This window comes from Hyperolius riggenbachi, chromosome 6 (genome assembly GCF_040937935.1).
Source record: "Hyperolius riggenbachi isolate aHypRig1 chromosome 6, aHypRig1.pri, whole genome shotgun sequence".
Taxonomy (NCBI): domain Eukaryota; kingdom Metazoa; phylum Chordata; class Amphibia; order Anura; family Hyperoliidae; genus Hyperolius; species Hyperolius riggenbachi.
This window is the reverse complement of record NC_090651.1, coordinates 102,019,022-102,141,294: the sequence shown is the minus strand read 5'-3', so window position 1 is coordinate 102,141,294 and position 122,273 is coordinate 102,019,022. Positions and strand designations below refer to the sequence as shown.

Here is a 122,273-nt window from a genome sequence, read left to right as displayed (position 1 = left end):
ATCTGCATACAGAGGCTGGATCTGCCTATACAGCCCAGCCTCTGTTGCTATCCCAAACCCCACTAAGGTCCCCCTGCACTCTGCAATCCCTCATAAATCACAGCCATGCTGTGAGGCTGTGTTTACATCTGTAGTGTCAGTCTCAGCTGCTCCCCCGCCTCCTGCATAGCTCCGGTCCCTGCCCCCGTCCCTTCCCTCCAATCAGCAGGGAGGGAAGGGATGCAGGCGGGGACTGGAGTTCTGCAGGAGGTGGGGAGAACAGCAGACTGACACTATAGAGATAAACACAGCCAGCTCTGACAAGCTGTTTGTCAGCAGCGTGGCTGTGATTTATGAGGGATTGCAGAGTGCAGGGGGACCTTAGGGGGGTTTGGGATAGCAACAGAGGCTGGGCTGTATAGGCAGATCCAGCCTCTGTATGCAGATAATATTCTTCAAACCCACCTCGGGTTCTCTTTAAGACCTCATAGATAGCAGGGGCACGTGTGCCCCTGGTAAACCGGCGCTATCACGTGGCTTAATGTGTTTTCCCTTCACCACCAAATACCCCTCGATAAAGTCGGGGAGTGCTTCATAGTTGGGGTATGGTTGACCGCCGCGGCACTGCCCCACATGCGTCTGTCATCGCTTATGTCAGACTCTCTCCCGCCCCTCTAACTCTTCCAACACTGTGAGGGGCCTGATAGATGCGGCGAAGCGCTGCTGATAGACGCAGGGGAATTTAACATATACTAATTTTTTAATGTGAGAATTGATACATATATAAATGTCATGTCGTATTCCAAATTTTGTTTTGGATAAAGTTCGTGATTGCCTTAAACAGTGTCCAAAATGTACATTTTATTAACATTATATGCAAATCAAAACCGTATTATAAACTCAAATGGGTTTTAACCAAGAAGCCTTGATGCGATTGGTGTGCTTGAATTTCCGTCCCGAAGGTCCAGGACCAGCCGGAAGACACATCTGTTGTACCACTCACCGGCCGATAGACATGGGAAAGCGAGTAATTTATTTCATAAATTAATTAATTAATAGGCGTTATATTGTCCCCTATGCTGCTATTTCATCCGCAAGCAGACCGCAGTAGCATAATAAAGGCTGATATACAGGGTGGAAATCCAAAAAATTAATTGCGTTCACATTGCTGTCTGTGTGTGAATACCAAACATGAACTGTCCATAGGCGTTACATGGACATTATAGCTTCACTGCAAGAGCAGAGATCGGCTGCAGGGGGTTGATGCAAGATCCTGTTAAAAAAAAAAAAACATTTATGTCACATTCTTTTTGTTTAACAGTAATCATTGTAAAAAGAAATGTTTGTAATGTCTTCAATTTTTTACACTAATAACGAAAAAAAATATTTCAAAACACAGGTCAAGATCAAGAAAGTGATGTAGAAGTACCAACTAAGAAAAAATGCAAAGACACGTGTACTGTGATGGTAGAACAGCCAGATGGAGATATATCAAGTTTTGATGAAGTAAACAAAGACGAAGATGACAAAATTCATTCTGAACATTCTTCTGTGACCCAAAGTAAACAAATGGAAACTGGATTTAAAGGTACATTCAATTGTTAATTCTCATACACTTATTCAAAATGCATACTTCATTGCTAATTAACCTTTAGCAAATTTATATAAAACACATATACTAATTAATATCCATGTAAATGTAGAATAATGTAGGGTGTAGTTGGACTATTTTAACACAAGATGTCAGTAGTGAGTTAATAGTAATGCAACCTGTGTGCATGATCCTAAAGTCCAATTTAGTACCAGCTGATGTAAAGAAGAAAGCGTTTGCTTAATTCATATTTTATTATCTGAAAAAAAGCGTTAGTATAGATAGCAATCGTTAACTATCACAGTTTCAGCAATAGAGAGGTAAGTATCGCTTAATAATCATTAAAAAATACATTAATCAGTCATAATGCTAAGGTATAGCAAAATAGAATGGATGATAGGCTGAAGTACAGAGTCTGAAAGGTGGACGATACTAAGAGTGTAGCCAGGAGTAATACATATGTAATCAAATCAATTTTGTTAAAAAGTGTTAAAAAGTGGACTGAGGAGGCTAAAGGTCAACTACAAGCCTGCTTTGATAGCACGGACTGGTCAGTTCTCGAGGCTCCATGCCTAGACGAATGGACGGAAAATGTCACCTCCTATATCCGCTTCTGTGAAGAGTCATGCATTCCAACAACGAACGTCAAAGTCTTCCCAAATAACAAACCTTGGTTCAATGGCAAGCTACGCCACCTACGGAAAATCAAAGAGGAAGCACACAAATCCGGCACCCCAGAGGAGTACAGGGAAGCCAGAAACTCCCTAAACCGAGAGCTGAAGGCGGCAAAGCGGGACTTCTCAAACAAACTAAGACAGGACCTTCAGTCCAATAACACACGGGATGTCTGGAAAGGCCTCAGGGCAGCTACTAATTTCAAGCCCCCTCCCCAACACACACTTCCTAGCATTGCGCTAGCCGAGGAGCTCAACAAATTCTATTGCAGGTTCGAGCACCTCCCCACCCACTCTGAGGACCTAGCAATCTCATCCTCACCCGGGAAGCCTCCTGCCACACCCCCCCAAGCTGCCACTGCCCTCCAAGCACCAGTAACTGTTTGGGAGGCTGACGTATTGCGGCACCTCCAGAAGCTCAACCCCAGGAAGTCTCCAGGCCCGGACGGCATATCTCCAGCCTGCCTGAAAACCTGCGCGAGCCAGCTAGCCCCGATCCTAACGTCAATCTTCAGCAAATCCCTGACAGTGTGCAAGGTCCCTTCCTGCTTCAAGAAAGCGAATATCATTCCGGTTCCCAAGAAGCCAGGTGTTACGGAACTAAACAATTTCAGACCGGTTGCCTTAACTCCAATCATCATGAAAACCTTTGAAAGGCTGGTTCTTCCCTATCTGAAGGAGCACACCGACACCAAAACGGATCCCCTGCAATTTGCATACAAGGCTAACCGGTCCGTGGAGGACACTATCAACATCAGTCTAGCACACATCATGGAACATCTGGATAAACCAAGCTCCTACGCCAGGATCCTGCTCCTAGACTTCAGCTCCGCTTTCAACACCATTTGTCCAACCATCCTGTATGAAAACCTGGCACGACTCGGTGTTGACCCTAATCTGCGCACCTGGATCAAGGATTTCCTGACCAACAGGTCGCAGTTAGTCAGGATCGGCGGCTGCTCTTCCAGTGCTAGAATCACAAACACTGGCGCCCCGCAAGGGTGCGTGCTGTCCCCGATTCTCTTCTCACTGTACACGAATAGCTGTACCTCATCCGCAGACTCTGTCAAGGTCATCAAGTTTGCAGATGACACCACCATAATTGGCCTCATAGATGAAAACGGTGAGCACGAATATCGTAAGGAGATTGAGCGGATCCTCAGGTGGTGTGAGGAAAACAATCTCGTATTAAACACAGCAAAAACCGTGGAACTAATTGTGGACTTCAGAAGGAACGCTCCGTCTCCCAGTCCAGTCTCCATTAATGGTACAGAGGTCTCCAGGGTACACAGCGCTCGGTTCCTCGGTACCACCATCACAGACAACCTGAAGTGGGAGGCGAACTCCTCCGTAATTCAAAAGAAAGCCCAGCAGAGGCTGTTCTTTCTCAGGCAGCTGAAGAAGTTCGGGATGTCGCAAGAGCTAATGATCAGCTTCTACTCTGCCACCATCGAGTCTATCCTTTGCTCCTCCATCATTGTCTGGTATTCCGGGGCAAATGCAAGGGACAAACACAAACTCCAAAGGGTAATCAGTGCTGCTGAGAAGATCATCGGGTCACCCCTGCCGCCCCTGGACATCCTGCAGTCATCTAGAATGAGGTCCAGGGCAAACAGGATCATTCAGGACCCCTCCCACCCTGGCAGTCGCTTCTTCGTCCGCCTCCCTCTAGGTCGCCGTTATAGGACCATTCTCACCAAAACCACGAGGCACAAAAACACCTTCTTTCCCCAAGCGGTTGCTCTACTTAATTCTACTTAATCATGCACTCTCCCAACTGATCTCCCTAATCTCTCCCAGCCACCCCCCTGCGGAATACGCGCACAGAAGGAACTGTCTCCAGCTGGCCACGCAGTACCACATGTCACCGTACAGTATGTCCACTTTGCATAAGATAGTCCTGCCAACCTGATCTTTGAACTGCTGCTGTCTGTTAAATTGACGTCTGGGTGTCTCTGTAGCTAAGAATCTGTACCATGTGTGTTATTGCTGTCACTGTCTGTCAAACTGTGGTTATGTCTATGTAGCCATATATGTACCATGTTGATGTTGCTTTTTATGCCAATTGTTTTGATGCTTTTTATGCCAACTGCCGTGTGTTCACAAAAAATTCCGGGTGCGGCTTCGGCCGCACTTGGCGAATAAAGTTGATTCTGATTCTGAATTTTACGCAATGCTATAGTCTTTCTGTGAACTCATTTTCATGAACCCCTTTGGATATAGTGTACGTTATTAGTGCTAGCACACAAGTTAGTCATGAGAGCATAAAACCTGCGAAAGACATGCTTGCAGTATATGTAGCCAGAGCACTGTTAATACCCACCCAAGCAAATTATCAAAATTTTTGAACTACTGGAGTCTAGTAGGCGCTACTTATATTAGATTATCAATGCTCCCGCAAATTGAAAATAGCACGTACCCTATTTTAAAAAATTACTTAAAGATACACCTTTCTGCACCCAAACCAGCTGAGGACGCTAGTTGTTAAGCGGACCACGCCGCCCTGCTGCTACTGTAAGCATTGATGTCTATGTGAGTCCGTTAAGTATGCTTTAAAACTTACTATTCTACATAGAATGGACACCTCATTATCTTTTACAATTAAGGTGCATAAACACACATCAGACTATATTGTTAGAAAAATTTAAGATGACCCACCAATGTTACCAAACTTCATGTAGTATCACAACCATAATCTACACAGTCATTTCTATGGAGCTGAACTCAACATGAAAAAATAAATGTTTGCAGGATGCTGCACACACAGATGCTGTACAGCCCCAAAAGATAAGTATCTGCAAAGATCTGTTCCTGCCAAAGATCCATTATTGAAAATTGAATTCATATTCTTTGAGATCTGAAAATCATCATACACACCTTCTTTATCAGACATTCATCTGCAGATCAAGCAATCATCTGCAGATCTGAAAATTCTTCCTGGTGGATCTGATCTGTAGATGAATATCAGTTAAATCATGTGTGAATGTTGATTTTAAGATATAATCGACTATTGTAATTTTTAGAATTTTTTTTTTTTTTGAAGAAACAAATATTTTTAGGATACTGATCTTTTTTGTTTCTACAGCATCTCTGTGTGCAGAATATTGCAAAGACTTTTTTTCAGAGGTGTAGTTCATCTCCATAGAAATCACTTTGTAGATTATGGCTGTTATACTACATTAAGGGTGGTATCATTGGTCGTTGATCTTACATTTTTCAAAAAGTATAGTCTGTTGTGTGTATGCACATTTATGCTAATAAATTTCATGGCTGACACCTGTTTCCTTTCTTTTGGACTAATTGTGGACTAGTAATTACGCAGAAAATTGAACAAATCTTAATTTAGTAATTTTGTTGTTGGTTCAGAGAACAAAGCACTGCTTTCCATATTGATACCCGAAAACAAAATAATTTTTTTCCTATTTCCAGAGGTAATGGTACTGCTTGCTCTGTGTCCCTTTTTTTTGTTAATTATAATCCATATGTAGTGTTTAATAAGTATATATTTCGTTATACATTGTACATAAAATAGAAATATGTAAATGTTAATAAAAAAATCATACACTTTAATAAATTGTTCACAGATCCCAAAATTACAAAGGAAACAGATGTTCAACATAAGAAAATGAAGAGTTCTACAAGTACTGTGATGGACAAAAACCCAGATGGAGGAGATCTAGCAATCGAAGAGGAAATGGACGACAAAAGAGATGAAAACATACATTCACAGTTATCTTCTGTGGCCAAAAAAAAAAAGAAAAATGGTGTAGGTAAATGTATATCGAAAAATAAATCAAACAAGGATGTAGAGATTGACAATGTTATTGTGTCCAAACCAATTGCAACGGTGTGCACAAAGGTTCCGCAAACAGTGAATGTTAATGTAGAGGTTCACAATGTGGCTGTAGCATCAAACGAGGAGTCTATAAAACAGATAGGCACTACCCACAAACCTGCCCCCCCATCAACTAGGCCTATACGTCATGCAACACAAACATATAAAAAATCCTCTGACTATGTGTATAGTCCTTCAATTTACAACCTAGAAAGGACCAATAAAGAAGTACAAGAAAGGAAAATACGAGGTTTAGTTGATTATGCCAACTCTTCCTTAGAAGATGAGAATTCTAACAGTAATGTTCAGAAAATGAGTACATGTGATGATTATACACCAAAAGATAGTGAGGTTGAAAAAAACCTGATTTTGGAATCGTTCAGTGTTGCAGACGAAAGTTCAAATGTTGATCTTACCCCCAACTGCACACAAATAACCAGTGAAATGGAGAACAAATCAAATGTTGAGCTTGAGATTTCTGACGCTGTTCTGTTGAGAAACAACTCGTTGCTGATGGAACGCATGTTAGGTTTCTCGAAAAATATTTACGAGCTACTGAATCATTTGCTTGAAAATGTGAAGTTTGTGCAGGAAAATCAGCTTGAAATATTGAAACGTCAAAACAAAATAATGGACAGGCAGTCAAATATATAAATATGCTAAATAAAAAATTGGTGGTGCCTAGCATTTACGAGTAGTTAGAGTTACGTTTACTAATTAAAGTAGTGAGTTGTAAAGTAGCAATAGTGTAGAACATAGAATGACCACAGGTAAAATACATGTTAATGTAGTTTCAAACAGAAGATGAGTACTTTATTTCTGATAAATAATGTATGTTCCAATACATTTTATTAGGAATCAGATGTATTCTTTCCAAAGTCATGAGTAAACAATGTTTCTAATAGTGACAATGTGTGTATAAAGACTCATTGTATATCATCCACCAAATAAAAATAGGAAAATATGAAAACTTTATAACTAAGTTTAAAGGGATACTGTAATGTTTTTTTTTGGAAAATGGGTTGAAGTTACCCGTGGCTTGGAATGTTCCCCCGCAGACATCCTGTGCCTGCGCAGCCACTCACCAATGCTCCAGCCCCGCATACAGTTCACTTATGTAATTTCGGCATTTAAAGTCTGAAAACCACCGCGCCTGCATTGATCAGTCCTCGCTCCCGCTGATGTCACCAGGAGTGTATTGCACAAGTCCAGTATGCTCTTTGGTATGCGCGGTATGCTCCTGCTGCCATCAGCGGGAGCAAGGACACGGCAATGCAGGTGCAGTGGTTTTCTGAATTTAAACAAGTGAACTGTAGGTGGGGCCGGAGCATCGGTGAGTGGCTGCGCGGGCACAGGATGTCTGCGGGTGACCATTAGAAGCCCTAGGTAACTTCAACTCATTTTCCCCCGAACGCCCTACAGTATCCCTTAAAATAATGTTAAACTAACAATTATTATTTTATTTACTATCCACATTGTGGTATTAATGATTGCGTTTTTTCATAAACTAAACAACATATTAAAAAATTTGAACATAATAGTCTGTTATTTTACAAAATAAACACTGTTATAAGGTTATGAAGGTGGACATAATTACTAGCGAAGTAAACACTATTCTTTGACGTCCAGTGTTTAAACCTATGCTGTGATGCTGTGTATAAAAAATTCACAAATTTAATAGACTCTGTAAGTTAAAAAAAGATCCCCTGTGGGGTACTAACCTTGGGTGGTGGAAGCCTTCCTGATCCTAAAGAAGCTTCCTACGCCATCCTGCGTACCACGGTGGTATAGCTGCAGCCCTATGAACAGCCTGCAAAAGGCAGAACTGTAATTTCAAAATTTACCTTTGTTGGATCAAGCCGGGGTGCTGATGCTGCTTTAGGTTATGAAATAGACCGAAATACCCAATCAGCATCGAGTCTGCTATACTGTGCATGCGCCTAAGACTTGCGCATGCGCAGTCGAGTGGACCAGAAGGCGATCGATTATTTCCAAATACTTCTGAGCCAACAGCCGTCAGAATGCCTGCGCAGGATCCATGAAGTTAAATATTACGTTACGCCTGTACGGAGGGCAACAGCAAGACCACCGAGGGACAAAAGAAGTCTTGTAAAACCTCATTAGGATCCTGAGCCTTCACACATCCGATGGGAGTACCCCCCAGTGGACGGTTTGCCTTTAGATTTATTCTTTTAAAATTAATCCACCAGCATAACATGCATTTTACCTGTGTAATTATTCATATGCTGTCCGAAAAGCATGTCTATTATTTCTACTTTGAAGTAAGGATTTCAAAAGTATGAAAGGTACATAAATATATAGTACATGCATGCTGAAAAAATTCATGTATGAAAACTTCTGTGTCCTCCATGCACTTAGACCTTCTTTAATTTTAGTAATATACACCCTTTCCACTCCTGCCCACACAGGCATAGGACATGCATAGAAGTAACCGAAGCTAAATTTACGTTTAAAAAAATTATTGGAATAGAAAGTTGAACAGTACGAACTTTATTAATAGGCATATAGGTATAGATTGTTTAATATAGTAAAGACAAATATTGTATTGAAGCACAGATTTCACACTACTAGAATTTTGTTTTAATCAGTCTTGTAATAGTGTAATGTTAATGTAAGTTAATAATGCTTCAAACTAGGCGGTACCTGCAGTGCAGGCAGTGCTGCTTATTTGGAAAACAAATTGTAACAAGTAATCAGTAATATAAAAATAATGGAGATTACTGATCCAGTGTTATTAATATTATTGCGAAGTAGTTTATTCATATAATTTTCGGTTTTTGTTAACAATCAAAAAAAAAAAAAAAAAAAAATCTTCTAAGGGTATCTGAAGGTTCCAATGTCAATACAGTCAGTAAAAATTTTAAAAAGAACAACAACTTTATACGTAAATATGAAAACAAAATACCATTTTATCATGTTTTGATAAAAATTGGGAAAGTCTGTTTAACCACTTCCTCTTTTTTTTTTACATAATATGTGAAAGAATTCAATCTGATGTGTATAACATCTATACACAATAGACTGTGTAGGTTTGTCTCTTTGATCTTTAATTTAGCTAAGGCCACAATCAAAAACAAGACAATAGTATTTTGCAAATGAAAGTACACAGACCAATTTTATACTCCTCCATATATTATTATTATTAACGAAACGTACAGTGTATTATAATGAGCAGAATTCCACATAAAGAAAAAAATAATTTGCAAGATGCTGCAAACAAAAGGTTATGTACACATGCAAAAGAATAGTATCTTCAAAAGATCTTTTCATTCCAGTGAAATTTTCATGCAAATTGCATTAATAGTCAGTGATACATGAATATCATTGTACACTCCTTTTTTAAGAAAAAAATCTTCTGCAGATTATTTCAACCTAGAAATATTTATCAATATGGATCAGAATGTCTAATCTGCAGATGAATATCATTTAAACAAGGTGTGTATGAGGATATGAAGATCTTATGCACTACTAATGATAGTTTCGGAAAAGGTTCTTTTTAAGGAACCGATCTTTTGCAGATACTAACATTTTGTATTGGTATATGTGTGCAACTTCTTGCCAATTTTTTTTTTTCGTGTAAGGCTTCTTGCACACCAAGACGTTGCATTAGGTGGCACGTTAAGGTCGCATAACGTGCACCTAACACAACGTATGGTGCTGCAAGAGCCGACGGTAGAGTGAGCCGCGTTAGGCGGCTCGAGTCCTATAATGTCTCCCAGAGTGGCGCTGATTGGCCAGCGGGACCACGTGATGCGGAGCGAGACACTCCGCATCACGTGGTCCCGCCGGCCAATCAGCGCCCGCCAGTGCAGTGAATATTAAGTAGCCATGTGCGCGGCTACTGTAGCTGGCTCTCCCCGCCTCCTCTCCGCCCCCCACTGCGCATGTGCAAACAGTCTAACGCGGCTATAGCCGCTCCAACGCCGTAGCATGCTGCACTTTGCACAGAACGTGCAGCGTTACATGTAACGCAACGTGGGCTGTGTGAACAGCCCACTTGTGTTACATTGCTGTGCGTTGGGGGAGCGTTACAGGCGCACTAACGTGCGCCTGTAACGTCTTGGTGTGTAAGCAGCCTAAATTCTGCTGTCTAGCAAAGACTGCAAAGCTATAGCTAGAAAACTACTTGAACGTTGGGCAGATTTATCTTTTTTTTTTTTTACAGACTGTTTTTTGATGTGTGTATGAACGTAGAGGTTTAATGGGGAGGTTGAAAATAGTACAGATTATTCATACTCAAGGCTTACTTCCTACAACTATCATACCAAACTCTTTTGAAGAATTACAGAACAATTATACACCCATTCATGTAATATGTGAACCATACCTATGCAGTCTATTATATGGAACAGAACTCGCCATCAGACAGAAAGATGATGCACCAAAAAAAGACGTTGTGTACAGTTTATTCAAAACTTCTGTTCCTGCAAAACATCCGTTCATGCAAAATGCATTCATAGTCTATGATGTCTGCAGATCATACACACCTTCTTTAAAGTGAACCTTAAGCTTTAAAAAAATAATTTTGTTTATTCACCTTTGGCTTCTACTAGCCCACCACAGCACTCCTGTGCCCTCGCAGACACTCACCAACCCTCTGATCCCCTGCTGCAAACTGTTGACGTATTTTCGGACAGGCCCGTTTAGAGAGGCCACGTGTAGTTTTTAGTGCATTACCGACTATAATTAGCGCCATTACGTGCAGCCACGCATACAAAACTACGCTTTGCTGCTTATCTATGCATGCGTAATGCATCAACGCGTATATAATTTTGCGTTGCTGCCTTCAAAAGCGTTCATTATAGTATGGAATTTAGAAAAAGCTAGGCGTGGCCAGTCCTGATGGGCCTGTCGGCAAAAACAAACATATTTTAGAGCAGGGGAGCAGAGGATTGGTGAGTGGCTGCAGGGGCCTTGTAGAAGCCCAAGGTGAGTAAAAAATGTTTTTCCCATGTTTAAGTGTTTATTGAACAGACATTCATATCCACCTGTGATCCACCTCGACGTTTTTTTAGATCTGCAGATGATTTTTTTGGATCTGCAGCTCAATGTCTTTAGCACAACGTGTGTATGATGATATGCAGATTTCATACCATATAAATGCAATTTGCAGTAACGGATCTTTGGCATGGCTAAGATGTTGAAGGTACTAATATTTTCTGCCTGTACTGCATATGTGTGTGCTGCATTGTACTAAGATGTAATTGTGATGAGGAGATCAGCTCCATTGAGAACTATGAAGATATGTCTCTCACACTTAGTTAAGGTGTATAAAATTGTTATGTGATTTTTCATTTTCTAAAGACTATATTGTGATATGTGTACAATCCTTAAGACTATTATCCAATGTGTGTAATCATCCTTATGCAGTCAACAAATGTGATGAACCATGGAATTTTTCATTACTAGCAGTTGGTATTTAGAATAGAATTTTATATTTGAAAAATGAGAATTTAGTTTGTTAATATAATCTTTGATGCCACACAGTTGACAAGGTATTGTTTGAATACAACCACCCCCCCCCCCCCCACCACCAATATAAATAAGGGTATCCATTGTAGTAGTTAATAATTCAACTATGTCAGTATATTCCAGATTAGTGAATATTTTTGAATATTGTCATATACCTTATTTATCATAGTTAAATCATACTTCAATGTATACAGTTGTATTTATGCCCATTAATAGTTAATTGTAATCAAGCCTATCGTTACAGATTTTATACATGTGCAATAGTACATTATTTTCAATTGTTATTGAGCAATAAAAATATGTTGACATTATAAGCATTATCTTTTCATTTCAATATTATAAAACTTGAAGAAATTTTCCTTACTTCAAGTAGTAATGGATTACAAATCATAATGTACCTCTCACACGTGTTATCTGTGGTAGTAGTGTTGTGTTAAGGAAAAATGTATGGGTTACTGGAAATTCAATGGAATGTTACCGTGCTTTGTAACTGTCCCCTGCATATATCCGATGGCCACGCAGCACCTCATCGATGGTCCTGCACCATCTCCGGTTCACTTATTGAAAATCAAAATTACAAGTACGAAAACAACTGCACATGCTTTGACATGTACTCGCTCTCGCTGGTGTCACAAGTAGTGTACTGTACAGTCACAGTAAGCTCTGTGTATAGCACGATCCCAATATGGTCTGTACCAGCGCAGTACACTTCTGTTGACAACAGGTTAAGCTAGGCCACGTCTACGCAGGCTTCTGGGTTTTCTGAATTTAAAATATCACATTCCATAAGTGAACCTGAGGTGGAACCTGGAGCATCGGTGAACGGCTGCGCATGGACAAGATGTCTGCGGGGGACAATTAGTATCCCCAGGTAACTTCAAATCATGTCCACCAAACACCTAAAGTATCCCTTTAAGGACAAAATAGTTTTTTAAGCTGGAGTTCATTTTTATTAAATAATGGAAGGTAAGAGGTGCCGGTAGAAGTCCCATATCAAAGCCTAAAAATAGCAACATTATCGCTCCCCACAGGTCAGGTAAAAAACTTACAGCGGTCCTGTAGGTCCCGCATTTCTGGCTTATAGTACTGAACGGCAGACAAACACTGAGCAATGCTCCAGAATCAATAGTTTTCAATTATGTAAATGTATAATATGAAGTGTTCAAAACAATGAACATGTGTTGGCGTGTACTCAGTACTGGTGATGCCATCAGCAGCATACTGGTAATTTAAAGAGCATATTTGGAGTGTACAGTATGGTCCTGGTGACATGAGCGCTATCAACTACAAATGAAACATAGTGTTTACTGAGAGGCATAGTGAGTGCATATAAGATATTAATATTTGTTACAAGTGAAAGGTAAATGACAAGTAGGTATAAAGGCTCAAAGAATAATACATTTCTACAACATTGAAACTAAACACAAATGAAATCTTCCATGGACTCACCATGCCCCTCTACGAATATCTTGTCGTTTTATCTTATACATTTTTTATTTTTTTAACAGTACAGGAATTTTGTGGGTTGCCTAATTGTAAGAACAACTGTAAAGCCTAAAGGTGCTCATTGGACTTTGTGCCCCGTAGAGCATGAATGCTGCCACAAATTGACACACATGTTTTATTGACATACTCTGGAGAAGTAGTGTAATGGTTTTTGAGTTTTATTGTTTTTCACATTCCAATGCTGTTTGTGAAACATAGATATTTCTGTAAAGTAATACATTTTTCATAAACAATAATACATTGACAAAGCTATATCTCCAAATCAGCATGGGTATGTATAAAAATACACCTCAAAAAACATTACACAACTTATCATCACTATGGCGTAACCACATGTTTTGCACTTTTTTACACTATAAATGCGCTAAGAGGCACAAAGGGCAAAGAGTACCTATATAATTACAATGGTCATTTTAGTTTCAATAATATTCTTCTATAGTAAGTGCCCCTAAAATTCCATGTCAGTATTGGAAGCACAATAATGACCACAATTTCTAAAAAAGACAAGCCAAATTATTCCTATTGGAGTAAGTTGAGTTCATAGAAGATTTTATTTTCTTATACAAGTTTGTGGAATTTTTTTTTTTTTCCATGCAGGCTATTTTTCAAGTAAATTGCCACACCAAATATACAATGCCATGAACTCAAAATACTTGGAAGGGAATTATTTGTGTTGCCTTTGTAGAATGTGTACATTAGTGGGATTCCAAAAGTGCACTGGCATTTTTAGTGCGCTAAACCTTGAGGACTAGTGTTAAAAAAAAATATTGGTAAATAAACAGTGACATGCTAAAGCTACTGATTGGATTTGGTGTCTCTTAGCGCAGTTATGGTGGGAAAAAGTGCCACACATGTGGTACCGCCATACTGAGGAGAAGCATTATAATGTGTTTTGTGTGATCTGTGTATTTTTAAACTTAACCATGGTTGCTGTGCGAAAATAGTTTGTAGTTGACCATTCTTTTTTAATTTTTTTAAAAAAACAATTGTAAATTAAATACACATTTAATCAAAACAACCTGGGTGTGTGTTAAAATACAATCCAATACAAAAAAAAAAATAATTTAACTGAGTACGGCGATACCACGAGTGACACTGTTTTACATCATAGGTGCGGTTAGGGGGCCAAAAATCCTTTGAACCGGTCATTGAGAGGCATTTGTTTACAAGAATACTCCTCTAGGTTTATGTACCATAAAATGCAATGGCAGTATAGGAACCTAAAAAATAAGCAAATTTTAGAAATAAGACACACCAAGGTATAACCTTAGGTATATGGTGAGTTCATATAAGATGTTATTTTTATCTAAAGATAGTGAAAGATTATACTTTTTATTATAAATACTTTCCAATACATTTTAAGACCAAACATAATCGTATATGAATTAGTCCAACATGTTACAGAATACATTTGGGGTGTCTTTTTTCATCAATGTGGTAAGTTGTGTGTTTCCTTCCTATACCGCCCCGAAATTTTACGAGTCTAAAAACCGTAAATACTGTGGCTAACAAATGTTACAAAATGACTGTTCAGGGGTATAAGGATATGCAAATTTTTCTGACAGGTGGTGTAAGAGGATGCAAATTTTGTTGAAACTGTAATAAGAAGGGTGTCCGTTTTGATGACAGTTTATATTGGGCATGATCTGATGGATACGAGTGTTAGGGGGTGACAGGTGGTGAATAATGGTTGTTTCAGGGGGTGGCTAGAGGGGAAAATAGATGGAATGAATGCACTGGCGAGGTGATCGGAGGGTGCTTGGAGGGTGATCTGCGTGTTTCGGACGATTGATCATGAGCGCACACGGTTCAAATTAGGGCCTTGATGTGATGGGTAGGTGTGCTAGGGGGTGACAGGAGGTGATTATTGGGTGTATCAAGGTTTGATTAGAGTGGGGAAATAGATGCAAGCAATGCACTGGCGGATTGCAGCAATGCAGTGGCGGAATGCACTGGCGAGATGATCATGGTTTTAGTCTGAGGGATTTGGGAGGGTATGGGCGGGTGATTGGGTGACCTAGGGGCAGATAGGGGTCTAATCTAATGGTTATCAGTGACGGGATGATTGATGGATGATTGAAAGGTGATAAGTGGATAGATGCATACAGTACACAGGAGGGTGGGCCGGGGGTGAGGGGGAGGTGTTTGGGTAGAATATAAGGGGTGGGGGGGTTGTCTTTTATCAGAATGGAGCAGAGTGCAGTTTAGGATATTAAATATAATGTAGTGTTGAGAGATAGTGAAAGTTAGTGATTGACGGTTGATTAGGGGGGTGATTTTGTTCAAACAGGGGTATGGGGGGTGGTCAGTTGTGGTGCTGTGGTAGATAAGGGGACAGGGGAGGAGGTGAAGTAAGTGAGATTGGGTGTAGACTAGGGTTGCTGCAGTATGCCCTTGTGGTCCCTTGTACACTGGTACCACCAGGTCCGGAGGCAGCCTGTATAATATGCTTAATGTACATTCCTAAGCATATTATACAAATTATATTATATTAGAAAGGTATTATAAGCTTACGACGCAGAAATCTGTATTACGGTGCCCACCGGCGCTGCTAATTGTCCGACGTGCTGGAGGATAAATCCATGGCCATTGATCACCGGCATAGGATAGCGTCTAGGATGACACCATTGCTACGTCTATGCCCGTACAAAGAGCGAAGATAATTGTAGATGCTGCGTTCCTTGGGTGATTCACCTTCAACACGCCCCTGTGCAGTGGGCAGCCGGTAAGTGGTTAAATGAAAAATGATTGTTGCAGGCACGTGCACAGGGGGGGTGCTCTGGGTGCCCAGGTATAAACGTTTTTAAAAAAAGTAAAAAAACGCCCCTATCGAGGCACAAAATAAGATTCTACACCGCCCGCAATAAACCAAACCCACCCGCTGGAAACACTGCCCCAGCCTGGTGCAATTTCCGGTGAAGAGGGACAGACAGGAATCCTAGTGTGGCATACTGACCTCTACCTAGACCAGCACCCATAGTGACCTCTCACTTCATCTAGTACTTAGTCAACACTCCCTCCCCTAGCAATCACAGTGATCTCTACCTAGGACCCATACTGAACTCTCCCTACAAAGTACCCACAGTGACATCTCCCTTCACCTAGCACCCATACTGACCTCTACATCCAACTACCAAACACAGTGACCTCTCCATACACCTGGGACCGATAGTGAACTATGCCTCCCCAGCACCCATAGTGACCTCTACCTCCCCCAGGAACCATAGTGACCTCTTCCTCCACCTAGCACCCACAGTGAACTCTCCCGCCACCTAGAACACACAGTAACCTTTCCCTCCCCTACCACCCACAGTGACCTCTCCCTCCACCTACCAACCACAGTGACCTCTCCCTCCACCTACCACCCACAGTGACCTCTCCCTCCCCTACCACCCACAGTGACCTCACCCTCCACCTACCACCCACAGTGACCTTTCCCTCCACCTACCACCCACAGTGACCTCTCCCTCCACCTACCACCCACAGTGAACTCTCCCTCCACCTACCACCCACAGTGACCTCTACCTCCACCTACCACCCACACTGACCTCTCCCTCCACCTACCACCCACAGTGACCTCTACCTACAGCCCACAGTGAAATCTACCTCCACCTACCACCCACAGTGACCTCTACCTCCACCCCCAGCACCAACATTGATTTAACCCTACACAAATAGTTAGACTCCTGTCCACGGCAGCACCCACAGGTACCTGCCATCCAAAAAGCAGCACCTCTAGTGATATCTCCAATTGCAAGGGCCCAGAGTGGCTTCTTCAACATCCAGCATCCACTTCCTCCTCCAGTAATCAAACTGACTTCAATGACCTCTAACTCCCTTACCATCAACTATGCCATTCATACCAGCACACCTAGTGACCTCCCACCCCCTGCACCCACAATGACCTCTACCTCTAGAGAGTAGCAGTGAGCTCACCAAAAGGACACACAGTGAACTCTCTTTCCTCCAGCACACATACTGACCTTTAATTTTAAAAGCACCCACAGTTAATTATCCCCCCAGCACCCGCAGTGACCTATTCTTCCACCATCAACCACAATGACCTCAAGCTCCCATAGCAACAACTATGCCATTCATAGCAGTACCCACAGTGACCTCCTGCACCCTGCACCCACAGCAATCACATAAATATTCAGAAACCACCTTAAACTCAACCATTACTCCACACTATAGCAAGCCACCACTACTTGCACCAAGCACTAGAGATGGTCCGAACCTCCGATTTTCGGTTCGTGACCCTGGTTCGCGAACTTTCGCGGAAGGTTCGGTTTGCGGTAAAGTTCTCGAACCGCAATAGACTTCAATGGGGATGCGAACTTATAAAAAAAAATTATGCTGGCCACAAAACTGATGTAAAAGATGTTTCAAGGGGTCTAACAACTGGAGGGGTGCATGGCGTAGTGGGATACATGCCAAAAGTCCCAGGAAAAAATCTGGATTTGACGCAAAGCAGCGTTTTCAGGGCAGAAATCACATTGAATGCTAAATGACATGCCTAAAGTGCTTTAAAACATCTTGCATGTGTATACATCAATCAGGTAGTGTAATTAAGGTACTGCTTCACACCGACACACCAAACTCACCGTGTAACGCACCGCAAACAGCTGTTTGTGTAGTGACGGCCGTGCTGGACTGGTGCGAGCACCATGGCGAGAGTGCAGGTTTTAGTGGCTTTACAGCCCATATGGTTCAATGAACAGAACAGGTATGCAGTGGCGGGTTCACTGAACAGAACAGGTATGCAGTGGCGGTATCACTGAACAGAACAGTTTAACCCACCACTGCATACCTGTGCTGTTCATTGAACCCGCCACTGCATACCTGTTCTGTTCATTGAACCCGCCACTGCATACCTGTTCTGTGAAGAGATGTATGTGAGGAGTGATCAGCAGTCTGTGGAGGAGGGTGAAATGATGAGGACAAATAAAGAGGAGGAAACTGTTACAGAGAGCAAAACTGGGTGGAGTCCCGGCATCAGGAACCTCTCAGAGACTCGTCTCTCTGTATCCACAGACTGTACAACGGATGATGATGTCATTGGACAAGAGTCTCCTGCAGATATCCTGGTTAACCCAAATATTCTCCCAGACTCCACTCACCTGTCTAACCATGAAGGGCCCCATACCCAGCACAGCTCTCCACCTGCTGGAGGGTCTCATTCCTGTTACACATGTGGGAAATGTTTTTTATGTAAATCACATCTTATCAGACATGAGAGATCTCCCACAGGTGAGAAGACGTATTCATGTGCTGAGTGTGGGAAATGTTTTGGAGAGAAAGGAAACCGTGTCAGGCATGAGAGATCACAAACTGGTAAGAAGCCGTATTCATGTGCTGAGTGTGGGAAATGTTTTGGAGAGAAAGGAAAACTTATCAGACATGAGAGATCTCACACAGGTGAGAAGCCGTATTCATGTGCTGAATGTGGGAAATGTTTTGTAGAGAAAGGAAACCTTATCAGACATGAGAGATCTCCCACAGGTGAGAAGCCGTATTCATGTGCTGAATGTGGGAAATGTTTTGGAGAGAAAGGAAACCTTATCAGGCATGAGAGATCTCCCACTGGTGAGATGCCGTATTCATGTGCTGAATGTGGGAAATGTTTTGAAGAGAAAGGAAGATTTATCAGACATGAGAGATCTGCCACTGGTGAGAAGCCGTATTCATGTGGTGAGTGTGGGAAATGTTTTGGAGAGAAAGGAAACCTTATCAGACATGAGAGATCTGCCACTGGTGAGAAGCCGTATTCATGTGCTGAGTGTGGGAAATGTTTTGTAGAGAAAGGAAAAATTATCAGGCATGAGAGATCTCCCACAGGTGAGAAGCCGTATTCATGTGCTGAGTGTGGGAAATGTTTTGTAGAGAAAGGAAACCTTATCAGACATGAGAGATCTCCCACAGGTGAGAAGCCGTATTCATGTGGTGAGTGTGGGAAATGTTTTGGAGAGAAAGGAAACCTTATCAGACATGAGAGATCTGCCACTGGTGAGAAGCCGTATTCATGTGGTGAGTGTGGGAAATGTTTTGGAGAGAAAGGAAACCTTATCAGACATGAGAGATCTGCCACTGGTGAGAAGCCGTATTCATGTGCTGAGTGTGGGAAATGTTTTGTAGAGAAAGGAAAAATTATCAGGCATGAGAGATCTCCCACAGGTGAGAAGCCGTATTCATGTGCTGAGTGTGGGAAATGTTTTGTAGAGAAAGGAAACCTTACCAGACATGAGAGATCTCACACAGGTGAGAAGCCGTATTCATGTGCTGAATGTGGGAAATGTTTTGGAGAGAAAGGAAACCTTATCAGGCATGAGAGATCTCCCACTGGTGAGATGCCGTATTCATGTGCTGAGTGTGGGAAATGTTTTGAACAGTGGCGGGTTCACTGAACAGAACAGGTATGCAGTGGCGGGTTCACAGAACAGGTATGCAGCAAGGAACAAGCTAAGCCTAACTAATCTTTCCCTATGAGAGACAGTCTGCAGCAGCTCGCCCTACTCTCACTAACGCAGGCACACGAGTGAGCGTAATGGCCGCTGCCTGCCTTTTCTTAGGGGGGGGAGTGGCTCCAGGGGCTAGTGTAGCCTAATTGGCTACACTGGGCCTGCTGACTGTGATGTAGAGGGTCAAAGTTGACAGCTCAGGGTGCATTATGGGGCAAACCGAACTTCCGCTAAAGTTTGAAAAAGTTCGCCACCGCCTATACTATACAACCTATACTCACATCCAGACTCAATTTGGCACATTGAAATTGCATCGAAACACCAACATTAAAACGAATACCTTCAAAACCTTTACACTATAGATGGCACCCAGTACTTACACCAACATGGCAAAGTACTTGCAGCAAGGTCTGACATGACACTCAATACTCACACCTGCGCACAGCCTCCACATGGCACCCACTCACATAACCAGTACTAGCACCCGAAGTACATGCACTCAAAACCAACATGACAAACAACACACACCAAGAGCTAGCACCCAGTGCCGCCATGACAAATATTTGAACCTATGTTATACACAATACCTGCAACCGAAAAAACACGTTTCATCTGCAGTAGTAAAATTTGCAATAAGCTTACACTTGATGCCCAGCACCCACAGCAAACACTCACATAGGACATCCAGTCCTTGCACCAACAACTCCAAAAGCACTGAGTACCTGTAATCAACACGTACATGATGGTTGATACACACCCATACAGCCAGAATCCTCAAGACACCCTGTTCCAGCGCCCAGAAGCAACAAGACACACACACAGCATCTAACTTTAGCACCCACATGACAATAAATACCCAACTAACCGGCACCCATGACACAAATGTCACCACCATGTACTCACTCCAAGTACCCACTTGGCATTCAGTATTTGCACCTAAGACCCACATACCCCCATAATCAACCACCACATTGCCCAGTACTCACACGTCAACAAGTCACAAAGCCATTTTATGCACATAGTACCCGTCCATGGCCAGCACCCAAAACAGCATCCCAGTACCCATCCTCCCCTATGACACAAAGTCTGCATGATACTGCTATAAAAGATGTGTGTGTGTGTGTGTGTGTGTGTGTGTGTGTGTGTGTGTGTGTGTGTGTGTTAGGGGTGTGGTTTTTTAAAGAGGAAGTGCAACGGCAAAACATGCCCTGGGGGGATACTCACCTCGGAAGGGTGGAAGACTAAGGATCCTAATGAGGCTTCCACCGCCGTCCTCCGTCCTTCGGGGTTCTCGCTGTAGCCCAGACGTGATGTAATATTTACATTCCTGGCTCCTGCGCAGGCGCTCTGACGGCTGTCGGCTCCAAAGTAGGCAGAAATACCCGATCGCCGTCGGGTACGCTCTAATGCACAGTCGCAAATCTACAGCGCATGCACAGTAGAGCGGACCCGACGGAGATCGGGTATTTCCGTATATTTCAGAACTGAAAACAGCCACAGTGCACCAGCTGGAGACATGAAAACTAAATATTGAAATTACAGTCGGGCCTGTCGCAAACTGTTCAGAGGGCTGCAGAGAGAACCACGTGGGAAAGAGGACGGCGTGGGAACCTTGATTGGGATCGGGAGTGTTCCACCACCCTAGGTGAGTACCCCCCAGGGCATCTTTTTGAACTTACAGAGTCTCTTTAAGACTGCATTATGCTTTCTGGAGAGGGGATATTAAATACACAATTTAGCCACCCATTCGCCCCATAGCTGGTACCCACATCTGACACTCATATGAGAACAAATATCTGCTCCCAAATAATCCATGGATTAAAAATCCAAAGCCCACACATAACCAGCAACCAGTTCATGCATGGAAACAAGGATCCTCTGCAAGGCCCTGAATTGGTGATGTAAAAGACACATTTTATCAGTATCAAACGATGTATTTATATTCTGCTTAGTTGACACGCAACTTTCCACGCACCTTGACCTGCGTTCAAAGTCGCTTAACGATAATTAGCGTTAAGCTGAAGAACAACTAACGGAAATTCTCGTTTGCGGATGTTAACGAATGTAACGCTGTACGTTTTTCACTTAACGGAAAATTGCGTTTATAAATATATATAGACTCTTCTTCGAACGATAAATAGCGTTAAAAATAGAACGTTGAAGAGCGTTAAGAATCAAACGGTGAATAGCGTTAAGAATCGTTTCTGTCACAACATTAAATATTTATTAACGGTAAATATCGTTAAGCAATTATCGTCATATCGATGATGCCCGGACTCTTAACGTTAAATTGCGTTAAGAGTAAAGATTTTAGCGATAACGGCGTGCACCATTTTTCACAGGCGCCATTTTCTGATGAATGCCCACCAGGAGTGTTACATAGGACGAAATCCTTATGAACAGCGAAGCATTGTGGGAAAGACATAGTACTTATAGTACACGCCTCCAATGAATGTGGCCAGGCAATTTGCATGACAACGTATGCAAATTCCTCTGCAAGCACAAGCTGCAAAACTGACAGAAGCTCTTCTTTCCAGAGTCCTGCAGCATGCAAACCTACACAATGGTCAAAGGGCTGCCTGCCTGCACAGGCAGCTGAGCAAATCATCACAGGTAGTTTCTGGATCCTACAGAGGCTTCCCCCTTCCTCCTCCTCCCGGCTGTCCAGTGCCGAGACGCATGCGCAGTATTATGGACCTTATCAGGCTCTGCTTTTTTGGTCGACACCCAATCGGGTTCATGCTACTGTGCAAGCGCAAATGTGAAGGGGACAGAGCTTGAAAAGGCCAGTGAAAGCCTTTGTGGCATATTTCAGTGAATTGTCCAAACTAAGTCTATCTCCCATTCCTCTCTCGGGGAGTTGTGCCAGCGCTGTCCCCTGTTCAAATTTGCTGCTTCCAGAAGCCCTCAGAAACACTTGTGTCCTTGAGTACATCCAAAGATAGGCTGCTCCGTAATACGCCAGCGCACTTTTGTGGATGGGCAGTATGGAGCCACCTGTATTCAGAAGCACTCCGGGACATAAGTGCTTCCGGACCTTTCAGGAATCCCCCCCCTTAAAAATCCTGCACTTGCCCCTGGAATCGGCCTATGGTGTATGAGCAGGCAACAGATCTCTCTCTGATTAGATTCCATCAGAGAGAGATCTGTTTCTTGGATGATCTGACCATTAAATCATCAAGCAAGCTCCAGGTTTAATAACAGCAATACAGAGATGTGGCCTCCTTGTCATGGTAAATTTGTTTTACCTCTTAGACTGTGCTCTTGATAGCCTGCGACCATCCGGGAGGGATGCGGCATAGCGGAGGTCACCCTGAAAACACTGAGGGGCCTCAAAGACTACAGGGGCTATGAGAAGCCCCAGGTAATATAATCTTATTTGTCCCAGTTCAGGTGTGCTTAAGGCTAAGTTTCCACTTCTGCAAAAATGGGCCGATTCCTCGGCCAGGAATTCTGTTGGAATTTAGCAGCCTATAGAAGTCTATGCAGAGCATCCGAATTTGTGGCTGATGAAAAATCTGAGGCCCTGCACCATAATTGCACGCCTCACTGTGCCAGAATCGCGTCTCGCAAGGCGCATGCCGCGCACAAGTACAAACAGGCCCTTAAAATAAGACCCTGGGACTCCAGGAAAGTATTATTTAGGAGTAGGACTATTGCTACAATTGTTTAACTCAGTTTATTTTCACATTAGGTTTGCTTCAGTAATGTGCAGGTTCCCCTAGTGCCACAAACAGCTCTGTCCCAATCAGATGCTACAAGACCTCTGAAGCTTTCCTGCTAACCCAATTATCTATCATAGCAATTTGGCGTTTACTAACATCGTCCACATCACTGCCATTTTTTCTGCTTCCATTACATCAATTTATAGAACAGACTGTTCAACTACTGCATAATACAGTCCATCCGTTGACAGATGCCACTGTAACAAAATAGTTAACTACTTTAGGGCCGCGCTAATTGAAATCTGGCTGGCAGGGCGTAATTTCAATACACCGACGCGTGAGATTGACCCCACTTATAGAGCACAATGATGAACTCCACAATATGTTACACATACAGTGACCGGAGCCCTAGCACCGCTAAAACTACGCAGAAATGTTGCTATATATATGAAGTGAATGCACTTAAGGGAGCACCCCAACTTTATTTACAGTACTACAGAGAGCACTTTAGTGTATGAATGCGCAGGCGTGTGCATTTGTGTGATATGAATTCTGGCCAGAATGTATTGCATTAAATTTATAACGCATTGGCAAGCATAAAAAGATGGTTTATGTGGCTGACTTCTATTTGTTGCTTTTAATATGTATGTCTAATTGGTATGGTGTATTTTGCTGAGAGGTTTTGAGTATTTTCTATATGGGAACATGTCTATCACCTATGTATTATTAAATAACGTATTCTTTGCAGACACTTTGGCCTTTAGCTCTTGTTTTTTGATTTAGTCTCTGGTCCTTAAGGGGGCAGGGACTGCTGGTACTTAAGTGGTTAAAGTTATTCACATTACCTGTCATTGGGGTATATTCACAAAAGCGCCCTGCATAGCGCATGTTAAGTTTAATGGCATTTATGGAATTTACATCTATGAAAATTGCATAACTCTGTTTCTACTTTCAACAACTACTAATTGTGTAACAGGCAATGTAACTGATGCATGTAGTGAGTTACGTAATCTCTGTTAATCGCTATGTAAATACCAATAAGCTTTAAAGTGGATTTGAGATGAACTTTTACTCATTGCATAATTGTGCTCCTTTCCTATTGTTTATAGGGCATTCCTCAAGCCAAATACTTTATTTGTTTTGGTTTTAATACTCTAATTCCCTATAAACTAAACAAGCCTCGCCCACAGGTTTAACAGAGAGCCTTGGCACTGTAGCAAGGGCTTCTGGGAGCTCAGTCTGGGCAGGAGGAGGGGGAGGTTACTAGTCAGAGATTTCAGAGGCAGAGGGGAGGAGGGAGGAGGAGAGCAGAGTGAATTTGCCACAGGCAGAGAGCTGGAGATGCTATCAGCTTTGCCTGTGTGTAATGTTTACAAACAACATGGCTGCTGTCATTGTATCACAGGAAGAAATAATCATATTCTGTTGAAGCTGTTTGCAGCTAGATTTGCTGTGTAAACTATCTAAACTTTAGATACGATATATAGACAAGTTACTTGTTCTAGTTAGTTTTTCATCTTGGATCCGCTTTAAGGTGCACTGGCTGAACACGTTAAACAAAGCGGGATAAAACACCGAAGTCTCCATAGAAGTGCTGTTTTGCGTGAAACGGCCGTCAAGCAACCAGTGCCCTGCACCCACCACCCCACTGCTGCCCAACAGGACCTGTATGTGCACCTCCATTGTTTGTTTCTGCCAAGCTCATGCACTTGTAATTGCAGTTCAAGCACATCATTACTACAATAAATCAGCAATCTTTTCCTTATTGCCTCTCCCCATCCTAACAGAATTGAATAAACACAGCATGTAGGAGCAGTGGGAAGAGGCCGTAATGGACGCTACCTGATACGCTCCCCCCGCCCTATAAACTATTGTGAATACACAGTAATACTGTGGCTGGCCAATGTCAATTTTAATATGGTGGAGTCACTCACTAATGACCGTTCTAGATACACGGGGGAAACCAATATCACACCTGATACTTAGCCTGGGTGTCAATATCCCGGATGGATGGATTAGGGTCAAACGCAGGGTGAGAGTGGTACCAGCCAATGATGCTGTAGCCACGGAGCGACAGGGCTTCTGATGCTTGCGTCTGTGAGACGGGGTCCATTTCACACTGCAAGCCGGTACTCAGGCTGTTACAGGGCTCCGCTGCCCAAATCTGCAGAGAGAATGAAGAAAGACACATCAGGAAGAAATTCACCGGCATGGATGAAGGTTCAGGCAAGGTCAGGCTGAATGTATAGATAAAATGAGATTCTTGAGGCCGGGTGCACACATAGCAGAAACGCTAGTGTTGCATAAAACGCTGCGTTTTATGCAGCAATGTTAGTCAATGGGACGCAGAAAAAAAACGCAGAACGCGATTTACAGTATGCGTTTCAAGAACGCTCGTTTTGTTGCATATTATGCAGGAATGCTGCCAAAACGCATATAATGAAAGTCAATGGGAACGCAATGGTATGCGTTTTTCATGCGTTTTATAGGAGTTTTTTTCCATTGTGATGTATTTTCGCTTCCTGTTGTCTTCCTAGTGATTTGCATAAATGGAAATCTGAAAAAGCATACAAAACAAATATGCGTTTTGTATATGCGAACCGCAAACGCATGAAACGCAGGCAAAATGCATGAAAAACGCATCACACATGCACCAAAAACGCACACAACATTAACATAAAACATGACATAAAACACAGCCTTCCACGCTATGTCATATGTGAACCCAGCCTCATGCAGAATAACATCCACTCGTCATGATAAATGCAATCTATTTTTTTCCACTCTGCAGAGTTTGCCCAAACCCATTATAAACCAGATAACGTTACCTAGGGATGGTCAATGAGATGATAATAATTTCATGTTGATGCAACATTATGCAAATTTTGCATGCAAATTTATGCAGCTTGAACATGAAACAATCAAATCCCGCTTAGGTAAAATTCAATTGGTGTATTTTCAAGCTGCATCAATTTGCACACAAAATTTGCATAATTCTGCATCAACTTAAAATTATTTGCATCTCATTGACCATCCCTAAGCATAACTACACTTCCCAGGCGATAAATTCTCAATGCCCTTAAAGCAACCTGTGAGATTTACAAAAGTAAAAATGATATACTTACCTTGGTAGAGGCTTCCTCCTTCTCCTTCCATGCACCTGTACAGAAATGAGGTCGGCTCGCACCTGCACAGTGGCACAGACTGGTTGGCCGAGCTGTTCGGCTTCATGCTATTGTGCAGGCGTGAGCTGTCATGTCTTGCAGACATCTTTCATTAAAATGGGTGCTAATCCATACAGGATTTATCCTGTGTTAGAATGAGGTAGGACAGCGCCACCTATTGACCACTGCATTACATTGTTCTCAGTTAAGTTCAGCCTTTCTGTTACTCCTCCTCCTCTGTGACCTCATGCACCAGACAAGAAGGGAGTAGCCTTCTTGGATTCCATCTTTCTACAAGCAGGAACTGCAAGACTCACTCACGAGAGCCTGGTAACCTTCATGGCTGAAGTCACAGCTATCATCAATGCTAGACCTCTGACTCCAGTTCTTAGTGATCCAGAAGAACCATTTCTTCTCACTCCTGCAACCCTCCTTACCCAAAAGACTGGGAAAGTGAGTCCTCCTCCTGGTGAGTTCAGCACTAAAGACATGTACAAACGTCAATGGAAACAAGTGCAGTGCCTTGCTGACACATTCTGGGACAGATGGAAGAAACAATACATCTCTACTTTGCAACCACGGAACAAGTGGCAGACTGCAAGGCCCAACCTGAAACCCGGAGATGTTGTACTTCTAAAGGACTGCCAATTGCAGAGAAATGAGTGGCCTCTAGGACTTGTCACCAAGACGTTTCCAAGTGAGGACGGAAATGTCCGCAAAGTAGAAGTAAAGGTCTGCAGACAGCAAGAGACCAAGTTGTTTCCCAGACCAGTGTGTGAACTCATTCTCCTATTATCCCCTACTGAATGATGGTGGTATCTGTTGATACCAGACGGGGAGTGTCATGTCTTGCAGACATCTTTCATTAAAATGGGTGCTAATCCATACAGGATTTATCCTGTGTTAGAATGAGGTAGGACAGCGCCACCTATTGACCACTGCATTACATTGTTCTCAGTTAAGTTCAGCCTTTCTGTTACTCCTCCTCCTCTGTGACCTCATGCACCAGACAAGAAGGGAGTAGCCTTCTAGAAGCTGCCATTTTCACATGCTCTCTGCTGAGGAATCTTCTCCGTGCTTCCACTAAAGGCTGCATAGCCGGTAAGGCATTCTTTCTTACTGTTTTCTATGAATCTGCATGACTAGTACTAGCTGTAGACATGTATTGTGTGTTATTTCTGTGTAGGCAGCTAGTTAGTAGTTCAACTGTATAGTGAGGCCTAGTCAGCTATCCATGCAGCCATGTTGCTGTGTGCACTAGTCTATCTACTGTATGCTGATATGTGATATGTTTATATGCAGTTCATGTACTTATTGCATCATTTCTGTTATTTGTTCACAGTTTCACACCAACTTACTTCAGCTCATTAAAGCTACAGATCATACCTGGTCTCAATTTATTGAGTAGTAGGAGGGTGTTTATCTGCCTGCTAAGCTCCATACACGCCCCAGGGGTACACGTGGTAGTGAGGACAGGACAGTGAAACGGCTGCTACCCGCGAGTGGAACCAGACCGGCTAGCTTCCCAGCCAGTGAAACGCTGCTACCCAGTGAGTGGAAAATAAGATACTGACTACAGAGACAGCTATACTACCACGCAGCTACGTGCATATCAGTACGCAGCAGTCTCTACACAGTCAAGATCCTTAACAGCAGCATCATGTCAGAAAGCCAAACTTCTTCTTACAAGACAAGGTCTAAAGTCAGTCGCTCTACAAGATCCTCATCAGTCAGCAATGCGGCCGCCATTGCTCGCGCAGAAGCTGAAGCTGCAAAAGCACGTGCTGCCTTCGCAGAGCAAGAGATGCAGCTAAAGCTGCAACAAGCGACACTTGAAACTGAAAGGGCAAAACAGCAAGCAGCACTAGAGAAGCTCTCAGCACAGAGGGAAGCTGCTGCAGCTATTGCCAAAGCAGAAGCCTTAGAAGCACTCATCCACCCAGACGACGAAAGACACAGCAGGCCAGCCAGCCTTGATCTCGCCCATCAGGATCCCCTGCAGCGCACTTCAGATTATGTCCATCGACATTCCAGAATGATCGACTCTTTCCTGTCAATGGAAGATGCTCAACGGGACCTCATCGACAGATCTCATCAAACTCAATTCACAGCCCAGACAGAAAACCAGAATAAGCCTCCAGCCAGCAAGCCAGAAGTCAATATAGAAAATGAACTGATTTCAGAGCACCTGCCACCACGTCCGGAACTTCAACCGGCACATAACGTTCCAGGAACTTCTCCTTACACGCCAAATAGGTATGAGACATTTCGACCAAAACGAGAGACTACTGACAGGTATGATTACACACCACTTTCTCACTATGGCAACACACCACCATCTTTCCCTGCTCCTGCTCAAACCAGCATGGACATTGTTAAGTTCCTCACACGGCGTGAGCTGGTTGCCAAGGGACTTGTGAAGTTTGATGATCACCCTGAGAGTTATAGGGCCTGGCGGTCCTCCTTTAAGAACACAATTAAAGATGTTGAACTGTCCCCTAGTGAGGAGATGGACCTCTTAGCTAAGTGGCTAGGGACTGCATCTGCTGAGCATGTAAAAAGAATCAGGTCCATTAACATAAGAAACCCAGCAGCTGGACTAAAAATGGTTTGGGACAGACTTGATGAATGTTATGGTTCAGTGGAGGCTATAGAAAACTCTTTGTTTAAAAGGATAGAAGATTTCCCTAAAATAGCTTCCAAAGGCTTGCAGAAACTCAGGGAACTTAGTGACTTGTTAATGGAACTTCAGGTAGCCAAATCTGAAGGTGATCTGTCAGGCCTTGCATATTTTGACACTGCCAGAGGTGTTAACCTCATAGTACAAAAGTTAACCCCTGGCTTACAAAATGAGTGGGTTAAATGTGGTTCTAACTATAAGAAAAAATACCATGTTTCATTTCCTCCATTTTCTGTGTTTGTAGACTTTATACATGATCAGGCTAAGATAAGAAATGATCCTAGTTTTGATTTTGCACTAACATGTACTTCTGTTCCAGGTCTTCCTTCACACAAAGCTTCAGTGGCAGTTCACAAGACTGAACTGTCTTCCCCAGACTCTCCCCACAGGTTTGCTGGCTCCTCCCAGGCAGCAAACAAAGTTAGAGACCCTGGTAAGCAGTGTCCTATACACAGAAGGCCACATTCTCTGCTGAAATGTAGGGGGTTTAGAGAGAAACCCATTGAGGAACGTAAAGCCTTTCTTAGAGAGAATAGCATCTGTTACAAGTGCTGCTCATCCACCACTCACTTTGCCAAGAACTGCAAGTTTAGTGAAAATTGTAAAGAATGTGATAGCACAGATCACAACACAGCACTACATCCTGGACCAGCTCCATGGACTTTACAACATACTCACAGCACAACCGAGCATGGCGGGGAGGAGGGTGACACTCCTACAGTTACATTAGAGGTCACTCCACAGTGCACAGAGGTCTGCAAAGGAGCCACAGGTGGAAGATCCTGCTCCAAAATGTGTCTAGTCCGAGTCTACCCAGCAGAACAAAGGGAGAAAGCAGTAAAAATGTATGCCATCCTAGACGATCAAAGCAATGGGTCTCTAGCCCACCCAACCTTCTTTGATATGTTCAATGTTAAAGGCCCCAGCTCTCCATACTCACTAAGGACTTGTGCAGGAATTGTGGAGACGGCGGGGAGAAGAGCATCTGGCTTCCAGATCGAAGCTATAGATGGAAGCATCTGCTTGCCCTTACCAACTCTAATAGAGTGCAACCAGATTCCTGATCATAGATCTGAAATTCCTACTCCAGATGTCGCATTACATCATGCACACTTGAAGCGTATAGCCCACCTGATCCCAGAACTTGATCCACAGGCTAAGATAATCTTGCTACTCGGGAGGGATATCCTACGAATCCATAAAGTGAGAAAACAAATAGATGGTTCCCATGATGCTCCTTATGCTCAGAAGCTAGACCTAGGATGGGTCATAATAGGTGAGGTCTGCCTAGGGCGTGTGCACAAGCCAGATACAGTTCATAGTATGTTCACAAGCACACTAGCAAGTGGGCGCCCCTCACTTTTCCAACCATGTGTCAACAACTTTCTCATAAAGGAGCTACCATGTGCCTCCCATCTACCTTGTCCCTTCACAGATGTCTCTAGTGACAATGATGCCTGTGACAGTGACCAAGACCACTTAGGATGCAGAGTCTTCCAGAGGTCAAAAGATGATAATCGGGTAGCATTATCTATTGAAGACAAGCAGTTCTTGGAAATAATGGAACGAGACTTTGTGAAGGACAGCACTAACAGTTGGGTTGCACCCCTTCCTTTCAGAACTCAGAGAAGACGCCTACCTAACAACAAAGTACAAGTGCTTAAACGTTTCTCTTCTCTCAGACGTAACTTCCAAAGAAAGCCAGAAATGAGAGAACACTTCTTTTCTTTCATGCAGAAAATATTTGAGAACAATCATGCAGAGATTGCCCCACCCCTTAAAGGTCCTGAAGAATGCTGGTACCTGCCAATTTTTGGAGTATATCATCCAAAGAAGCCAGGTCAGATCAGAGTAGTGTTTGACTCTAGCGCCAAATTTGAAGGCATCTCCCTAAACGATGTGCTGCTGACAGGCCCTGACCTGAATAACAAGCTACTGGGGGTACTTCTCCGTTTCCGCAAGGACACTGTCGCTCTGATTGCCGACATCCAACAGATGTTTCATTGCTTCCTTGTTAAGGAGAAGGATAGAAACTTCCTCAGATTCCTCTGGTTTAAAGACAATGATCCTTCAAAGGACATCATAGAGTATCGCATGAGAGTGCACATCTTTGGGAACAGCCCCTCACCTGCAGTTGCTATATATGGACTCAGACGTTCTGCTCAAGAAGGAGAGAGAGAATATGGGTTGGACACAAGACAGTTTGTAGAAAGAGACTTCTATGTAGATGACTGTTTGAAATCATTACCTTCTAATGACTCTGCAATCAGTCTCCTCAAAAGAGCCCAAGACATGCTTGCCTGCTCCAACTTGAGACTTCACAAGATTGCTTCAAACAGCAAAGAAGTTATGGAAGCCTTCCCTTCTGAAGATCATTCTAATGACCTAAGGGACTTGGATCTGGGGTCAGAAACTTTACCAGTCCAACGTAGCCTTGGACTTCTCTGGGACTTAAAATCTGACACCTTCACCTTTCAAGTTAGCAAGGAAGAAAAACCTTTTACTCGCAGAGGTGTCCTATCTGCAATCAACAGCCTATATGACCCTTTGGGATTTGCGGCTCCTGTCACTATCCAGGGTAAGGCCTTGCTCAGAGATTTAACCCGTGAAACTACTGACTGGGATGTTCCATTGCCTCCTGACAAGAAGAATCTGTGGGTGGAATGGAGAAACTCTCTAGCAGCTCTGTCTAGCCTTAAAGTTGCACGCACATATGCTCCTGTGCCATCTACAGATGTCCAAGATCATACACTTTGTGTATTTTCTGATGCTTCAGTTAAAGCCATATCTGCTGTCGCTTATCTTAGAACCATAGACATTAAAGGACAATGCCACATTGGCTTTGTTATGGGCAAAGCAAAACTTGCACCACAGCCTGAGCACACGATACCCAGACTTGAACTTTGTGCAGCAGTCCTAGCTGTTGAAATGGCTGAGCTAATCACATCTGAGATTGACATTGACCTTAAAAAGGCTGAATTCTACACAGACAGCAAAGTAGTCTTAGGCTACATCAACAACGAGTCCAGACGATTCTATGTTTATGTCAACAACAGGGTGCTGCGGATTAGGAAATCCACCAGTCCAGAACAGTGGCATTATGTGTCCACTGACAACAATCCTGCGGACCACGCTACAAGAGCTGTTGCAGCAAGTCATCTCAAAAATACAACTTGGTTCACAGGTCCTGCATTCTTGTGTAATTCCACTCCAGCAGTTCACCAGAACAACATGTTTGAACTAGTGGATGAAGACTCAGACACTGAGATCCGTCCACAAGTGTCTGCACTTCACACAGTGACACTCTTCAAGTCCTTTGAATCTCATCGCTTCAAGAGATTCTCTACCTGGAAATCACTTGTTAGAGCCATTACCTGTCTAGCTCACATAGCCCGATCTTTTCAAAGAACCAATTCGAATGATGCTAAGAAGTGTAAAGGTTGGCACCACTGTCAAGAGGTATACACCATAGCAGAACTCCAACACTCCAAGAACTTCATCATTCGCACTGTACAGCAGGAAATCTACACCAAAGAGATTGCCTGTATCACTAACAGCAAGTCTATCCCTAAAGACAGCTCTTTAAAGAAACTTGACCCATTCCTTGACAAATACGGTCTCCTGAGAGTAGGAGGTCGTCTTAAGCAAGCAAGTCTAGAGCCTGATGAAAGGAATCCTCTGATAATTCCCGGTCATCATCATGTTACAAGATTGATTGTACAACACTACCACATCCAAGTCAAGCACCAAGGAAGACTGTTTACAGAAGGAGCTTTACATACTGCTGGATTGTGGATAGTTGGGGCAAAGAGATGTGTGAGTAGCATCATCTTCAGTTGCATCACATGCCGTAAACTTCGTGGTATGCTACAAACACAGAAGATGGCTAATCTGCCTGCTGATAGACTCAGTATGGATCCTCCTTTCACCAATGTTGGACTTGACGTATTTGGGCCTTGGTCCGTCACAGCACGTCAAACTAGAGGCGGTCAAGCAAACAGTAAACGCTGGGCAGTCATATTCACCTGTATGACCATCAGAGCTGTTCACATTGAAGTCATTGAATCTATGGATACTTCAAGCTTTATCAACGCCCTTAGACGTTTTATTGCAATCAGAGGTCCTGTGAAGCACATTCGATCTGACAGAGGCACCAATTTCATTGGAGCTGCTAAAGAACTACAGATCTCTTCCAATATTGATGCCAAGGCTGTGGAAAGATACCTGAGTGATCAGGACTGCACTTGGACTTTCAACCCACCTCACTCCTCTCACATGGGTGGAGCTTGGGAAAGGATGATCGGCATAGCCCGAAGAATCTTGGATTCCATCTTTCTACAAGCAGGAACTGCAAGACTCACTCACGAGAGCCTGGTAACCTTCATGGCTGAAGTCACAGCTATCATCAATGCTAGACCTCTGACTCCAGTTCTTAGTGATCCAGAAGAACCATTTCTTCTCACTCCTGCAACCCTCCTTACCCAAAAGACTGGGAAAGTGAGTCCTCCTCCTGGTGAGTTCAGCACTAAAGACATGTACAAACGTCAATGGAAACAAGTGCAGTGCCTTGCTGACACATTCTGGGACAGATGGAAGAAACAATACATCTCTACTTTGCAACCACGGAACAAGTGGCAGACTGCAAGGCCCAACCTGAAACCCGGAGATGTTGTACTTCTAAAGGACTGCCAATTGCAGAGAAATGAGTGGCCTCTAGGACTTGTCACCAAGACGTTTCCAAGTGAGGACGGAAATGTCCGCAAAGTAGAAGTAAAGGTCTGCAGACAGCAAGAGACCAAGTTGTTTCCCAGACCAGTGTGTGAACTCATTCTCCTATTATCCCCTACTGAATGATGGTGGTATCTGTTGATACCAGACGGGGAGTGTCATGTCTTGCAGACATCTTTCATTAAAATGGGTGCTAATCCATACAGGATTTATCCTGTGTTAGAATGAGGTAGGACAGCGCCACCTATTGACCACTGCATTACATTGTTCTCAGTTAAGTTCAGCCTTTCTGTTACTCCTCCTCCTCTGTGACCTCATGCACCAGACAAGAAGGGAGTAGCCTTCTAGAAGCTGCCATTTTCACATGCTCTCTGCTGAGGAATCTTCTCCGTGCTTCCACTAAAGGCTGCATAGCCGGTAAGGCATTCTTTCTTACTGTTTTCTATGAATCTGCATGACTAGTACTAGCTGTAGACATGTATTGTGTGTTATTTCTGTGTAGGCAGCTAGTTAGTAGTTCAACTGTATAGTGAGGCCTAGTCAGCTATCCATGCAGCCATGTTGCTGTGTGCACTAGTCTATCTACTGTATGCTGATATGTGATATGTTTATATGCAGTTCATGTACTTATTGCATCATTTCTGTTATTTGTTCACAGTTTCACACCAACTTACTTCAGCTCATTAAAGCTACAGATCATACCTGGTCTCAATTTATTGAGTAGTAGGAGGGTGTTTATCTGCCTGCTAAGCTCCATACACGCCCCAGGGGTACACGTGGTAGTGAGGACAGGACATGAGCTGTCTGTGCCTGCGCAGTGCGGCCAAGCTCAGTCAGTCAGTCAGCAAAGCTTCGGGCGGAGGACGATAGTGGGGAGAAAGGGGATGAGCGGAAGCCTCTGGATTATCTAAGCTTCCCTTCACTTAGGTAAATTCCCATTTAAGGTGTTTTTTTCACTACATCTACACTTTAAGACTAAAGCCTTGAACACATGCTAGAAGATACATGTCAAACTCCAGCCCATGGGCCAAATCTGGCCCTCAGAGGCATTAAATTTGGCCCTCAAGTGGTTTCTCCACTTTGCATTATGTTTGGCCCACTCTAGATCACCAGTTAAGCTATATTGGAGGTGAAGCCCTAGAACACCAGGAAAGCCATATGGGGGAGGCAGGGGGAAAGCATTAAACACTAGGGAGGCCTCTAGACTCCAGGAAACTGTATAGGGAAGCAAAAAAACTGTACAGGGGAGGGTGGGGGCCTCTAGCCACCAGGAAACTGTACAAGGGGTTGGAGGGGGGCCACTAGACACCAAGGAACTTTATGATGGGAGGAAGGTGGCCAGCAGACATCAAGGTTGGCCCATGCCTAGGTCTCAGTGTACAATTTTGGCCCCACTTTGTATTTGAGTTTGACACCCCTGCGCTAGAGGGTTCTCGACCAAAGCAGCTGGTCGGGTCAGCCTCTGCCCAGAATTTAGCATGTGTGCAGCAGCCCGACATCCCTCAGTGCTTCAGCCAGGATGGACTTGAATGAGTGCTAGCCGAGAGCATTGTTCTCCCACTTGCCCCACCTGCTCTGTGCCGCACTGTGCTGCATGTTTCATAGTCAGCCCTCTTGCAAGGCAACAGAATGCATTGCGAGCCTAGAGGCATCTATACAGCCTCGGCCCCACACCCAAGTGATCCAGTCCCGATACCTGCTGGTTGACATGCCTAGTGCATAAGGCTTCCCCCTCCTCTAGTTGCACCCTTTACATATAATATGACTCCACTCATTATACCTTCTACATACAACTCCTCCCCCTTACTACTTCTGTGGTTACACATAACAAAAACGAAACATTTGTAAAGCGCATTTCTCCCGTAGGACCCAAAGCACATAAGCTTCTCTCACATCAGTACATAGAGATGTGTACAGCGGAAAAAGCTAAAGGGAACACAAGGTGAGAGGGATATGGAGACTACCATATTTATTTCCCTGTAAACAATGCAAGTTGCCTGGCAACCCTGTTGATCTTCTGGCATAAGTGGTGTCTAAGTTAAAACCCTGGAACAAGCATATGGCTAATCCATTGAAACCTGAGTCAGCTGAGTCAGAGTACCTGATCTGCCTGCCTGCAGGGCTGCCAGGCAACTAGCATTGTTTAAAACAAATATGCCTTTATGCAGGGCTGTGGGGTCAGAGTCTGAGTTGAGGAGTCAGAGCAATTTTGGGTACCCGGAGTCAGAGTCGGGACAAAATGCTCTAACTCTGACTCCTAATGAATTTACATTGTAATTAAAATAGAAAATATTATAAAATGTTCTATTTCTCAGATAATAGTCATCATAAATAATTTATATATACAGTAATAGCTGTGCTTAGTTCACAAAAATGAAATTAACCAATCAAAAAATAGTTACTTGTGCTGCTTCAATAAAGCTGTCCCCGTATTGTTTACGTCAGATATACATATCTGATTGTGACTGTATATATGTGTACAGGAATCTCTTATATATACGAAATAACAGCTATGCTGTAAGAACAAGCCTAATGTGTAGCCGTGTCACTAATAGAGATGGTCAATGACATGCAAATAATTCTGCGTTGATGCTGATTTTTTGCAAATGTACATATACTCTCTTAGCTCATGAAATCAAATAATTTGATATGTTAAAATTTGGTTTGCTGACTACGAATTAAAAGAAAAGTTTTATACATTCCCTTCAGGATAATCAGTCCCTCGCTGTCCATCTCCGCCATCTGGATCTTCTGCTACGAGTCTTGATAATTCAGCCAGTAAGCGCAGTCCGGCCACGTGCCGCTTTCACAGCCAGGAGCGATCTGCACCTGCGCAATAGTGCACTATTGCGCAGATGTTGTACGCTCCCGACGGCGGAGTGTGTGGATGCGCACTACGCCCGACTAGCTCAAGTATCTGGACTCATAGCAGAAGATCCAGGTGGTGGAGAAGGACAACGAGTGACTGATTAGCCTGAAGAGGGCTAGAGGAAGCCCCAGGTATGTAAACAACTTTAATTTCATCTGTCTCAGGTTTACTTTGTTACACAGTAGTACTATACTCTACATATGCACTCCCCACAGAGCTGCAGGGAATCCACTGAGAATGTTGTGCACATTGAACACAGAGGTGTTGTCTGTCACCCATAAACCTGGTTCAGATTGTACATGAAGAATGTGTAATAGAGGAAGAATCGCCTCATTCTCCTGTACAGTACCTGCACATCACTCTTATGGTGGCCATACATGGTACAATAAAAACGTTCGATTATCCCGTTTATTTGATCTAAATGATCGAATCGAATGAAAGTTGAAAATATTTTTTTTTTTTTCGATCAAGAAATTCGAAAGATTATCCCGTTTTTTCGAGAAAAATCAGATCGGACATGCTGGAAAAATCTTTATATTCGATCTAACGGAATAATTGAACTAAATTATCTAATCGAAAAAAAATGAAAAATTGTACCATGTATGGCCAACCCTTAAGGTACACATATACCTAAGGTACAATTTTTCATTTTTTTTCGATTAGATAATTTAGTTCAATTATTCCGTTAGATCAAATATAAAGATTTTTCCAGCATGTCCGATCAGATTTTTCTCGAAAAAACAGGATAATCGTTCAAATTTCTTGATTGAGTGGTAGCTCAGCAATAACCCCTCTGCATCCTGAGTGGGAGGGAGGGATGGAATATTGAGCTGCAGCTCTGCCACACGGCTGGACCCAAAGCAAGACAAAAGTGATGTGGCCAGGACAGGTTTCAAGAAAATAAAAGGCATGCAGAGGGAGGCTTTGGCCTTATAAAGACTGTTAGGGCTCATTTCCACTATCGCGAATCCGCATGCGTTCAACGCATGCGGATTCGCACATGTAATGCAAGTGTATGGGCCGGTTTCCACTGTAGCGTTGTTGAGGTGCGTTTTTTTCAGCGGTGAAAAAACGCACAAAAGAGCCGCAGAATTTGCCTGGGAGTGGAATGCATGCGAATCGCATGCAATGTATTTAATAGGGAAATCCCATGCTTTTTTTCCCATGCGTTTTTTGCCGCGAATTCGCATAGGTACCAATGTAAATTCACACAGGCAGTGACATGGTTAAAATCGCATATACCCTCACCTATGCGAATTCGAATGCAAATTCGCGGCAAAAAACGCATGGGGAATCGCATCTGCATGCGATTTTATCAGCGGTGGAATCCAGGTGATTCCGCAACGCAATAGTGGAAACGAGCCCTTATTGGACAGGCGCTTGGATTTCAAGACCATTTTCTGACTCCTATTGTTGCTAAATTTAAGTTGTATTACATTTGGATCTGCGTGCGGCTTTAAGGCAATGTCAGCCTTCTTCAGACAGGGATTTTTCTGCATGACAGATTCACAGAGAAATAAATTCTAGTTACCAGAGATGAGACAAGTTTCTGAAATGTGAAACATTTCTGAAGTTCTAAAAGCGTACAGAAGCTCGAAGCTTTTGAAACTGGCGATATAAGAATGGAAAGCGGAGCTGAGAATCTGTCAGAAGTAAGGAAGACAGGCTTCACATTATTCAACTTTAGTACAAAAATCTATAGATGATCACTAGATAAGTCCTTTTTATATGAATAACATTTTATATACAGTATATTATCTTTCAACTTCATGCTGCAGATTCCCAGTTGGTATAGTTTTTTTTTTTAATGAAACTTGCAGGAAACTCTGGCAAAAGAATACGTCTAGGCGAAAAATATACCCAGAATCCTCCTCACTCCATTTGTCTCATTGGTGCAAAAGTCAGCACAAAGAAAAAATGTACTGCTCTTTTCACATCAATATTATATTATAATGAACAAAAAGGGAGCATGTTTTGGTCCAACGTGGCTCAGCCACGCTGAGTACCAGAATAACCTTTTTTCCAAAGAGAGCACCTTCTGGACAACCAGGTGGAGTCGAGTTTATACATTCTCATCACCTGCAGAGCCACTCCTTGGTAATTCTCCTTTCCCGCCTCTCAAAGTGATCTCACTGTCCCCCTTACCCCTTCCCTTCCTCTCTGTGCTTTCGGTGGAGAACACAGAGATGCATTTGCGGCATCATGAATCTAACATTGCGGCCATTTTTTTTTTAGCTGAAAATGAAACATAAAGGACATCCAAGGTGAAAATAAACTGATGAGAAAAACAACTGTATCTGTCCTCCTCCTCATAAAAATAACTTTTTTAGATATCCGACAATTTTATTTTATATTTAAATCTAGTTTTTAAGTTTTTAACGTTGCATTGTATCTGCTCAATGACACCTTCATTGAAGTATGCTAGAGCTCAAATCTATGAATTATTGACCATTTGTATCTCTTTCCTGCTCCACAAAGCCATTTACTGACAGGAAATTATTTTATTGCTGTAATTACTTATCAGTGAGGGTTATGCTGTAGTCTGACCCAGTCTGACCCGGATAGAAACTGTCACTTACATGCCTGATGTTTAACTCTTTTAGGCAGAGAAAGAAAAAAAAAAGAAACACAGCCTAGTTATTTGTGTGCTTGGCAGTATATATACACGTCTATCTCATCATGTCACATGTAATCTCAGTTGTCCTTTAAGGATAACAGGAGACAGGACACTACCCAATCCGGGTAGCTCCCCAGATCAGGCAGTATGTTTTTTTAAGTTTAGTTTCTGGCTCTGCCTAAATGTATATTTATTAACTTTGTAAATAATTCTGGACAACATTATAAAGTAGAAAGCAACTTACTTCTACGACATGTTCTTCCTCACAGTATCTTCCTCCCAGCAATCCTATAACTTCCGCCAGGGACACGTGAGAATGCTTCAACAGAAAGCAGCAAGTCAGGACTACTGTCCACAGGAAGCCACGCTAACTCACGCTCTACATTCCATACTCACCAAATCCAATATAAGCATGGCCTCTGCTGACACCTTCACCCGGAAGGGTGCCTGGAACAAAAACACAAAACAAAAGTCACAACAAATGCATTAACCACTTGAGGACCATAGGCTTTAACCCCCTTAAGGACCAGGCACTTTTTTTCCATTCAGACCACTGCAGCTTTCACGGTTTATTGCTCGCTCATACAACCTACCACCTAAATGAATTTTGGCTTCTTTTCTTGTCACTAATAAAGCTTTCTTTTGGTGCTATTTGATTGCTGCTGCGATTTTTACTTTTTATTATATTCATCAAAAAAGACATGAATTTTGGCAAAAAAAAGATTTTTTTTAACTTTCTGTGCTGACATTTTTCAAATAAAGTAAAATTTCTGTATACATGCAGCGCGAAAAATGTGGACAAACATGTTTTTGATTAAAAAAAAAAACCCTTCAGTGTATATTTATTGGTTTGGGTAAAAGTTATAGCGTTTACAAACTATGGTGCAAAAAGTGAATTTTCCCATTTTCAAGCATCTATGACTTTTCTGACCCCCTGTCATGTTTCATGAGGGGCTAGAATTCCAGGATAGTATAAATACCCCCCAAATGACCCCATTTTGGAAAGAAGACATCCCAAAGTATTCACTGAGAGGCATAGTGAGTTCATAGAAGATATTTTTTGTCACTAGTAAGCGGAAAATGACACTTTGTGACCAAAAAAAAAAAAAAAAAGTTTCCATTTCTTCTAACTTGCGCCAAAAAAAAATGAAATCTGCCACGGACTCACCATGCCCCTCTCTGAATACCTTGAAGTGTCTACTTTCCAAAATGGGGTCATTTGTGGGGTGTGTTTACTGTCCTCGCATTTTGGGGGGTGCTAATTTGTAAGCACCCCTGTAAAGCCTAAAGGTGCTCATTGGACTTTGGGCCCCTTAGCGCAGTTAGGCTGCAAAAAAGTGCCACACATGTGGTATTGCCGTACTCAGTAGAAGTAGTATAATGTGTTTTGGGGTGTATTTTTACACATACCCATGCTGGGTGGGAGAAATATCTCTGTAAATGCCAATTTTTTTAATTTTTTTTTACACACAATTGTCCATTTACAGAGATCTTTCTCCCACTCAGCATGGGTATGTGTAAAAATACACCCCAAAACTAGTGTTGGGCGAACAGTGTTCGCCACTGTTTGGGTTCTGCAGAACATCACCCTGTTGGGGTGATGTTCGAGTTCGGCCAAACACCTAATGGTGTTCGGCCAAACTGTTCGGGTTCGCCTGAACTGCTCAATGGCCGGCCGAACAGGGCCCCTGTTCGGCCGAATACGGCCCCCCTATGGGGTCGCAGGCATAAGGGGGGAGCATGCCCCGATCGCGGGGGGGGTCGGAAATTCCCCCCACCCCCTCCGCTAGCGCTACCCCCTCTGCCCGCTTCCCCATAAAAAAAGTTTAATGCAAGTTAAATAGTACCGGTGGCTGGCAGTGGAGTGAGGAGGAGGAGTCCGAGTAGGAGAGTGACGCGTTGAGGCCGGGCAGCGGGCGGTTCAGCGGTAGTACCCTTGTGGTACTTCCGCCCTTTCTCTGACCTCACGTCCTCTACGTGATGACGCATACGAGGGTACGCGTGACGCGTACCCTCGTATGCAGAGGGCGTGAGGTCAGAGAAAGGGCGGAAGTACCACAGGGGTACTACCGCTGAACCGCCCGCTGCCCGGCCTCAACGCGTCACTCTCCTACTCGGACTCCTCCTCCTCACTCCACTGCCAGCCACCGGTACTATTTAACTTGCATTAAACTTTTTTTATGGAGAAGCGGGCAGAGGGGGGAGCGCTAGCGGAGGGGGTGGGGGGAATTTCCGACCCCCCCCGCGATCGGGGCATGCTCCCCCCTTATGCCTGCGACCCCATAGGGCCCCCAAAATGGGGATGTTCGGGGGTCCCTTTGACTTCCATTGAGTTCGGGGTTCGGGCCGAACATGCCGAACATCTGGCCCATGTTCGGCCCGAACCCGAAAATCCAGGTGTTCGCCCAACACTACCCAAAACACATTATACTACTTCTCCTGAGTACGGCGGTACCACATGTGTGACACTTTTTTACAGCCTAGGTGCGCTAAGGGGCCTAACGTCCTATTCAAAGGTAATTTTGAAGCATTTGTTTTCTAGACTACTCCTCACGGTTTAGGGCCCCTAAAATGCCAGGGCAGTATAGGAACCCCACAAGTGACCCCATTTTAGAAAGAAGACACTCCAAGGTATTCCGTTAGGTGTATCGCGAGTTTATAGAAGATTTTATTTTTTGTCACAAGTTAGTGAAAAATGACACTTTGTGAAAAAAAAACAATAAAAATCAATTTCCGCTACCTTTTGACAAAAAATAAAATCTTCTATGAACTCGTCATACACCTAACAGAATACCTTGGTGTGTCTTTTTTTCTAAAATGTGGTCACTTGTGGGGTTCTTATACCGCCCTGGCATTTTACGGGCCCAAAACCGTGAGTAGTCTGGAAACCAAATGTCTCAAAATGACTGTTCAGGGGTATAAGCATCTGCAAATTTTGATGACAGGTGGTGTAGAGGGGGCGAATTTTGTGGAACCGGTCATAAGCAGGGTGGCCTTTTAGATGACAGGTTATATTGGGCCTCATCTGATGGATAGGAGTGCTAGGGGGGTGACAGGAGGTGATTGATGGGTGTCTCAGGGGGTGGTTAGAGGGGAAAATAGATGCAATCAATGCACTGGGGAGGTGATCGGAAGGGGGTCTGAGGGGGATCTGAGGGTTTGGCCGAGTGATCAGGAGCCCACACGGGGCAAATTAGGGCCTCATCTGGTGGGTAGGTGTGCTAGGGGGTGACAGGAGGTGATTGATGGGTGTCTCAAAGTGTGATTAGAGGGGGGAATAGATGCAAGCAATGCACTGGCGAGGTGATCAGGGCTGGGTTCTGAGGGTGTGTGCGGGTGATTGAGTGCCCTAGGGGCAGATAGGGGTCTAATCTGATGGATAGCAGTGACAGGGGGTGATTGATGGGTAATTAGTGGGTGTTTGGAGGAGAGAACAGATGTTAACAATGCACTTGGGAGGTGATCTGATGTCGGATCTGCGGGCGATCTATTGGTGTGGGTGATCAGATTGCCCGCAAGGGGCAGGTTAGGGGCTGATTGATGGGTGGCAGTGACAGGGGGTGATTGATGGGTGATTGACAGGTGATCAGTGGGTTATTACAGGGAAGAACAGATGTAACTAATGCACTGGCGAATTGATAAGGGGGGGTCTGAGGGCAATCTGAGCGTGTAGGCGGGTGATTGGGTGCCCGCAAGGGGCAGATTAGGGTCTGATCTGATGGGTAACAGTGACAGGTGATGATAGGGGGTGATTGATGGGTAATTAGTGGGTGTTTAGGGTAGAGAACAGATGTAAACACTGCACTTGGGAGGTGATCTGACGTTGGATCTGCGGGCGATCTATTGGTGTGGGTGGGTGATCAGATTGCCCGCAAGGGGCAGGTTAGGGGCTGATTGATGGGTGGCAGTGACAGGGGGTGATTGATGGGTGATTGACAGGTGATCAGGGGGATAGAGGTATACAGTACACAAGGGGGGGGGGTCTGGGGAGAATCTGAGGGGTGGGGGGGTGATCAGGAGTCCCCAGGGGGCAGTTTAGGGTTAAAAAAAAAATAGCGTTGACAGATAGTGATTGATGGGTGATTAGGGGGGTGATTGGGTGTAAACAGGGGTCTGGGGGGTGTCTGAGGGGCGCTGTGGGCGATCAGGGGGCAGGGGGGGGGGAGATCAGTGTGCTTGGGTGCGACATAGGGTGGCTGCAGCCTGCCCTGGTGGTCCCTCGGACACTGGGACCACCAGGGCAGGAGGCAGCCTGTACAATACACTTTGTAAACATTACAAAGTGTATTATACACTTTGTATGCGGCGATCGTCGGGTTAACATCCCTCCGGCGCTTCCGTATGGCCAGCGGGATGTTGCGGCGGGTGAGCGGAGACAGGCGCTGGCGGAGGATTGCGTCACGGATGCCGCGATCGCTCCGCCCATGCCCCTACAAGGACCGCCGCCTTTGGGCATGAGCTGGTCCTTGCGGGCTCCACTTCCCGGCCACCTCTGTGCGTTAGGCGGTCGGCAGGTGGTTAAAGAGTAACTGTTGGGCATGAAATCAAAAATCTATTCTTTATTTTTATCTGGTAAACAGATAAACAGATTTTATCTGGGTTGCTAACCAGGCAACCCCAAAGTTAAAATCTCTATTACTTTTCTTGTTGATAAATGATCATTCCCCAGTTTACCTGACTCTTATTTGGTACACACAAAATTTGGTACACAAAAAGGAAATTGCAGGGCATGCTGGGTTGTCCTTTTTTGCTTCTATACTTCCCCTTAAGGTGCATACACACATCAGACTATAGTCTTTGGAAAATGAAAGATCACAGACCAATCTTACCACCCTTCATGTAGTATGAGAGCCATACCTTCTCAGTCTATTCTATGGAGCTGAACTCCCCATCAGAAAAAAATCTTTGCAAGATGCTGCACACAAACATGCTGCACACACTCAAAAGATCTGTAGCTGCAAAAGATCTGTTCCTGCCAAAAATCCATTCCTGCAAAATGCAATGAGAGTCTATGAGATCTGCAGATCATCATACACACATGATTTAACTGACATTCATCTGCAGATCAGATCCACCAGGATGGATTTTCAGATCTGCGGATGATTGCTTGATCTGCAGATGAATGTCAGTTAAATCATGTGTGTATGATGATCTGCAGATCTCATAGACTATCATTGCAATTTGCAGGAATGTATTTTTGGCAGGAACAGATCTTTTGCAGATACTGATCATTTGTGTCTGTACAGCACCTGTGTGTGCAGCATCTTGCAAAGATTTTTTTCTGATGTGGAGTTCAGCTCCATAGAAAAGACTGTTTAGAGCATGGCTCTCATACTACATGAAGGGTGGTAAGATTGGTCTGTGATCTTTCATTTTCCAAAGACTATAGTCTGATGTGTGTATGAGCCTTTAGACTTAACTAATGCAGCCTGATTGGCTGAAGCCTGTTTTCATCTCCCACACCTCTGTTCCTCTCTGATAGGCCAATATTTCTCATGCTGCGACAATGCACTTTCTATAGTGAAGGGCGGGCAAATCAGGCAGAGGAGACTAAGGGAGGAAATTACATCATGATTGGCTTAAAAATAGCCACAATTAAAATGGGAAATGCTAAGAAGGATTTTCTCTTTTTTTACTGTAGAAAAATCACTAAAATCAAAATGTGGACAGTGCAATACATATGTAAGTAGAGCAAGTATTTATCTACTTATGTGTTTTTTTTTCTGAAATAGTATGGCTGACAGCTCCTCTTTACGTGATTTGCAGTCAGTTTGTCATTTTCACACTGAACACAGACACAAAGTTCCAGTAGTAAATGAAGGCATAAAAAGATTACCTCTTTCTCTGCAGTAAACTCAAGGCACGTAATGAGCTGGAACGGGTCAAATGAGCTGTTAGAAAAAAAACTTTTGTGTTAATAATAATAACAAGTGAAAAGATATATTGTCTATACACCAATAAAAGGGTACACAACCTGAAGTGAGAAGAATATGGTGGCAGACATCTTTAATTTTCTCGTAGTCACACTCAGGGCCGTTTCTGGACATTGCAGGACAGTTTTTGTCTCCCCCCCACCCTCATCTTGTAAATAGTAAGATCATAGCCTACTTTAAACCACTTCATGCCATGAGCTGAAGCAAACAAGCACTTCAGCAGAGCAAAGAGACTTTGTTAATTACTTTTGCAGACACCAGGTCAGAGTCTTCGGAATCCAAAGACTTGCAATAATCAATACAGACCAAATCTGAATAAATTACACAAGTAACAGCACCCAACATATTGTTATTACTGTTATTACTCAGGCTTCCTCTGTTTTTCTTTCTGGCTCCGGAGTCGAACTCATGCTTCACAGACAGAGGCAGTTCCTCTGGAACTTCTCAGTTGACGGAGGCCTCCTTTTTATGCCAAGCAGTGCCCATTTAGGTGACAAAATTACCATTGATCCCTTTCTTAGGAGCCCCTACCTATCATCCTAGGCATCTGCCTGGTTTGCCTATGCCTTAACACAGCTTTGGTCATGCTGATGTTTTGGCTCTGGTAGTGTTTGAATAACACGCCTGAAACAAGCTTGCAGTCAGTGCAGTTTGACTTGACTTGCCTTCAGTTGTGTTAGTAAAAAAAAAAAAAAAAAAAAAAAAAAAAAAAAAAAAAAAGGTACATTTTGAAAGTAATAGTCACAACGGATAACTAGCAACTTCTTGAAGGAGGTTGAGGGACTCCTGGACACACACTAGGTATCTGGTGCGTGGATTACAATTTGTTCAGCCAGGGACAACCTAGTGTATGTACATGGCTCTACAACCCTTCCAAAACTGTTGTTGCTGTGGCCCCATTGCCTGTGCCCATAACATCAATGCATCTGGTGTGAGCCTAGGGTGTCACCTTGATACCGAGAGGGAGAACAGTAGAAGTAGAGAACCAATAAAAGATCAGATTAATTTGTAACCCTTTTCAACCGTTAACTGGTCGGAGTGACTTCTGTGCTCTTTAAGGTGCGTACACACGCACGACAGCAGCCAACGACGGGTCCGTCGGTACCTCCTGCTGGGCGGGTTTTCAGCAGACTGTAGTGCGTGTGTACGCACTGTCAGTGGACTGATAAGGCTGTTCCTGAACGATCCGCCGGGCGGATCGTTCAGGAACAGCCTTATCAGTCTGCCAACAGTGCGTACACACGCACTACAGTCTGCTGAAAACCCGCCCAGCGGGAGGTGCCGACGGACCCGCCGTTGGCTGCTGTTGTGCGTACGCACCTTTACAGTGTCGTAACTACGCTAACATTATCTGTAAACTGTCTTAGCGAGCACAGAAATCAATGCTATCAGCACACAAGTAAACATAACAGTGTTGCTGTACAGGATGACTTTCATATTTGCACCCCACCTCTTGGAAGGTCTTGGCCCCCTGGTACATCTTGATAGCTTCATCTTCTCGCGTCTTTGTGATAATTCTTCAGCTGAAAGATGCTGACAAACCAAAACATCACACTCATTAAAATGCACTCAATCTTCATTACACTACTTAGGAAAATACTAACTATGCTTTAATTGCAATAAACCCAAAACTGAACAAGGCAGATTTTAATAGCAATCAGGATGATAAGTGAATGTAAACATATACGAACGTTTGGAGGAGCTCCATTATGATATTCTCTTTACTCGTACAGTAGCAATAAAAAAATGTGCACCCTTTGGAATTCTATGGATTTCTTCACAAATTGGTCATAAAAATGTGATCTGATCTTCATCTAAGTCACAACAATAGACGATCACAGTCTGCTTAAAGTCTTCCAGACCAACGCAGTCCGAATCTACGTCTAGCAGGTGGTGCTGCGGCGCTAACTGGTGGTAGATTCAACGTCACAATGAATCGCGCGCCTCGCCATTACCACCGATCTCGCCGCTCTGCACCCACCACAGTTCGCTCGCTCTGCCGTCTAGAAGCAGGTCAGGAGCCGCTTTCATTGGCTCCTGACCGGGTGATCACGGAGAGCCAATCACATTGGCTCCCATTGAGAGACAGCGTCAGGAGCCAATGAAAGTGGATGGAGCAGTGTTGTGACCGGCAAGAGCTGCGGGTATGTGCGGCGCATTTGTCAGGAGGCGGTGTTTTACCGTACCAGCAGTCTCTGGTGCATAAGGGGGCAGAGACTGCTGGTATGGAAGTGGTTAAACTAATACCACACAAATAATTAAATGTTCCATGTTTTTATTGAACACACCATGTAAACATTCACAGTGCAGGTGGAATAAAAGTATGTGAACCCGCAGACTAATGACATCTCCAAGAGCTAATTAGAGGGATATGTGAGAGAGCAGGCTGGAGTTGTACTTTGTACTGGTTGAACTCGATGGACGTATGTCTTTTTTCAACCATAATAACTATGTAACTATGAGTGAGGTGTCAGCCAGCTGGAGTCCAATCAATGAGATGAGATTGGAGGTGTTGATTACAGCTGCGCAGCCCTATAAAAAACACACACTAGTTTTGGGTTTGCTTTTCCCAAGAAGCATTACCTGATGTAAATGATGCCTCCCACAAAAGAGCTCTCAGAAGACCTATGTTTAAGAATTGTTGACTCGCATAAAGCTGGAAAGGGTTATAAAAGTATCTCCAAAAGACTTGCAGTTCACGGTGAAACAAATAGTCTATAAATGGATAAAGTTCAGATCTGCTGCTCCTCTTCCTAGGAGTGGCGGTCCTGTAAAGTTAACTGCCAAGGGCACAGCGCAGAATGCTCAATGAGGTGAAGAAGAATCCTAGAATGTCAGCTAAAGACTTACAAAAGTCTCTAGTATATCATCACATCCGTTAGCGAATCTAGGATCCGTAAAACACTAAGCAAGAATGGAGTTCATGAGAGGATGCTGGAGGACCTTGTCCCAGCTCTAAAGAGAGTCTGAGGTATCACAAGGTTAAAAGTAAATACTTATCTAAGGAGAGAGAAGCACCTGGATCCTTCAGGGGCTTCCCACACAGTACTCTGGACCCTCTTTAACCACCCTGGCGTTCTATTAAGATCGCCAGGGCAGCTGCGGGAGGTTTTTTTTTAAATAAAAAAAAAACTATTTCATGCAGCCAACTTAAAGTTGGCTGCATGAAATCCCACTAGAGGGCGCTCCGGAGGCGTTCTTCCGATCGCCTCCGGCGCCCAGAATAAACAAGGAAGGCCGCAATGAGCGGCCTTCCTTGTTTTGCTTAGATCGCCGCCATAGCGACGAGCGGAGTGACGTCATGGACGTCAGCCGACGTCCTGACGTCAGCCGCCTCCGATCCAGCCCTTAGCGCTGGCCGGAACTTTTTGTTCCGGCTACGCTGGGCTCAGGCGGCTGGGGGGACCCTCTTTCGCCGCTGCTCGCGGCGGATCGCCGCAGAGCGGCGGCGATCAGGCAGCACACGCGGCTGGCAAAGTGCCGGCTGCGTGTGCTGCACTTTATTTGATGAAAATCGGCCCAGCAGGGCCTGAGCGGCAGCCTCCGGCGGTGATGGACGAGCTGAGCTCGTCCATACCGCCAGGCTGGTTAACATAGGGGCCGCATTCCTCTTCTGGTACGAGCGCAGCGATGCTGCACCCGCATCAGCGTGCCTTCGCAGAAGCACGGATCAGCTCCCACTGCACAGGCGTGTCCCCATGTGTGCAGGAGCAGTACAGTTGCGCTTGTGTGTAAAGAGGAGCTCGGCCCGATGTAATTACCAACAAGCCCTTCAGGAGATCCGCACTCGGCAACAGGGAACCGGAGGACAGTGTGGGAAGCCTCTATAGGACCCAACAGTTTCCCTATGACACTAAGGGTACACTTCAGACCTCTTATACAAGTTTGTAAACCTGACACTGATTTATTGGCTACATAAAGTGAACCTTCAGACTAAAAATCTACTCAGCAGCACTGAAAAGGCTTGGTGTTTCTTTAACAGTTTCACAGCATCAGAACTTTTTTTTTCTTACCCAAGCCTCATTTTTAGCTGCACAGAAGAAAACTGCCCGGGCATTTTTCCCCTGATGCTGTGCAAAGCATGATGGGATTTCTGATGTTGTTCTCATTCTGCTGTTTTGGCGCAAATTTTTTTATTTTGAATTTGAAGCCTAGGGCGCGCAGCTGAGAGATGTGATCAGGACACAGTTGGAACTGTGTCTCATGCTCCTTGTCACCTCCTTTCAACCAACAAGATGGCTGCCCCCATGAAATCACAAACATTTGCCTGTTCTTTTAAAACAGGGTGGGTAAGAGATTATATTACCTATCTATTTTAATTAACATAACTAATGTAAACTTAATGACACTGTTTGTTTAGGCTGAAGTTCCATAAAGGAATCATCAGGGAAAAGTAAAAAAAAAAAATAAAAAATCAGTCTTACTCACCTGGGGCTTTCTCCAGCCCCTTGCAGCTGACTGTCCCATGCCGACCGCTCTGCTGCCGTCCCGTGCTCCCCGCACGCAGTAGTTCTGCGCCTGTGCAGTGCGCTGAGGACCACGTGGCCATGATTGACAGCGGCGCTTCACGCAGCCACAGTAAGGACTACCTCAAGGTCGGACTGAACAGTGTGCGGGGAGCTCGGGGCGGCGGCGGAGAGCGGAGTGATCGGCGTGGGACAGTCGGCTGCAAGGGGCTGGAGAAAGCCCCAGGTGAGTAAGGCTGATTTTTTTTATTTTTGCCTGATGATTCCTGTTGATGTTTCTAAAGTACAGAAGTAATTGTATGCTTGACAACAAAATATACATTTCATAAACTGAAACACATCAGAAGGGAAATCAAATTTATTGTCTAACCTCAAACGTTTGGCCCTCCAGGTCCTTTGCGTCACACGCTAAAATGAAACTTAGATCTTAAAGGGAATCTAAACTGAAAATAAACTTATGCGATAATGAATTGTATGTGCAGTACAGCTAAGAAATAAAACATTAGTAGCAAAGAAGAGTCTCATGTTGTTTTCCAGTACAGGAAGAGTTAAGAAACTTCAGCTGTTATCTATGCAAAAGAGCCTCTCTGAGCTCTTCCCGGGAGACAGTCCTGGTTTCTGAAGCACTTATACATCAAAGAAACAGTGAGAGGGAGCTTCAAATAAGGTTTTACTACAATGGAGTTCAAAGGGTTATGAGCTCTGCTCTGTTTTATAGTTTAACATACAGAATGTGATTTGTAATTGCAAATATGCCAGAATTATGCAATGTTATAAAAAATATATATATATATAACTGAAAATAAAAATATGAGATTAGTTTCTTTGCTACTAGAGTTCCAATAATTATCCGAACTAAACATACAATTCATTATAGCATACGTTTTTTTGTCGCTTCAGTGTCACTTTAAATTGTATTGGCTATTTAGGGAATTAGAAAGTCTTTTTAAATGCCCTGTATATAAACTGGTGAAAAATGGTGAATTTGTCAATGGAAAACAAATACCAGTAACTATAGTTGTGACGCTAGCACACCAGGTTGTATTAGAGAAAGCAGCCAAGAGAATCATATGGAAACGCAACACTCCTAGGAGATGAAAAGAAACAAAAAAAAGAATGTACTACTGCGCTAGAGCAGGAGTACATTCTTTTTTTGTGAAATTGTCAATGTGCCAGTCATCATCACTCCAGAAGAGGAAGCCGTGAAGAGCAAATCAAAGACACTAGCTACAATTCAATAAGCCAGAAGCCATGCTGATTGCCACACGGCTAACTCCCCAGTACAGCGCTGCCTTAGATCGCAGCGCTGTACAGGGTTATTAGACGGCGGTTTCGCCATCTAACAATCTCCAAACAGCGGTCGCCGCTGGGAGACTGAAGGCGGAGCGGAGCTCCGTCATCAGAGCGGAGATGCGAGCCGCATAGGCAGACATTCACGCCAATCGGCGTGGAGTGGTCCTGGGGCTTCCGCGGCATTCACACCAATTGGTGTGGAGCGGTCGGCAGGTAGTTAAAAAGGGGGAAGTTGGTGGACTTCCCTCCCTCGAACAAAAACAGATTTGTTATTTTTAGCACAAAACAAATAACATTTATTTGTAGCTCCAGTTTCCACAACTGGAGCTACAAATAAATGTAATCTTTTTGTGCTAAAAATAACGAATCTATGTCTAGTTTTCTTCAAGGGAGGCAAGTCCACTAACTTCCCCCTTTTTTTTAACTGTTTTTAGACAGTTTTATTCTATTTTGGCGCCTCTGTTCATGCTTCTATACGCAATCTAGTCCACCCTTGGTGGAGGGGTGTTATTCCCGTTTTTTTCAGGTCATAATTCTCCCCACCTGCCATTTGAGTGGTTACCTGTGTGGTAACCCACGTTTGTAAGTATATCTATTACTTCTCGCATTACTATACTGTGAATCACAAAGGTACTACACTACATTGGGCTCTCGGTTTCTGTTTTTGTTTTACAAGTGGTAAAGCCAGCAGTTTAGGCACATTTTCCTCTTATCACTGTATGTGAATGGGACCTTTAATCCCCCCCCCCCCCCCCCCCGCCAGACACTACCAGTTGTGAGGCTCAGCATCCCCTCACCATAGTCTGCAGGCGGTGGGCGAGCTCGTACGCCTCCAATGTGTCTTTCACCATTTTGCATTTCGTTTTATCCAGCGGTCGGGGACGATTGTAAACAGCTTGCTCTGAAATTTGTAGAAAATGTATGTAAAAGTTGTCACTTTCAAGACAGAAAAAAAAACAGCAATTTTTGTTCATACCACATCCAAAGTTAATGGCACCAATTAGTTCCAGGTACATGTGGATACGACCGATACAGTTCACATCGCCGCAGTTCTTCAGCCCGGGGCGGACGGAGGTTTTGTTCAGGTAATTTGGCTTACAGTTTTTCCTGCAAAACATGGTGGGCGGATTTAGAGGATATGATAAAGGATAGAGAAATGGTACCTTTAAAAAGTGGCACATAAAAGCCCCATGCATATGCTTATTATTAGTAACTCTAATCTATTGTAAAGTTATCGTTAAGGTGACAGTATTAGACGACGGCTGTACAGACATGCTGACTGCCTACTGCAAAGAAACCTGTTCTGTTCTATTAAGAGGGGAGGGAGACAAGCGAGTGCGAGGCGCCCTGCTGAAAGGACTATAATATTAAAGCAATTATGGATGTTCATCATTGGACATCTGTTATGCTGCATCTACAAATGTGTTTTGGGGACACCTGGATTAAAAAATGCACAGGTGTCCCCAAAGGATATTAGTAGATGTAGTACAGCATGGTGGTGTAGTGGTTAGCACTTTTGGCTTTCTGCGCTGGATGCCCGGTTCGAATTTCAGCCAGGGCACTATCTGCATGGAGTTTGTATGTTCTCCCCATGTCTGCGTGGGTTTCCTCTGGGCACTCTGGTTTTCTCCCACATCCCAAAAACATACAGATAAGTTAAATGGCTTCCTCCTAAAAATTGGCCTGAGACTATGATACATACACTACACAATACGATACATACATAGACATATGACTATGGTAGGGATTAGATTGTGAGCCCCTGTGAGGGACAGTTAGTGACACGACTCTGTACAGCGCTGTGGAAGATGTTGGCTCTTTGTAAATACTAAATAGTAATAGTCTTGGGTGACAAATATTACTGTGTGTGAAACAGTCTTAAAGTGAACCAGAGACGAAGCACCCTCATGTATTTTACCATATATATCAGTGGGAACATTAGAGAAAACACCTACCCTGCTCTCTGTTTCATTATTTACTGTTCAGATTGCTTCTTATCAACCTCGATAAAATCCCCGACTGAGCATTCAGTCTGGCTTTGCTATAATGACTCAGCTATAATGATTCCTGAGCAGAGAAAGCAGAGGGCAGGCTTGGACTTGAAAAGACATGAGAGAACACAGACTGAGCTATAAATATTCCTGAGCAAAGCCAGACTGAATGCTCAGTCGGGGATTTTATCCGGGCAGATTAGAAACAAGCTGTGCAGTGCAGAATGAAACAGAAAGCAAGTTAGGTGTTTTCTCTAATGTTTCCACGGATATATATGGTAAAATACATGAGGGTGCTTCGTCTCTGATTCCCTTTAAATAAAGCCTAGTGTACAAGGACCTTTCACGTCAAGGTCATTTTATTATTAGTTTTAAGGCAGGTTTACTACAGGTCAGCTGCGGTTTGTCAGTTATTTTGTTTCTCTTTGTGTACATGGATGTTCCACTTTAGTTCTGGTCCAGGTTATCATAAGAAAGTGTCACACACCTAAGGTTCCATGTACACTATCCCCTTAGATAACCCACTGCCATCAATTTTGTTAAAGAGTACCCACGGCGGCCGGGAACACAAAAGAGAGATACTTACCTAGGAAGAGGGAAACCTCTGGATCCTGCAGTGGCTTCCAGTAGGGATGATCAATGAGATGCAAATTCCTAGTTGATGCAGCACTACACAGATTTTGCATGCAAATTTATGCAACTTGCAATCAAATCCTGCTGAGGTAAAGTTTGATTAGTCCATAAATTTGAATACAAAATTTGCACAATCCTACAACAATTTGCATCTAATTGATCATCCCTAGCTTCCAGTATCCTCCTCCAGCCGCTGCCCGGGACCCTCTTGATGATCACATCCATGCTCCTCTTCATGCACGCCTGCACCTGCACAGTAGCACGGAGCCGCTCGGAGATAAGTGGCTCTGACTTGTGCAGGAGCAGTAGGACTGCACTCATGCATGGAGAGTGGCCCCATTACACTCTTATCGGATATGTTCTGGGGGTCACTTGCACAGCAACCGTGCGGGCCAGGAGTGATATTGTGGTAAAACCTCTTCCACGGTGTGATGTAGTTTCCGGTCTGTGAACCTTGTTGCATTGTGGGAAATAACATCTGTTTCCAACTGCCAAGCAACCAGTATCTCCCTCTGTACATATGTATAGCTATTAAAAAAACAACCTTTTAGTGTATCGCATTGTTAGGGGGTGCGGTTAAAGATAATGGCAGTTGGTGCTGTCTAGTTTTCATGTCTGCCAGTAGTAAAGATGATTACGTACAGGCCGATTGTGGATCAAAAAATATGAACCAATTACATGTCGAATATCAATAACTTCTCGCTTTGCTATGTATTGATTTTTTTCCCCTTTTCACTAAACTTCCTCTTTACATGCTGGATTTATCAGCAACAGTGTATCCAGTGCAAGTAAGGCGACTTTTAGAATATTTGTAATCCTGATATCCATCTTGCTTGTCTGTTGTACTATTGAACCACTTCAACTAGCATAAGCAGGCCCTCATTTCTCGTGACTCTGATCTCCACAACCTCGCTCCCTGCCAGAAGCTAATCCACTGGTCACAGTGCTGTTGTCCCTCCTCACCATTCCATAGGAACAGTATGCTTTGCTTCACTGTAGCCTGTGATACAGATATTTGTTTTATTTAAAAGGTAATGGCGTGACCCTTAAAATTAAAGATTTACCATTGATCCAAGATGTAATTGCGTATCCTCAGGTAGCGCTCCGGAGTCTTGGCTAAGCGTCCCTCAAAGAATTCTGGGATGGCTTGTTTCTCTTCTTCTTGAATAAAATCTGGATCAAGCACCACTTCCTGATCAGGAGGTCTCAGCATTTCAGTGTCATAATGGACTTCCTCATGTTCGTATGGAGGAGATGAATAAGCTATGGTTGTGTCAGTATCCTGAAGGTTTAAGCTTGGGGAGGACTGACTGAGCACTTCATCTTGCAAGGACGCTGAGGTTTCACCATGGGTCGCGTGTGTGAAGGAACAGAGAGAATCCCCGTCATCAGAGTCTTTTATCTGAGGAAGTGGCTGTGGAATATCTATGTGTGTTTGTTCTGGTGTGAGGTGACTTTGGCTTGTGAGGGAATGGATGGCCCCTTCATTCACCTGGCAGGTCCTATCTGCTGGATTTATCTTTGTGTCAGTCCGGTCTCCTCTTTTAACAAACCCCTCATCCATCTCATCCGTTATGTCGACCTCTTCATCGTCTGATAAGGTCTCAATTTTAACAGCATTAAGGTTGGGGCCCGCCCGCCCTCGGAATGTTGACAGGTCATCTCCTGTGGCAGCTTCCCCCTCAAAGCTGTCTGGGTGGAAAACAGGAAGGTCTGTTGCAGTCATCTTGGCATCTTTCTCTCCATCCTCAGTTTTGCACTGCAGACACACAACATATGCTTTATTTCAGAGGATTTTAATTTGTTTTACCTTGCAAATCAAACCACAATATGGCAGAAGCTTGAAGCAAACCTGAACTGAAAAATAAAAAGTCAAAATAAACATATACACATCATACTTACCTACCACATAATCTATTTATTAATTTCTTTCTCCTTTCCCACGTCTTGTTTGTCAACTGAGATCAATGGAATTCTCTGTTCTCCATTTTAAAAATGGCCACAACCCCGTAACAGCTTCTGGGTCAGCACTCAGTGAGCCATAGAGAAAAATGGAAACTCCCTTGCACATCAGTTGTCCTTTCAGTTATAACTGACAGCAAATGTTATAGTGAAAAAAGGCCCTAAGGGTCCTTTTACACTATATCAGTTGCTGTCAGTTCTAACTGAAAGGACAACTGATGTGGCCTCTTTCACACTATATGCAGAAAAACTGAAGAATTTTCACAATGCTAGGGAAAAAAAGGCATTAAAATGCAACGCATTAAGTGTAAATAGGCACTTAGGCTTTCAGCTTCCTGAGATACAAGTCTCACAAGATTTTGTCAGAACCGGAAAGAGTAGTTGTTAGTAGAAAATGGTGAGCTGAGAGGAACTGATGTCGAGGTAAGTATGTAATATTCATTTACAAATTACACCATGTGCTTATTTTAAATAATTTCACTCAGTTTAGGTTCACTATAAATATCCATGACAGTATTTTATCTTCAAAGCTTCATCAAAAGATTACAGAAGTAAGGTATACCTCAAACCACATACAAGTTTGTATGTGAAAAAAATGTACTTCCATTACATTAGAAAATACCGCAAAAATGAGTTTCTCATGATCATGATGTAGCACACATGGAGCGGGACCCAACTCATTTTATCTCCTACGGTTCTCCTAGGAGATATTTTTCAATTTCTGTTCAGGCTACATTCATACTTACAGCGTCGCCATAAATTGCGGTACTTCCCCTGCTGCAGCTCACCGTGAGGGCAATGTAAGTCTACGGAGACCATTGCAACGCAACAGTAGTAAAATCACAGCAAGCCTGCTGCAAACTCTGCAGTGCGTTGCCAAATGATCCTTGCCTACTGCACAGGTTTTGAAGCAATGGATGTCTATTTAGTAAGTGTAAAGGAACGATCATGGTAGCAGTGGCCATGTACATTTTCTTTATAGGAAAACTATAGTTTTCTAAATGAATATGCTCCTAAAAGAATCCCCCCCTCTCCCCTTTAAGATGGGGTTCACACTCCTGCCCAGGGGCTCTCCTGCTGCAGGAGGCAGTGTAAAGTCGATTATGATTCTGACACTCATTGTGAAAATCTGCACAAGTTTTCGCGTTCCTATGCAAATTTTCACTTTTTTACCTCAGCTAATGAAAATCAATGGGAATTTGCATGTGATATGCTGCAAAATGTAAGGGTAAGCGAAATTAGCACATTTCAATCACCACTAGGACAGAAGGAGGCACAAAGGGGGACAGAAGGAGGCAGAGATGGCACAGAGGGGGACATCGAGGAAACCAGGGGACAGAGGTGACACAGCGGGGGGCAGAGGTAGCACAAAGGGGGAAAGGGGGCAGCAATGATGGTACAGAGGGACAAAGTAGAAGAAGAGGGGACATAAAGGGGGACATTGAGGGAACAGGGGGACAGAGGTGACACAGAGGGGGGCACTGGAGGCTCGGGGGGGGGGGGGGGGGATAAAGGACAGAGATGGCACAGTGTTCCGACTTAAGAGCAGATTCAGGTGAAGAACAAACCTACAGTCCCCAGCTTGTTTGTTTACCAGGGACTACCAGCTCCTTCTCTGGACAGCTTTAAAAGAAGGCTAAAAACTCAACTCTTTTCCCGAGCCTTTGAGACTGCATAATGCAGGGTCACAGCGCTTTGAGTCCCCAGGGAGAAAAGCGCTATAGAAATATTATTGTTATTGTTGTTGTTAAACTACATACTCGTTATTAGAAGCCGGAAAAAAAAAATACCTTGTTTTTAAAATACTGCCGGGCATAGCTCTTCACTTGTAACACTGTACGACTTCCAATCAGCCTGGCAATATTCGTCCATCTTCTGCCAAACCGAGCCTGCAGGGCACAGCAGCACAAATGTTTTCAGAAATTGTGCAACAACTCATTTATTTAACTTCACTTTTCTGCCTTTTACCAAAATGCACAGGTCTTCCAAACACATTACATTAAAGCAACCAGAAGTGGAAATAAACTGATGAGTTAAAACTATTTTATTTATTGTCCTAAATCTAATTCGGGCTTTCCTGGAAGTGACAAGGGGCTTGACTGACGCCGGAGACTTGACACTCACGCAAGTTACGTAACATGTATAGCGTTACCTACGTAGCTGGAAATGCGCACAGCAATTTTGCCGTAGTCGCTAGAATCAACCCCACAAGGTGGTAAACATTGGTACATGTAGTACCAAGCCTACTTAGCTTGCCTGTGTTAACTTTTTATTTTTATATTTTGTGACATTGCGAAGATAAAAAAAACAAAAAAATAAACTGCTTTTATGTGTGCAAATGAGGGAGTCAAGCATCAGTCAAATTCAGCCCTCCTCAAGGTTATATAGAAGGCAAAACACGTTTATCTGTCTGCACAAAGACTCCTGATAAAAGCAAGCCTATAGCTGATAATTTTATGGACCTACAGCTCTGTTAAAATGTATAAGCTATACAGGCTCTCTTTACACCAGCGGTTTTAGATGTACAGTACAGCCTGGCTTCCAGGGGCATAAAGAGATGATTTGCATATTCAGGAGGGGTGCATCATGGGAATCCAAAGTTGCTACCTTCGGTTTTCAAAGGGCAAATTACATGTAGTGTAGATTTGCTGTCCCGTGAAAATAACTCAACACACTGCCATTCAAGAGAACCCGAGGCAGTGCGTGGTAGAGAGGGGGTGGGGTAGGGTCAGATGGAACACAGAGGCATGTTCCTTGCTGCAGGACATGCCTCTGTGTATCCCACCCTACACCGCTCTCTGCCCCCCCACACCGCGATATAACCCTCCAAAATTACAGACAAGCGATTGTCGCTATTCTGGAGGGTAAGGGAAGAGAGAGGTATTCCCTGCTTAAACAACCACTAGGGCTGTTCCTGCAGGCCTTCCAAAGCTGCCATTGGGCAGCTCTGTCTCTTCACGGCCGCGCCTGCCGCCTCTCCCCCCTACTGCTGCCTCCCTGCACGCTGCGCTAAGAGAGCAGCTCTCAGCATCGTGACCCCAGGAGTCACGAAAGTGAAAGCATTAGACTGCAGGCCACTGGAGCGGCTGAGATCGTGGCGGAGATGGCGGCTACCTGATACGCCCAGCCCCCCGGATCAGGTAGCATGTATTTATTTATTTAATTTACAGCCCTATTTTGGGTTCCCTTTAATGTCTAAACCACCGACAACAAAAGTGAGTACATCCCCAAGTGAAAAATATCCAACATGGGGGACAGTGCACAGAAGCAGTGACAAGAGTGAGTTAGCACCCCTTTCCACAGTGCGCATGCACAGAGATTCAGGTTCAGATCTGCAGAATTTGGAACAAGGTTTTTTTTATATCTAATGCACTAACACTACAGGCAATGGCCAAGTGCATTCAAAACTTAACTGTGATACCATGTGGTAAATGCTTTTGTATAATGCCGTTTATGAAGATTGAAAGATGCAGCAGGAATCACATGGGTGCTTACCAACCCCTGCTCAAACAGGTCTTTCTCTTCAGCTGTCCACTTCACAGCTCCACTGCTGGGTTTACTAGGAGAACGGACCCTATAAACAGAAAAAATACTTTTACCACAATGCAAGGGGAGCAGCAATATGGAATAATCCATACCCACTACACTGATTCAAGATTTCATTAGCCCGAGCACAAATCACTCTCATTTTGCACCTTATACTCGAAGGCCTCTTCAGATGCCATCCTCCTCCTGCGGCAGCTCTAAGGAACGTGTGCGCTTCCTCAAGCCAATTGTAGCTGCAGTAGGGGGCAGAGCAACAGCACTGGCACGAAGGCCAGGGTATTTAAACCCAGGTCACTTAGCGCTCAGTGCTGCCATGTCTGGTGATCAGCCGCCGCGTGTCTCCACGCAGTCAGCCTGTCCTGTCGCATCAATCCTGTCAAGTCTAGTCAGTTTTGTCACTTCAGTCTGATCAGTCAAGTCAGTCCTGTCACGCCAGTCCTGCCACGCCTGTTAGTCTGGTCATATAATCTTATAAGGCACGTCCTCCATTCCCGCCTTTAGTCAGTCCTACTGCTTGTCAGTCCAGTTACCATTACTGTCAATCCCATCTTTAACCAGGTTCATAATTTGTTCATCCTTCCCATATCACAGGGTTCACCCCTCCTGTTCTTCTCGTCTCTGGTGGGGCAGCCCTGGGGGTCGTGATCTGGTGGGCACCAGGCAGCAAAGTAGTCAGTCACCCGCTAGGGGTGACGGCCCATCATCCCTTGCAGGGTGCGCAGGTGAAGACCCGTATTCACTTAGACTCCACGCCCCTGGGGTGCCCGCACCAATCACTGGTGCCGAGATCAACAGGACCCTGAAAGCACATTTCTAAATACCAGAAGAGAGACTGGGCATGCCATAGAGAAATGAGACTGGCCACTCTACAGCATCGGCCGTTATGGTAAGAAGGTGATGAAAGATCAAATACTTACATCACTCGGTTGGCTTTCTTCTGTGGACTGCTGAAAAATATGACATACATTGAATACAAGTATAAAGGAATCTGAGGACTGGTCATTTAATACTAATACTTGATAAACATCATCACAATTATGTAAAGAGAACCTGTTATATTACCAATATGTACACACCAAGAAAATATGCAAAGGCTGGCTACGTTTTTTCATCCTATGTGCATTTGGAACTAATGCTTCAAATTGATAGCCCTGCCTAACAGTAACATAGAAATATGGATTTAAAAATCTGTGTGTAATTAGTAAACCACTGTGGTTAGCTTACAGAGTAACCAAGCAGCTCAGGGTGACCCAAACTACTAGGAATGTATAGGGGGATAAAAGGAACCAAAAAGCCCTCCTACTAAAAAAGCAAAGCTTGGTGTAATTAGCCTTCTTAAAACAGAAGGAAATTTGCAATAATTCAGTTATAAATGAACATTTGTGGTTACCCACAATGCACTACCACTGAATATGCAAATTTCGCCCTTGTTAAGCCAAGCAAGCATTCAGAACCGCTGGTGTATAGCAAGCCTATAGCTTGTTAGCTTGGACTAGTTCCTCACATTTACTCTAACCAGCTCCTGTCACCCCCCGCTCAAAACCTTATCTTGCATCCGACTCTTTCTCACCCAGGAGTCCAGGACACTACTAAAATGTTAATACATGCTCTTCTAATGTCGGCTATTAGTCGCATTGGGTGCCCAAATGACCATGTGGGCACCTGATTACCGAAAATGAACACAGGCTTCTAATAGATGGCTGCCCATCACGGAGCTCAGTTAAACTGATCCAGTCTTAAAGCAAACCTGAAGCGAAAAAAAAAACGTATGATATAAATCGTTTTCAGTTATATAACCTTTTTAAACAACCCTGTATCATTATGTTGCAGTTTTAAAAAGCACGCTGTCTTTTAAACTATAAAACAAAGCAGAAATGACCTTTGAACTTTCCTGAAGTAAAACCTTATCTCAAGCGGTCTCTGCTTCTTTGTTGTTTAAGTGCAACAGAAAACAGCACCCAGTGGGTCAAAGAGCTCAGAGAAGCTCTTTTGCATAGATAACTGAAGTTTTTTTTTTTTAAAATCTTCCTGTACTGGAAAATAATATGAGACTTTTTTTTTCTTTGCTACTATTATTATGTTCTCTCTCTTAGCTGTACTACACATACACTTCATTATCTCATAAGTTTAATTTCGATTCAGGTTTGCTGCAGAAATTTCTCTCTTTACTTGTATTTCTGCTGAAAAATTTCTAGAGGTGGCCAAAGAATAAAACATTAGTGATTGACAGCTCAAAACACTTGAAAGCAGAAATGGATTGCTAGCTGTGGGAGTTCCGTCTGGTCAGGAAATGACGCAGCATGTAGCCCACTGACAGGCATTGCTGCTATAGTCTGTTACTTTTTAATTAAACTGGCGATCTACGGCAAACAGGGGATTTTAAAGAGACTCTGAAGCGAGAATAAATCTCGCTTCAGAGCTCATAGTTAGCAGGGGCATGTGTGCCCCTGCTAAAATGCCACTATCCCGCGGCTAAACGGGGGTCCCTCCACCCCCCCCCCCCCCGGAGCTAGTCTACTTTAGAGGGCCCACCGCAAATTCCCATAGACAGTTTCAGCTGGGCTGCAAAACGGAACAAATGTCTTCTGTTTGCTTGTTTAAACCTCCACAAGCCTTATATCCTCTGGTAGCTAAGCATGCCCTCTAACGAATTTTGCGGGTTTCGGTCAAAAAAAAGTTGTAACTGACTGTACAGGAGCCGCCGAACGGCCGAAATTTCGGGTCCGTCAGCCATCTTGGTTCTGCTCTGCAGGTCGTTTCTTCCTCCTCATTGGAGGGATTGTTGGGTGGGGGCGTGCCAGCTTCTGTCAGCAGCTAACAAACCCTCCAATGAGGAGGAAGAAAGGACCTGCACAGCAGAACGAAGATGGCCGACGGAACCGAGATGAAGGCCGTTCGGCGGCTCCTACACAGCCCATTTCAACTCTTTTTTTTGACCGAAAACCTCACAATTCGTTAGAGGATATGCTTACCTATCCATGGGTATAAGGCTTGTGGGGGTTTAGACAAGGTGAAAGCGGACATTTGTTCCGTTCCTGCAGCCCAGCTGAAAGTGTCTATGGGGATTTGCGGTGGGTCCCCTAAAGTAGACTAGCTCTCCCCCCCCCCCCCGCGCAAGTCTTGGTCGCAAGTTGGTCGTAAATTATCTTCTTCCTGGAGGCAGGGCTAACGGCTGCACCCCTGCCTCCAGTTGCGTCTATCAGACGTGCATCGCCGCCTCTCCCCCGCCCCTCTCAGTGAAGGAAGACAGAGGGGCGGGGGAGAGGCGGAGATACACGTCTGACAGACCCCAACCAGGAAGCGCTCCCCCGCTGCACCGAGGGGATTTGGGGGGTCAGGGACCCCCGTTAAGCCGCGGGATAGCGGCGTTTTAGCAGGGGCACACATGCCCCTGCTAACTATGAGGTCTGAAGCGAGATTTATTCTCGCTTCAGACTCTCTTTTTTAAGCAAAATGGTGAACTCAAAGATCTACAAAGTGGGTGGATCACCATTTTATAAACATGATAATTGTCACTAAACTGGATCTCAGTCAGGTCCTTAACTGCTGCATACAATGATATAATTATGCATGTGTGAACATGGGGGGCGAGTAGAAAAAGGGGGGGGGGCTAGGACAAGCTGCCAGGAAGAATGAGGGAGGCCTGAGCAACTAAATAAAGAAACAAAAATAGACAACCTCTTGGCCTTTTTTATAGTTAGGCCCTATGACAACTGATGTTGTTCTATCAGGAAACCTGCCCCAGGTTTACATGCATGTATATTACACATACAGGGATACTGACCTCTTTATAGGGCTTTTTTCTGCATTTGTTGAGTCCGACCAAAACTTTGCTGGAAGCGGCTTGTTAGATAAATAATATCTTAAGAAGTGCTAAGGATAGCTTTTGGTGGACGCCAGAGCATTAAAGAGACTCTGAAGCGAGTCTAAATTCTCTTTTTTTAACTTGTATTCATTTTAAGCACCATAAGCCCTGCTAAACCGCCACAATCCCGCGGCAAAACGAGGGGTTTATACCCCCAAATCCTCTCTCCTGTCCGGGGAGCGCTTCCTGCTTCAGGCAGAGCTTAGGGCTGTAGCTCTGCCTCTTCACGCGTCAATCCCCGCCTCTCCCACTCTTCCTTCACTGAGAGAGGCGGGGAGAGGAGCAGATCCACAGGCAGATTGACACACATGGAGGAAAAGCTGCAGCTCAAAGCTCTGCCTCCATGAGCAGCAAAATCCACAACCAAGAAAGTTGTGGATTTTGCAGAGGGGATTTGGGGGGTATAAACTCCTCGTTTTGTCACGGGAAAGCGGCAGTTTAGCAGGACCTATGGAGCTTAAAATGAATACAAGTTAAAAAAGAGAATTTAGACTCGCTTCAGAGTCTCTTTAAGGCCCCTTTTACACTTGCATTAAAACCTGCGTTGCGTTACCCTGTTTTACGGATGGGTAACGTAACGACAATGAAAGGCAATGGGGCCTAGCACACTTAGCGCATCGCACCGGAAGTACCCGATCCGCTGCCGAGCCACTGCAGGGGCAACAGCGCGTTACTGTCGGACTTTTGCGGCGGTGGAAGTAGTGTAAGTCAATGGGTGACACATACCTTTTAAAAAGGTTGGTGGCGGCGTTGCAGTGCGCATGCGCAGAACGATGGGAATGTGACTGGAATCCCAGTAATGTACGTCCTGTCCGGCAGGAAGTACATCACTGGGCAAGGGGCGGCACTATGCATATGACCCAGTCGGCGCACTCTGCTGCAGGATCATATGTTTGTGGTTTTGTGCAATGCGGCAGCGACACCTGTTACCTAAACTTGCATAAACGCTCACACAGGCCCAACGCATGGCGCAAATTAACCCAGAGTGCTTCCTTAAATAGCATATTTCTTTACTTGAATAACATTTTAACCCTTTCTGCCTTACTACCAGTGCTGATGCTTCTGACCAGCTCTGGTAGTCCTTGATGCTCTGCATTATTGCTATTCTGTTTGATTTAATGTTACGATCTGGCTAGGGCCTCTTGCACACAACATGTGATTCTGATTTTTTTATAAGTCCGATTTTTTATTCCGATTAAAAAAAACGTAGCAGCATGCAGTACGTTTAATTGGAATCAAAAATCGGATCAGATATAAAAAAAAAAATTGCAATCGCACGTAGTTTGCAAGAGGCTTAGCACTGACTTTTTCTGCACTCCTGATTCCGTTACCAACTATTTCCTGACTTTTACCAACTCTCCCCGGTCTGCCACCTACCCTGGTCTTGGCTTGTTTTCCGACTGTGTTCCGATTGCTGCCTATCCCGATCTTGGCTTGTTTAAAGACTCTTCCATCAAGTATCCCAGTTGTAGGCTAGCTTGCTCTCTTCGTCTATGGTGGGGTAATTCAGACATCATCCCCTGCAGGGCACTCTGTAGTCACTTAGATTCTACCTGAGCCAGCCACTGGTGCTGGGGTCAATAGGTGTTGTCCTAGTTACCATAACACTAACCTACATCACTGAACCTGGAGGAGCGGAGGAAACAGCTGGGAATGTGGAGAAAGTGAATTGCAGAGGAAAGCTGACACAAAACTGCAGAGTAATTTCTTGTGGACTTTCCTGTGAAAGCGCCCATATATTTGGATGCTGAAGATGTAATTATTTAATAATGGCTCTCTGACTCAAATACCCCCTTTCACATACTGTAAATGTATATTAACTAGAAGGATACTCCTCTTCCAGCAGCATTTTCTCAATAACAGCCCGGTTTTCATCGCTGATGGTACTGTCCAAGGTCCATGGCTAGGAGGAAAGGAAGAAAGACTTCAATTAACAAGATGTGGTCAGTATTGCACACCCCACAAGCCTGTAGGTAAGGAAAGTCCTGCATCAGCTCCAACCTTGGACACGTTTAAATCAAAACTGAAAAGCCACCTGTTAAGTTTGGCATTTATGATCACATAACTTTTTCCCTGTACACATCACTATGTACTGATTTGAGACAAGCTTATGCCCTTTGGGTCCTATGGGAGAAAATCGATTTACGTAACAAATTGCTGCTCAAACAACCAAATTTTTATTGAATATACAGCAAGAGAGAGGTTGATGGAACATCACTCACTTGAATTCCCGAGTGCTCCCAAAGACGGACCGTTCCAAATTGTGCATGCGTGAGCGGGGGCCAAACACTGTACAAACACTGGTGCACATGGCAGATGGAGGCCCCCGAGTTCTACCACCGCCCAGGACCCCCAAAGTCCCCATGCAACACCAAGAGGGAGAGTGCAGTTGAGGCCTGGTTCTCCCACCGCCAGGGGATTAACCCACCCTGCCAGATTGCTGACTGGAAGTAACGATTTGCATCTCGTGTGTATTGCATTTATATAGAGGCAGGGTGGGTGAATCCCCTGGTGGTGAGAGCACCGGGGCTGACCTGCACTCTCCCTCTTGGTGTTGCATAGGGACCGGGGAGTCCCGGGCGGTGGCAGAGCTCGGGGCCCCCATCTGTCATGCGCACCAGTGTTTGTGTTTTAAAATGTATTTTGTGCAGCTTTCAGCATGCAGATAAGTGGTTAGTTAGGGAGGGGGGCAAAGTGAGAGGTATACCTGCACGTGGTGCCCCCTCCTGGTGACATAATCTGTGATTATGTCCGACCCAAACCCTCTCACCTGAATGTTGCTGAACTTATGCAATTAATGCTAGATTTTGTACTGCAGACACGGTGTATATTATTGCACTTGATTGGCTGACGGGCTGTTTGTGGGCCATATAAAATGGCAAATTGCTGGCTTGGAGTGAGCATTTGCTTCTTGTGTGTTTTGCACACTCGCACATGCTCAGCGCGGAGCCACTTAACATTTTCTTTAACCACCCTGGCGTTCTATTGAGATCGCCAGGGCGGCTGCGGGAGGGTTTTTTTTAAAATTAAAATAAAACTATTTCATGCAGCCAACTGACAGTTGGCTGCATGAAAGGCCACTAGAGGCCGCTCCGGAGGCGTTCTTCCGATCGCCTCCGGCAAGCATAAGTAACAAGGAAGGCTGCAATGACGTCTGCCGCCTCCGATCCAGCCCTTAGCGCTGGCCGGAACTATTTGTTCCGGCTGCGCAGGGCTCAGGTGGCTGGGGGGACCCTCTTTCGCCGCTGCTCGCGGTGGATCGCCGCAGAGCGGCGGCGATCAGGCAGCACACGCGGCTGGCAAAGTGCCGGCTGCGTGTGCTGCTTTTTATTTCATCCAAATCGGCCCAGCAGGGCCTGAGCGGCACCCTCTGGTGGTAATGGACGAGCTGACCTCGTCCATACCGCTAAGGTGGTTAAAGCCCAATCTACACGATACGATACTTTGTGCGATTCGATTACGATTCTATTTACGATTCTATTAAATCCGACATGTCCGATTGGGATTCAATTTGATTCAATTCGCCATTGTTTTGCAATGTCAAATCGAATTGAATCGATTCCAAATCGGACATGCCGGATTTAATCGGATCGTAAATAGAATCGTAATCGAATCGCACAAAGAATCGCATTGTGTAGATTGGGCTTTAGACTTTTACTTTATTTCACAAAGCAATCTGTGGCATCAAATTCAATCCATAAAATCAGTATAAAGCACACTATGACACAGGGTCATCGATCTGTGTAAAGGCCTGTACCCACCTCCCAATTTTTGCAATGAGTTTCCCAACGACTGGCGATCCTTTGAGCATCAAGCGGTTGTTTCCGCAATCTTGAGACAAGGGTACAGGTGCATGATCACGCGAACATCGTTTAGTGTCGCGTGGCGTTAACAACCATCACTATGAATTAGATGTTTAAGATCCCGGTCGACTCCCACGCAAAGTACCGCGATTGATTGAAGTCTTGTTCGTGCCTGTCATGTGCTGTCACAAGACGTCCGCATACCCGCCGGCAGGAAGATGGATCGGGGAGCGCTCGTCTTCAGGGAGACGTCGCTGGATCCATCTTCCTATGTTGGGTGGTAAGTATTCAGCTTTGCTGATCTTAATGAGCTTTGGGTGCCCATCACCCTGCCACTGGTTCACCAGCTGTCCTTCCTTGGGCCACTAGCGGAAGGCACAAACCACTGCATACCAGGAACACCCTACTGGACTGACCAATCTGGAGATGCTCTCACCAGTTGTTTACCCACTTTTACCCAATACTATTTGGGGTGCATTGTTCCTTTTTCAGAGTGAAAAGTTTTTGCACTTTTGCAGAGCGATTTCAGGAAGTGAACTCTTTCACCCGGAAATCAATAAATACAATTCATAAAAGCGAGAAGGCAATCGACCGCACAAAACGATTTTCTGAGCGTTTTGCGTTTTTCCTATACGTTACCTTCCACTGTAACAAAACAAAAAATAAAAATGGTATAGGCAGCACTTTGCTGAGCGGATCAGAAACAAACCGCTCAGATGTGAACTCTCTCATAGGGAATCATTGCACAAGCGCTTTTAGGGCAATTTTGAAAATCGCCGGCGCTTAAAAAAAATGCAAAACGCCCTAGGTGTGAACGAGCCCTTACTGAGTTAAGTATCTTACTTTTTCATCCTGACTACAGGTCCACTTTAAATCTTTTCAGTACCGGGTAAAAAGTTGAACCAATACACAAATAAAAGTATACATGTGGAAATCAAAATGAAAGGAAATAATAATCTGCTAAGAAACGACTCACAGTCAGGGCATCGGCACTCTTCCACATGGAATCCAGATAGTGATCTGGAATAAAACCAGCACTCAGGTCTTCATAGGTCCTATAAACAGAATAAATACATTAATCTTTTTTTATAGAGATAAGTGAAGATTAGATTGTTTGATAGCTCGCACTAAGTAGGGCTTTTATTACAAATTACTGGTCAGCGAGGGGGGCGCAGTGGATAGCATTCTCACCTTACAGCGCTGGGTCCCCGGCTCCAATCCCAGCCAGGGCACTATCTGCACAGTTTGTATGTTCTCCCTGTGTCTGCGTGGGTTTCCCCCTTGCACTCCTGTTTCCTCCCACACCCCAAAAACATACAGATAAGTTACTTGGCTTCCCCATAAAAATTGTCCCTAGGCTACAATGCACAAATGACTAATTGTGAGCCCCTCTGAGGGACAGTGGCAAAGACAATATACTTTGTACAGCGCTGCAGAAGATGTCAGCGCTATATAAATATGGTAATTCATAATATCACATGCAGCAATATGGCATTGATTCATTAACATTAACACGCTCACATAGCACGAGGTATATTGAGTGTGTGCACGCTACATGCAGCAGGGGCAAACCAAGGATTGTCAAGTGGGGGGGATTCCTGAAAGGACTCCCTCAGCCCTGCACAATACAGTATAATAATATGGTAGGATCTGACGATTATTTCCTAAATGTCCGATCAGCTCCTCATCGACAATGGGATCGATCAGGAGTAGTTTGGATACAGATAATAATGAGGACAGCCGACATTGCTAATGAAGAGGATAGTGAAGCATTCACACAGCAGGGCACAGAGCTGTGCGCATACCTGACTCTGTTAAGTTTCCCAGAGCTGCTCCATGTTCTGTACAGACGCTGCTGCTCCATCCAAAGTCTACTGTAGCAGGGAAAGACAGGGGGCAGTGCTATAATTTGCAGGGTGCCTGCAGATATTCTGGTATCTCAGCTTGTGCCTGTCCCCAGACACTGCACAGGTCCTGGTCTGAGGGGGGATTCTGGGCAGCTGTAATCCCCCCTGTGTTTGCCTATGTGCAGTGCTTTCAGGGTAGCGTGCACTGTTAAAGTACGTGTGGAATACTTGCTATACTGTAGTACTGCGACAACGATACTTGACTAACGTGGCTGCTACTACGTCAATTAACATAGTAGCCGGCACACTACTCAAGTATTGCGGTCGTGGTATTGAACTATCACGAGCGAGCATATCTTAACAGCACATGCTACAATGAAAGCATTATGCGTAGCGCTCAATTCATCTCACGCTATGTGAGCACTTTAGTGTAGATGAATCAACCCCTATATCACAGAACTGTGTGCCAACTCACACAGTGACACCTCAATATGTACTCATTTCTGTATTATGCATGTTCTACCATGCATGTATTATATAAGAATGCACACATCTGCAGCAACAGGAGGTTATAATTTAAACTACAAGCAACAGGTACATAAAAAAAAAAAAACTGCACACCGCAACCTTTTATTTCTTTCAAAGTACAAACACATTAAATGTGAACCCACAGCATTGATTATCAAGAGCTGTCAGTCTAATATACGTACAAAAATAAAACAAACACACAGCTACTAGAAAGAAGGCCTTCCAATGTCTTTACTTTCTATGGTGTGGGGTAACATAGCCACTTTTAAAGAGGAACTGTAGTAAAAATAATGAATAAAATTGCTTATGGTTTACAATATTCATTTATGGATTATTTAGTGTTTACTCATTGTTAAAGAGAATCTGTATTGTTAAAATCGCACAAAAGTAAACATACCAGTGCGTTAGGGGAGATCTCCTATTACCCTCTGTCACAATTTCGCCGCTCCTCGGCGCATTAAAAGTGGTTAAAAACAGTTTTAAAAAGCTTGTTTATAAACAAACAAAATGGCCACCAAAACAGGAAGTAGGTTGATGTACAGTATGTCCACACATAGAAAATACATTCATACACAAGCAGGCTGTATACACCCTTCCTTTTGAATCTCAAGAGATCATTTGTGTGTTTCTTTCCCCCTGCAGCTATCTTCCACTGAAGTGCTGTTTCTTCCTGCAGAGTGCAGACAGCTCTGCCTGTATGTAATTCCTCAGTATGTGAAAGCCCAGCCAGCTCAGAGGAGGATTTATCCAGCAGCTTGTAAAAGATAAGAGAGAAGCTGCCCTAATCTAAATAATACACAGGCAGTGTGCAGAGAGGGTCCTGGAGGGGGGAGATGCATCACAGAACCACAACACTGAAGAACTTGGCAGCCTTCCAGACACAGGCTGACAAGTCTGACAAGAGAGAGATAAGTTGATTTATTACAGAGATGGTGATAGTAGAACCTGCTGCAGTAAGCCAGAATACATTAGAATAGCTTTTGGAACTTGTAGGATGATAAAAAACAGGATGCAATTTTTGTTACGGAGTCTCTTTAAAGAGAACCAGAGAGAAAGCACCCTCATGTATTTTACCAAATATATCAGCGGAAACAGAGAAAACACCTACCCTGCTTTCTGTTTCATTCTGCACTGCACAGCTTGCTTCTTATCAACCCTGATAAAATCCCCGACTGAGCATTCAGTCTGGCTTTGCTCAGGAATATTTATAGCTCAGTCTGTGTTCTCTGGTGTCTTTTCAAGCCCAAGTCTGCCCCCTGCTGGCTCTGCTCAGGAATCATAGCTGAGTCATTATAGCAAAGCCAGACTGAATGCTCAGTCAGGGATTTTATCATGGTTTATAACTAGAGATGTCGCGAATGGCTCGCCTGCGAACGGTTCCAGGCGAACTTTGGGGGTTCGCGTTCGCCTGCATCAGGCGAACTTTTGCGGAAGTTTGATTCGCCCCCATAATGCTCTATTGAGCAAAACTTTGACCCTCCATATCACTGTCAGCAGACATATTATTGCCAAACACACTGGTCTCACGGCTGTAAGCCCACCCACCCTCCCTTCGCCTGCATCAGGCGAACTTTTGCGGAAGTTTGATTCGCCCCCATAATGCTCTATTGAGCAAAACTTTGACCCTCCATATCACTGTCAGCAGACATATTATTGCCAAACACACTGGTCTCACGGCTGTAAGCCCACCCACCCTCCCTCCTCCAAGCAAGGTCCTTATATCATTTGACTCAGTTGTCTGCCTACACTAATTAGTTATGGGACAGCTGCTACACACTCTGCTAGGGAGATTTTAATTAGCCTCTTGTGGGTCTCCTCCCACCTCCCTCCTCCCTTCTACCCATTCCCTCCTCCCTCCTACCGGAGGGAGGAGGGTCTCTTCTGCCAGGGAATTATACTATTTTAATAAACAGTATACATCATACCATGGCTGGGAATCGAACCCAGATCTCATTGTGTGGTGGGCAAGTCACCCTAACCACTGTACCACTACAGTAGTAAGTGAAGCTGTCCTAAAATTTACCATTTATGCTCAATGCAATAGAAACAGGTTGCTTAAAGGGAACCTTAACAGAGTGATATGGATGTTTCCTGTAAACAATACCAGTTGCCTGGCAGTCCAGCTGATCTTTGTGACTGCAATAGTGGCTGAATCACACCCTGAAACAAGTATGCAGCCAATTCAGTCTGACTTCAGTCAGAGCACCTGATCTGCATGCTTGTTCAGGGGCTGTGGCTAAAAGTATTAGAGACACAGGATCAGCAGGCGATTCAGGCAACTGGTATTATTTTAAAAAGGAAAAATCCATATCCTTCTCCGTTTAGGTTCCCTTTAAGGATTTGCAGCATAAAAGCCAACTCACATTGGCTGAGATTTGAACCTGGGTCTCACTGTGTGGTGGGCATGCACCCTAACCACTGTACCAATTGAAGCTGGCCTAAAAATTACCATTTATGCTCAATACAAGAGAAAAAGTAGACAAGACAAATAACATTTATATCACACTTTTCTCCTGGCGGACTCAAAGCACCAGAGCTGCAGCCACTAGGGCATGCTCTATAGGCAGTAGCAGTGTTAGGAAGAGAGAGAGAGATGAATCTACCTGGCTATCTGGGGTTCTCTTTGGACAACTGTTGAACACAAAAGAGAAGGCCATGTCTGGCTACATATCTTACATATCTGTAAGCAGTGGCTGCATGGTGTAATTGTTAAGGGCTCTGCCTCTGACACAGGAGACCATAGTTCAAATCTCAGCTCTGTCTGTCTGTTCAGTAAGCCAGCACCTATTCAGTAGGAGACCTTAGGCAAGTCTTCCTAACACTGCTACTGCCTATAGAGCATGCCCTATAGAGCAAGCAGATAAGCCCATTTGAAAGTACAGGCTGTAAACAATATGTCTGCTTCCATGAATCAGGAAGTAGAAACTGTGCTGATTTATTTTAAGATTTGTATCAGCTGTAACAAAGAAATGTTTTTGTTTAACCCTCCTGGCGGTATGAAAAATTCCGCCAGGAGGCAGCGCGGCAGTTTTTTTTTTTTAAATCATGTAGCGAGCCCAGGGCTCGCTACATGATAGCCGCTGCTCAGCGGCATCCCCCCGCCCGCTTCGATCAGGAAATCCCGTTCAAAGAACGGGATTTCCTGGAGGGCTTCCCCGTCGCCATGGCGGGATGATGTCACCGACGTCGTGACGTCATTGGGAGTCCCAATCCACCCCTCGGCGCTGCCTGGCACTGATTGGCCAGGCAGCGCACGGGTCGGGGGGGGGGGGGGCTGCGGCACAGGGTCTGAGCGCGGGGCGGCGGCGATCAGTGTGCTGGCGCAGCTAGCAAAGTGCTAGCTGCATCCAGCAAAAAAAAAAAAAAATTAAGAAAATCGGCCGAGCAGGGCCGGAGAAAACCTCCTGCGCGGCTTACCCCGAACTACGTTCGGGGTTACCGCCAGGAAGGTTAAAGGTTATTATGCTATTGTGTATCTTTTAGAGCAGAGAGGAATTCTGAGTTCAGGTCCACTTTAATGAAAGCATCTACTAATTAATTAATTACTACTATTTGAAGCATCTATAGAAGAGAATATTACCAGCACAGGACCAATAGAGAGCTAATACTGAGGCCCGGTATGGTCACAATCTCTGCATCCTCTATTGCTACTCTACTGAAAACTGATATAGGCTGGATGCACAGATAACATAACATGAAAGGTCGCGTTTTATATCACATTCGGGGGGTTTTTGTGTGCGTTTTTGCTGAGTTTTTACTGCATTTTTGGTGCGTTTGAGTTAGCGTTTTTTTTTTAACGCAGATGTGTTTTTCAAGCGTTTTGCGTGCGTTTCGATGCGTTTGCGTTTTGCATATACAAAACACATATGCGTTTTGTATGCATTTTTCATGCTTTTTCCAATTGCGTTTTAAGCAAATAACTAGGAAGACAACAGGAAGCGGAAATACATCACAAAACAATAACAAAAAACGCATATAAAAACGCATGATTAATGCATACCATTGTGTTTTCATTGACTTTCATTATGTGCATTTTTGATGCGTTTTTTAATATTATGCAACAAAACATGCATTTTTTTAAAAGGCGTTAGAAAATGCAAATGCGTTTTTTTATATGCGTTTTTCCTGCTGCCCATAGACTTCCATTAGCAGCAAAACACAGCATTTTCCGCACCGCTAGCATTTCTGCTAAGTGTGCACCTGCCATAAATCAAGATAACAGCTAATGTTTTCCAATATACATTAATTACAATTATAGCCAAAATTATAATATAGTTATTAACAAAATTGGATAAAAAGATGTTCATAATTTGTAAACAGTAGAGGAAACGTAAGGAATTAGTAGTATTTGGACATATGAGCCATCTCCCAACTGACTAGGCTTAAAAAAAAAAAATGCCTGCATGAGATCATCCTCATGGCTCCCAACTGACCAGGATTCAAAAAATGCCTGCATGAGACCACTGGCATGAGCTCAACTGCTGGAGATGGCATGAGCTCAACTGCCGGAGATGGCAGTTGGAAGTCATTAGTCAGTTAAATGCCATTGGAAACTGCAGCAGTTTGCGAGTCTCCAGCTGAATTTATATTTTAGAAGAAAAAAAAGGCTTTTGGAAGAAGAAAAACCTGACAAGAGGACTGAATAGGACATCATGATGACTGGACCAGGCCCAAGCCATGGGCAGGGATCATCGAGGAGGAGGGGGAAGAAGAGGAGCAGAGGAGGGCCGGCTGTCAGCAGCCAGGCCGCAACAGGGAAGCAGAGGGCGAAGAAAAGAAGACGGAGGGGTCCAAAGCCCTGGCTGCCAGACCTGCGGCTGACCATGGAGGACAAGATGCATCTCCAAGGCACTGGGATGCTCCGCTGCGCAGTGTTAGAGGCAGCTGTGAAACTCTTGAGACAACAGTTCCAGGATGCGACTGGTCTTCCTTGCATCAGAGCAGTGTGCTTTCCGGTCAGACCCAGAACAGTGCCCACTGTTCAGTTCCACGTGGATTGCCAACATCAGCATGGATTTGTCACCGCATGTGAAGGTACAAAGGTGGTGGTTGCAGACAGCTACAAGGCCATGGCCTTTGGAAGTATGGCCATCAGGCAGATAAAAGACAGCTACAAAAACTACATGAAGGACCCAACAAAAAACATGGAGTATCTAGCGGTGGACCAACAATCAAGCACCAACAAAGACTGCGTCATCCATTGCATTGCAAATGCCTACGAGCTGCTGGCAGCAGATGGGAACCCGGAGTGTGTGTACAACAAGCAACTTATGAGACCGCATCTGCTGCAGTGCTTCACCAACAGGAAGATAACTGAATTTCCCAAGGATTACAAACCAGCAGGACAACCTTCAGTGAAACCTTTTAAATGGAAGCCCTGAAGCTAGAGTGGATTCTCCATTGCATTGCTTGCCTCCCATCACCTGCAACACTAGCATCTCTGCAATGATACAGTCACCGGTTACGTAAGTAGTAGCTGACTATTCTAACATGTTAATCTTTACTAACTCAGGAATGAGATGCCATGCTAGCAAATGAAAGCCACTAGCCGCTTATTAATGAACTAGCCGCTTAATAACTAACCGGCAGGTGGAATTCATTTGCTAATGCCCTAATTTTTTTCTTGGGGGGGGTTCAATTTTTTTTCTATACCATCAAATGTATAAATGAAAATAGTTTATAATGGCATCATCCTGGGTTAGTGATGATTTACATGTAAGAAGGATTGTCCACCCGACCCAAGCCATACCTTCTGTTCCATGCTGCAAACATCTATCCGCTCCACTCCAACATCCTAATCGCCTCTGTCTCCACGCTGAAACATCCAGCTCAGCTTAAACACCCCTCTACAAGCAGCCTAATAAACAGGCTAGGAAAGTATCTAAATACAAAGCTAGGTGAGTATCTATAAAACAGTCTGGGTAAGTATCTACAAAAAATCAAAGCTAGGTAAGTATCTATAAAACAGTCTGGGTAAGTATCTAAAAAAAAAAAAAAACTAGGTGAGTATCTATAAAACAGTCTGGGTAAGTATCTACAAAAATCAAAGCTAGGTGAGTATCTACAAAACAGTCTGGGTAAGTATCTAAAAAAAACAAAAAAAACTAGGTGAGTATCTATAAAACAGTCTGGGTAAGTATCTAAAAAAAAAACAAAAAACTAGGTGAGTATCTATAAAACAGTCTGGGTAAGTATCTAAAAAAAAAAAAAAAAAAAACTAGGTGAGTATCTATAAAACAGTCTGGGTAAGTATCTAAAAAACCAAAACTAGGTGAGTATCTATAAAACAGTCTGGGTAAGTATCTAAAAAACCAAAACTAGGTGAGTATCTATAAAACATTCTGGGTAAGTATCTAAAAAAAAAAAAAAAACTAGGTGAGTATCTATAAAACAGTCTGGGTAAGTATCTAAAAAAAAAAAAAAAAAACTAGGTGAGTATCTATAAAACAGTCTGGGTAAGTATCTACAAAAAATCAAAGCTAGGTAAGTATCTACAAAACAGTCTGGGTAAGTATCTAAAAAAAAAAAAAAAAAAAAAAAAAAAAAACTAGGTGAGTATCTATAAAACAGTCTGGGTAAGTATCTACAAAAAAAACAAAGCTAGGTAAGTATCTATAAAACAGTCTGGGTAAGTATCTACAAAAAAACAAAGCTAGGTAAGTATCTATAAAACAGTCTGGGTAAGTATCTAAAAAAACAAAACTAGGTGAGTATCTATAAAACAGTCTGGGTAAGTATCTAAAAAACCAAAACTAGGTGAGTATCTATAAAACATTCTGGGTAAGTATCTAAAAAAAAAAAAAAAAAAACTAGGTGAGTATCTACAAAACAGTCTGGGTAAGTATCTACAAAAAATCAAAGCTAGGTAAGTATCTACAAAATAGTCTGGGTAAGTATCTAAAAAAAAAAAAAAACTAGGTGAGTATCTATAAAACATTCTGGGTAAGTATCTAAAAAAAAAAAAAAAAAAAAACTAGGTGAGTATCTATAAAACAGTCTGGGTAAGTATCTACAAAAAAATCAAAGCTAGGTAAGTATCTATAAAACAGTCTGGGTAAGTATCTACAAAAAAAAACAAAGCTAGGTAAGTATCTATAAAACAGTCTGGGTAAGTATCTAAAAAACCAAAACTAGGTGAGTATCTATAAAACAGTCTGGGTAAGTATCTAAAAAAAACAAAGCTAGGTGAGTATCTATAAAACAGTCTGGGTAAGTATCTAAAAAAAACAAAGCTAGGTGAGTATCTATAAAACAGTCTGGGTAAGTATCTAAAAAAAACAAAGCTAGGTGAGTATCTATAAAATAGTATGGGTAAGTATCTAAAAAAAACAAAAACTAGGTGAGTATCTAATAAACATGCTAGGTGAGTATTATCCTTCACTCAGGCTAGGTTCACAGTGGTCAGTTGCATAATGCATGTGTTGTAATGTGTTATGATTACTGTGAGCTGCAATGGAGACTGGCCATAGACTTTAATACAAAGCTTGCATGCATAGAGTTGGAATAAAGTGATCTGTTACAACGCAGTACTGTGAACAGCCCCATAGAATTGTACGGGCAGTGAGCTGACATGCAGAATTATTTAGCAATTATTCTGCAACGCAACTGACCACTGTGAACGGGGCCTTAGGGCAATAACCTTCTTCTTTATTTTTACTTTTTTGTTGTTGTAGCCCCCCCCCCCAAAAAAAAAAGTAAACAAAAATGCAAAAAAAAAATTTCCTCTTCTCTCCCTGACCCTGAACATTCTTTTGTTTGTTTTTATAAATAATGTGTATTAGGTTTGTACTGACAGGCTGACCAAATGACAAATCAGGGTTCACAATGAAGCTGGGCATACACTATTAGATATTTTTGGAGATCAGATAAACGATCGATATCCCCCTAATATTGATCCTTTATCTGAGTACCACCCTGCACAAACTGGCGGGTGACCCCTGCACCCCTGGGTAATCAGGAAAAGAAATAACTTTCTTAACTAATGTCTGATTGATATATTGATAAAAAAAATTATGTGAGAATGACCTAATTTTTAATAGATTTTGTTTTAATCAATTTGTCCATACAAACAAATGTCTAAATTATTACAAATGTCTAATGATGATTGCCCACCTTCACACAGCCAGGCATACAGACTTACACCGACTGAATGACATACCCTGACTGAAGTAGAGTGACAGACACACACTCACTGAGTGACTGTAGTGATAGGGTAGGGCATACTGGTTAGGAGATGAAGGGATAGACAGACTCACAGTGACTGCAGTGATAGGGTAGGGCATACTGGTTAGGAGATGAAGGGATAGACAGACTCACAGTGACTGTAGTGATAGGGTAGGGCATACAGGTTGGGAGATGTTGGGATAGACTGACTCACAGTGACTGTAGTGATAGGGTAGGGCATACTGGTTAGGAGATGAAAGGTTAGACAGACTGACAGTGACTGTAGTGATAGGGTAGGGAATACAGGTTAGGAGATGTAGGGTTAGACAGACTCACAGTGACTGTAGTGATAGGGTAGGGCATACTGGTTAGGAGATGAATGGTTAGACAGACTCACAGTGACTGTAGTGATAGGGTAGGGCATACAGGTTGGGAGATGTAGTGTTAGATAACAGTATTTGTATGTTCTCATCTTAAGCATGGTTACCTTTGTTTAGTGTCTGTGAAGTCCCATTCTGCAGATATTCCCATTTTCTGCTAGCCTGCAGGAGGAAGTGGGAATTCCTGAGAAATGGGACATCAAACAAAGTAAACATGCTATTTTCCTATGAATCATAATTAGCTATTTACATTTGTCTCTGTGAAGTCCACTTTCTTTAGTAATCTGATCTTCACAGAGGAAGAGGGGATATTTCAGAAATGGAACATCACAGAGACACAGTAAAGGCACACAGCTAATCATGCCCCAGAATAGAATATACAAATACTTTTTACTAAAAAAAAAAAAAAAAAAAAAAAAAACACAAGGTAAAAGATGACTAGCATCTATTAGAGTAGGGTAGCGTAGTGTAGTGTAGGACCTGTCCGAGAGGAGTCTACCTTGGCGTTGGTGGGCAGGCTTACAATCTTTTGGCCAAAGATGTTCATGTTATCTGCAGGGAATAAGGTGCCCATACACTTATCAATGTTACCCGGCAGATTCGATCATTATGATTAAATCTGCTAGAGATCGATGCCATAATATGGCTGTCCGATCATAATTTGAAACGTTTTCCAGATGAAATCAATCCATGCTATTGATTTCTGCAGACAGAAAGGGACCCGTCCATCTAAAATGTGTTCCCCTGGGGCTGTATCCCGTTTGTGCTGATCCTGAAGGGAGGCATTTTAGTGCACACAAGTGGCTTCCTGCCAGCAATACCCTTCACGGACACTGCAGGCCTAATTTAGCCTATGAAGGGTGACAACATGAAAGGAAAAAAATTATCCCCCCCCCCAGGGCCCGCTCGGGGACTTTTGGGGGGCAGCAGGGGTCGCAGCATAAGAGGAGAGTGTGGCAGATCGGTGGGGAGGGGGGGAAATTCCCCCCCTCCCTCACCTCGGGCTCTCCTCTCAGCGCTCCCCCTCCTGCAATCATTGGTGGTGTTTGTGGCAGCAGCGGTGGTGGCGGCAGGATGACTCATTACCTCTTTCTCGCCGGAGCTCTTAGTTCTTTAAGTGCAACTTCCTGTTTACACAAGAAGTTGAATGAAGCACTTAGAGAACGGAAGAGCTCGGGCGAGAAGGAGGTAATGTATTCATCCTGCCGACACCGCCGCTGCTGCCACGAATACCACCAATGATTGCAGGAGGGGGAGCGCTGAGAGGAGAGCCCGAGGTGAGGGGGGTCGCATCCCCTATTGTTACACCAGTGAATAACAAGGCCACCTCTATTTATACAGTATCATTTTTTGGCCAATTGATTAACTAAAAGACTCCTAAGCTGTGTTTTATGCAAATTTTCGCATTCTGATGTTCCCATGCACACCAAGGAAGTTAATGTAAATGATTATATATATATATATATATATATATATATATATATATATATATATATATATATTTATTTATTATCAACTAAAATTCGCTTTTACATTTTCACATTTGGAATTATATACGATGTGCATGTCCATTGTGTAGAAGAAGCAAGCATGTAGGCAGTTTTTTCTACAGAAAATTGGAATGCGAAAATTCACACAACGCATGTCCAATGTGATGCCACTGACTTGCATTAGATATGCGGCAAATGTAAATTCGCAAAAAACGCAATTTGCACAGAAATTGTGTCAGGTGTGAAAGATGCCTAATAATTGTACTTTTTTTCTTTACTACAGGTTTTCAAGTCAGAGCAAGCGCTTTCTTCCTTTTTATTTTCCTGTCAGGGCTGGGAGTCACAACTGGCGGCCAATTAGAGGCCAATGTTCATTTGCTTTTTCTTCTTGGTATCAAAAAATGAGCCTTTTTTCCAAATAGTTGGAAGGAAAGGAATTTCAAACAGGAAAACCAGAGCATCTGATCAGTGATGCTGAGTGCATCAGAGGCCAGTAATTGTCCATTATACAGTCTGGTATCATGCGGGCCATGAGAGAGGAAACGCTGTGCCTGGTAGTCATGCATAGCATGTCAGTCAGATACACTCCGCATCCTCCATTGGCCAGAAAAGGATCAAGATGAAATGAAGCCTTTGGCAAGATAGCAGTTTTTGCCCACCGCTGATGGTCACCTGGCTTTTGTAGTAAGATTTGGTGGCGTTAGCATCCACCAGGCCCCTAGACTCTCTACAGGCCCTAGGCAGCTGCCTAGGTTTGCCTTGCGGATGATCTGGCTCTGCCATTGGCCAGCAAACCCCAGACCATAACAGTCTATTAGTAGCTCTGATAAGTGGTCACTTATGGCACATCTCAGTGGCAGGGTATTTGCCCTCTTATGGTGGCCACTAATGATCCAATATTTGTGTCCAATCTTACCAAATATGTGCAGTAGAAGGGTAATCTGAGTGAATATATTGAATACATAATTTAGGCCGTTCCTCATATTACATAGAAGTGGTAAGATTGGACAAAAAAAGATTGGATCATAAGTGGGCACCTTTGGAAACTGCACCGGCATAGTATTATGGGAACCTGTAGGATATGGAAGCTGCCATATGTATTTGCTTTTAAACAAAACCAGGTGGCTGGCAGTCCTGCTGATCTCTTTGTCTGCAGTAGTGTCTGAATCACAACACCTGAAACAAACTTGACTAAATCAGTCAGATGTCAGTCAGAAACACCTGATCGTCATGCTTGTTCAGGGTCTATTGCTAAAAGTATTAGAGGCAGAGGATCAGCTGGACAGCCAGGCAACTGGTATTATTTAAAAATAAATAAATATGGCAACCTCCATATACATCTCATTTCTGGTTCTCTTTAAACACATTACTGTAAATTGCTTCATCTATCCAAGAATGACTGATGGTGTTCAGTGCATATTTCTTATACAGTATAATCTCTTATAGTAAACTCTGATATAGTAACCGTCCAGGTCCTGGCCCAGCACCATTATAAGTACATACCTCCCAACTTTTTGAGTTGACAAAAATGGACAATTAAGCCACGCCCCTGCCACACCCCTAATCACGACCCTGGCACACCCATAGTCACTCATACCAAAAAGATTTCATAAGAAAAATATGTTGTTTTATCATTTAAACCACACTGGTCCTTTCTATCCTGGTGCATTTTCCTTCATATCAACATTTATATAAGAACTATATTAATTTAAAAGATGAGAATAAAGTTTAAAGGCAATTAAACACATTTTTTTCAGTAGGGAAATACATATATTTAGATAGAAAGAGGGACAAAGTCCTGAAAGAGGGACAAATAGGGAGGAAAGAGGGACAGATGAAGTGTGGTTTGAATAATGAAAATACATTGTTTACAGATGAATGCTTCATGGTATGTATGACCAGCAGTGTGTGTCTAAAAGGTGTCCTTATGTCTCATCTAAAAAAAATAGGGAAACATACTCTGGGGATGAAAAAAATGGGAGATGAATAAGGAAGAGGGGATGCAATGCACAGAATGGGGGCATGTAATGGTGGCCTATTAAAAGATGGCACGAAATAGTAGAGCCTACAACCAGTTTTGCTCTCTCTCTCTCTATATATATATATATACACCGTATATTCTGGCGTATAAGACGACTGGGCGTATAAGACGACCCCTTAAAGAGGAACTGTAACGCCAAAACGGCCCCTGGGGGGTACTCACCTCGGGTGGGGGAAGCCTCAGGATCCTAATGAGGCTTCCCACGCCGTCCTGCGTCCCTCGGGGGTCTCGCTGTAGCCCTCCGTGCAGTCCGGGCAGCGGTGACGTCATTATTTACCTTCCTGGCTCCTGCGCAGGCGCTCTGATGCCTCTCGGCGCCGAAGTAGGCGGAAATACCCGATCGCCGTCGGGTCTGCTCTACTGCGCAGGCGCAAGTTTCCGGTGCCTGCGCAGTAGAGCGGACCCGACGGAGATCGGGTATTTCCGTCTATTTCCGTGCCGAAAGTCGCCACAGCGCCCCCGCTGGAGCCAGCAAAGGTAAATATTGAACTGACAGTCGGCACAGTCGCCGGCTGTTCGGAGGGCTGCGGCGAGACCCCCGTGGGACAGAGGACGGCGTGGGAAGCCTCATTAGGATCCGGAGGCTTCCCCCACCCGAGGTGAGTACCCCCCAGGGGAGGTTTTTGTTGTTACAGAGTCTCTTTAACTTTTCCAGTTAAAATATAGAGTTTGGGATATACTCGCCGTATAAGACTACCCCTCTCCCAACGCTCACCAAATAAACATTTATCAGAGAGGTATGGAAAAATAGATCACGCTGTGCCCATAAAACACGCCTCTTTCACCCGTCTGGCCCACCCTTGTATCCTATTTACCTCCTCCTCTGCCTCTCAGATGTGCCGCTTCACTACAGTCCTCAGCAGTGAGATCTGAGAGGCGGTAACAGGATAGGGTGTATCACTCGGCATCAATGACACCCGGCATATAAGTAGAGTGACCAGACGTCCCGGATTGCCCGCGACGCGTCCCGGATTCGGGCTCCGCTCTCCCAGGCAGCATGAGGTCCCGGGAAACGTCCCGCTTTTAGCAGCAGGAAGTCCCAGCCTCTGGACTCTGATCACTTTATTGCATGAACTGGCAGCGGCGTCTATAGACGCCGTGCCAGTTCATTGCCCGCAGCCCCACTCCAGCCTCCTTACTATCTTCTGGTGTTCCGACACCGGCAGGCGAGCAGGGCTACGGCAAGATGGCTACCGAAGCCCTGTACTGGAGACTATTCGTGTCTCCAGTACAGGGCTTCGGGCGCCATCTTGCTGTAGCCCTGCTCTGCCTGTCAGTGCGGGATACTTCAGGAGGATCGTCCGAGGGGGGAGATGCGCGCCAGAGGAGTCTTCTGCCAGGTGAGTAAATGCTTTTTTTCCAGGTGAACTTTGCCCGCAGTGCGTTTATTTTCTGGTGACATGTGTGCCCGCAGTGCGTTTATTTTCTGGTGACATGTGTGCCCGCAGTGCATTTATTTTCTGGTGACATGTGTGCCCGCAGTGCGTTTATTTTCTGGTGAAATGTTTGCCCGCAGTGCGTTTATTTTCTGGTGAAATGTTTGCCTGCAGTGCGTTTATTTTCTGGTGACATGTTTGCCCGCAGTGCGTTTATTTTCTGGTGACATGTTTGCCCACAATGCGTTTATTTTCTGGTGACATGTTTGCCCGCAGTGCGTTTATTTTCTGGTGACATGTTTGCTCGCAGTACGTTTATTTTCTGGTGACATGTTTGCCCGCAGTGCGTTTATTTTCTGGTGACATGTTTGCTCGCAGTGCGTTTATTTTCTGGTGACATGTTTTCCCACAGTGCGTTTATTTTCTGGTGACATGTTTGCGCGCAGTGCGTTTATTTTTTGGTGAAATGTTTGCCCGCAGTGAGTTTATTTTCTGGTGACATGTTTGCCCACAGTGCGTTTATTTTCTGGTGACATGTTTTCCCACAGTGCGTTTATTTTCTGGTGACATGTTTGCGCGCAGTGCGTTTATTTTCTGGTGACATGTTTGCGCGCAGTGCGTTTATTTTCTGGTGAAATGTTTGCTCGCAGTGCGTTTATTTTCTGGTGACATTTGCCCGCAGTGCGTTTATTTTCTGGTGACATGTTTGCCCGCAGTGCGTTTATTTTCTGGTGACATGTTTGCCCACAGTGCGTTTATTTTCTGGTGACATGTTTGCCCACAGTGCGTTTATTTTCTGGTGACATGTGTGCCCGCAGTGCGTTTATTTTCTGGTGAAATGTTTGGCCGCAGTGCGTTTATTTTCTGGGAAATGTTTGCCTGCAGTGCGTTTATTTTCTGGTGAAATGTTTGCCCGCAGTGCGTTTATTTTTGAGTGAAATGTTTGCCCGCAGTGCGTTTATTTTGTGCTGACATGTTGCCCGCAGTGCGTTTATTTTGTGCTGACATGTTTGCCCGCAGTGCGTTTATTTTGTGCTGACATGTTTGCCCGCAGTGCGTTTATTTTGTGCTGACATGTTTGCCCGCAGTGCGTTTATTTTGTGCTGACATGTTTGCCCGCAGTGCGTTTATTTTGTGCTGACATGTTTGCCCGCAGTGCGTTTATTTTGTGCTGACATGTTTGCCCGCAGTGCGTTTATTTTGTGCTGACATGTTTGCCCGCAGTGCGTTTATTTTGTGCTGACATGTTTGCCCGCAGTGCGTTTATTTTGTGCTGACATGTTTGCCCGCAGTGCGTTTATTTTGTACTGACGTTGCCCACAGTGCGTTTATTTTGTGCTGACATGTTGCCCGCATTGCGTTTATTTTGTACTGACATGTTGCCCACATTGCATTTATTTTGTACTGACGTTGCCCACAGTGCGTTTATTTTGTGCTGACGTTTGCCCGCAGTGCGTTTATTTTGTGCTGACATGTTGCCCACAATGCGTTTATTTTGTGCTGACATGTTGCCCATTGCATTTATTTTGTGCTGAAATTTTGCCCACATTGCGTTTATTTTCTGCTGTCTGGGGTAACTGTTGCTGCATTTATTATTTAATGGTCATAGTTGGCTATGCTTGCTGCTTTGGGGTTACGGTATACTATTAAATAGCATCACACAGTTTCTGCACACCCATGATGCTAAACCTCATCTGACAACATCATGGTGCAAACACTGCTTTCTTATGCCTCACTGTTACATCATGTTAGCTCCGCCCATACAATGTCATGACCACACCCATTTTTCTGCCCCTCCCCCCTCGTCCCAGGTTGTACCAACAAAAATCTGGTCATTCTAATATAAGATGACCCCAGACTTTTCAGAAGATTTTCAAGGGTTAAAAAGTAGTCTTATAGTAGAGTGACCAGACATCCCGGATTGCTCGGGTCGCGTCCCGGATTCGGGGTCCGCTGTCCCAGGCTGCATGAGGTCCCGGGAAACGTCCCGCTTTCAGCAGCGGGACGTCCCGGCCTCGGGACTCTGGCCACTCTATCCTTATAAACTGGCAGCGGCGTCTATAGACGTCGTGCCAGTTCATTGCCCGCAGCCCCGCTCCAGTCTCCTGCTTCTTCCGGTGTCTGTTCCGACACCGGCAGGCGAGCAGGGCTACGGCAAGATGGTTGCCGAAGCCCTGTACTGGAGACTATTTGTGTCTCCAGTACAGGGCTTCGGGCGCCATCTTGCCGTAGCCCTGTCAGTGCGGGAGACGAGCAGGAGGACGGTGGTCCTGGGAGCAGCGCGCCAGAGGCCGGAGACTTCTGCCTGGTGAAATGTTTGCCCGCATTGCGTTTACTTTCTAGTGAAATGTTTGCCCGCATTGCGTTTCTTTTCTGGTGAAATGTTTGCCCGCAGTGACTGACCACATGGAGGGGAGGGGACACACGAAAAAAAATCTGTTATTTGCCATAATGCAATGAGGTTCACAGACAGCAAACTGTCAGGCCATGACATCACACTGTGGGAGGGGTGACATCACAATATCAGCCATGATGATCTATTGAAGAAAAGGTAAAGATTTCTTGTGAGAAAAGGGGGTATCAGCTACTGATTGGGATGGAGTTCAAACCTAAAGTTTCTTTACCATGACCCCCACCCCCTCCTTTCAAGCCACCCCATTGGTCCTTAGAGTGATAACTTCATTAACCAACAGTATTGCTGGAACTGCACTTCCCACACTGTTTATAATGTAATCATACATGCAGCTTCTAATACGCAAGGCTTGTTGCAAGGCAAAGCCTGGTGAATAGCTGCCAGCTATTCAACAACCAGCATCATCACAACAAGACCCATATCCAGTGATTGGAGAGCCTCACCCTCTGCCGCTGTCCGCCGCATCCCCCTCAATGTCCACATCCGCCTCCTCAGCCATGTTGGGGGCTGGGCAGGCGTAGAGCCGCTGCTGAAGGCCCCGGTGGGGACCGAAAAGTAAACCAGTACAGAATACAGATGAGATGCTGTGCTGAATCCTAGTGGGCTACTGGGCTTAGGCTAGAGGACCTGCATGACGTGTCCGAGTCATGTGACCACCGCCCACCTATCCGCTGCTGAAGCCTGTCAGGCTCTGCGTCTGTGGAGCAGAAGTGAGTGAATGTCAACAGCACTTACAAGTGACTCCCGTGAAGTGACTATGGGCCTAGTGCTGTGTATGTACATTACAGGCAGAGGGTTATGTATGTACATTATAGGCCTAGTGCAGTGTATGTACAGTATAGGCAGAGGGTTGTATATAGTGTCTATGTGTGACTGCAGGACTTAAAGCAACAGTGAGTGACTGGCATGTGTTGCTGGAGCAGCTGGGGTCACCAATGATTGATTAAGCAGTGATTGATTTAGGCTGGTTTCACACTGTAATCTGGCAGCAGGCCTTCAGGAAATGCCGCATGGTATGCGGTGTTCTGTCTGACCACCAGCCAAGCAGGAAGTGACATGCGCTTGCGGTCATTACTTGCGGAAGTGCACGGAAGCGTTTTGTTAAAATACACTTCCGTGCATGCGCGCAGTAACGCTGCGATGACATTTTTAAAATCCCCGCAACGCCATAGAGTAACATGACTTCTGGTCCGATGCAGGGCGACGCAGATCCGTGAGGTAACATATTTTTTTTCCTAGCATCTGGAATGCGGTAAAACGTCACTTCCATAGCATCACGCCGTACCATGGCAGTATAAAAGTCTCCATAGACTTTCATTGCCCTGTGGTGGGGTGCGGTAAAAATACCGCACCATTGTGAAAGTGTCATTGACAGGGGAGTCGGGGACATTTTTGGGTTCTTAGGGTCCGTGGTTTCATAAACTGAGGACTTGGATGATTTTTGTACCCACACCATAGGTTTGACTGGGCTGTGGATTCGGAGTCGAGGAGTCTGAGCAATTTTGAGTACCTAGAGTCGGTTTCATAAACTGAAGAGTCAGATTATTTTTGTATCCAGTCCATTGTCCTGCAAGGGCTGTGGAGTCTAAGCAGTTTTGGGTACCTGGAGTCGGTGGTTTCATAAACTGAGGAGTAGGAGTCCGATGATTTTTGTACCCACTCTATAGCCCTGACTGGGCTGTGGAGTCTAAGCAGTTTTGGGTACCTGAGTTGGTTTCATAAACTGAGGAGTTGAGTGATTTTAGTATCCACTCCATAGCCCTGACTGAGCTATGGAGTCGGAGCAGTTTTGGGTACCTGGAGTCGGTGGTTTCATAAACTGAGGAGTAGGAGTCTGATGATTTTTGTACTCGCTCCATAGCCCTGACTGGGCTGTGGAGTCAGAGCAATTTTGGGTACCTGAAGTCGGAGTCAGTTTCATAAACTGAGGAGTTGGAGTCGTATGATTTTTGTTTTGATTTGATAACAGTCCTGGGCATTGACACCCCCAATCCCCTGAACAGTTTTTTTTCCTGATCATTTCATAATCTGCATGCATTAAAAGTCTGTTTTTCTTATCACTATTGTTTTTCTACTGCACCTCTCTGCAATAATGCCAGCAGACAGGCAAGCGCTTCCATGGGGATTTTCCAACAAAGTAGAAAACATTGACGAAATAGTATACCTGTATGCTAGTATGACCTGACCTGCCACTACCCTCAAACAGAACCTTTCCCTTGTGGGCTACTTATAACCCCCCCCTTCCGTGTAGGCAACTAATAACCACATATGCTGGGGGCGGTGCTTTGCATGCACTGTGCAGTAAATTAAGGAGGTTGCGCAAGCACAGAAGAAAATGTATGATCCCTCGACGGGTATGATAGAAAGTCAGAACACCAGCAGAGAATATTTTTCAGGGGCCCCGGAGGGCGCTAGTCTACTTTAGGAGACCCAGCAGGAAACCTCATAGGGAAATTCTGTGCCCAGTTTTCCCCTGTTCCAACATTTCAGCTTACCCATCAAAAAATGGCAAACAAATGCTACTGAGCATGTGCAAAGTCATAAAGCACATTAATTAACCCATTAAGAACATCGGCACACTCTTATCTGTTTGTGCACTCCCATCTTTAACTCCACTGGCCACCACTTCTCCAAGATCTGCAAGGTCACTGAGAAAAGGCATTGGAGAGGATGAAGACAGGAGTGCACAGACTGATGGAGTGCGGTGGCCAGACAAGTGAGTTCGCTTTGCTGCAGAATACTCTGCACAAGCCCCGGAGGACCACCACAGTTTACTTGCGGGAGATCTAAAGTGGGGGTGAGCAGGGGGGTGGCATTGGACCTTTTTTCTTCCTGAAAGAGTTAACCATTCATTTATAGCAGTGACAGTTTCTCTCCAGTTGGGACCTAGTTGGGTGACCCTCAATAATAAGGAATTACAGCCATTAAATTCTTTTTGGTCAACCGTTCATGTATTTTAGGTATAGGGCATTGAGACTGTGAAATACTGTATCATTCATATGAGACAATACAACATTAAACCTACCTTTTCAGCTTTTAAAAAGAAAATAAAACTGGGATTCTAAGAAAAAAGTTATTTTTTTTTTAGGAGTAGGAGGATTTATATACAACTGTTTCTATCATCAGTTTATTTTCACTTTGGGTTTCCTTTGAGTAGTGAGTTAGGAGTGTCTGTAGGGCCTTGAACCCAGTGCAAGTAGTGCTTTTGCTTTGTGTAGCAGTTTTTTATCTGGTGACTTCAAAATGTTTTTTAATGTAACAGTAGTAATTGTATGGTGATTGGAATTCACAGTTTATTGCTTTTGGATTACAAGCATGTTTCCAGAACGAATTATGCTCCCAAACCAAGGTTCCACTGTATTTTGTTTTATTTTTGTGGCTCAAGTAGTACAATTGCTGCAAAACTGCTTTTGTTCAGATATTGCAAAGTGATTTTGCAGCGATCGTATACTTTGTATTGCAGCACAAATGCTCCAAAAAAGCTGCAGGATCCACAACTGCGTTTTCAGGAAATCACAATTGTTCCTGTGGAATCACCTCCATTAACTTTAATTGTCCTAACACTTTTGGAATCGCTGGCAATTCTACAGAAAAGCTTAAAGTGGACCCAAATTAAAAATACAAGATTTCAGAAATAAAATCTATTTTCTAAATTATAATAATAAATTGCAGCCTTTTTTGGTGACAAATATAAAATATTTTACATTTATTGGAAGAACCCCTCCCTTCCTTTCATATTGCCGGGACAGAATCCGGCAGACTGGTGGAGTAGGAGGTGTCCAGCAAAGGAGGAATTGCTAATGGCTGCCACCTGTATAACCCTAGTTATGGAAAGAGAAGGGTGAACAGCATGCACTGAAATGCTCATAGGCTTGAAGGAGTATTTATTTATCTTTGTATGTGTCAGAGTGGTGCAACTAAATATTTTGAATAAAAAAAATGTTTGGTTTGAGTCCGCATTAAAGCGGTATTGTCACCAAATTTCAACAGCAACTGGTCTGAGTTTATATGGTCTGAGTGATAAAGATGGTAATCCTGCATTCAAAACTTTTTTCTACTTATACTCAATCAATATTGTAGTATGTATATCCCATATGGAAACAAAATATCTAGGAATAAAAAAGGCCTCTATGGATGAATAGAAAGATTAAAGATAAAATGAAGAGGAAAAAGAATGCCTATAAGGTCTTAAAACAGGAGGGGACCTAGGCTGCACTAAGCAATTATAAGGAGTGCAATAAAAATTGTAAAAAAGAAATTAGGCAGGCAAAGATTGAAGCTGAAAAACAAATCGCTAAGGATATCAAATCTAACCCAAAAAAGTTTTACAAGTACATTAACTCTAAAAAAAGAAAGGTTGACTGTATAGGACTCCTAAAGGATGAGGGTGGTGTAAGGAAACGCGGAAAGGCCGCCGTCTCTCGAGGTGAGGCGGCTGTTTCCGCGTCCAGCATGGCGTCACAACGCGGAAAAAACGCCGCATAGGCAGTGCGGCGGAATCCGCATTGGTGACGGCGGAATCCGCATTGGTAACAGCGGAATCCGCAGCAGAGGCGGCCCCCGCATTAGATACATTGCATGACAGTACTGGTGTGGCTGGGACTGATAGTCCACCAAGATTCAGACTTACACGCGCGCGAGCACAGAGGCAGAGTTTAAATAGCAGTTAGAAGGGAGTCGGCTGACCAGCTGGGTCAGCTGACAAATTCCACTGCTCTCATTGGACCAGCAATTAGGGAGGTCCTGGAAAGGTCCTAGAGTATATATACTGCTGGTTGTTCACTTGCTCTTTGTCTGGCGTGCGATCACACATGTGGGAGCACCCAGATCCGTAGTCAGATCCGCAAGTGTGCCGGGACCAGCTGGAGCTGTAATCCTACACTTAGCTAGATTCTGTTGATAGCTAAAGTACTAGTTTGATTGTGATTATCTGTTATGACTTTTGCCTGCCTTAACTATCCTCCTGAACTCTGATCTTGTACCTCGATATTTCTGATACTCTGTTGCCGAACCCCGGCTCGTTCCTAGACTCTGCTTCTGCCTCCTGATTTTGTACCCCGATATATCTGATACCCCGTTGCTGAACCCTGCCTGTACTTTGACTCCGCCTTTGCCTCCTGATCTTGTACTTTATCTGTCCGTGTGTGTACGACCTGACTTGTCCGACCCCGAGAACCGACCTTACTGTTAGAGGCGGTTCCTCGCTCTGTTAGTAATCCTTCCTCCTGAAGGTTACTTCCAGTCTGTCCTTCCTACTGTCAGTCTGACTCCTCCCGTCTTGGAGAGCTCAGGTCTGCGGAAGGAATCTGTGCAGTACTCCTTGCTGCACTGAGGCCTAGTCCTCTAAGTGTTACTGTTACACCTAACACTACACTCTACTCAGGCGAACAGAGGTTAGTTTGTATATCGGATTATCGGTGAGACTGCAGATCACTTATAATCTGGTATATATCTGTATTTCCGGTGATACTGCAGATCACCGGTAATCGGATACTCTCTGCGCCCACCGATCGTTACAGGTGGGAACTCAATGGTGGATGACCAAGGTAAGGCAGAGTTATTAAATGCTTTCTTTGCTTCTGTCTTCACAAAAGAAACAGCACTGTTGCAAACTACAGAGGCGGAAGAGTCTCAATCTTCTAACTGTAATAAATACTTAACGCAGGAAGAAGTGAAGGCAAGACTAAATAAATTAAAAATAGACAAGGCACCTGGCCCGGATGGCATGCATCCTCGGGTCCTAAGGGAATTAAGTTCAGTTATAGATAAACCCCTTTATCTTATCTTTTGTGACTCTCTTGCAACTGGCAGAGTCCCAGTGGATTGGTGTACAGCCCACGTTTTCCCATTATTTAAGAAGGGCAAAAAATCAGATCCAGGAAATTATAGACCTGTAAGCTTAACATCAGTTGTATGCAAACTATTTGAGGGGTTACTAAGAGATACTATACATGACTTCATAGTAGAAAATAATCTATTTTCTCAGCATCAACATGGGTTTACTAAAGACGGGTCCTGTTTGACTAACATGCTCAGCTTTTATGAGGTAGTGAATGCTAATATGGATATTGGGAATGCTGTAGATGTGATATACTTGGACTTTGCAAAGGCCTTCGACACTGTTCCCCACAAAAGTCTGGTGCAAAAGTTGAGGATGCAAGGACTGGGGAAGAGTCTGTGTTCATGGATAGGGAACTGGCTAATGGACAGAAAACAAAGAGTTGTGGTCAATGGATCGTACTCAAAATGGGAGACTGTTAGCAATGGGGTCCCACGGGGGTCTGTTCTGGGTCCAGTGCTCTTCAATTTATTTATTAATGACCTAGTAGATGCAGTAGTGAGCAATGTTGCTATTTTTGCAGATGATACAAAATTGTGCAGAATCATCAACTCTCAGGAAGATAGTGTCATATTGCAACAGGATCTGGATAGGATGGCTATATGGGCACATACATGGCAGATGAAATTCAATGTTGACACATGTAAAGTCATGCGTTTTGGACATACTAATGGTCTAGCACCATACAAAATAAATGGGATACAGTTGGGGACATCAAACTTGGAGAAGGACTTAGGAGTACTCATTGACAACAAGTTAAATAATCGTACTCAATGCCAAGCCGCTGTAGCTAAAGCTAACAAAATTTTGGGATGCATTAAAAGGGAAATAAAAACTCGAGATGCTAGCATAATATTGCCCCTCTTTAACTCTCTAGTAAGGCCACATCTGGAATATGGAATTTAGTTCTGGGCACCACATTACAAAAAAGATATTGCAGTTTTAGAGCAGGTGCAGAGACGAGCAACAAAATTGATAAGTGGGATGGAAGGTCTCACTTATCAAGAAAGGTTAGATAAACTGGGTTTATTTAGTCTAGAGAAAAGACGCCTTAGAGGGGATCTAATTAACATGTATAAATACATCAGAGGGCAATATAATAGCTTGGCGGAGGAGCTTTTTGTCCCTAGGCCTTCTCTAAGGACTAGAGGACATGATCTGCGCATGGAGGAAAAACGTTTTAGCCATTTATTTAGGAAAGGGTTCTTTACAGTAAGAGTGATTAAAATGTGGAATGCATTGCCACAGGAAGTCGTTATGGCAAACTCTATACCTGCATTTAAAGGGGGCTTAGATTGCTTTCCTTGCGTTGAAAGATATCCATGGCTACAATTACTAGGCAATGCCTAATGATGTTGATCCAGGGATTTTATCTGATTGCCATCTGGAGTCGGGAAGGAATTTTTCTCTTTAGGGGCTAATTGGACCATGCCTTGTAAGGGTTTTTTCGCCTTCCTCTGGATCAACAGGGATATGTGAGGGAACAGGCTGCTGTTGTACTTTATACTGGTTGAACTCGATGGACGTATGTCTTTTTTCAACCAAAATAACTATGTAACTATGCTTTGGAGTTATTACATACTACCTAGTGCCAAACAGTGCCAAAAAGTTGAATGCTGGGAGTTCTTTTGAATGCTGGGAGTTCTTTATATCTATAATATATTCCTCCTCTTCCATTTATTTCCCTGCCTAGCTGATCACTTGTGTTTACAAGCAAGGCTGAGGTGACTCAGTGATTGGATGTATAAATAAAAAAAAGACTCTGGGAGGAGGGCAGCTAATGAATACACAATGAGCAAGAGAAAGGAGGGGGAAAACAAGAGTCAGGGAGGATATGATGTCAGCATTAGCTTGGCAAGATGGCCACTGCCTAGAATAGGATTTTCTGCTTTTCCTTTGTAAAATTCACAGGAATCATTACGTGGATAGTACAATACATCTGTTATGTAAGTAGAGGTAGTATTTATCTACTTATATATGTGTTTTTTTATTTCTAGGTTAGTATGGGTGTCGCTTGTTCTTTAACCTCTTAAGGACCGTAGGCTTACAACCCCCTAGTGACTAGGCTATTTTTTACAATCTAATGTTCTGCAGCTTAAATGGCTCATTGTAGAGCAATCCAACTTAGCACACAAATTAACCAATAGCCCCCCCCCCCCCTTTTTTCTGCCCACCAACAGAGATTTCTGTTGCGGGCTGTTTTTTTTTTTTTTTTAATAAAAATGCATATTATTTGTATTTATTTTATTACCCACCTCCCTCCCCCCGCCAGTCAATAACAGTGATCGGCTGTCATAGACATAAGCCTCTCTGGGCCTCCCAAGGGGACAGACGAGCTTCACGGGTGTCCCCAGTATAGCGCTGCCGTAGAACGCTGTGCTGTACAATGTAAATAGACGGCAGTTTTGCCATCTAACAGTCTGTTAGCGTGCTATTACTGCTGGCAGACTGATGACGGAGCTCTGCTCCGTCATTCAAACGAGAATGCATGCGCATCAGCGCTCGATCCCCTGTAATCTGCGCCCCCAGGACTTCACGCCAATTGGCGTAGAGTGGTCTACTAGAGGTTAAGCACATCTTGTGGGCCCCAGGTCTAATAAGAGTTTGATAGAATACTGATCACTTGCTGCCAAATACAGTATATATCACTCCTTAACAGGTGCTGTTGTAACAAGATACTAAAAAACACTGTTTAAGGCGCTCTTGATGATATGATGCTACTAGATGTTGCAGTGTTCTCCCCTGGCTCTTTTAGCCGTGTGCTCCACCCGGCTAATTTTGGGGAGCACCCAGCTGTCAATGGCTCTCCTCCAATCCTGTATGCAGAGCTGCAATGGCCCTACATTCCCCCATCGTGTCCCACCCAGCTACTTTTTTATGCCACCCAGCTGGAAAAAAATTTCTGGTTAGAACACTGTGTTGTATAATGTTGTATATAGGAGGAGCGTTATTGCTTACCTTCTCAGAAGGAGAAACCATTTTTTTTTTATCACAATCATTTTATTGTTTTCAATATAAAATTAAACAAATCCTTACAAAACATGTATAACAGATGCATAGTCAATAATGTGTGTAATACAAAAGGTACAACAGTATCTGCTATAGCAGATATACAATGTAAAAATTAACATGGGAGTCGGTGGCGCGAAGCATCATTCACCAACTCCCCGAAAGTCAACAAATAGCTTAAGAATCAGTGGTATAATGGGGGCCACTACACAGTCTGGGTGGCCGAAAGGCTTTTGACTCAGAGTACCCTATTTCCGGTGGTATAGTCTGGGTGCCGTTAAATTATCAGCTCGATTTGGAGGGGAATGTACTCAGACTCTAATATTCTCTTAGCTAAAAGCTGTAGGATTTGAAAGATAAGTGGGACAGGTCCACTCAAAGGAAGGAAAAAAGGAGGGTGAAAGAAGGAAGGGGGAAAGGGAAAGGGAAGAAAAGCCATTTGCCACTCTGTCACCCCCCTGGTCATAGACATGGAAGATTAGACTGTGGTAAGAGAGGCTGGGAGCCAATGTGAGTAGTAAGTGAAATATGGTCTCCACACTTTATCGAATTGTCGAAGCGAGTCGTCCAAGATGGCTTTCATCTTCTCAAAACAAAGTGTGTGGCTAAGGTTGATTTTAAATGAGTTGAATGGAAGCGAAGGGGACTTCCAGGAATCTGCAATCACTCTTTTAGCTGCCAGGCATATATGTGTTAGTAGTTTATACTGGGATTTTAAAAGTTCGGGAGGTTTTATGCCCAGAAGGGCAACCTCTGGGAGTTTAGGTACTTGTGTTCGGATGGTGGTGTATATTACTTGATATATTCTAATCCAGAATCTGCGCACTTTTGGACAAGACCACCACACATGTAAAAAGGTACCCCGCTGGCCACATTCTCTAAAGCATAATCCTTTATTCGTTGGGCAGAATTTCTCAATACGATCTGGAGTCAGATACCAACGTAAAAGCACTTTATATTGGGTTTTCACTAGAGAAGAGCTTACGGAGAGGCCAGTTGTATCTCTCCACACGTGCTGCAGGTCCTCTATATCAAAAACGTTATTGAGATCTTTCTCCCACCTCAAGATGTATTGTGGCTTAGGCAAATTTGAGGGTGAGATTGCATTTTTGTATAATAGTGAGATAAGGCCTGGGGAGCCCGGACTTGTGGCGCAGACATGTTCAAAGCACGTTTTAGTGAGAAGCGATTTGCAAGACCTAATGTATTTACTAATGAAATGAGAAATCTGTAGGAAGCGAAAGAGCTCAGCATTCGGTATATGTTTATGTTCTTTAAGACAGGAAAATGACTTAAGTGCCACATCGGTTACTAAACTATAAATTATTGTTAGACTATTTAATCGCCACCAGTTAAAGGTGTGTGCATTATGTAACCCAGGTAGGAAATCCGGATGACCCAAGAATGATAAGAGTGGTAAGTGTGGGGAAATTAGCTTATCTGGTCTGGCCCCAAACACGCAAAGAATGCAATATTATTGGGTTTTTGATAGTTTTGTACTGAGGGGGCGCGAGCCAGAGCAAATTGCGAATAGATACAAGCGAACATATGGATCTCTCTATTTCACACCATAATGGTACGTGTTTTTCTTCATGCCATAGGGTTAGTTGCGCAATTTGGGCCGATTTGTAATAAGTTAATAAGTTTGGTACTCCCAGGCCTCCATCTGAACGCAACCTGTATAAGGTCTCTCGGGATACTCGGGGCCCAGAGCCTTTCCAAATGAAAGAGAGTAGAATTGTTTGCACTTTCTTAAGGAAGGGGCGAAATATAGGGATTGGCAATACTCTGAACACATACAAGAATTTCGGTAATATGGACATCTTGATCGCTGTTATCCGACCCAGCCAAGAAATTGCATAACGCTTCCAGCATTCCAGAAGTTGTGTTACCCCTGCCAACAGTCCCGGGTAGTTGGCTTCGAAGAGAGTGTTATAGGAGTTAGTCAAAAAAATGCCTAGGTATTTTAATTTGTGAGGCTCCCATTTGAATTCAAAAGAGTTTTGCAGGTCCAGCATGGCCTCCTGAGGTAAGGTGATATTTAGCGCTTTAGATTTAAGGCTATTTATTTTTAGTCCAGAGATGTCTTCAAAGGTGAGGAAAATGTCTGCTAGATTAGTTAGGGACTCACGTGGGTGCGTTAAAGTTAGGATAACATCATCGGCATACATGCATAACTTATGTTGCCTGCCTGCCAACTCAATTCCGTGAATGTTTTCATGGTGGTTTATTAAGAGGGCCAATGGTTCCATAATGAGGGCAAATAACAACGGGGATAAAGGACAGCCTTGACGGGTGCCCCTGCCTATTGGAAACGTAGTAGATTTAAATTCGCTATATTTAATAATGGCGCTAGGGGAGGAGTAGAGAGCTCTAATCCATTTGAGGAAATTGGGGCCGAAGCCCCAGATGGATAGCAGTGCGAATAGGTATTCCCAGGATACTGTGTCAAAAGCTTTTTGGATATCAAGAGACAGCAGCATCATGGGAGCATCCCTGGATTTCGCTGAAGATATAAGGTGTAGTAGTCTTCTTATGTTATCGCTGGCTTGGCGGTGTGGCATAAAGCCCACCTGATCTCGCCCAATTATATTTCCGATGTCTCTACTTAGCCTAGTAGCTAACATTTTGGCTAAAATTTTGATGTCGTTGTTTAATAGTGAAATAGGTCTGTAATTTACCTATTGTGTATGATCCGAGTCTGGTTTGGGAATCATGCTAATACTAGCTAGCAGAGACTCAGAGCCGGGTTTCTCAGCATGCAGTAGTTTATTAAAAGCCCTGGTCAGCGGAGCAGCAAGGATGTCCGCATATTTTTTGTAGTATAGGGCTGGGAAGCCATCTGGACCTGGCGCTTTGTTGATCTTAAAGGATTTAATCGCGTATAGGACCTCCTCCGCAGTGATTGCAGAGTCGAGTGTTTGCTTAAATGTTTCGTCAATAGTAGGCAGGGGTAACTTATTTAGTGTGTTTAAGAGTAATGTGGAGTTAGTAGATGTAGATTGCTGGTATAACTTAGCTAGTCCCTTATGAAAGACTTCTACTATTTTCTGGGGGTTGCAAGTATGTGCACCATTACCTATATTTAGATTGATTTGGCTTGTAGCAAGGGTCAGGTCTTTTGAGGCGTCGAGCAAACATAGAGGAGGGCTTATTACAGTTAACTGCCAATCTATATTTGCTCCATCTCAGGTGTCTTTCAGCTTTACTAGGCAACGCCACTTTGATCGCTAAGATTTGTAGTACCACACGGAGTGGGAAGCGTGTATTGCCAGAGGGGTTCCTACTGGAGTAGGACCCTCTAGATGTGAGTTGATCTTATCTGTTTTAAAATTCATCCATTTGAATAAAATTTGCAGTTGATTATTCCACTGAGAGACTCCACATTTTCCTTTTCTTGTGCACTGAGTTGCACGTTTAGGAGAAGAACAAATATTGTTTGGGATCTCTGGAGGTGGAACCATACTATCCAAGGGGGCTTACCACAGCGCTACTGATTTTTGGCGATACATCTACTGTTCTGGAGGCTGAGGATTCACCCCTACAGTGGCTGCAGTGTGTATCCTTGAAAAAATACTGATTGGTATCACGTGAGGCGCCTCTATTTTACTATTGACAAATAGTAAAACTACACCCTAAGCATTTTTTACATAGACATAAATTAGTGTTACACAAAAAAATAACTCATTGCCTCCCACACTCCCCATTTTTTTTTTTTTTTGTAATTAAAAATTTTTTCAAAAATTTACAATTTAAAAAAATACATAAATAGTTACCTTAGGGACTGAACTTTTTAAATATTTATGTCAAGAGGGTATAACACTGTTACTTTATAAACTAAGGGCTTGTAATTAGGGATGGACGCAAAACTGAAAAAAATGCACCTTTATTTCCAAATAAAATATTGGCGCCAAACATTGTGATAGGGACATCATTTAAACGGTTTTATAACCGGGACAAAAGGGCAAATAAATTTCATGGGTTTTAATTACAGTAGCATGCATTATTTAAAAACTATAATGGCCGAAAACTGAAAAATAATTAATTTTTTCCCACATTTTTCCTATTTTCCCATTAAAACACATTTAGAATAAAATAATTCTTGGCATAATGTCCCACCTAAAGAAAGCCTAATTGATGGCGGAAAAAACAAGATATAGTTCATTTCATTGCGATAAGTAATGATAAAGTTATAGACGAATGAATGGAAGGAGCGCTGAAAGGTGAAAATTGCTCTGGTGCTCAGGGGGTAAAACCCCTCAGTGATGAAGTGGTTAAGTCTAAAAAAATATTTACTCACCCGGGGCATCCCTCAGCCCCCTGAAGCTGGATGGTGCCCTCGCAGCCCCGCTCCGATCATCCTGTCCCCACCGGCGACTACTTCCGGGTTCGGCGACAGCCGCCGACAGGCTGGGAACGCGAGTGATTTTCCGCGTTCCTAGCCGCTATATCACCCTCTATGCTGCTATAGCAGCATAGAGGGTGGTATAGCGGTTGGGAACGCGGAAAATGCGGAACCCGGAAGTAGCCGCCGGCGGGGACAGGACGATCGGAGCGGGGCTGCGAGGGCACCATCCAGCTTCAGGGGGCTGAGGGATGCCCCGGGTGAGTAAATATTTTTTTTTTTTTAGACTTAAGTACTCCTTTAAATCAGAACTGAAGATAATCTAAAAATAAAGAGTTTCACCCACCTGGGGCTTCTGCAAGCCCCTTGCAGCCATCCTGTCCTGCGCCGGTCTTCCATGATACGCCGTGGAGGACCTGACAAATGTATCCTTTTTACGCATTCCAGTCTGCAATAGCGCTATTGGGGACTGGAACGCGAAGAAGGATACGCGTGGACAGAGCCGCGCAGGCGCAGTGGCCTGACAGCGAAACCGAAACTCTTTATTTTTAGATTATCTTCAGGTAACAAGGCTGTAAAAAGCCTTTTTCTGCGTGCAAATATTTGTTGGTGTTATTTGTAAAGCAGGCTGTTGTTAGGCAGTAAAATGAGTGAGGTCACTTGTCGTTTAACTGGTTTGTAGTGAACGTATTCAGTGGAATACTTTGACATATGCGCTATTGCCCAGGGGTGATGCCTTGTGGCGACTGGCAAGCAGTCTCAACAATGGATGCTGCTTGTAGTGGTTTCAAATATTTACTGCTATATTCTGAAAGAGAAGTGTTCTTTCCCTGAGAAATGTTTCCACCTCCTGATCCAGCCAGTGAAAAATTGTGTCGAAATGTGGCATAGCATGGTTGGACCTGAAGTTTCGCTCAGCCTTTCTGCTAACTCCACCTTTACACTGTCCCTTATGATGAGTCATGCTGTCTTCTCCTGTATGTGCAGTACTCTGCTCTTCTCAGTTTGGCTGTCCCCTTTAATGGTACAATTCTTTTCATCAGATGAGATCTTTTGACACATTTTCTACAATCGTAAGTAATCAGAAGGTAATTGATTGTTTTAAAAAACGGGTCAAATATCGCATTCTCTCCTCAGATATGTAACGTTTGCGGGATCGTTTTCGTGGTCAGCGCACGAGATGCGCACTGATACAGCGAAAACCTTCCACAAGCGTATAATTGGGTGAACCCAGGCTAGGTGCAATGCACCAGCAGAGGGCAATTCCCACCGGCAGATGGCGTTGTGGAGTGCAGACGAGTACAATCGCTGCACGGCCACAGATGCCAGATGGGGATTGTACAGATCAAGACAATGCGGGGCTGAACAGCCCATAAAGAGAAAGAGCACAGGGACAGGACGAATGTGTGTTCACCAATCTAGTCGCGACCCTGCGACGGTGAACACACATCAGCAGAAACAAAAAGTAGGAACGCGATCGCGAGAAAGGCGATCGCCACAAGTGACACAAGACAGACTAGAACAGAACACGAGGAGCAAAGGCACAGCAAATAATACAATGAGAATGATAAAGAAAATAACAAACGCTAACTAAACGCGAACACCGCACTCATTCGCAACAGCGAACGCGTTTATGCGCGGTCTCCGCGTGTTAAGCACAACAGAGACAAGCACGCCTAACTAACCACCGACAGACAAACACAAAACAGAACGTGAACGCTTGCTTAACGGTTACCTCACCGAGCCTACGGCAAGCGCCCGTATCAGACAAGACAGACAAACGAGAAACAAGAACTAGGCAGAAAAGATCCACCGCTCTTCCACCAGAGCAAGTGTGATCCAAGCAGGAACACAGATCAGAAAGATCCACAGCCGCTAACGCTAGCGGCTAGTGCGATCTAAACTCAGGAACAAGAAAACAGATCAGAAGGATCCACAGCGCTAGCGCTAGAGGCTAGTGCGATCCAGGAAGACAGAACAGAAGGATCCACAGCACTAGCGCAAGGCGAGTGCGATCCAGGCAAGACAGATCAGATGAGATAGCTGGTAGCAACCGCTGCTCCAGCTATACTCCAAGAACAAAGATCAGAAGGATCCACAGCCGCTACCGCTAGAGGCTTGTGCGATCCAAACACGACAGATAGATGAGGTAGCCGGTAGCAACCGCTGCTCCAGCTTACACTCCAAGAACAAAGATCAGAACGATTTCCTGTCGACCACCGCTGGGACAGGACAATCGCAACAGACAAACAAAACAGATATGCAATCCTAACTGCACTAGGGACCCTGCCTAGTGCAGTCCCAAGAATTACTCTAAGATAACTTTAACAAGAAGTAGCATGGCTGACACTCAAGGAGTGTTTACTACAAACCCTGAAGGAATGACCAGCAAAGGACTCTGGGAAACATAGCTTTATACTGCCAGTCATCAAAGGAGGCAGGTAGGGGATTTGCATAACGAATGTATGCAAATTCCTCAGCAGCAGAACAGACCAGAAACTTGCAATGGAAAGACAGGTCTCTCTTCCAGAGACATGCAGCCCACAGACTAGAGGAATGGTCAAACAGCTGTCTGCCAGTGCAGCCAGCTGAGCGGATCATCACAAGATACGATCCTAAAATCCAACTGACGGATTGATAAAATTTTCTAATCCAATCGACCAAAGAAATGTTTTAAATTGATATTCACAACACTCTGCACAGTTTTCTGTACAATTTGATCATTAAAGGTGCATCAAAATGAGTTACTTGTGCTGCTTCAATAAAGCAGTTCCTGTATTTTTAAAGTCAGATATACACATCTGATTGTGACTGTATATATGATGTGTACACAGGAATCTCTTATATATATACGGAATAACATCTATGCTGTAAGAATAAAGCCTGATGTGTAGCCATGTCACTAATAGAGATGGTCAATGAGATGGAAATAATTATGCGTTGATGCCGAGCTATGCAAAGTTATGCCGAGTTATGCTCCTGAAATCAAATAATTTGCTATGTTAAAATTTGGTTTGGTAACTACGAATTAAAGGGTACCTGAGACTGATGAAAAGAAAAGGTTTATACATTCCTGGGCCTTCCTCCAGCCCCTTTCAGGCTAATCAAGTCGCTGTCCTCCTCCACCACCTGGATCTTCTGCTATGAGTCCCGGTAATTCAGCCAGTCAGCACAGTCCGGCCGCATGCCGCTAACACAGCCAGGAGCGTTCTGCACCTGTGCAATAGTGCTGCGCAGGTTTAGTACTCTCCCGGCGGCGGAGTGTGTGCATGCGCACTACGCCAGACTGGCTCAAGTACCTGGACTCACCAGAAGATCCAGGTGGCAGAGGAGGACAGCGAGGGACTTATTAGCCTGAAGGGGGCTGGAGGAAGCCCCAGGCATGTATAAAACTTTAATTTCATCTGTCTCAGGTTTATTTTCAGGTTTACTTTGTTACACAGTAGTACTATACTCTACATATGCACTCTCCACAGAGCTGCAGGGAATCCACTGAGAATGTTGTGCACATTAAACACAGAGGTGTTGTCTATCACCCATAAACCTGGTTCAGATTGTACATGAAGAATGTGTAACAGAGGAAGAATCTCCTTATTCCCGTGCAGAGTACCTGCACATCACTCTTACATGTACCCACACTTACATAGCCTAGGGCCTGATAGATGTTCTTTGTTCCAGTCTGTACCTTTTACAGGTACTCTTACCAAGGACTAGTTTTAGTCTATTACTAAAGGGAATACATATGGCAGTCTCCATATCCTTCTCATTTCAGTTGTCTTTTAAAATTCCTAAGCGTTGACAGTTAAGAGACGAATTTCATGTTACATACTTTCAATCAACAAGATTGTAATATGCAAATTAGAGGAGTCGGAGTCGGTGGATTTTTGTACTGACTCCACAGCCCTGGAAAAAATTGTACCGCTTATGGTACCCACAGCTAGATTGCCTGGGGCCTGATGGATGTTATTTCTTCCTGTCTGACACTCTACAAGTACTCTTACCAAGGACTAGTTTTGATTTCTATTTAAAGAGACCTCATAGTTAGCAGGGGCATGTGTGCCCCTGCTAAAACGCCGCTATCCCACGGCTTAACGGGGGTCCCTTCACCCCCAAATCCCCTCCGTACAGCAGGGGAGCGCTTCCGCATTGGGGCAGGGCTAACCGCCGCAGCCCTGCCCCACGCGCATCTGTCAGACGCGTATCTCCGCCTCTCCCCCGCCCCTCTCAGTCTTCCTTCACTGAGAGGGGCGGGGGAGAGGCGGCGATGCGCGTCTGATAGACGCGACTGGAGGCAGGGCTGCAGCCATTAGCCCTGCCTCCAGGAAGAGAAGATTTACGACCAAGTCTACGACCAAGGTTTGCGGGGGTGGGTTTGGGGGCGAAGGGACCCCCGTTTAGCCGCGGGATAGCAGCGTTTTAGCAGGGGCACACATGCCCCTGCTAACTATGAGCTCTGAAGCGAGATTTATTCTCGCTTCAGAGTCTCTTTAACAGCTACTCTACAGTAATAGCCTAAATTTAGTTAAAATACCTCTCTGGTGAAAATAAAAAAACACACATTGTCTGTCTAACAAGATTCACTGGAAGCCGTATCAGATGGGTTCCGGTGCATAGTTCCACCTGACTGCAGAACATGGCCTTGGCCTTTTCTCTATCAGATATAGAAAGCTAGAAGCCTTTTTCTGCCAGGTGGCCAGGCTACACACTGGAACCCGGCTTATATGGGGCTCCTGTGAATCTTATATAGACGACATGCTGGGCAGGGCCGGTTCAAGTAACAATTGGGCCCTAGGGCAAAATTAGCCTGGGGGCCTACCAACAGACACCCCTGACCAAAAAGCGTCATTAGAGGCCCTTTGTTGCAGCTAAATTTCCCTCCTGGGTCCCTGAGCTGGCTGCTGACCCTCCCCCAATCACCTCCCAACTTAACATACTCTGCAAGAGTGTCCCTGGGGAGCAACAGTTAAGATGGCGGAGGGACAACTTGGGGGCCCCTACAGGCTCTGGGGCCCTGGGGCAATTGCCCATTTTTTCCTATGGTAGCTCCAGCCCTGATGCTGAGGCTTGCACGTTGGCAATGACGGGCCAAGATGGCTGAAATGGGTAAAGTGTCAGCTTCCTGGCCAGGAGCTTTTTGTTCCCAAAAGATGCCATCTCAACACAGCTTTAAAATTCCTAAGCATTGGCATTGATTTGATGTCTTTTTAATCTACATATTTTCAATCAACAAGATTGTAATATGCAAATTAGAGGAGTCTGAGTCGGTGGAATACTAAACTGAGGAGTCAGAAGATTTTTGTACAGACTCCACATCCCTGGGTAAAGATTTCTCATTGGAAAAGGGGTATTCCCTACTGATTGGGATGAAGTTTAATTCTCGGTTATATACATTATACATAATTATGTATAAATGATGTAGTCAGGGTTTGCCCATTGTGAAATATTTCCTCTCCCTAATTTACATTCTGACATTTATTACATGGTGACATTTTTACTGCTGGGAGGTGATGTCAGGGGAAGGATATGCTGCTTTTTTGGCAGTTGAAACCACCTGTTATTTCCCACAGTGTGATGTCAGAACCATGGTCCTGACATCACACTGTAGGAGGGGTTTCACCACAATATTAGCCATACAGAGACACCTGATGATCTGTTTGTGAACAGGAAAAGATTTCTCCTGGGAAAGAGGGTATTAGCTACTGATTGAGGTGAAGTTCAATTCTTGGTTACGGTTTCTCTTAAGTTATGTGGTTACAAACATTCTAAAGCCTGGGACCCACTAAAGTGATTTCAGCCGTGCTTTGGAATTGCCGGTTATTCCCGAAAAGGACTATACCGATGAAAGTACTTTGTGGTGAACCCACAGGGGTGACTGCAAATTGGCCAAATTGCAAGTGTGGGTCCTGCAGCATTTTTGGAACAATTGCGCTCCAATGTAAAGGATAAGAAAGCTGCAAAATGTGTGTGCTGGTAAATAGCCGATAATAGAATATTGGTAACATCTACCAACTAACCCTAACCACTTCCCCTGATGACTGTTTAACACCCCTGCCCCTTTCTGACACTTAATCTTAACCGCACCCTAACTCCCCCCGGCGCAACCCCCCCCCCCCCCTTTCTGACGCCTAACCTTAACCTCCCTGGTGCAAACACCCTCCCTGATGCCTAGCCTTAGAGGATCTGCAACAAAAAAAAAACCAGCCCCCGGAGGCCCCTCCATCCTCTTTGTCTTCCGGCATCCAGCGCTGGCAGCCCTGAAAAGCGGCAATGTAAGTATTTACTGAAAAAATTGCCGAAGCTCGATACTTTCTACTCTACTGCGCAGGCGCGAGTCGCACAGTCCGGCAGACCCTATTTCCACCGGAGGCCTTCAGAAAGCCGCTACTGTGCCTGCGCTGGAGCTGAAAGGTAAATATTACGCCTCTACATGCACCTGTTTTTTCAGGGGGGGAGGATCACAGAGGGGGAAGAGGACGGGGTAAGCCTCATTAGGATCCCGAGGCTTCCCCCTCCTAAGGTAAGTACCCTCCAGGGGCTGTTTATTTTTGTTACAGATCCTCTTTAAAGCAAATCTGTAGTGACAGAAAACAAAAAAAGTCAGATACTTATCTATAGAGAGGGAAGGCTCTGGATCCTGCTGAGTCTTCCCTGCCTCCTTCCAGTGCTGCCCCCCTCACCCCAAAAAATGTTTTTTTGTTGTTGTTTTTTAAATATGCTTTTAATATGTTTTCAAGTACTTACTACCATTTATACAATACTGTGATGTAATAACAAAAACAGTATTTAATATTTTGTGCACGAAGACAACTTTTGTTGTAACTCAAGTTGTTTGAAAGTAGGGGACTGCAGTGTTCTTCTCCAATTTTTTTTTACCAGGTGGCATGAAAAAGTAGCCGGGTGGGACGCATCAGGGAAATGCAGTGCTGGTAAAACTCTGCTTACAGCACAGGAGGAGGGTGAGGAGGTGGCCAATGACAGCCGGGTGCTCACCAAAATTAGCCGGATGGAGCATCAGACTAATAGTGCCAGGGGAGAACACTGCACTGCCTGTATTTTATAACACATGGAAAGAAGTGGCCATGGGCGTAACTACAGGCGATCAGTCCCTGCCACTGCAGGGGAGCCCAGAGCTGTAAGGGGGGCCCAACCACTACTTCACCCCCTCCAATAAAGCGATCCGTCCTTCAGATCAACCTTTTTTTGTGGCTACACTTGTTATGGGTGTAAAGATTATGATCATATGATGGCCACACTTGATTTATGACCCTTGCAAGATGGCCCTTCAAGCTGTGACCATCACCAGGGGTAGACAAAGGAAAGGGTGGAAACAATGGGGGGCTCCATCAAAAAATTTTCCGGTGGTCCCCATCATTTGTAGTTATGCCCCTCTTTCAATACGTCTTGCAGTTCAGCTTTCTCATGAGTGTGAAGCCTTTTCAAAACTGGGTCACTAGGTGGAGCTGTTGCTCCGGGTCACATATTTTGCTACTGTAGACACTTCAGATAAACACAGTACAGTATAGAATTTTCAATAATACAATTCTTTTCCTTTTTTATTTCTGCCATTCTCACCTGTCCTTTGCCCTGGTTTTCAGCTGGGAGTTTTTCATTTCTGTAATAGAACACGGGCAGGTTTCCCATTGCTGGCATTTTCTTATGGTGGGTAAATTACGACCACACCTCACTCTTTCCTCTCATTTGCAAGAGGTCATTTCTATCACTCAGCTGTACAACAAACTGAGGCATTTAATTACCATCTGTCTTTTCTTATACATTTCTTCTCTCTCTCTCTCTCTCTCTCTCTCTCTCTCTCTCTCTCTCTCTCTCTCTCTCTCTCTCTCTCTCTCTCTCTTCTCTCTCTTCTCTCTCTTCTCTCTCTTCTCTCTCTCTCTTCTCTCTCTCTCTCTCTCTCTCTCCATAAAAATAATAAGCTGCATCTTTACTTACTATTCTACACTGGATGTTTTGTAAAGCCAGTTCAGGCACAGCTTACTGTAACATGCATTTAAAACAATAAGTATGCACTGAAAAGTTTGAAAGGGGAAAAAAAAGCAAATGGCTATTGTGTTGGTCCATACATCTTCAGCGACCTACAGCTGTCCTCATCTGCCCAGGCAGCCAAAGCTATGAATTAAGCTCCAAACTTTCCATCCGACAGGTCCAGCGATGCCCCCTCAACGATGGTCGTTAGCGACGCTTCTTACTGCCGGTGGGCTAAGCGCGATTTACCTGTTGGGAGTGAACGAGGCGATCGCGGTTCTTTTTGCGGGAGTCGTCAGGGATCTTAACCATCCAATCGGCCGTGACGGTTGTAATTGAGGCAAAACGCTAAGAGATGTTTTGTTGGTCGTGTGCCTGTACTCCCGTTGCAATATCAAGGAAACAACCACTTGTTGCGCAAAAAATTGTTGGTAAAATCGTGACGTGCGTACATAGTATTACTGCTGACTTTAGTTAGGATTTAATTAAAGGGAACCTAAACTGAGAGGGATATGGATTTTTCCTTTTAAACAATACCAGTTGCCTGGCAGCCCTGCAGATCTCTTTAGCTGCAGTAGTGGCTGAATCTCACACCTGAAACAAGCATGCAGCTAATCCAGTCTGACTTCTGTCAGAGCACCTGATCTGCATGTTTGTTGAGGGGCTGTGGCTGAAAGTATTAGAGACACAGGATCAGCAGGAGAGTCAGGCAACTGGTATTATTTTGAAAGGAAAAATCCACATCTTTCTCAGTTTAGGTTCCCTGAGAGGGGAGGGGAGAGGCAGGGGCAAGCAGAACGCTAAGTGAAACGTAGAGTCTGAACTTGGCACATTTGACCGGACAGGAAAATCTATGTCATGAAAGCGTATGAGAACAGATACTGTCCTCTCTAGGCTAGTTGCCGCATCCGCTTCGCTGTAACATAATACTCGCGTATTTTGCTGCGCTCCTCTCTCCCTTGCTCTGGTCCTGCAGCTCCACACATGGTCCTCTTCTCCTCCGATAGTTTCTGTACACAGCGGACACCTGCGCTTTACAACTACGGTCCTCCACTCTTCCTGGGCGGCTCTTCTACCTGATTAATAGTTCTCTGGGTGACCCTAGTGGAGCGCGTGCACTGGGGTCACGCATGACGTACGGAGCATGTGCACCACTTCAGAAATGCAGGGACCAAGCTGCCAGTGCCAGCAGTGATACATGACAATAGCCAGTGGGTATGAATTTCTAGCATGTTCAATTGTTAAAATGTTCTCAGCGGACGTCAGGGAACACCTGTACACACTTGAGGAGGCAACTACAACATTCTGGGTCTGCTGTTTCTGTTTTCCACTATGCAATGCTGCAATTTTCTTTACTACAAACCCCTGGTGCCTGGTTAGGAGAGGGGCTAGGGTTAGGTACCACTGGGTAGGGGTGCTTAACCTACTTTAGTTCCTGGACGTAGAAACTACGTCCAGGAACCATGCGCGCTCCCGGCCTGCGGTTCGTTAGCCAGGCAATCAGTGAATCGGGCTATGGTGCCCGATCACTGATTCCTCTCCCCCGCTGAAAAAGCGACAGCTTCTCTCGGAAGCTTAGCTTTTTCTGGCTGTTGCCTCCCCCATTCGTCTCTCTAAGCGTATGTTACGCTTAGAGTGACGTCATGTAAACAAACTCCATTGCCGCCATCTTGTGGCCAAAAAGTAAAACTACAACTAAAAGTAAAAAAAATAAAACTTAAGACACATTTACATTATAAAACTATTGTTTACATCCCACCCTCCCAAAAATACCCAAATAAAATGTTTAATATAAAAAACAAAACAAAACATTACAATAAAAAAAAACATGTAAATATTTACCGAAGGGTCTAAACTTTTTAAATATCAATGTAAAGATGAAATATTTCTATATTTTTTTTTATTTGAAACTTGTAAATAGTGATAGATGCAAAACGGAAAAAATGCACCTTTATTTCCAAATAAAATATTGTCGCCATACATTGTGATAGGGACATCATTTTAACGGTATAATAACCGGGACATATGGGCAAATACAATACGTGAGTTTTAATTATGGAGGCATGTATTATTTTAAAACTATAATGGCTGAAAACTGAGAAATAATGAATTTTTTCCGTTTTTTTCTTATTCTTCCTGTTAAGATGCATTTACAGTAAAGTGGCTCTTAGCAAAATGTACCCCTCAAAGAAAGCCTAATTGGTGGCGGAAAAAACAAGATATAGATCAGTTCATTGTGATAAGTAGTGATAAAGTTATAGGCTAATCAATGGGAGGTGAACATTGCTCAAGTGAAAACGACGGAACGCGAATGGGTTAAAGGATACCCGAAGTGACATGTGACATGATGCGATAGACATTTGTTTGTACAGTGCCTAGCACACAAATAACTTATGCTCAGACAGGAAGTGACTGCAGCGTGACCCTGACTGATAAGAAATTCCCCCTTTTTTTTACCTATTTCTTGCTCTCAGAAGCCATTTTCAGTGAGGGTCACACTGTAGTCCCTTCCTGTCGGAGTCAGGTCTGAGTCAGCCACTTACATACCTGATATTTAACTCTTTCAGGCAGAGGGGAAAAAAAGGAACACAGCATAGTTATTTGAGTGCTAAGCACTGTACATACACATGTCTATCTCATCATGTCACATGTCACTTTGGGTTTCCTTTAAGGTTAGGCACCACCAGGGGGGTCTTAGGGTTAGGCACTAGGAGGGGTCTTCCACAGGGGGGGGGGGTCTTAGGGTTAGGCACCACCAGGGGAGGGTTCTGTGTGGGAGTAGGATTACGTTTAACCATCAGTAAAATATTGCTAATTGCAGCAATATTTTACTAGCGGCAAACCTCTGCGCCCTTTTTTTCAGACGCCTTCATTTCAAGTATGCCAGCTTGCTACCTGAATATACGGAATGACCATCAGATAATTTTTTTCTTCCCTGATTGCATGGGCATATTCCAAGATGACAGTGCCAGAAATCAATGGGCTGAAATTGTGAAAGAGCATGAGACATCATTTTTACACAGGGATTCTAGACCTTACTGAGAATCTGTGCTGGAGAAGAATCTGACCAGTGGTCCGACTCTCCCATCATCTCTACAAGAATTGCAATTTTTAAATATCCTATTTTTACTTTATTACACTAACCTCTCCTGTGGTGTTTTATCATTGCAGTAATGCCTATTAATGCTCCACTTAGTGCAGGAAGTGGATTCTAATGTTAAAAATAGGATCCGTCTCCACCTAATCCGCCGAATGTTAATAAAAAAATGTATTCGCTTGCAGCGTAACGCAAGTGGAACGTAGAGTCCGAACTTGTCACATTTTCCCGGACCAGACAGGAAAATGTATGCCATGAAAGCTTATGAGAACGAATACTGACCGTTCTCACTAGGCTAGTAGCGCATCCGCTTCGCCCGTTTCGATCACTACCGTGACATAATACATATCCCGCTGCCGATCGATCTCTCCTACACAGCCCAGCAGCGGGAATAAGCATAGAGATCGCCATTGGACTGCAAAAGACCAATGGGAATCCTCAGCAACAGGGATAATTCTGATTGGTTCATGGTGGACCAATGAAAATTCTCCCTGTTGCTAGACCTATCCTAGCCTGTGAAGAGCACCATGCTCCTGCTAGCCTTCAGGCTGAATATAGACAGACCGAGCAGGAAATAAAAGGAGTCAGTAGGCATCATGGCTGCTTTTCTATAACGTTATCACTTTTGAGGCATGTTGGAACTTGGGCCCCATTGAGCACCTTTATTTCATATTTTACACAGCTAAGAGCCCTTTGGTTAATCATCTTGGCCAAAAATGCAATTCTGTGATGAAAGCAATAACCCCATCCACCATACGGGTTATACAGCTTCTCCTGTTCAACCAATAAGCAATTCTATTATTACCCACTTCACACTATAAAAAAGGCCCAGCTGCCTAAAGGTTGCCCAGTTTTTCTCAAATAAGCAAGAAAACAGCTGTATGCAGAAGAAAGTCATCTCGATAGAATAGAGCATATAGACATGAGATGACAGTCATTGAATCCAAATGGTAGCTTAATTATGAATGGTAACCCCCCCCCCCCCATATTATATAGCCAGGCATAAGATTGCATTCAGTTGGGTGGGGCACTAAGCAATGTTGGAACATTTTGTTGACCTACTACTAGCCAATCAGAAACAAATCTGGCTGTGTGTGTCTGGCATTACCCAATTTGATAATTTAAACATGCATTTTTGACCAAAAAGACCGTAAGCCTGCCCACCAGCGACAAGGTAGGCTCTCATGGGGCAGGACCTACTCTACACTATCACTAACCTATACTAACTGATGCTAGTCATCATCATCTCCTATGCCTTAGTGTGTGTGTGTGTGTGTGTGTGTGTCCCTAGCTACTCTCTAAACTACTGCCCTGTCTGTGAATGGAATCTAACTTTCCCTACATCTCTGCAGTCAGTGGGGCTCATTTATCAAGAAAGAAAGAAAACTGAAAGAAAACTGGAGCAAAAGTGAGGCAGGTAGCCTGAGCTGCCATTCAGAGCCTTTCCTGCACTTAGCAGCTGGAAGCTAATTGGTTCCTCCAGTTTTTTTCACCCATCTTGATGAATCAGCCCCTATGAATGTTGGTCTGTAAGAGTCGAGCTAAATCTGTCAGTGTTTGTCAGTCAGTGAATGTCCAAAGGGCTGATTTACCAACACTGCAGTAAAGAATACTGGAGCAGTTAAACAGTGCAGCCAGCCAATCATGGTTCAGCTGCTGGAGGAAACACGCTATCTTATTGGTTGCTCCAAGCAGCTGAATCTATGTTGCTCCAGTTTTTACTGCAACTGTGTTAGTAAATCAGCTCCTGTGTGTCTGTGTCTTGTGGTGAATGTCAGACAGTGTTGGCGTATACCGGTCATGGAGCACAAGTCACAAAGAATGGGAGTTAGATGAAATGATAACAGCGTTATTCTATCTCCAGCAGGGGACTGGAGATAAAATAAACAGATGTTTGTTGAAGAACTTTTAAGATAGCTAAGAAGAAAAAAAGCTGTTATTTCCAATAACTCCCATTCTTTATGAGCTGAGCCCAATGTGTGTTTCTCAGTCAGTGTATGTCTGTCAAAGGGAAGAAGAAAAGGACTTACCCCGATGTCCTCTTCTGTTGGACGATGCCTCCAGGTCCCTCATCTGTCACCTCTGGTTTCTGGGTCCGTCATCGTCTGGTCTTCTTCCGCACAGAGGTCTTCTATGGAAGAAAAAACAGTAATATGGTGTTAGCAAGAAATAATGTTCACTGGGGCTCATTTATCAAGATGAATAACAAACAAAAACATTTTTAGTGCATTCACTTGTACTAACCAATCAGATTTCATTTGATCTGGTCCTGATATCGCACACCATTACCTCGATGCACCCCATCGGCCAGAGATTTCCCAGTCTGATACATTTGACCGATTTTGGCTCAAAATCTGTCAAAATAGCCAATCGGGCACGCTTGTTGCAGCACCGATTTTTATCAGATTGGATAGCATAATCGAGTTGGCTGGTCAATCGTGTCGCAAAGCTGCAACTGTAGCTACCTATGACGGGCAAGCAAAATAAGGGAAAAGTGACAGCTAAGCCAGCCAGCCGACATGTGGTATGGTTCGGTGGGGGCTTGTAGGTTCATGGAGGGCTATGTCTAAGGTGCCAGGACATTTGTGCTTGTAGGCTCCTGTGAGGTAAATCTGAGCCTGCTAACAAAGGCGGGGAGGAGAACAGTTGTTACATTTTTCAGTAGCCCAACTTCTGTGAGAATTGAGCCCAAGGTGTGTTTGTTATTCCCTGTATTTCTTGTGTAAAGAGATGAGAAATCTTACCGACATGTTGTCAGTCCTGAGCACAAAGCTTCGTCCACCGCTGTCATCATTTCCTCAGTCACATCTGGCGAGCTTCACGACACAGGTCCTCTAAGGATGGAGAAACAGGAATAAAGAGTAATTAGCTAAACAAATACATGCACCAGACAGAAACATATATGCTAAATGTGCTAAATCCGTACCATGTGCCACAGTCTGCGCTCCTGCCAGGGTTCCAAGGCCTTGAGGTTCCAACAGTCGGGGTCCACGAGCCGGCTCTGCCCTTCTCTGCCCTGAAAAGAGAATACCTGGAGAAGCTGCTGGTCCTCTGGTCCAGTTGGGTCCATCTGGTCCTCACCGATTGCTGTCATCATTTCCTGAAGTGTCCTGTGAGGGAGGTTCGCCGTCTCTGGGGGCTGCAATGAGAGAAAAGATTTAGCTACCGTTTTCATAGGTAGAGTTTATAGTATTTCAGGTCTCCATGCTTACTTGTTCAGGGATGATTGGTGGCACCATATGAAGTCCTTCCAGCGCCACCCAGTTGATGCCTCTGAAGAATGCGTGTCTTCTGATGTCGCCGTTGGCTCCCAGGCGCACACGTGGATCTGCCCAGAGGAGCTGAAAAATAATAAAACATTAAAAGTAAATGAAATAAACGTATATTTTCTGCAATATTTGCTATACTAACTTTTGTAATAATATACTAACCTTTGTAAGGAGGTCCCGGGTGACGTAGTCCAAGTACACACTGTCGGGATCACGTGACATACCACTTACCATCTCGTAGAGGACCACGCCGAAGGAGTACCAATCCACTGCAGCGTCGTATTCCAGGCGTTGCCTCATCTCTGGGGCCATGTAGTCTCGGGTGCCGACACATATCCTGGATGTGGTTTCCTCCATCGCCAGCCCAAAGTCCGCCAACTTGATATGGCCAGTACCATCCAGAAGGATATTCGCGGGCTTAATGTCCCTGTAAAACAGACATTCTGTCATACAACTGTGACATATTGTAAGTTATCAATATAACATGTAATGCACTGCGGTTCCTGTAAAAGGACAGATAACAATGTAGCAGCCTACAGCAGCAACCAATCAGAAATTAATCTGCCACCCTAATGTACTAAGCTTTTGTCATAAGTTATCACTCCTTATTGTTTTCTCACCTTAATGGAACAATACCCTTTTATCATCTAGTAAGTAAAAAAATATGTAAAAACAGGGAACAAGTAATACCAAACTTTTAACATTCACTTAATCCTTCACTTTGAGTGATTTGCATGCTTGCTGAGCACTACAAAGTTATTTTATAAACAAGGTGATATTCAGATAAGGAGATAACTCACAAGGGGGATCATTCACTAAGCTTACTTTTTTTTTACCCTAAAGGGTGTCTTCACGCTTATCCCTGTGATTTATGGACCATTTATGGACCCTTTTTTGTATTTGTGATTCTGCATTTTGTGTTTTTCCTTATCAGTCTTCTTTTTTTGTTTTTGTTTTTTACGTTTTATATGCAAATTTTCATATTATGTTGTTTGCCATGTGTATTCATGGAGTTCATTAACATGAATTTGTATGTAATTAACTTTTAATTTGCATATCCATTGACTTGCATGATATGGGATTCCCATGTTTGTCGGGAAAAAATTCATGCATGTAGGCCTTTTTTTTTATCTGCAGACAAATCAAATGCAAGAATTTGTGTTAAATCGCAAAACATTTAGTGTGGTGCCATTGATTTCCATTAGGAGTGTGGCGAATGCGAATTCAGAAAACGCTCTATGAATTCTGATGTGTGATAGGCCCCTAACTGTAAAGGTGCATACACCTGCACTACCAGCGGCAGCGACTGATCCGCTGGACCCTCCCGCTGGGCGGACGTTCAACCGACAGTAGTGCGTGTGTACGCGGAGTCGGCGGACTGATAAGGCTGTTTCTGAACGATCCGCTGACCGCTAAATCAGTCCGCCGACAGTGCGTACACACGCAATACTGTCGGCTGAACATCCGCCCGGCGGGAGGGTCCAGCGGATCAGTCATTGCCGCTGGTAGTGCGTGTGTACGCACCTTAAGGAGAGCTAATGCATAAGATAAACAGATACGGAGAGATAAACCATGAGTTAAGTAAATTTAAGCAGAGATAAGTTAGTTAAAGTGGGCCCAAACTAAAAATACAAGATTTCAGAAATAAAATCTATTTTCTAAATTATAATAATAAATTGCAGCCTTTTTTCAGCTGCATGGTGACAAATATAAACTATTTTACTTTTATTGGAGAAACCCCTCCCTTCCTTTCATATTGCCGGCAAATAATCCGGCAAACTGGTGGAGTAGATGGTGTCCAGCAAAGGAGGAATTGCTAATGGCTGCCACCTGTATTACCCAAGGTATGCAAAGAGAAGGGTAAAAAGCATGCACTGAAATGCTCATAGGCGTGAAGGAGTGTTTATTTATATTTGTATGTGTCAGAGTGGTGCAACTAAATATTTTGAATTAAAAAAATGTTTGGTTTGGGTCCGCTTTAATAAGTAAGGTGAGTTAATGCAACAGAAAAGCTTTGTGAATTAGTCCCATGGGTCCTTATTCAGGAACTTACTGTAATATTGCCCATGTGGAGATTACATTCAGCCGTGGGGAGAGTCCACATAGAATTGGTCTACTGCAAATGTGGACTGTATACTAAAAGGGGGGACTGCTGCACATGGAAGGGGGTAGCTGCACATGCAAATGGGAGTGCTGCACATGGAAGGAGGACTGTTGCACAAGGAAAGGGAAAGCTGCACATGGAAGGAGAACTGTTGCATATGGAAGGGTGTAATTGCAGGGCTGGAACAAGGTTTTCCAGCACAGTTGTGGACATTCTAAAGTGCACCCCCTTCCCTAATAGCCAGATGTGCTCCCAGTATTAGTCAGCCCTTTCAACAGTAGTAGCCAGGTGTGCCCCTAGGATCAGGCTGCCCACTCCCCAGAATAATAGCCAGATGTGCCCCCATACACTAACAGGAAGCCCACCTCCCCATCAGCAGCATTGTGAAGTGGACCAGGTGCTGGAGATACTTTCTGTCTTTTCTACACTGCTGTTGCCTTGTACTCCTTGCTTCTCAGATTGGGCTCTAGTTTCTGTTCTGAGAAGCAGGAAGTACAGAGCGGTGGTGGTGCAGAGAATACAGACAGGACCTCCAGCACCTGGAACCCAGAGGAGGTGAGTGCTTGCTGCTTGTAATCCTCTCCCTCTGCACTCCATAATGCTGCAGATGGGGTGAGCGCACATGCTGCTAAACAGTGACAGGCAGGGGGCCTGAGGAGAGGGAGGGAGGAAAGTAGTTGGGCTCCCCGTGCCCTCACAGCTCTGTGCTCAGAGGCTGGAGCCTATCCAGCCTCTGCCTCAGCCCAGCCCTGGGTAGCTGCACATAGTTACTTGTGGAAAAGGGTAGCTGCACATAGAAGGGGTTACCTACATATGGAAGGGGGATTGTTGCACATGGGAAAGGGGTAACTTACCTGTGAATGTAGCCCTTAGAATGGAGGTACTGGAGGGCGCAGACGATCTCCGCAGCATAGAATCTGTAAATAGAAATACAGGTGAGTCTCATGTGCCTGGGAATTCAGGTACCATTTACTTATACTTTTAATAAACTTTACCCCATTAAAAAACTCATGCTGTTGATTAAATATATTAACCATTTAAGCCTCCTGGATGTAGAAGCTACGTCCAGGAGGCCATGTGCGTTCCCTCGGCTGATCAGGCACGTGCACACGCGCTCCCGGCCGCGAATCATTAGCCCAGGAATCAATGAATCAGGCCATGGTACCCAATCACTGATTCCTCTCCCCCGCAGAAAAAGCGACCGCTTCTCTCGGAAGCCTCGCTTTTTCTGCCTCCTACGGCCCCCTAGGTCCCTCTAAGCGTACATGTTACGCTTAGAGTGACGTCATGTAAACAAACCTAAAGTTGCCATCTTGTGGCCAAAAAGTAAAACTACATCTACCTAAAAAAAAATAAACATATATTTACGTTAAAAAAATTACTATTTACATCCCACCCTACCAAAAATACCTAAATAAAATGTTTAATAATAATAATAAAAAAAAATTACAAAAAAACCCCACGTAAATATTTACCTAAGGGTCTAAACTTTTTTTTAAATATCTATGTAAAGATGAAATATTTCTATATTTTTTTTTATTATAAGCTTGTAAATAGTGATGGATGCAAAATGGAAAAAATGCACCTTTATTTCCAAATAAAATATTGTCACCATACATTGTGATAGAGACATAATTTAAATGGTGTAATAACCGGGACAAATGGGCAAATACAATACGTGGGTTTTAATTATGGAGGCATGTATTATTTTAAAACTACAATGGCCGAGAACTGAGAAATAATGGATTTGTGCATTCACAGTAAGGTAGCTCTTAGCAAAATGTACCACCCAAAGAAAGCCTAATTGGTGGCGGAAAAAACAAGATGTAGATCAGTTCATTGTGATAAGTAGTGATAAAGTTATAGGCTAATAAATGGGAGGTGAACATTGCTCGAATGCATAAAGTGAAAACGACTGAGGGCTGAAGTGGTTAAATCTTTTTTTTATTTGATATAAAACTGGTCACAGGCTTTTATTAGGGTATTGATAAAATATTTAAAAGTTTTATTCAACTTTTTTAACTTTCAGTTCCAGAACACTGAAACCAATATTAATAGTCAATAGGGCCTAGTGCACACCAGAGCGGTTTGGATACGGTTTGCGATCCGCTTGCGGATGTGGAAACGCTTGGGTAATGTATTTCAATGGGCTGGTGCACACCAGAGCGGGAGGCGTTTTGCAGAAACACATACTCCCGGGCTGCTGCAGATTTTGGAATGCGGATGCGTTTCTGCCTCAATGTTAAGTATAGGAAAAACGCAAACCGCTCTGAAAAACTGCACTTTAGAGCGGTTTGCCAGGCGTTTTTTGTTACAGTAGCTGTTCAGTAACAGCTTTACTGTAACAATACATGAAATCTACTACACCAAAAACGCTTCCCAAAAACGCAAAATGCTAGCTGAAACGCTACAGAAAAACAAGAAAAAGCGTTTCAAAATCTGCTAGCATTTTGCGGATCTGCTAGCGGTTTTTGGTGTGCACCAGGCCTAGTTGTGTAAAACAATAACTCAGAGATTCAAACCAACCCACATTAGTTGGCAAATTTACCCAAACAATAAATCTCCAAAGATCCAAACCAAGTAGCAGATAAAAATATCAAAGCCCTCTCATACTAAATGAGAGACTCTAAAATACTACCAAACAAATCTGTGCCAGCGACAAGGGGGTAGTTCAGATGGCTGCTCCTAAAACTGCAGACAGCCCCCAAGAAGCCATTTATATAACCCATACCGCCCTTTCACATTGGATGCTGTATTTCCCGCACTCCTCTTGATGACCAATCCCAGACCAACATGCTTTTTCTGTAGGAACGCCCACTGTTGCCTCACAGCCCCATCAACCTGAAATATAAAAGAAATCGACAAAAACAACAAAGCACACCACCACCACATATACATCAAGTAATGCCCAGATAGCTCGTGGTGACCCAGAACTACTAGGAAAGTATAAAGGCCTCGGTCACACAGGGCCGTTTCTGTGCGCTTTTCACAGTGCGTTGCGCTGTGCGTTCTGCAAAGTATTGACTTTCCCATGTAATTAGTGTGCCTGGTTTACATCTATGTGCTGCGCTGAGCTGCGTTACAAAAACATAGTGTTGCATGCATTTCTGCGCGTTGAGCTGTAAAGCGAACATCAGTGCAAGTGAATCGGTGCGCTTTTTTAGCGCATACAAGTGCATGCGTTTTTTACCCCTAATTGCAAAAAAAAAATACATTTTAATATGAAAACAAAGCTTTCTTGACAACTGCTACTGCCGCAATAAGCCAAACATGCGTAAAAAAGGGCAGCGCAGCGCACTGAAACCCGCACAGAGACGCATGCTTTTTTTATCATGTGCTTTTACATGTTTTTCAACGCACCCAATGTGAACGAGGCCTAAAGGGCAGGAGACTTGCGCCTGCGCAGTAGAGCTGACCCGACTGGAATCGGCTATTTCCGCCTATTTCGGAGCTGAGAGTCGCTACTGCGCCTGCGCTGGAGCTTGGAAGGTGATTATTTACATGGCCACCGTTCCTGGACCTGCGGCGAGACCACCGTGGGACAGAGGAGGAAAGAGGAAGCATCGATACGATCCAGAGGCTTCCCCCTCCCAAGGTGAGTACCCCCCAGTGGCATTTTTTCTTAGTACAGATCCTCTTTAAGACACACCTCTAACCACACCCCCGCCACACTTCAAAAGCAAAACATGTAGTTTTATCATTCTAACCAGACTGTTCCTTTCTATAATCATTATTTTTTCTTCATTTTAAATGCTGACCTGTGCTTGATATTTGAAAATATGAAACATCAGTTTAATTGCTGGGAATAAAGTGTATGCTACGTACACACTTGCGATAACTATCGTTCGCTAGGAACGATAATTGAAAGACGAACGATACGGCAACGATAGGAATGCAACGATGGGATGCAGCGATCATCATACACATTTTAACTATCGTTCTCGCAGAAAAGAACGATCAGAAGGAAATGTTGCGTACATATTTATATAAAAAAAAAAAAAAAAAAAAAAACACTGACATGGAGTTACAATAGATACAAATATATGATTGTTAACTTGAAAACAAAGTTTAATTGAAATGAGCAATGTAACAATCTTTACGGCCGCGCTACACAGGAAGTACTGAAGCTGAGCAGAATTCAACGCAGGCGCATTGGCCCTTGTAACGATCGTTCTCGGCCGATGTCTGTACACACTATAGTTTTGCAACGATTCTCGGTAGATACGATCCGTCAGGTTGGATATTTCCATCTTCCCGATGTCGTTCGTGTTAATGATCGTTGGCGGAACGATCGTTAATTAGCTGTTTCAAACGACCTTAGTCGCCAGTGTGTACGCAGCATTAGTCAGTTAAAATAGAATCTGAAGTGAAAAAAATAAAAACTTATTATATAATAATTTGTATGTGTAGTACAGCTATAAAACATTGGTAGCACAGACAGGAGTCTCATATTGTTTCCAGTACAGGAAATTATCTATGCAAAAGAGCTTCTCTGAGCTCTCTGACCAAACTTGGTTGGTTACAGTGCTGTTTCAGAAGCACTTATCTCAACCTGTCTCTCACTGTTTCCTGTTTATTTAAGGTTTTACTTCAGTTAAGTTCAAAGGGTCATTAGCTCTGCTCTGTTTCATAGTTTAAAATATAGTGTCGTTTTTAAACGGCAAATATTAGAGAATGATGCAATGTTATAAAGAAAAGCTAATAACTGAAAATAAAAATGAGATTATTTTCTTTGCTACTAATGTTCTATGAATTATCCACACTATACAAAGTTCATTATATCATACTTTTTTTTTTTTCGCTTCAGTGTCACTTTAAGCACATTTTTCAGTAGAAAAATACATATACCAAGCAGATCTCTACATCAATCTTGAAAGAGGGTCAAATAAGGAAGAAGGTGGGACAGAGGAATTTGGTTCTCAAAGAGGGACTGTCCCTTCAAAAGAGGGACAGTTAGGAGCTATGTGATGTGTCAGCGGCTGCAGCATGGGGCTCAGGCTGCTGACAGCAACAATTGGGGCCCTGAGTCTCTGCCCCTAACAGTGCGTCTGAGAAGTCAGAACATGGGCCCTCTAAGCCGCTAAGGGATCAGACACACTATAAGCGTTTTTCTGAGCACTTTCAGATCATCTGAGTCTTAGTGCTTTTAAAAAACGCTCCCACTAACTTGCATTAAAATCGCTCTAAAATTGCATAAAAATCGATGCGATCCCTTAAAATTGTCAACGTTTGCAATTTTACGCGATCGCATCGATTTTTATATGCTTTTACTGCCATTTTAATACAAATGAAAGGGAGCAATTTTTTTTAAAAGCACTCAGAATGTGTTCATGAACTAAAACCGCTTATAGTGTCTCTGAGCCCTACGTGCAGGCATAGCGCTTCTATAGCAAGTGCTATGCCTGCCACACCTATAAAGACAAGACACAAATCATATTTAGTACGTACTTCACTGTGCTTATGTCTAGAGGTCCTCTGTTCCGTAGAAGGTCATGCAGATCTCCACCTCGGGCAAGGTCCATTCCCATCATTAGCAGATCCTGTAAAAAGAGAACATAGAGTTCGCTTTCATACTGTAACAGTCATTACTCAGTGATATTTACCATAGTGGGTGAACTTACCGGAGTCTGGAGAGCAAACCTTCCTTGGATGAGGAAGGGACATCCTGATGCGCTTCTTAGGATCCGGCTCTCCAGAATGACGCGTTTCATCCCCCCACGGGATACCAGGGTCCTCTTCTTGATGACCTTGATTGCGTATTCCCTGGAAGCAGTAGATTTGGGCGCATGAGACAAGTGGACAAAAAGGGCGCCCCATTCACTTCCATTATAAATATCGTTTAATGGGCGCTGAACAGGGAAAAAAAGGCGCCGGAGATTTTTAAGGATTTATAACGGCGCCCGGAGATATTTAAGGATTTATAACTATGTTTGTGATGATTTAAGTTTACAAAATGAGCCCGTGACGAATAACGTTTATGAAGATACTAAATCACTATTTCTAAAACATTTCTAAAACATTATTATCCACCCAAAAAAATAATTTACATTTTTTTCTTTACATTTTTTATTTATTAATGTCTGTTTTATTATCCATAGAGGGTTTTAGGTTTAGGCACCAACAGGGGGGTCTTAGGTTTAGGCACCAACTGGGGGGTCTTAGGTTTAGGCACCAACAGGGGGGTCTTAGGTTTAGGCACCAACTGGGGGGTCTTAGGTTTAGGCACCAACTGGGGGGTCTTAGGTTTAGGCACCAACAGGGGGGTCTTAGGTTTAGGCACCAACAGGGGGGTCTTAGGTTTAGGCACCAACTGGGGGGTCTTAGGTTTAGGCACCAACAGGGGGTCTAGGGGTTAGGGATAGGTACAGGGAGGGTTTTTAATAAACGTAAATATAAGTTTCACTTTACAAATAGGGAAGATTAACGTTTTAAGAATTGCCGATCTCATACACATTATTTAGTGATTTATAAATTCTTAAAACACTATTTATAAACGAAATTCTACACAATATTTCTATAAACGATATTTTCCATTTATCGTTTATACCACGCGCCCTTTTTTCCCGACGCCCTTTTCGTACGTACGCCAGGTGAGTGTGTTGCCTGCAGGACTCGGCCGTAGCTGCCTTCTCCAAGCCATCGCTGGAAGAAGAGGGTCTCGAGGGACACGGGGACATCTGTTGGGATTAAATACAAAACACATTAAGGTGTCACCAGATCACAATTATTTAATTCAGCTATTTATTGGTTATCTTATAATAATGCAAATAAAAGATTAGGACACATATTAGCTTTCTTTGTCAGGTCAGGTGTGAATCTGAGGAGTGCAGTGCAAGGAACTAAGTGCAGAGTGTGGTACCCACACCAGGGACAGTGACATCAATGCAACTATTACATGTCACTTCTGGTTTCACAGTGAGTGCAGCAGTCAGTGACTATCATGGACCAGATGCAGCTTTTACACTTTACACGTCAAACCCCCAACACTTTATCAGCATTGCACAGCTTCTAGGCACATTTCACACACATCAGCAACTCTGTACACCCCACAGGAGACCTCATATATTTTTGTATTTGCTGTATCTATTACGGAAGAGAGATGTTAAGTCCATTTTTTGTATTGGAAACTTTTTGTATTCAAAAATGAAGATTGGATAAGGAGCATCGCGGCCGCATCTACGCGTGCAGATGCGGCTTTAGAAAATACTAATCGGTTTGTTTGTTACCTCGCTATATATATGATCGGGAGCTGGCTCAGTATGCTCCTGGTGACGTGGACACGTTGTCACATGGGGCAGGCGCACCCCCACACCTGCACGGAAGGCGCCAACCCATCGGCGATCACTTGTGCTCTATCAGGACTGTTTTTTTCTGTTCATTTATTCTGTTTGGACTGTGTGCTTTTACCTACCCGCATAACTTATGCACCAGAGACTTTAAATAATGGCTGATGGTTAACAATGATCTGGCCCTTTAAATTTGGACTTCTGCAGAAGTCATGAACCAGAGACTCTAAATATGGGTGTAATCAGGCCCTTTATTAACTGCTATATGTGAGACAGTGGTGTTTATTATACATGCAATTGCCTCATTTAAATATGCATTTTTGAGATTTATACATATGTACTAATGTTTATTGCA

The 122,273-nt window shown here is 43.9% G+C and overlaps 4 protein-coding genes across 6 annotated transcripts; 1 reads left to right on the top strand and 3 right to left on the bottom strand.

Moving 5' to 3' along the window:
* Positions 1 to 1,207: 1,207 nt before the first annotated feature.
* LOC137522062 (histone H2A deubiquitinase MYSM1-like) lies at positions 1,208 to 60,086 on the bottom strand. The gene is made up of 14 exons (XM_068242085.1): positions 60,001 to 60,086; positions 59,033 to 59,111; positions 57,328 to 57,426; positions 54,640 to 55,334; positions 51,928 to 52,058; positions 51,749 to 51,852; positions 50,742 to 50,745; positions 50,029 to 50,084; positions 46,643 to 46,725; positions 45,096 to 45,150; positions 39,656 to 39,706; positions 39,504 to 39,578; positions 25,177 to 25,365; positions 1,208 to 1,252 (listed from the first exon to the last, which is right to left on the bottom strand). The coding sequence occupies exons 1-14, from the start codon at positions 60,084 to 60,086 to the stop codon at positions 1,208 to 1,210; spliced, it is 1,752 nt and encodes a 583-aa protein (XP_068098186.1).
* A 713-nt stretch (positions 60,087 to 60,799) lies between these two features.
* Positions 60,800 to 85,633, bottom strand: LOC137522061 (histone H2A deubiquitinase MYSM1-like). Its single transcript, XM_068242084.1, has 5 exons — positions 85,433 to 85,633; positions 67,728 to 67,806; positions 64,781 to 64,851; positions 62,868 to 62,945; positions 60,800 to 60,830 (listed from the first exon to the last, which is right to left on the bottom strand). Exons 1-5 carry the CDS (start codon positions 85,486 to 85,488, stop codon positions 60,800 to 60,802), a joined length of 315 nt encoding a protein of 104 aa, XP_068098185.1. The 5' UTR covers positions 85,489 to 85,633.
* LOC137521028 (uncharacterized) lies at positions 73,675 to 78,143 on the top strand. 2 transcript variants are annotated; one of them, XM_068239750.1, is made up of 2 exons: positions 73,675 to 75,557; positions 76,466 to 78,143. In XM_068239750.1, the coding sequence occupies exon 1, from the start codon at positions 73,779 to 73,781 to the stop codon at positions 74,505 to 74,507; it is 729 nt and encodes a 242-aa protein (XP_068095851.1). In that variant the 5' UTR covers positions 73,675 to 73,778; the 3' UTR covers positions 74,508 to 75,557; positions 76,466 to 78,143. The 2 variants fall into 2 exon arrangements, with proteins under 2 accessions (XP_068095851.1, XP_068095850.1); XM_068239749.1 differs by lacking the exon at positions 76,466 to 78,143 and adding an exon at positions 75,783 to 76,306 and having other exon boundaries at positions 73,675 to 75,730.
* A 25,558-nt stretch (positions 85,634 to 111,191) lies between the features above and the next one.
* LOC137522507 (protein kinase C delta type-like) lies at positions 111,192 to 117,538 on the bottom strand. Of its 2 annotated transcripts, none has more exons than XM_068242580.1 (7): positions 117,364 to 117,538; positions 115,487 to 115,549; positions 112,691 to 112,955; positions 112,472 to 112,600; positions 112,186 to 112,398; positions 112,004 to 112,093; positions 111,192 to 111,390 (listed from the first exon to the last, which is right to left on the bottom strand). In XM_068242580.1, the coding sequence occupies exons 1-6, from the start codon at positions 117,528 to 117,530 to the stop codon at positions 112,058 to 112,060; spliced, it is 873 nt and encodes a 290-aa protein (XP_068098681.1). In that variant the 5' UTR covers positions 117,531 to 117,538; the 3' UTR covers positions 111,192 to 111,390; positions 112,004 to 112,057. The 2 variants fall into 2 exon arrangements, with proteins under 2 accessions (XP_068098681.1, XP_068098682.1); XM_068242581.1 differs by having other exon boundaries at positions 112,760 to 112,955.
* Between the last annotated feature and the right edge of the window lie 4,735 nt (positions 117,539 to 122,273).

Excerpts from the sequence above, each read along its gene's own strand:
- LOC137522062 (XM_068242085.1), bottom strand. The coding sequence starts at position 60,086 with ATGACCAGTCCTCAGATTCCTTTATACTTGTATTCAATGTATGTCATA. Across the intron at positions 46,726-50,028 it reads TGGAGGGCCAAACGTTTGAG|CATCTTTCAGCTGAAGAATT; the intron begins GTTAGACAATAA and ends TTGGTTTGTCAG. Across the intron at positions 39,579-39,655 it reads CCATGCTTATATTGGATTTG|CATTCTCACGTGTCCCTGGC; the intron begins GTGAGTATGGAA and ends TTTCTGTTGAAG.
- LOC137521028 (XM_068239750.1), top strand. The coding sequence starts at position 73,779 with ATGATGACTGGACCAGGCCCAAGCCATGGGCAGGGATCATCGAGGAGG.
- LOC137522061 (XM_068242084.1), bottom strand. The coding sequence starts at position 85,488 with ATGGCTGAGGAGGCGGATGTGGACATTGAGGGGGATGCGGCGGACAGC. Across the intron at positions 67,807-85,432 it reads GCGGCGGACAGCGGCAGAGG|GACCTATGAAGACCTGAGTG; the intron begins GTGAGGCTCTCC and ends TTCTGTTTATAG. Across the intron at positions 62,946-64,780 it reads AAAATGCTGCTGGAAGAGGA|ATATTATTTATCTAACAAGC; the intron begins GTATCCTTCTAG and ends GCACTTCTTAAG.
- LOC137522507 (XM_068242580.1), bottom strand. The coding sequence starts at position 117,530 with ATGTATATGTGGTGGTGGTGTGCTTTGTTGTTTTTGTCGATTTCTTTT. Across the intron at positions 112,956-115,486 it reads TCTAAGGGCTACATTCACAG|GGACATTAAGCCCGCGAATA; the intron begins GTAAGTTACCCC and ends TCTGTTTTACAG. Across the intron at positions 112,601-112,690 it reads CCCGGGACCTCCTTACAAAG|CTCCTCTGGGCAGATCCACG; the intron begins GTTAGTATATTA and ends ATTATTTTTCAG.